This window comes from Rosa chinensis, chromosome 1, assembly GCF_002994745.2.
Source record: "Rosa chinensis cultivar Old Blush chromosome 1, RchiOBHm-V2, whole genome shotgun sequence".
Lineage (NCBI taxonomy): Eukaryota > Viridiplantae > Streptophyta > Magnoliopsida > Rosales > Rosaceae > Rosa > Rosa chinensis.
The window spans coordinates 57368603-57486062 of NC_037088.1; the positions used below are offsets into that span (position 1 = coordinate 57368603).

General features: G+C 39.2%; 12 protein-coding genes, 1 long non-coding RNA gene, 3 other non-coding genes and 1 pseudogene across 20 annotated transcripts; 12 read left to right on the plus strand and 5 right to left on the minus strand.

Moving 5' to 3' along the window:
• Positions 1-9950: 9950 nt before the first annotated feature.
• LOC112182694 (heat shock cognate 70 kDa protein) lies at positions 9951-12792 on the plus strand. 2 transcript variants are annotated; one of them, XM_024321207.2, is made up of 3 exons: positions 9951-10099; positions 10326-10563; positions 10737-12787. In XM_024321207.2, exons 2-3 carry the CDS (start codon positions 10347-10349, stop codon positions 12119-12121), a joined length of 1602 nt encoding a protein of 533 aa, XP_024176975.1. In that variant the 5' UTR covers positions 9951-10099; positions 10326-10346; the 3' UTR covers positions 12122-12787. The 2 variants fall into 2 exon arrangements, with proteins under 2 accessions (XP_024176975.1, XP_024176976.1); XM_024321208.2 differs by having other exon boundaries at positions 9988-10099; positions 10341-10563; positions 10737-12792.
• Positions 12793-24316: 11524 nt separating this feature from the next.
• TRNAD-GUC lies at positions 24317-24388 on the minus strand. Its single transcript has one exon. It is a non-coding gene; the product is annotated as a tRNA-Asp (tRNA).
• Positions 24389-36532: 12144 nt separating this feature from the next.
• On the plus strand, positions 36533-39541 carry LOC112182701. Its single transcript, XR_002929525.2, has 6 exons — positions 36533-36562; positions 38061-38171; positions 38880-38952; positions 39059-39131; positions 39237-39337; positions 39435-39541. It is a non-coding gene; the product is annotated as an uncharacterized LOC112182701 (long non-coding RNA).
• A 5795-nt stretch (positions 39542-45336) lies between these two features.
• LOC112170542 lies at positions 45337-45909 on the plus strand. The gene has a single exon (XM_024307873.2). It carries the CDS (start codon positions 45337-45339, stop codon positions 45907-45909), a length of 573 nt encoding a protein of 190 aa, XP_024163641.2.
• LOC121049729 lies at positions 45906-46583 on the plus strand. Its single transcript, XM_040507753.1, has one exon. It carries the CDS (start codon positions 45906-45908, stop codon positions 46581-46583), a length of 678 nt encoding a protein of 225 aa, XP_040363687.1.
• Positions 46584-61148: 14565 nt separating this feature from the next.
• Positions 61149-63715, plus strand: LOC112182695 (heat shock cognate 70 kDa protein). 3 transcript variants are annotated; one of them, XM_040509034.1, is made up of 3 exons: positions 61149-61303; positions 61608-61830; positions 62092-63715. In XM_040509034.1, the coding sequence occupies exons 2-3, from the start codon at positions 61614-61616 to the stop codon at positions 63474-63476; spliced, it is 1602 nt and encodes a 533-aa protein (XP_040364968.1). In that variant the 5' UTR covers positions 61149-61303; positions 61608-61613; the 3' UTR covers positions 63477-63715. The 3 variants fall into 3 exon arrangements, with proteins under 3 accessions (XP_040364968.1, XP_040364963.1, XP_024176978.1); XM_040509029.1 differs by having other exon boundaries at positions 61155-61303; positions 61593-61830; XM_024321210.2 differs by lacking the exon at positions 61149-61303 and having other exon boundaries at positions 61356-61830.
• Positions 63716-63778: 63 nt separating this feature from the next.
• Positions 63779-63907, plus strand: LOC112183196. The gene has a single exon (XR_002929786.1). It is a non-coding gene; the product is annotated as a U6atac minor spliceosomal RNA (small nuclear RNA).
• A 3945-nt stretch (positions 63908-67852) lies between these two features.
• On the plus strand, positions 67853-68901 carry LOC112170558 (annotated as a pseudogene).
• A 2907-nt stretch (positions 68902-71808) lies between these two features.
• Positions 71809-74141, plus strand: LOC112182696 (heat shock cognate 70 kDa protein-like). Its single transcript, XM_024321211.2, has 3 exons — positions 71809-71971; positions 72162-72392; positions 72622-74141. The coding sequence occupies exons 2-3, from the start codon at positions 72176-72178 to the stop codon at positions 73977-73979; spliced, it is 1575 nt and encodes a 524-aa protein (XP_024176979.1). The 5' UTR covers positions 71809-71971; positions 72162-72175; the 3' UTR covers positions 73980-74141.
• Positions 74142-74744: 603 nt separating this feature from the next.
• On the plus strand, positions 74745-76401 carry LOC112182702 (KIN17-like protein). The gene has a single exon (XM_024321223.2). The coding sequence runs from the start codon at positions 75003-75005 to the stop codon at positions 76179-76181; it is 1179 nt and encodes a 392-aa protein (XP_024176991.1). The 5' UTR covers positions 74745-75002; the 3' UTR covers positions 76182-76401.
• Positions 76402-78377: 1976 nt separating this feature from the next.
• Positions 78378-81500, plus strand: LOC112182703 (very-long-chain enoyl-CoA reductase). The gene is made up of 4 exons (XM_024321224.2): positions 78378-78647; positions 78852-78891; positions 80148-80902; positions 81139-81500. Exons 1-4 carry the CDS (start codon positions 78579-78581, stop codon positions 81205-81207), a joined length of 933 nt encoding a protein of 310 aa, XP_024176992.1. The 5' UTR covers positions 78378-78578; the 3' UTR covers positions 81208-81500.
• Positions 81501-82367: 867 nt separating this feature from the next.
• LOC112182704 (actin-97) lies at positions 82368-85119 on the plus strand. Of its 2 annotated transcripts, none has more exons than XM_024321225.2 (5): positions 82368-82458; positions 83025-83094; positions 83227-83620; positions 84210-84823; positions 84918-85119. In XM_024321225.2, exons 2-5 carry the CDS (start codon positions 83035-83037, stop codon positions 84981-84983), a joined length of 1134 nt encoding a protein of 377 aa, XP_024176993.1. In that variant the 5' UTR covers positions 82368-82458; positions 83025-83034; the 3' UTR covers positions 84984-85119. The 2 variants fall into 2 exon arrangements, with proteins under 2 accessions (XP_024176993.1, XP_024176994.1); XM_024321226.2 differs by lacking the exon at positions 82368-82458 and adding an exon at positions 82490-82558.
• Positions 85120-85413: 294 nt separating this feature from the next.
• LOC112182707 (epsin-3) lies at positions 85414-86968 on the minus strand. The gene is made up of 4 exons (XM_024321230.2): positions 86588-86968; positions 86380-86502; positions 86127-86288; positions 85414-85951 (listed from the first exon to the last, which is right to left on the minus strand). The coding sequence occupies exons 1-4, from the start codon at positions 86728-86730 to the stop codon at positions 85552-85554; spliced, it is 828 nt and encodes a 275-aa protein (XP_024176998.2). The 5' UTR covers positions 86731-86968; the 3' UTR covers positions 85414-85551.
• A 9409-nt stretch (positions 86969-96377) lies between these two features.
• LOC112182705 (dolichyl-phosphate beta-glucosyltransferase) lies at positions 96378-99510 on the minus strand. Its single transcript, XM_024321228.2, has 10 exons — positions 99305-99510; positions 99146-99194; positions 98840-98946; positions 98344-98389; positions 97872-98006; positions 97657-97746; positions 97424-97555; positions 97251-97334; positions 97034-97098; positions 96378-96854 (listed from the first exon to the last, which is right to left on the minus strand). The coding sequence occupies exons 1-10, from the start codon at positions 99421-99423 to the stop codon at positions 96668-96670; spliced, it is 1014 nt and encodes a 337-aa protein (XP_024176996.1). The 5' UTR covers positions 99424-99510; the 3' UTR covers positions 96378-96667.
• Positions 99511-99587: 77 nt separating this feature from the next.
• On the plus strand, positions 99588-99660 carry TRNAK-CUU. Its single transcript has one exon. It is a non-coding gene; the product is annotated as a tRNA-Lys (tRNA).
• A 3013-nt stretch (positions 99661-102673) lies between these two features.
• Positions 102674-103761, minus strand: LOC112174647. The gene has a single exon (XM_024312448.2). The coding sequence runs from the start codon at positions 103641-103643 to the stop codon at positions 102945-102947; it is 699 nt and encodes a 232-aa protein (XP_024168216.1). The 5' UTR covers positions 103644-103761; the 3' UTR covers positions 102674-102944.
• A 4844-nt stretch (positions 103762-108605) lies between these two features.
• LOC112182709 (glucan endo-1,3-beta-glucosidase) lies at positions 108606-110899 on the minus strand. Its single transcript, XM_024321232.2, has 2 exons — positions 109828-110899; positions 108606-109149 (listed from the first exon to the last, which is right to left on the minus strand). The coding sequence occupies exons 1-2, from the start codon at positions 110845-110847 to the stop codon at positions 108802-108804; spliced, it is 1368 nt and encodes a 455-aa protein (XP_024177000.1). The 5' UTR covers positions 110848-110899; the 3' UTR covers positions 108606-108801.
• Positions 110900-117460: the final 6561 nt, after the last annotated feature.

Here is a 117460-nt window from a genome sequence, read left to right on the forward strand (position 1 = left end):
TAAGCATTGCTCTCAAAAATTCCCATTCCAGCCTATCGTAAGCTTTGCTTATATCCAACTTTAGAGAGAGAAAACTTTCTTCTTGTCTGCGCAACTTGTACATGAGGTGAGCTGCTTCAGTGGCAAGCAAGGTGTTATCTGAAATAAGTATTCCAGGTACATATGCACTTTGAAGTGGAGATATAATCAAAGGTAGCAACTTCTTTAATCTGTTGGCAACCACTTTTGAACTGATTCTATACAGAACATTGCATAGAGCAATAGGCCTAAACTGACTAGCCTCTGTTGGGTCTTGGATTTTTGGAATGAGGCATAGATGAGTATAATTTGCATGCAGTGGACTCCAATTGTCTCTAAGAAAGTTCTCACCCCTAAACATACATCAACAGATAGTATATGCCAATATTTTTGAAAGAAAAAGAGTGACATGCCATCCGGTCCAGGGCTTTTTTAGGGATGCATTTAAAATAGAGCATCCTTTATTTCACTCTCCACATAAGGTTTGGTACGCTCCATGTTCATGTCTGAAGTTACCCTAGCATCAACAGCCTCTAATACCTCATAAATAGTGATGGTTTTTAGAAGGTAAAGAAGGTTAGTTCTTAGGACAATGTGTGAAAGATTTGTTAGGACAAGGGTGTTAAGGAAAGAACTTGGAAGTTTGAAACAGAGGAGATGTTTTGAGTTTAGAAACAGAGGAGATGGTTGTAAAACAGAGGAGCTGTGGTGACGTTGGTTAATTCATTACATTACTACGGGGAATTATTAGGTAGTCCCGGAGTACCACGTGGCACTGCCATGTGGTGGTCCCAACCAATAATATCACTCAAATCTGGTGGGGACCATGCAGAGGGGGTTAAAAAAGAAAAGAAAAATTAAATTAGAAGCCAATCAGAAATCACTACAAGTCACATGGGCCAATAATATCATCCCGGACCACCACGTGTACTATGGTCCGGGACCATGTAATAATTTCCCCATTACTACAAAGCTTAATTGATACATATATATAGAGACCAAGTCCACCGACATGACATATGTGGTTAATTACTAACCACTCACTAATAGATAATTCTAGAACACACTACACATGATTAACTAAAAGATTATTCTAGACTAAGACATGTTCTAGACATATGATCTAGATAGCTAGAGATAGATCTAGAAAATTCCAATGTGCATTAGTTGATCTAACACTCCTCCTTAATACACATTGGTGTTACTCCGAGCATGCCTCGAAGCATTTCAAATCTTGATCTTGTGAGCGCCTTCGTGAAGATATCTGCTAGTTGCAACTCTGTCTTGCAGTACTGCAGCTCAATTTCTTTGATGGTTGATGCTTCTCTTAAGAAGTGATGCTTGATATCGATGTGCTTCGTTCTGTTGTGAAATACCTGATTCTTTGTCATTGCAATAGCTGACTTGTTGTCGCTGAAAATCTTTGTAGCATTTGCTTGGTGCTCTCCCATGTCTTCAAAAATTCTTCTCAACCATATTGCTTGACATGCTGAGCTTGCCGCTGCTACGTACTCTACTTCAGCTGATGACAGAGCCACTGTATCTTGTTTTCTTGAAGACCATGAGAATATACCAGACCCGATTGTGAATGCATAGCCTGAAGTGCTTTTCATGTCATCCTTTGATCCGGCCCAGTCACTGTCTGTGTAGCCAAACAGTTCTGAATCATGGCCAACTAGCTTTGTTTTTGATGTAGGCCGATACCAGATACCATAGTTAATGGTGCCTTGAAGATATCTTAAGATTCTTTTTGCTGCACCATAATGCGTTCGACTTGGACTATGCATGAATCTTGATAGAAGGCTTGTTGTGTACATAATATCGGGTCGAGTAGTAGTCAAATAAAGTAAGCTCCCAATGAGACTTCTATAGCATGACGCATTTGCTTTCAGAGATCCATCCTCCTTTCGAAGTTTCTCATTGGTGATGAGTGGAGTAGCCACGGCCTTGCACCCATTCATCATGAACTTTTTCAAAAGATTTTGTGTATACTTCTTTTGGCATATGAAAATCCCATTTTCTTCTTGGTTTATCTCAATACCAAGAAAATAGTGCATTAGGCCAAGATCACTCATCTCAAATGTCCTCATCATGTTTCGTTTGAATTCTTGAATTATTTTTTCATTATCACTAGTATAAATTAGATCATCCACATATAAAGAGACGATGAGGATAGAGTTACCTTGAGTTTTGGTGTAGAGTGTTGGCTCACTCTGACTCCTCCTGAATCCGGCATTGATAAAGTATTTGTCAATGCGACTGTTCCATGCTCGTGGTGCTTGCTTAAGCCCATATAGAGCTTTCTTTAATCTGAACACTTTATCTTCTCCTCCTTGCTTTATGAAACCTTGTGGTTGCTCCACATAGATTTCTTCTTCAAGTTCCCCATTCAGAAATGCTGACTTAACATCAAGTTGGTAAATTTTCCATTTCTTTTGAGCTGCAAGAGCTACAAGAGCCCTTATGGTGTCGAACCTTGCAACTGGTGCAAAGGTCTCATTGTAATCTATCCCTAGCTGTTGTGAGTAGCCCTTAGCTACTAGTCTTGCTTTATACTTTTGTATTGAGCCATCGGGATTGAACTTGGTCTTATAGACCCATTTGACACCAATTATCTCTTTATTTGATGGGCGCTCTACAAGCTCCCATGTTTTATTTTTTTTCAATTGTTTTAATTTCTTCTTCCATAGCTTTTCTCCAATTTTCTTCTTTTACTGCAACTTCAAAACTCTCAGGTTCTAAAGACATGAAATTGCATGTTTCATATATATCCCTCAATGACTTTACTCTTCTAGGTGGTGACTCTGGATCAGAATCATTTTGGTTTGGTGGAAGAGTATTAGAGGGCGTACCTGGAGGTTCTGAAGTTGCTTCTTCATATGCTTCTTCTCTCAACTGGTTTGGAGGAGTGATTTGCTTCTTTCTTGTTAGGACAAAAATTTTCTTCTCAACTTCTTCTTTATCCCAATTCCAAGAAGCAGATTCATAAAACTTGACATCTCTGCTGATCATAAGCTTCTTGGTTTTTGGATTATATACTCGATAGCCTTTAGACTGCGAGCTGTAGCCGAAAAATATGCCAACTTCTGATTTTTCTTCCAGTTTATGTCTTTTAACTGCTGGAATATGGACATAACATATTCACCCAAAGACTTTGAGATGCTTCGCCGACGGCTTTCGATTGTTCCAAGCTTCAATTGGGGTCTTGTCTTGTAGAGCTTTCGTTGGGCATCTATTTAGCAGGTATACTGCGGTATATACTGCCTCTGCCCAAAAGGTCTTTGCCAGGCCTTTTTCATATGACATTGACCTTGCCATCTCCATCACAGTTCTATTTTTTCTTTCAGAGACTCCAATTTGTTCTGGAGTATAGCCCACTGTCAACTGGTGCTCTACTCCTTCATCTTCACAAAATTTATTGAATTGATTAGAGGTATATTCTTTACCTCTATCACTTCTAAGAACTTTGATATATCGGCCACTTTGTTTTTCAACATGATTTTTGAACTTCTGAAAAATCTTGAATACTTCAGACTTCTCACGTAGAAAGTAGACCCATGTCATTCTTGTATAATCATCTATGAAAAGAATGAAGTACCTGCTTTGATCAAGAGATGGCGTCCTCATGGGTCCACAAACATCGGTATGCACTAGCTCGAAATAATCTTTTGCTCTCCAAGCTTTTCCTGAAGGAAATGCTTGTCGATGTTGCTTGCCAAGCTGACAGCCTTTATTGACACCTTCAATCTCCTTTATGCTTGGCAAGTCTCTCATCATCTTTTTTTGAGAGAGAATTTTTAGTGCACGGGGATTAAAGTGGCCGAACCGTTTATGCCATAGCCATGAATCTTCTACTTCTGCTTTCATGGCCATATGTAGCCACTGGATAGGAAAATTTCTATTTTCCATCCTTATTTTAAAATTCAACCTTCTTTTTTTATCAAATATTTTGCATGAGTCTCCAGAAAATAATAGAGCATAACCATTTTCCATCATTTGGCCAACACTGAGTAAATTATGCTCTAAAGTAGGAACTAATAAAACATCATCAATATATTTAGTTCCTAAGTTAGTCTGGATGGAGATCGTACCTTTTCCTTTTGTGTGCACCAAGTCACCATTAGCCAATTTCACTTTTGACTTCCTTGATGTATCAAGGGTGGTGAAGATGGATTCATCCCACACATGTGATTGCTACAGCCACTGTCTACAAACCACTTCCTGCTCTTTTCCTCAAATGCAGCTTGACAAGAATAGAACAGGTGCTCGTCCTCCACATTCTCTTCTGAAAAATTGGCTCAGGGTTTCTTCTTGAGTTGACAATTTTTCTCTATATGGCCGAATCTATTGCAATTTCTGCATTTTGGTTTGCCCCGGAACCAACAGTCTATTTCTCAATGATTAATCTTTTTACAAATTCCACAAGGAGGATAATTTCTTTTCTCCCTTATATCTTTTTTATTTTCCCAATTTTTGGGTCTTTCTCCTCCTCTAGAAGATTCATTCAACTTTGCATCTTTTTTATATTTCTGAGATCGTAGATTGAGTTTAGACTGGAATGCACTCTCTACAGGAGTTTCATTCCGACTACTCAATCTTTTTTCATAAGCTTCTAAAGAGCCTATTAGTTCTGTCACCGAAAGAGTTGTTATGTCTTTAGAATTTTCGATGGCAGTAACTCTTGGGTCATATTTTTCAGTGAGACTACTAAGTATTTTTTCGACTACTCTAGTCTCACTAATATTTTCACCATAGGCTCTTATTTGATTCACAATTTCCTTGAGTCTGGAATAATAATCTTTAACGATCTCAGAATCTTTCATTTTCAAGTTTTCTAGATCTCTCCTCATTGTTTGTAGTTTAACAGCACGTACCTTTGTCGTCCCTTGAAACTCCTCCTTCAACATGTCCCAAGCTTCCTTCGCCGTAGAAGCTCCCATGATTCTTGAGAAGTTCGCATCATCTACGGCTTGTTGAATAGCGTAGAGAGCATTCGCATCTCTTTGTTTCTCCTTCTTTTCTTGCCGTAATTGCTCCACCGTGGGATTTTCCGGCGTTGAGAACCCTTTGTCAACTATGTCCCATAGATCTTGGGACATAAAATAGGTTCTCATTTTGATGCTCCAGAAGTCGTAATTCTCCCCTGAGAAGATTGGAAGAGGAAGAGATGTTTGATTGGATGTAGAGGCTGACATGGTGGACTCAAGTGTTACGCCCCGAATTGATCGGAACTGCTCTGATACCACTGATGGTTTTTAGAAGATAAAGAAGGTTAGTTCTTAGGACAATGTGTGAAAGATTTGTTAGGACAAGGGTGTTAAGGAAAGAACTTGGAAGTTTAGAAACAGAGGAGATGTTTTGAGTTTAGAAACAGAGGAGATGGTTGTAAAACAGAGGAGCTGTGGTGACCTTGGTTAATTCATTACATTACTACAAGGCTTAATTGATACATATATATAGAGACCAAGTCCACCGACATGACATATGTGGTTAAATACTAACCACTCACTAATAGATAATTCTAGAACACACTACACATGATTAACTAAAAGATTATTCTAGACTAAGACATGTTCTAGACATATGATCTAGATAGCTAGAGATAGATCTAGAAAATTCCAATGTGCATTAGTTGATCTAACAAATAGCATTCCTGTTAATTCCAGAAGAAGTGTAAATGCCTGTGAAATACTGCAAGAGAATCTATTTCATTGCTTCCAGTTCAATGTGCCAAACACCATTCTCATCGGCTAAACCTTTTATCTGATTTTTAACTCTTCTATTAGATGTCTTCCTATGAAAGAAAGTTGTATTCTTGTCTCCATCTTTCAACCAGAAAGCCTTAGACCTTTGTCTCCAATAAGTCTCTTCATGGGCTAAGAGAGCACTATAATTGACATGTAGTTGCCTTTGTTCTTCATATTGTTGTGATGAATAAGGGTGTGACATTAAGTCTTTCATTTTCTCTTGGATCACCCTCATCTCAAGTTTAGTCTGCATGACTTCTTTCTTATGCCATTCTAACAAGTTAGCTCCAGCTTGCCTAATATTGACTCCTAACTGATTCATAGGATTACCTGTTAAAGGTTGTGCCCATCATTGCTTGATTATTTCCCCACATTTGGGATATTGGTGCCATACTTCTTCAAAACGAAATCTGGTAGGAGCTTTGCAAGGCTGAAGTCTTTCAGCACTAACTTCTATCAGTAGAGGGCAGTGATCCGAGTCTGAGTGGGGGGGGGGGGGGGGGGAGAGTGATAACCCTAGAATATGGAAAACACTCTCTCCATAGAGTTGTCTGGAAGGCACGATCTAATCTCTCCTTTGTGAACTTATTAGACCAAGTATAACGACATCCCTGAAACCTCATATCAGAGAAGCCACAACTAGTCATTATTCGTCTGAACACTTCCATAGCACTAGCAGCTCTCGGTGGCCCACTGGACTTGTCCATATTGCTCATGATTTCATTAAAATCACCCGCAATAAGCCGTGGTAATGCACAAGGTTATGCTGCTGAAGTTCTAACCATATTCCAAGTACGATACCTCTGAGATCTAGTTGCATAGCCATACACTCCCCTGAATCTCCAAAGATCATAGGACCCTCGCTTGCATACCTCCACATCAATGTGATGAGGTGAGTAGGTATGAAGGTTTACTAGAGTGATATCACGCCATAATAGCGCTACTCCTTGTGATTCTTCTTTAGCCGGATAACAAATACTCCCTACAAAACCCAACCGCGTTTTGATTGAATCCAGAAGCTTCGGCTGGGCTAGGGTTTCTGATAGAAAAATTAAGCTAGGGTTCCTTGCATGCACCATATCAACAAGAGCATGTTGTGTTTCATGATTCACAATCCTCTACAATTCCATGTGAGGACTTTGCACTGCATCATTGCGGTGACAATAGAGGCGCCGCGGTGGCACTATAGCGGTGTCGAATCGCTTAGGGTTTTCTTTACCATCTTGCTCCATTATCACGACTCTTGCTATTTCCCGTGGATTGCGTAGACATTATTCAATGTGAATATAATTGAGGGTGGTGTAAGACAATATGTAGATGAATACATAGTTGGAATTACTTATGAATCAAATATATGGTAGTTAATTAGGGTAATTGTTCGAGTTCCTATAAAGTTTAGGGCATGTTTACTTACTTGGAATGGAATGGAATGTAATGGAATGATTACGGAGTAAAAACACCCCTGTGTTTACTAACACATAAAGGAATCAGAATGATTCCAGGTAAAAGAATTCATGTGTTTACTAACACATGAAGGAATCAGAATTGGTGTAGGTCCCACCTATTTATCAGGAATCGATTCCTGAATACTCAGGAATTCGATTACGAAGGGGGGAGATGGGTTTAGGAATCATTCCTTCGGAATCAATACCGATTCCTTTCTTCTCCCATTCCACTTGTCTCCGATTCATGATTATTTTCCATTCCAAGTAAGTAAACGTGCCATTAATTAGTCTTGCCATTTGTATACTATGTATAGTCTCTTCTAGGGCTGGACTCTTGGACCCGAGGAATTAAGGAACTGGCCCGAACCGGACCAAAATTGACTGTTTGATGCAGTTCTTAACAAAAAAAAAATACTTCAGTTCGAATTGAACCGAAGTGTAAAATTATCGGTTGGGTTTCGGCTCTCGTTTCTAAAATATTAGTTAACTTGAACTAAAGTATATATTATGTTGTTTTTTGCTGGGTGACAACTTTGAAGCGTGTAAAATTGTCACAAGATTATGCTATCACAATAGTCATATTACTAACAAAAAAAAAAAAAAACCAGGCCATTATCTTCGAAGTTGCAGAGAATTTGTTATGTTGGTTCAGTGTCAATTCCGGCTGATGATTGGACGAAACCGATCCTAGCCCAGCCCTAGTCTCTTTAATCTTAAGCTTAAGATTTTCATTCAAACAATGTCGTCCCCCAAAATCTCTAATGTTCGTCTCTTCATGTCTTCTCTTTATCTAATCGTCCTCTTTCTAACCTAATCCCATAAATTATTGTCTCTTCATGTATCCTCGTTTCTCTGGCTAATTTCTCTTATTTCTAACCTAACTTCGTTCTCTTCTCTTATTCAAACCTTAATCCCACTTATTTTCTCTGTTTTCTCTCAATTGGTGGTACTTGTATCTTTCTTTCTTTGTTTTTTTTTGTTGAGGTTGCTTAATTAAGAGGTGTTTTAAGGCCAAGAGTTCTACAAGAAAATACCTTTATGTCTCCTATTAGTAGTGGGGGACACATCTTTTGAAGAGCTTTTGGGCCTCGAATTCGACGAGAGTGGATTTTTTTATAGCAAATTACCACTACCTACACTTTTAGCCCATAAATTATTATCAGCAAACCTGTTTTTTTTTTTTTTTTAATTCCCATGTGCTAGTGTGCAAGGCCCATGTGCAAGCTATTATCCCTTGCGGTCAGATTCCTTCTATTTTTTAATTATTTCTACTGACAAGTAAATTATGAAACTGCCCTTATGATTTTGATAATGTGAATTAACGCTGCTGAATGTTAGTAGCATTATGAAAAAATAATATCTCTACATTCCATCTTTGTTTTTCTTAGAAACAACTCATTTATTTAATAATTCCAAAAACTATTTGTACATATTACAATATGAAACTTGGACACTCATTTATCTATGGCTTTGCTGCTTCCGCATACAAGCAGTAGTATACTGAGGATTAGTAGTATGTCACCCCCAGCAGTATACTAGCCCCAATAGTATACTGACCCTCAGTAGTGTACTGATCCGCAGTAGTGTACTGGCCCCCAGTAGTATACTAGCCTGGCCTTCTCACGTTTGCTCACTTCAGCATTGCTTTCATTAGCTCCATCCTAATCCAATAAGAAAGTACTATAAACACAAAACTAAAGCTACTGACCCTCAATACAAAACTGAGAATCCACCAAATACAGGGAAAAAAAAATTGAAATTCAATTTTATTCAGCACTAATTATTTGGTCATACTTTCAAATCAAAAACCAGTGAAATCAAATCAAATAGTTATATGGAATAAAAGAAAACAAAACAACAAATAGTACCAGATCTGAAAATTTTCAACCGGAAAGTACTGAAAGCTACTTTAACAAATAAGGAAAATAAAGGAAAAGATTCGGCTAATTACCTCATCCTCGCCCTCGCCGTCGTCGTCGTCATCGCCTCCTTCAGCGTCTTCGTCGTCTTCTTTCGTCGTCCTCATCGTCTATTGACTGAACCGGAGGGCCACCGGAGGTCTGTACGACCTCCTGGACGTCTTCCTCGTCATCCTCATCGTCCTCGTCATCCGCGTCGTCTTAATCGTCGACGTCCTCTTCCTCGTCTTCAAGGCCGTCGTCAGAGTCAGAGGACTCCGAAACGGATTCGTACTGCTCCAATTCCTCGATAGTCAAAGGCTTCACTTCTCCGCTTGGGTCTCGCGCTTGGTTAGCCGTCAAGGTCGTGAGCTTATTAGTTCGCTGCCGGGGTCGTGCGCTTGGTTCGCTGCTGGCTCGCGCCCTCGCTTCGCCAGCTGCTTCAATTTAGGGAGGATATGGATTTTGGGACGGTTTCGATTTTGGAACTATTCTGATTTGGGGATCTAGATTTTGGGACTGTTTCAATTTTGGAATCTTTCTGATTTTGGGAGAGTGGCATGTTTGGTAATTTTTGTAATATTTGAGTATTTTTCTTTAAGATGAGCTAATAGGCCATTGCAATTGTTGGCCTCATGGGATATTAGTTTTAGACTCTGCCATTGGAAAATAATAGTGTTATTTTGTAGTTATTGGTAAAAAGCTCATTTATTTATTATTATTATTATTATTATTTTCATGGGCGGGAAGTTTTAGCGCCTTTAGTAATTAGTTGACTACCAAAAACGACATTGCTTCGTTAGTAAGGGAAAGTTAGTCGCCATGAGCATCTCTTTTTCTGTTCACTCTCTTTAACTTTGAGAAACTTTCCATCCTTTAACTCTCTCCAGAGAAAGAAAGAAAAAATAAAAAATAAAAAAGCTGTGTACAAACTCATCAGCGCTTAATCTCCACAGTCGCCGCCACCTCTGACCACCTCCATACGCGATTGGTTGGTATCTATGTACTTTCATATGTGATTTTGTATTTTCTGCTTTCATCCACAAATTTTGCCAAAACCCCTAGAAACTGGTCTGGGTTTGTACTTGCTACCGGTGATTAGAGATAACCAGGGAGAACTTGTGTGTGTTTTTGTTTTCGGGTTTGGTTTAAAGCATTGATGTACCTTTAACTCACAAGTATTCTGAATTTCTGATCGTCAGTGTTGTTTATTTTAGTTTTGAGTTTTTTAGGTGAGAATGGCTGGAATAGAAGGTCATGCAATTGGAATTGATCTCGGCACAAAGTACTCATGTGTGGGAGTTTGGAAGCATGATAACAATAATGTTGATATCATAGTGAACGATCAGGGCAACAGGACCACTCCGTCATGTGTTGCCTTCACTGATACTGAGCTTTTGGTAGGAGAAGCAGCGTTTAATCAGGTCGTAAGAAACCCTGACAACTCCATCTTCGGTAAGGCTTCTTCCTCTTCTTCTTCTATCCCGATTGTAGTTTTCACATAGTTCAATATTGCTTTTAAAGGAGTTGAAAGTGTTATCTTTATTTTGATATATATCCTTTTCCCCTGAGTGGCTCAAATCTGAATTGCAACAAATGCTACATCTTTTATTTGAATCAATTTGCAGATGCAAAGCGGTTAATTGGCAGGAAATTCAGTGATGCATCTGTTCAAAGTGACAAGAAGCTCTGGCCATTCAAGGTGGTTGAAGGTCCTGATGATAAGCCTATGATTTTGGTTATGCATGAAGGCAAAGAGAAACAGTGTGCTGCTGAAGAGATCTCAAGTATGGTTCTTGCAAAAATGCGGGAGATTGCTGAAGTCTATCTTGGATCCACTGTGAAGAATGCTGTGATCACGGTTCCTGCTTACTTTAATAATTCACAGCGTGAGGCTACAAAAAAAGCTGGTATTACTGCAGGCCTAAATGTGATGCGTATTATTAATGAACCAACAGCAGCAGCCATTGCTTATGGCCTGGACAAGAAGTCTGGTTGGTATAGCAAGAGAAATGTACTCATATTTGATTTGGGTGGGGGTACTTTGGATGTGTCACTACTTACAATAGGTGATGGTGTCTTTGAAGTGAAGGCCACTGCTGGAGATACTCATCTTGGAGGTGAGGACTTCGATACCAAAATGGTAAATTACTGTGTTGAGGAATTTAAGAGGAAACGCAATTTGGATGTCAGTAGCAACATCAGAACTCTTAGGAGGTTAAAAAATGCATGTGAAAAGGCAAAGAGGAGACTTTCATTTACAACTACAACTGACATTGAAATTGAATGTTTGCATCAAGGTATTGATTTCTATCTGACTTTTACTCGTGCCAAATTTGAACAACTCAACCTTGATTACTTCAATAAGTGTATGGAGCCTGTGGAGAAGTGTTTGGAGGATGCCAAAATGGACGTAGGTAGTGTGCATGATGTCGTTCTTGCTGGTGGCTCTTCTAGAATTCCCAAGGTGCAACAACTGCTACAAAATGTGTTCAAGGGGAAGGAGCTGTGCAAGAGCATAAATCCTGATGAGGCAATAGCATATGGTGCAGCTGTTCAAGCTGCAGTCTTGACAGGTGGGAACCTCCGTGGGAAACTTCAAGACTTCACTCTCTTGGATGTCACCCCTCTCTCACTTGCAGTGGAGTGTGCTGATACTACTGACCCTCACAACTTCAAGTATTACATGTATGTGATGATTCCAAGAAACTCTCGCATTCCCATCAAAAGGAAAACGACCTTAGCAAATTCTTTTGACAACCAAAGTCCAGTTAGCTTCTTTGTTTATGAGGGTGAGAGTAGAATAGCCACACAAAATAACTTTCTAGGTAAATTTTCACTTGATGTCATTCCTCCAGTTCCTAAAGGTCAAGCCAAATTTGATGTTTGCTTTGATATTGATGCAAATGGTATCTTGAGTGTCTCTGCTGAGGACATGTCCACAGGCCAAAAGAAGGGGATTACAATCAACAGTGATAGAAGAACTTTTGAAGGCATTGAGAATGTGAGGTAGGAATTGCTAACTATTGCGACCTAAGACTGAATCAGCAGGTGTGTTTCTTTTTTTGGGGAATCCCGTTGATGGATGCTCCTTTGTTGGCTTGGTCATGAGTCTCTTTCATTAACGCCAGTTTTGTTTATTCGAGGGTATTGTCCTCTTGAGGTCGTTTTATGGCATTTTTCTTCACATTTACTCTACTTCAGATATTAAAATCTACTGCATTTTCTTGAGAATGTTGTAAAGCACATACTCAATGTGCAATGCAAGAGGAAAGATAGAGCTTTAGGGAGATGGTTGGCATCTCGGGATAGGGACGGGAATAGTCTTCGGACTTACCTGTTACCAGAAATCTGGTTAAAGATAGAGCTTTAGTGAAACTGTGAAAGCTCTAGTGCTAGAACTCTCCTCTCTGTTTTTGTATCAGAAAACTCCAGAGCTCTTGAAGTTTTGATGTTAATATAGGAAAATGCTACGGGCTTACCAAACTTTCCTGCCAAATCATTTCATATGGTAAGTTACTTTTGGCAAATTGTGGAAGTCGACTGCAAGACATTTCAACTTTACGAGGGTATAAAACTATAAATGTTGGACAAATATGATTACTTCAATTGGTTGAAACTAGTGAATACATACATGGGTGTTGGAGAACTGTGTAATGTTACTTTCATTGAAGAACAAGGTAAACAATGAAGTGTTTCTGGGGCTAACGTCTTTTCAATTTTCATACCATCAAGTTAACCCGATACATGGCGCAGGTCATCTCTCTGAGTTAGATTTCAAGTTCTTCTTCTAATTTTCAGCAAAAATAATGCCCTATTTACCTATTTAACATGTATTCACATAAACCTTAAATTATATTCCATCGAGAAATCTCACGACTTATCTAGTTTCATTCTTCCATTACGATTATCCACTCTACAACATTTCCAATATATATACTGGAAGGATGCAATTTTTCTAAAAATCCTCAATTCCAAAGGCACCTGAAATCCTGAATAGCTGTTGGGATTGGTTTTTGCTTTTGGATCCTACAGTGTTTTTCTTCGCTCTGTCAAAGATAGAAGTCCTTATATCAAATAAGGATAAAATAGTAAACTAACAAATCTACAAAAATTTAAAAACCAAACTTAACACATAAAATGAAGGAGACGACTAAGGAATATAAAAGATTGGCGAAGCCTCTGGTCATCAATTGTGTGTTTTAAATCATTGAGTCACTCAATTGTGTGTTTTAAATCATTGAGTCACTACTTATATTCTACCGATCCACATGGTTCTACAGCTTCACAAGAAATGTTCATAGATTAATCTAATTATTATAGTTGGAATTACCTATGAATCAAATATATGGTAGTTAATTGGGGTAATTGTTCCAGTTCCTATCAAGTTTAATTAGTCTTGCCATTTGTAGACTACATATAGTCCCTTCTTGGGCTGGACTCTTGGACTCAGGAACTGAAGAACCAGCCTGAACCTGACCAAAATTGACAATTTGACACCGTTCTTGGCAAAAAAAAGAAAGAAAAAAAAAGCTTCGGTTCAAACTGAACACAAACGTTAAATTATCGGTTGGGTTTTGACTCTCATTTCTAAAATATTATTTAACTTGAACTAAAATATTCATGTATTTTGTTGTTGTTGTAAATAATTATGGCTAATATCATGTAAATAGATAGAGAGTCATATATGTCTTTTGTTAGTGTGAGTCATCGTTCCCTATGAGGAATAGACTACATGAGAATATATTGTTGTAATTACTTACCTTGTGTATGTTGTGTAGTACGGTTGTACACAATAGGTGTAGTACGATTGTAATCTGTTTATATACACCACAGAATGGGTGAAATAATATTATTAGTAAAAATTGATTCTCTCAATATTGTCTTATTTGACTTGGTATCAGAGCAAAGATCCGAGAGGACTTTGTCTCTTTTCTTTTTAGTGTGAGGAATTAATTCAAAAAACCATTGTTAGGGTTATTTCGTCCAAGAACGATCGATAGCATCTTCTTCTTGGGCGTTACTCAGACCGACCTCACCTTCAGCCAAAGGCCGCCCTCGTCTTCTCTCCTTCAGATCGACGCCGTCATTCGTTCAAAGACCGGTCGTCCTCATCTTCCTGACCCATCTGCACCAGCTGCTGTCTTCACCGGCACCTGTCTCATCTCACAGCAGCTCCATCGAGCCAAACCAGCGTCGCCCATCCAGACCGACGTCTCACGCCCAGATCCGGCTTCGTCTCCGACAACCCAGACCGCCGTTGCTTCCATTCCTCACCCAAGTCGGCCGGATTCTTCAGTTGGCAGCCCGAGTCGACCAGGTCTGACCTGATTCCCCACCTCGTCACAACCCAGATCGATCAAACTCTCAACTCGGTCAACTCAACCGAGTCAACTCAACTCTCAACTCGGTCAACTCAACCCGGTCCACCTCAACAGGTTCCAAAAAAAAAAAATGTTATTATTATTTCTTATTATTTCCACTGCATACGTTGGGATTTGTGTGTTTTTTGCTATTGTACTATTGCAATGGGTGGTGATGACAGTCAAAGTTCTAAGGCCAATGAGGTCCAGAAGGTTGAGGTCTGGGTCAAGAGTTCAAAAGGTGGTTCTTTCGGGGGTACCAAACTCACTGGTACCAATTTCCGAACATGGAAGAAGATTATGTCAGTTTATCTCCGTGGAATACACAAGATGGGGCATGTGACTGGAACAATCAAGGCTCCTAGTGCAGATGATGTGGAGGCCTATGCTAAGTGGGAAGATGATGATGGTTTTGTAATGTCAATTCTATTTCGAGCCATGATTGATGATGTGCTACAGATGGTGGAGGAATGTGAAACAGCTGAGGCGATCTGGAAGACATTGGGGGATTTATATACCAATGAGTCTGATTTTATACAGGTTCATGAATTGATGTGTAAAGTTGCTAGTATGCAACAGAATGGGCAACCAATAGCTGTGTATTTCACCAAGCTGAAGAATGTATGGGCTGAAATTGATCAGAAGCGTCCTTGCAAGATTAAGAATCAAGAAGATCTTGTGTGGTACCAGAAAGAGAAAGAGCTAGAAAGGGTCCATGTATTTCTGAGAGGGCTTGATGAGAAGCATAGCAGTGCCAAGGGAGAATTGCTTAGAATGACAGATCCTCCTAGCTTGAACACAGCGTTTACATACATCCGTAAGGATGAGTCTCAACAGGAGAGTGCCAAACATGCACAGATTGAAGTATCTAGCTTAGCCATTCAGGCCAAGTCACCGGCACCTTTCCTTCAGCAGCAGAGTTCAGCCCCATTTCATCCGCAAGGTTCACCACAAGGTTTCACCAATCGCCCTCGTCCTCAATGTTCTTATTGCAACGACCTTGGGCATGTTCGGGAGACTTGTTGGAAGTTGAACCCACACCTTAAACCTAAAAAGCAGGGTTATCGTCCTAAGGCGAAAGCAGCTGCTGTTCAATTGGTCCAAGAACCGGATTTCTATGGAGTGGCTGGCCAACATCATCATACAGCAGGTGGAGCTACCCCCACAGCCTCTATAGCTGGTCGAGGTAAAATTGGTATAGCTTTACAGATTTCTAACTTTGTTGGTTCTGATACATGGATTATTGATTCTAGTGCCTCCGATCATATGACCTATGACAAATCATATTTTACTGAATTGTCTTCCCCATCAGTGTCCTATGTAACCAATGCCAATGGTGAGGCTTTTCCTGTGTTAGGGGGGGTCAGTGCGTCTTACTCCCACTTTAGAACTTCATAATGTGTTATATGTGCCTGACTTATCTCATCACTTGATATCTGTCCCACAATTGAACATTGAGTCTAAATGCTCTGTAACCTTTTATCCTATGTATGTGATTTTTCAGGATCTTCTCACCAGGGAGATAATTGGTCGGGGGTATCTGAGGGGTAGGTTGTTCCATCTGGATCAGACATACGCAGGAGAGAAACCAGGAGCACAGTCCCGCGCCGCTTTGACTTCGAGTTATGATAAGCTAAGTGAAATTTGGTTGTGGCATCGCCGTTTAGGGCATCCCTCTTTTAGTCTTATGAGAAAAACCATGCCTACTTTGTTTATTGGTGTGGATGAGTCTATTTTACATTGTGAAACATGTGTTTTGCCCAAGAGTCATCGTGCTACTTATTCTCCGAGTATTTCTAATAAAAGTGTTGCTCATTTTGAGGTGATTCATTATGATGTTTGGGGGCCATCTAGAGAACCCACTGTGTCGGGTATGAGATACTTTGTGTTGTTTATTGATGATTGTACGAGATTGTCATGGGTTGCTCTGCTCAAAACCAAAGATGAAATTTTTCCAGCTTTTCAAACTTTTCGTACTCTTGTTCAAACACAATACCATAACACCATTAAAGTCCTTCGTTCTGACAATGGGGGGGAATATGTTAATCATGTTTTCCAAGAGTTTTTTACAACCAATGGGATTGTTCACCAAACTACATGTCCACAAACACCAGAACAAAATGGAGTGTCTGAAAGGAAAAACCGTCATTTACTTGATATGGCTCGTGCCATTCTCTTTAGTGCTCATATGCCTAAATATCTTTGGGGCGATGCTGTACAGGCTTCCTCCCATCTTATCAATCATCTTCCATCTAGCATCATTCAGGGAAAAATTCCATTTGAGGTTCGTGCATCTCATGTCTCCTTACCTTCCTTTCATAATCTTCCAGCTCGTGTCTTTGGTTGTGTTGCCTTTGTCCATGTTCCTAAAAACCAGAGGTCTAAGTTGGATGCCCGGGCACTTAAGTGTGTCTTTGTTGGCTATGGAGGGAATCAGAAGGGATATAAGTGCTATCATCCACCTACCAGAAAGTACTATGTCACTATGGATGTTACCTTCTTTGAGGACATGAGTTATTTTTCCTCTTCAGATACAGCTCTTCAGGGGGAGAATTCATATTTTAAAGAGCTGTATCATGGAGAGGGGGAGGAAACAGAAGGAGGAGAGGAAGAAGTCAACAGGCAGGAGGTATTTTGACGGATCCAGTTGAGACCATCAGCTCGCCACCTCTTGAAGCAGTAGCTCCAAGCATCCAGGCACCAGTTTCTATGGCTGAAAATGAAGTTGAAGACACAACTGCCCCTCCTGCCACCACTTCTACCCCTGACCCACAGCTTCCTGGTACGGAAGATCGCTCATTTGAGGTATGTCCACCCACTAGTACTAGTAGTAGTGAGTCTAGTGTTGAGCAATATGTGTTACCAAATAGGACCACTCGAGGTCAATCAGCCAAAAGATATGAACCTACTCTTACTGCCAAATCAAAATACCCAGTAGCTAATTATATGTCCACTAGGAGATTGTCTAAGTCATATGAATCATTTGTGAATCAAATATCTGCTGTATCAGTACCTAACAAAGTGCAGGATGTGTTGGGGAATCCAAAGTGGAGGAAGGCAATGGAGGAAGAGATGGAGGCGTTGCAGAAGAACAATACTTGGCAACTTGTGCCTCCACCACAAGGCAAGAAGGCTGTAGGTTGTCGTTGGGTGTTTACTGTGAAGCATAATGCAGATGGATCAGTGAATCGGTACAAAGCACGCCTTGTAGCAAAGGGGTTTACTCAGACATATGGTATAGACTATGATGAAACATTTGCCCCTGTTGCCAAGATGAACACTATTCGGGTTCTGCTTTCATTTGCTGCTAGTTTAAACTGGCCACTCCGACAGTTTGATGTCAAGAATGCATTTCTTCATGGAGAGTTAGCCGAGGAAGTGTACATGAGCCTTCCACCTGGGTATGTAGTTGCTTCTCCTGGTGATTTTGTCTGTAGATTGAGAAAATCTCTGTATGGTCTCAAACAGTCACCACGTGCTTGGTTTGGAAGATTTTCACAGTTTATGCGGAAGGTTGGTTACAGGCAGAGCAACTCAGACCACACCTTGTTTCTCAAGCATCAACAAGGGAAGGTAACAGCTCTAATTATTTATGTGGATGATATGGTAATCACTGGTAATGATACTGTTGAGATGGATAGACTGCAGAGACAGCTAGCCTCTGAGTTTGAGATGAAGGACTTGGGTGAGCTTAAGTACTTCTTAGGAATTGAGGTAGCCAGGGGGAGAGAAGGAATCTATCTGTGCCAGAGGAAGTATGTTCTTGACTTGCTGACAGAGATAGGTTTGTTGGATTGCAGACTTATTGACACTCCTATTAAGCAGAATCATTGTTTAGCTGAGTATCCAGATCAGGTACCTACTGATCGAGCTCGCTATCAGAGGTTAGTTAGGCGCTTGATTTATTTGGCTCATACTAGACCAGACGTTGCATATGCAGTGAGTGTGGTGAGTCAGTTCATGCATAATCCGAGTGAGAGTCACATGGATGCGGTTATGCGGATTCTGAAGTACTTGAAGTCAGCTCCAGGAAGGGGAGTACTGTTTTCTAAACACAACAACATTCTTGAGGTTTGTGGCTTCACAGATCCAGATTGGGCTGGAAATGTCACAGACAGGAGGTCGACATCAGGTTACTTTACCTTTGTGGGAGGTAATCTGGTTACATGGAAGAGTAAGAAACAGAAAGTTGTGGCACGTTCTAGTGCTGAGGCCGAGTATAGAGGTATGGCTCACGGAGTGTGTGAATTGTTGTGGCTGAGAAATCTGTTACGTGATATGGGTTTCAAACTCAAAAATTCCATGCAGTTGTATTGTGATAACAAGGCAGCTATTGACATATCACAGAATCCAGTACAGCATGATCGTACTAAACATGTGGAGGTTGATCGTCACTTTATAAAGGAGAAACTAGATGCCAAATTATTAGCTTTTCTTTTGTTCCAACTGAAGAGCAACTTGCAGATGTAATTACCAAAGGAGTTTCCAGGAAGGCGTTTTATGACTCACTTAGCAAGTTGAGCATGGTTGATGTATATGCGCCAACTTGAGGGGGAGTGTTAGTGTGAGTTATCGTTCCCTATTAGGAATAGACTACATGGGAATATATTGTTGTAATTACTTACCTTGTGTATGTTGTGTAGTACGGTTGTACACAATAGGTATAGTACGATTGTAATCTGTTTATATACACCACAGAATGGGTGAAATAATATTATCAGTAAAAATTGATTCTCTCAATATTGTCTTATTTGACTCCTTTCACTATAGATTAGTGATTGATAGGATTGTGAATATGAGTAATTGACGTTGCTATTAAACCCTCTCATGTACTCCTACATAAACCCTCTCATGGTGAGATGAATAGAGACAATCTGATTCTCTGTGTCCAAACTCTCTCTCTCTCTCTCTCTCTCTCAAATTTTTTTTTTCTGTTTTGCAACATGTTATCAGCACGAAGCTCTAACCCAAGCCCTAGCCAGAGAAAAAAAAACCCCCCTACTGCAGCCTGTTTGCATGCCCCGAAACCTCTTGATCGGGATCTCATATCAAAATCTTTCCTTCATCAAAGTTGTTCGTCTCTGCCTCTTCTATCCGACCTCCAAATTTTAGCACTATTGGAGTCTTTTTGAGACCTGTACACCATTTGAAGTGAGAGCTGTTCAGAAGAGAATCTGCTCCGTGTTCACGACTAGCTCTAAGATTTGGATCGAATAGCTTTGAGATTCGGGATTTCCTACCAAAAGAGGCGAATAGCTCTTGGATTGGCTGAGAAGACAACCTTCTCAGTTCTGCACATATAAACTGAAGATTCATCCGCTCTTCATCAAGTAATGTTTTCCAAAATCTAATTTTATATTCATGCTTATTGAGCCTATCGATTGAACATGAAAAATCCTCCATGATGCATGAACCCTAAATTCTGATTGTTTTATTTGGAATATATATATATATATATATATATATATATATATATGTTCATGTTTTGGATTGTTTGATTGGAAAAGAAAAAAATTAGCATAATTTGGCTGTAGCTATTTCTAGCACTTGGTCCATTAGCACCAATTCACAACTAGAGAGCATCAATCAATCATGCAAAAATAAAATCTGTTATTTATGAGATTCGAACCCAGCCACAGTGAGTACCAGCCCAACATGTTGTCCACTGTGCCATTATGGCCAATTGCTAATTATCACCACCATTTAATATTAATACTGCCAGAAGCAGATTCAACTCCATTTAATTGGTGATTGATCAATTAATTCAATTCATGTTTTGGTTTTGATTGATATTTATCCAAAACAATTACCATAGTAGTTTCACAATGTATTCTTTATTACTACATTTTAATATTGTATATTGCGCGAATTATGGGCTTAATTTTTGGTTACACAAATTTGAATCTGCCATTATAATTCTTTATGCTAGAAGCATTATGGGCTAAATTATTACGCGATTATTACATAAACATTGTGCCAGAAGCATTTGCCAAATTTATTACCAGTACGTAATGCCAGAAGCATTAATGAGATTTGAACCCATTTCCTTAGGTATATAACCGCTGCATTAATTTATTTATGTTACGATTTAATAACATATATTGAATTTGGTTATGTTATAATTGTGAATATTAATAGAGACTGAGTCAGAAGCTCAAATCAAGCCCAAAGTCATAACAACAAATTCGAGCCAGAAGCTCAGGCCCAAGTTGCAAGGAAGCTCACTACATGTTACCATGACAAAAGTTATGAATCTTCTCAAACTGGGCTCATCCAGTTGGATGCGATGTTTAGGAAAGGTTCAGATGAGGCCGTGTACTTAAGCGAGCCTCGCTCCACCTAAACCTCATCTTTCCTTACCTGGTCGTATTCAATTAGAGTTACCGAAAGGGTTGAGTAATAACTTTTCATTCCTTGGCAGACTAGCCTGAGCCCAGCAGGCCCACTCTCCCTCTGCAGGACCTAGCAGCCCAGCAGGCCTCACATACTCTTTCACTAGTGCATGAAAGCCTAGGTCACGAGTCCGCAGACTAAGTCTGATAGGCTTCACTATCAAGCCCACTCTTTTGGTCCATCATAATCAAATAAAAGGAAAAATGATTTGATATTGTAAATAGATTCACCATATCTAATATGTGTAATTAATTGCCAGAAGCATTTATTCACATAATTGTGTGATAATTAATATGTTATGTTACTAGCAAGCAATTAATATCTCAATTGATTTGTGATTTTTATTTATCCAATTTGTGAGATTATTTCAATTTGCTCAATTCAATATTATTGTGTTACTTGTCTAAATTTTCGCACTATAATATATGTGTAGAAAATGCAGGTACCTAATGAACTAGAAGTACCAAATGAACCAGTAGTTCGTATATAAATTGAACTTGTAGTTTCGATAATGCCGTTTAAGAAACTTGAAGTTTTCTTCATAAATTCACCACACATGATAAAGCCAGTAGATTTTACATGTCTAATCCGATTTTTCATACCATGTTATAGAACCTAAAGTTCTCATTACTTGCTTATGGATGATATTACCCAAATCACTAATATTATTTGTTCCTTTCATGTAAGAAATGTCAAATCTCAACATGTTTGACTTTGTTGCTTTGGAAGTCTCAAGAAGAAACTATCTAAAGTGGACTCAAGATGTGAAAATTCATCTGACTATAAAGAAGATGAGATCAACAATCGATATTGACAATGTCGTCATTGAGGTTTTTAAGGCGAGTGCCATAATGTTCATAAAGAAACAAATGGAGAAAGCACTCTAAGTTGAGTATCCGATGAAGATGATATACAGACTCTTTGGGTCGCTCTGGAAGAGCACTTTCACCATCAGATAACCATTTCTTGCTTGAAGCAAGACATGATTGGCAGAACGAAATTAACCCATATGACCGTCTGCCACTTGGCCAAAGTCCAAGAGGCCACATAATTAGGCTCCACGTGGTAGGAACCATGATGCCATAACTCAGCAAGCCCAAGTTGAAAGGAACACTGGTCCGGCCTGTTGCCACCAGAATCAGCATGATCTTTGTTATTGATTTGGAGGAATTGACTACTGGTCCCGCACCTGTTGTGCGATAGCCGAAGCAGTAGATGAGTATTACGCCGGTCGCGGAACTCGAAATACCAACTTTATTGAAGGGTCATTTTTCTATCAATTCCACACTAGAGATCATGGATTTTCAGGCAGTTACTGAACATACCGAGGATTAGAACTCGAAGACATGGGTATAATTGGTCCCTTGTGTCATATCTATTTCATCTTAATGAATTAAACATCTTCGGATTATTTTTAGTGATTTATGTTTGCAATTATTTTGGATTATAGAAATGTGGTTATGTTTGAATATATTTAATTCAATAAACTTATTCATACATGTGATCCATTGAATTAAATAAATGAATAGGCATATTCTGTGGGGAAGTTTGTTGTCTGGTTAAAAGTGCTATTACACACACCATACTCCCAGATCGGAGATATTTTCCAAACTTATTGTCTATTCATACCTCTATGACAACCGTATCAGGCCAATCCAACCTGATAGAGGGTTATGGCAAAACCCACTATATGTTGTCCAATGGTACTGAACCTATCATTAATGAGGCCTTATAATCTCCACGTTTGATTATACACATTTATATGCGTCTAATTGTATCTAAAACACTAGAAATAAGTCAATCTCCTTGTTAATTAATATGTAATTAATTCATTTTCTTTATTTTGTAGGAAATAAGCGAAATTACGAAAACCGAGAAGAAATGACATGATTTTGAAGCAAAGTAGAATTTTCGAAACAGTGATGGGAAAAGTCAACAATCAATGAACGAGTTGACCAAGGTCAACATCATCAAAGGTGTGAAGGCCATGTGGTGTGGAAAAGAAGAAATAGAAAAAGGAAAAGAAAAAAAATTGAAGAATGGAATCTGCATGCACGTGGTGATCAATTAATTAAGAACCATTTCTTAATTAAGCTTTTGTTTCAGACCATGCTTCTTCTTTCTTCTTTAGGCCCATCATGTGATGCCATGTGGCCTTATCTATTTCATGACCACACAGCCCGGCCACACACATATATTCCTATACATACTCCTTGCCCTCGATTCATACGGGAGAACCCTAGCAGAACAGTGCCGCACACACCAAAACAGAGGCAGCCTCTCTCCTTTCTCCTCCATTTTTCCTCTTTTCTTTCTATTTTATTTTGAGATTTGAAGGATTTACTCACCCAAAGCTTCAAGCATTCATCAAGGGCTCAACCTCTACAAGATTCAATATTTGGGTAATTGTGGGAGTTATAATTCAATAGTAGTCATGTTGGCTTTCTAGCTAATTGTGGCTATTATTGTTTTCTCCTACACTTCTCTTTTCTTTTCTCTTTGAATTTTGTATTTTTGATGTCTATAATTATGGGTTGTGAGTAATTTTCTTGTTGGGTTTTAGGGTTGTGTCCCTAACCCAAAATTTTGTGTAAAAGATGTTTAATTTAATGTAATGATGCAATTTTCATATGATGGATGCTTATATCTATTTTTGTTGGGTTAAAATGCATGTCTAGAAGTCTAGTCAACTCTAGGGTGTGTATTTTGAGCATGTCTAGGATGGAGTTAGAGGCTTGACTCCCTCTAATTCCTAAGCTAGAAACCTTCAATTTCGTATTCGAGGGGTTATAAGCATGGTGATTTACACCCGTTGCGTGATTGCGCGGGCGGGTCGCTTAGTAGTCTAATTCCTCGATCTCTACGCCTCTTGATGTGAATTAGTGACCATTGAACCGGCTCTAATTCATGCCAAGTGAGTCCCTACGGCCCTTGAACCGGAGTAGGAATACCATGAAAGGGAATTTCGGTCCTTGAGCCTTGAACCGCCTTGGATACGACTACCGCCAAAATAGGAAATATGCATCTACATTAGATTATCTTCCGACACATGAGATTTGGGTGAAGGAACCTCCCTAACACCCGACATTCTCATTTTTATTGTTTACATTTCATTTTTATTTTTATTGCTTTACATTTCATTATTATTTGTTAAGTTAAAATCAACCCCCAAACATTAAACTCTTCCACTCATTTGTGCATATCCACCACTAGGCTCTTAGTTTTGATTAGGCTTTGGTGAAAACCAAAGCCGAGCATTGCTAAGGCTTGGTGCCTTAGAATAGCCTTTTTATTCACTTTATTTTTATTTTGTTTGCTTAGTGACTTTAGTTCCGACCACCCAAGGATTGTGGGTTAGCCACTAATCCCCGTGGTACGATAACTTTGGGCATTATACTTCCCTATCTTGACAACGATACGTACGCTTGCGTAAATGTGTATCAAGTCAATGGCGCCGTTGCCGGGGATCGAACCCGGGTCACCCGCGTGACAGGCGGGAATACTTACCACTATACTACAACGACCCATAGATTATCCTTCAAAGATGAAATGAAGTGCAAAGAAGTCCAACCAACCCGAGTGAACACAAACTAGTGAGTGCAGAAAACTTCCAGCAATGACCTTTCTGTCTTCAAATGCCCATATCTCATACTCAGAAAGTGATAATCAGGTGATTCCACTTGAAATGGAAAGTAGACTCAGAGAGCTTTCTATCCATATAAAGTTATCCACCTATCTCCAATTGAAATGAAAATTAAAGCTGGTCAAACTTGCCAATCTGTCATGAAGTTTTCTGCTGACCCTCAGTCACCAACACAGAAATATCTGAAGCTCCAGAGGTGCAAAGAGGATGAGACCAACTGGATATAAAACTAGACTCATGAAGCTACCTTTGGTTAAAATTTCACTTGAAAATCAATTATGAGTCAAAAATCGTTGGCCTCCAAACTCACTGATCTGTTCTGCAGTTTCTGCTGTGCCCTGCTTCTGACCTCTGTCACTTGGAACACAATATCTGAAGCTAGGAAGGTTAAAATCAAAAACTGTTTCTTCTGTGTATAGAGGACATGTGAAGATACATCTCTGAAAAATTTTAGCTCCAAATAGCTTGATATGTAGAGGGTATAGCTTCTCAAAGTCACTCTACAGTAGCTGTCTCTGTTCTGACCTCCTTGCATTGACCACTAAATAACTTGAGTTCCAGTGACTGAAAGTGGTTCAAATTTTGGCACAAGACAGTAGACATATAGAAGAATAGCTCCAAAAAAAATTTCAGCTCAAAATAGCATGTAGAATGGAATCTATAGTCACCCAAATTCAACTGAATTTCAGGACAGAAACTAAAACACTAGAAATAAGTCAATCTCCTTGTTAATTAATATGTAATTAATTCATTTTCTTTATTTTGTAGGAAATAAGCGAAATTACGAAAACCGAGAAGAAATGACATGATTTTGAAGCAAAGTAGAATTTTCGAAACAGTGATGGGAAAAGTCAACAATCAATGAACGAGTTGACCAAGGTCAACATCATCAAAGGTGTGAAGGCCATGTGGTGTGGAAAAGAAGAAATAGAAAAAGGAAAAGAAAAAAAATTGAAGAATGGAATCTGCATGCACGTGGTGATCAATTAATTAAGAACCATTTCTTAATTAAGCTTTTGTTTCAGACCATGCTTCTTCTTTCTTCTTTAGGCCCATCATGTGATGCCATGTGGCCTTATCTATTTCATGACCACACAGCCCGGCCACACACATATATTCCTATACATACTCCTTGCCCTCGATTCATACGGGAGAACCCTAGCAGAACAGTGCCGCACACACCAAAACAGAGGCAGCCTCTCTCCTTTCTCCTCCATTTTTCCTCTTTTCTTTCTATTTTATTTTGAGATTTGAAGGATTTACTCACCCAAAGCTTCAAGCATTCATCAAGGGCTCAACCTCTACAAGATTCAATATTTGGGTAATTGTGGGAGTTATAATTCAATAGTAGTCATGTTGGCTTTCTAGCTAATTGTGGCTATTATTGTTTTCTCCTACACTTCTCTTTTCTTTTCTCTTTGAATTTTGTATTTTTGATGTCTATAATTATGGGTTGTGAGTAATTTTCTTGTTGGGTTTTAGGGTTGTGTCCCTAACCCAAAATTTTGTGTAAAAGATGTTTAATTTAATGTAATGATGCAATTTTCATATGATGGATGCTTATATCTATTTTTGTTGGGTTAAAATGCATGTCTAGAAGTCTAGTCAACTCTAGGGTGTGTATTTTGAGCATGTCTAGGATGGAGTTAGAGGCTTGACTCCCTCTAATTCCTAAGCTAGAAACCTTCAATTTCGTATTCGAGGGGTTATAAGCATGGTGATTTACACCCGTTGCGTGATTGCGCGGGCGGGTCACTTAGTAGTCTAATTCCTCGATCTCTATGCCTCTTGGTGTGAATTAGTGACCATTGAACCGGCTCTAATTCATGCCAAGTGAGTCCCTACGGCCCTTGAACCGGAGTAGGAATATCATGAAAGGGAATTTCGGTCCTTGAGCCTTGAACCGCCTTGGATACGACTACCGCCAAAATAGGAAATATGCATCTATATTAGATTAGCTTCCGACACATAGAATTTGGGTGAAGGAACCTCCCTAGCACCCAACATTCCCATTTATATTGTTTATACTTTTATTAATTTCTTTGTGTTTTTATTAATTGCTTTTCATTTCATTACATTTTGTTAATTTAAAATCCTCTATCCAAAATATTGAACTTCGACTCATTGTAAATAACCACCCGCTAGGTTCTTAGTTTTGATTAGGCTTTGGTGAGAACCAAAACCGAGCATTGCTAGGGCTTGGTGCCTTAGATTAACATTTTTATTTATTTTCTTTTTCTTTTCTTTGTTTGCTAAGTGTCTTTATTTCCGATTACCCAAGGATTGTGGGTTAGCCACTAATCCCCGTGGTACGATAAACTTTGGGCATAATATTTCCCTATCTTGACAATGATACGTACGCTTGCGTAAATGTGTATCCAAGTCAATGGCGCCGTTGCCGGGGATTAGGGTTTAATAGCCTTAATCCCTTGGTGAATCGGTTCTTTAGGTCACTTTAGCATATTTTTGTTTCTTTGAAAAAAAAAAAAAAGGAATATTTGTTGATCTAAATAGTTTATTATGTTTTGTGTAGTAATTTTTCTATTTTCTTTTTAAGTTTTGGTTACTTATCTCATTCTTGTGAATCCATAGGTACTTATTTTCTATTACATTGAGCTATGGATCGGTGGAACTATGGATGGGAAGACCCATGGGGATATGAGCAAGAAAGTTTATATGGTGGAGGTTATCAAGCTTATGAGCCTAGAAAGGAATTCGCTGAAGGACTACTAGCTCAATTGCAAGCTTCTCAAGCTCTCTTGCAAGCCTCCCAAGCTCGATTGCAAGCTTCTCAAGAGATGCTTCTACATTCCAATGAGCAACTTAAAGCTAGTCTTGCACAAGAGCCACCCTTCACCATTTATGAGCATGAATCTTTCTTTGACCAAATGGAGCCTAATTCAAGAGAAGAAGTATATTATGAGCATCATGAACAAGAGTTGCCTATTCAAGATCGAGATGGTGATGTTCATGAACAAGAAAGTGAGCTTGGTTATGAAAGTTCCAATGCAAGTGGGGTGAGAGACTACACTTCGGAGGAACCGGTGCAATATTGGAAATCTAATCTTCACAATGAAGAGCAGGTATATGAAGTTGATTCCGAAGAAGAGGATAGCTTGTCTAGTGAGGAAGATGTGGAGCTTGAAGATTTACACCATGATCCCTTAATCATTGAGGTCGATATTCCCATGGAGGAAGAGAGTCTTTCACTAGCTTGTGATGATGAAGAAATTGAAGAGCCAAGGACTTTCTCTCCTCCCACATCCATGGAGATCCATCATGAGCTTCCCAAGGTGGATTGTAGAATATTGAGCACTTATGTTCTTAATGCGAGGATTGGGATCAAGGTATTTTTACCTCCCAATCCACCATTTAGTGGTCAATGTTTCTACAATGAGGTGATGGATTGGAAAGGAAGTGGAGCACTTACACTTAACCTTTCCCATCACTCTCGGGAGCTTCTACCACCTATTGTTTGTAAGAGCATTATTTCTATACCACTTGAGAATGAGAAGGCAAGTATATTGGCTCCTAGAAGAAAAATTGAGAAGAAGAGGAAAATTAAGAAGCTACACTTTTGCTTGCCATTTGGAATATTCATAAGTAGTTCTTGGTCTTGCCTCTATGATACATCAAGGAGTCCTTTAGCCCCAAACAATAGGGTGGTCGTACTTGAGAAGTATCCACCTTGACAACGATCATGTTCTATAGACCGGCTTGGGGTCTTTAAAAACAAGCGCTTCTAGGGAGGCAACCCTAGGTGGTTTTAAAATTTCCTGGTTTATTTTGCTTCAATAAGGCTATTTGGCCATATTTTTGGGAGGATGGGAGGTGTTCGGAGTTGGAAGTGTGAAGAAAGAATGAATTTGTTAGTGAGTAGTATTCTTCAATGGAGGCCATTGTAGGGCTGTTGTGAGGTGTTTTGGAGGTGGTCAAGGCCATATGCTTAATGGAGGACCTTGTCCTTATTCTTTGGTGGCCTATTTGTGATGCGTTGCTATTGGACACAACACATTTCTCAATGGAGTTGATCTTTTTATGAGCACCTAGAGCTATTATGGAGCATACATAAAGGAAGTCAAGGCCTTGTGCCTTGAAGTGGTGTCTCATATTGTTCTTCTCCGAAGGTCGTGAGCAATTAAGGGTCGACAAAGGGGGTTTTCCGTAACTTTTCTCCGCATTTAGATTTTCATTTTCATAGTTAATTTTTGTGCCTTCGCCCTAACTTCACTCTTATGCCTAAATCCGACACGGATTTTAGCTTTCGAGCTCACTTTACAACATTGAGGACAATGTTGGTTTTAAGTGTGGGGGTGAGGGCTCGGGTGCCCTAAAAACAAAAAAATTAAAAAAAATTAGATTAGCTTTATGTAATTATATTTTAGTGGTTAATGCCTTTTCCAACCCCAATGACGAGCCATGGACTTAACTTGTTATGATTGTGGATAGATTGAGCATGATCTAGGACTTTGAATTTGTTTTGTGATTGAGTGTATATGTGATCTATGCTTGATTATATGTGTGCATATAGCCTATGGTTAGGTTGGTTCATCATAATTAGAGAAGTATATAGATTATTCGATTAACTTGCATACCCTTATTTGTGAGCTTTTGTGCTTATATCTATAGTGTATGCATCGTTCATTCACTTATTCTTTCATGTGTGTACAATTTCATGACATTGCGTATCTAGAACTTGCTTGAAACCTCTTGAGGCTGCTTTTAGCTTGCGACATGATAGAAAGGATGGAGGCATTAGGACTATATACCACCATGGCCAAAGAAGCATGTGCCCAAAAATATTTACCACTAGATTGCCAATTTGAGCCTATTTATATAATTTAGCATTTTTGTTCATTACCACCACAAAAATCCCTACCTAGCCTATACACTTTTATCCTACCCTTCCATGGTAGTTGGTGAAGCGATTCGAGAGAATGACTTTATGTTTGAGTGCTTCAAAAGAAAGGAAAAGTCTAAAGTGTCAGGTTACAAAAGAATAAGTGTGGGGGTGAGTGATTTTGTATAGAAAAGAAAGTTTCGAAAGGGTTTCATAAAAAAAAAAAAAGAAAAAAAAAGAGAGGTTCAAAAGAAAAAAAGAAGAAGAGAGAATTGAGAAAAAAAAAGTGTTGAAAAAAAAAAAAAAAAAAAAACTAATATTATTTTTGTTTATAGTATAGTATAGCGTGGGTTGTACATTGGGATTAGAGTGAGTGAGTTAGCATTTGTAAGCAAAGTCTTAAATCTCTACAAGAGAGAGTTGCTTCACCGATTTTCATGGACTTTGTCTTTCCCTATCCTTTATTTCTTATTGCCACTTGCCCTTAGCCCCATTACAACCAAATAAAAGACCTCTTAATCTTGAATGTTGTGGGTTACCTAGCGGAGATGAGGTCAAAGAGCAAGCATATGGCGACGCGTGTTGTGAAATTATTTTTGAGTGAAATACATATAACCCTTAAACACTTGAGCGGTAATATTTAGTGAACCTATGTGAGTTTAGCGGGTTATATTGGGTCTTCTATATGCCTATTTGATTATGGTGGATTGATTTGACACGTGGTCAATACATGCATATACTTGAGCATTTTTCACATGTGCTTCTTAATTGCCTCACAAATTCAAAAATATTATGTTATGCTTACATCTACTTCATGGTCATGTACATAATTAGTTCTCTGAGGATTATAGTTGGAAAAGGCTAATACCGCAGTTTCTTTATGTTAAAGCATTTGTGTTTGAGTTAATAGATTTTTGCATATTATTTTACATTTAGTTTGCTTGGGGACAAGCAAAGTTCAAGTGTGGGGGTGTGATTATACACATTTATATGCGTCTAATTGTATCTAAAACACTAGAAATAAGTCAATCTCCTTGTTAATTAATATGTAATTAATTCATTTTCTTTATTTTGTAGGAAATAAGCGAAATTACGAAAACCGAGAAGAAATGACATGATTTTGAAGCAAAGTAGAATTTTCGAAACAGTGATGGGAAAAGTCAACAATCAATGAACGAGTTGACCAAGGTCAACATCATCAAAGGTGTGAAGGCCATGTGGTGTGGAAAAGAAGAAATAGAAAAAGGAAAAGAAAAAAATTGAAGAATGGAATCTGCATGCACGTGGTGATCAATTAATTAAGAACCATTTCTTAATTAAGCTTTTGTTTCAGACCATGCTTCTTCTTTCTTCTTTAGGCCCATCATGTGATGCCATGTGGCCTTATCTATTTCATGACCACACAGCCCGGCCACACACATATATTCCTATACATACTCCTTGCCCTCGATTCATACGGGAGAACCCTAGCAGAACAGTGCCGCACACACCAAAACAGAGGCAGCCTCTCTCCTTTCTCCTCCATTTTTCCTCTTTTCTTTCTATTTTATTTTGAGATTTGAAGGATTTACTCACCCAAAGCTTCAAGCATTCATCAAGGGCTCAACCTCTACAAGATTCAATATTTGGGTAATTGTGGGAGTTATAATTCAATAGTAGTCATGTTGGCTTTCTAGCTAATTGTGGCTATTATTGTTTTCTCCTACACTTCTCTTTTCTTTTCTCTTTGAATTTTGTATTTTTGATGTCTATAATTATGGGTTGTGAGTAATTTTCTTGTTGGGTTTTAGGGTTGTGTCCCTAACCCAAAATTTTGTGTAAAAGATGTTTAATTTAATGTAATGATGCAATTTTCATATGATGGATGCTTATATCTATTTTTGTTGGGTTAAAATGCATGTCTAGAAGTCTAGTCAACTCTAGGGTGTGTATTTTGAGCATGTCTAGGATGGAGTTAGAGGCTTGACTCCCTCTAATTCCTAAGCTAGAAACCTTCAATTTCGTATTCGAGGGGTTATAAGCATGGTGATTTACACCCGTTGCGTGATTGCGCGGGCGGGTCGCTTAGTAGTCTAATTCCTCGATCTCTACGCCTCTTGATGTGAATTAGTGACCATTGAACCGGCTCTAATTCATGCCAAGTGAGTCCCTACGGCCCTTGAACCGGAGTAGGAATACCATGAAAGGGAATTTCGGTCCTTGAGCCTTGAACCGCCTTGGATACGACTACCGCCAAAATAGGAAATATGCATCTACATTAGATTATCTTCCGACACATGAGATTTGGGTGAAGGAACCTCCCTAACACCCGACATTCTCATTTTTATTGTTTACATTTCATTTTTATTTTTATTGCTTTACATTTCATTATTATTTGTTAAGTTAAAATCAACCCCCAAACATTAAACTCTTCCACTCATTTGTGCATATCCACCACTAGGCTCTTAGTTTTGATTAGGCTTTGGTGAAAACCAAAGCCGAGCATTGCTAAGGCTTGGTGCCTTAGAATAGCCTTTTTATTCACTTTATTTTTATTTTGTTTGCTTAGTGACTTTAGTTCCGACCACCCAAGGATTGTGGGTTAGCCACTAATCCCCGTGGTACGATAACTTTGGGCATTATACTTCCCTATCTTGACAACGATACGTACGCTTGCGTAAATGTGTATCAAGTCAACGTTCCAGAAGAATGTTATTGAGTATTAAGGATATTCAAACCAACAGTTACCACGTTGAAACCATTGAGAAAAATGCGTGGAATATCTTTGCATAACCTCCGAGTGTACGGCCAGAAGCGTACATTGGAGAAATTGAAATCTGTTAGCTAGAAGCTAACTAATTCAAGCAACTACTTGCTATGGCATGACCTTTTGGGACACCCAGGTCAAAGTATGATGCACTATATCCTCAACTCATTGCAGGTACATCCCCTTCTGAATAAGGGCCCTGTATATAATGACACACTATGCCATACTCGTTAAGAATATTTAAAACTAGACCATCATATGAAAAGACTAGTACATACACCACCATTTTTCTGCACAGAATGCAAGGGAAATTTGTGGACATATCCAACCACCATGTGGACGAGTTAAATATTAATGGTTTTCGTTTATGTATCGACAAAGTGATCACATGTTACACTACTGTCCATAAGAAAATACTGCTTTTGCTAAACTCTCGCCCAGATCATGAAATTGAGGGCTCACCACTCAGATTATCCCATAAAGTCCATAAGACTTGATAATACCGGAGAGTTTACATCAAAGTCTTTCGATGATTATTGCATAGCCTTTGGGATTGATGCTGAACATTTAGTTCCCTATGTTCACACCCAAGATGGTCTCGCAGATAGAATCTTGGTAATGCGCACCAAGCTTCTAATTTCTGCATGGAGCTATGCAATCTTGCATGCAGCTATGTTGGTCCCGTTGAGGCCCACTGCTACCAACCTTACTCCGCGTTACAACTGGTGACTGGGTACGAACCTGATGTTTTGCACTTACGCACATTTGGGTATGCAGTCCTCGTGCCAATTGTGCCATCACAACGTACAAAATTGGGTCCTCAACAAAGGATGGGCATACATGTTGATTATGAATCCCTTCCATTATATGCTCTTTCGAGCCCTTGACAGGCGATCTCTTTACCGCTAGATTTGCGGATTGTCACTTTGATGAGACAGTCTTCCCGCCGTTAGGGGGAGATAAGAATGTTACCGTTCCTAATGAACGACGTGAATTGACGTGGAATGTCCTCACTATGTCTCATCTTGATCCCCGAACCGCATAATGTGATAATTAAGTGCGGAGAATTCTAGATCTACAAAGTGTAGCCTAAAATATGCCAGACGCTTTCTCTGATCTAGCTAAAGTGACGAGATCATATATACTTACTGCAAATGTGCCTACAAGGATAGCCGTCTCTGTAGGATGTGTCGTCCCAGATGGACGAGGTACGACCATGGCGACTAACCAGTCATATGTCCCTGCCCAGAAGCGAGGTAGACAATTAGGTTCGTAAGATTCTTATCCCCAAAAGAGGATAAACTTGGCATAAATGAATCCTCTTAACATCGCAATCTCAAAACCGATCCATCTCATAAGATAGATCGGGATTATGGGTCTGTCCTAGAAGAGACGATATTGGGGGACGCTCCAACATTTAAACCCACTCCCAAGAATAGAGAAATCTCCGTAAATTTAGTGAGATTTGGAATCGGGTTGAGATTATCATCGATGATATATTAGTATTTACGGTGGCCACCGAAACTATAATATGCGATGACCTCGAACGTTGCTTTGTTGATCAATATCAATGAAGAGACTACTGGCTAAAAAGGGAAATAAGCAATCCAGGTCGAATTAGATTCCTTGACAAAGAGAAAGGTGTTTGGACCTGTTGTTCCCACACCTCCCCATGTTAAACCCGTAGAATTTAAATGGGTATGTGTAAGGAAGCGTAATGAGAAAAATGAGATTGTGATACACAAGGCTCGTCTTGTGGCGCAAGAATTTTCTCAACGCCCTGTGGTTGATTACGAGGAGACGTATTCTCCCGTAATGGACGTCATAACGTTCCACTACCTTTCCAGTTTGGTAGTTTCCGAAAAGCTGAATATGCAGCTTATGAATGTGGTTGTAACTTATCTCTATGGGGATCACGATACAGAGATATACATAAAAGTTCCTGAAGGATTTATGATACCCGATGCAAATAGTTCTAGACCAAGGAACACGCTCTCCATTAGTTTTGAGGCGTTCACTTTATGGATTGAAACAATCTAGACGGAGGTGGTATAACTGTCTAAGTGAATATTTGATCGGGATGGGATATGTGAATAATAAACTATGCCCATGCGTGTTTATTAAGGAAACAAGTTCCGGGTTTGCAATTATAGCAGTCTATGTCAAAGACATGAATTTGATTGATATTCCAGAAGAGATCAAGGAAACCGCAAAGCACCTGAAGTCGGAGTTTGAGATGAAAGGCCTTGGGAGAACAGATTATTGTCTCGACTTGGAGCTCGAGCACAGTGCAGATGAAAAATTTGGTCCATCAACCAAATTACAATCTAGAAGATGTTAAGACACTTTAATGAGGATAAAAGCAAGCACACCCATGGTCGTCTGAAGTCTAAAGAGAACCGTATCGTTCTGCAAATGATAACGAAAAGATATTGGTGCCAGAAGTCCCATATGTAAGTGCAATAGGCGCATTATTGTACTTGGCTCAATGCCCTAGACAGTACATCTCATTCGATGTGAAATTGTTAGCTAGATATAGCTCTGCGCCAACACGCCGCCACCGGAATGGCATAAAAGACATTTTTCGCTACCTTAGAGGTAAGGCGGATATGGGCTTATTCTATCCCTACGCATCAAGGAGTGGATCAAACCCCCTTGATCCCCAGAATGATGCTCGCCTTGTTGGATATGCTGATATAGACTATCTATCAGACCCGCACAAGGTACGTTCCCAAACTGGTTATGTCTTTACCATTGGGAATACTACAATTTCTTGGAGGTCTATGAAATAGACACTTGTTGCTACCTCTTCGAATCATGCTAAGACACTACTAGCTCTTCAAGAATCAAAATGTGAATGTACAGGGCTAAGAGTCGTTACAAAGCATGTTCGAAGCACATGTGGACTGCATTCCACCACTGATGAACCAACCATTATCTACGAGGATAATGCTGCTTACATAGAGCAGATAAAGACAAGTTTCATCAAAGGAGACAACACCAAACATATTGTACCGAAGTTCTCCTTCAATCAGCAACAACAAGAGCATCAGAAGATTGAAGTTAAGCATATTTGATCTAAAGAAAATCATGCAGACCTCTTCACCAAGTCACTACTAAAGTATACATTCCAGAAGAATGTTCAAGATATTGGTCTACGTAAACTATTTGAATTACCTAACTTGTAATTTTCAAGGGGAGTCGAAATCAGGGGGAGTATCCTGAAGCATACCCACTTGACCACATGTACTCTTTTTGTCCTTCGTCCAGGGTTATTTTGTCCCACTGGGTTTTGTTACCTTGGAAGGTTTTAACGAGGCACATCTTTAGCATGGTCACCCCAATTATAGTACATCCTGAAGATGATTTGATTTGACATATATGCATTTGCTCATCTTTTCCCTTCGACCACGGGTTTCTCCCACTGGGTTTACCGGGCAAGGTTTTGGTGTAGCAACTCTAATGCATCCCTCTCGTAGACATACTATCTACTTATGATGCTGATAAGAAGACTTCACCTATCTCTATTGTGATACGACTACTCCACATTCACGCGCGTTGTGCTCTTTTTCTCGTTCGACCAAGGTTGTTTTTCTCCCACAGGGTTTTTATTACTTGGCAAGGTTTTTGAAGAGGTAACTTTGAAGCGCTCAGCCTAGGCAACACTATTGACATGAAATATCCAAGGGGGAGTGTTGTAAATAATTATGGCTAATATCATGTAAATAGATGGAGAGTCATATATGTCTTTTACTATAGATTAGTGATTGATAGGATTGTGAATAGGAGTAATTGAAGTTGCTATTAAACGTTGCCTATTTGTATACATCATGTACTCCTATATAAACCCCCTCATGGTGAGATGAATAGAGACAATCTGATTTTCTGTGTCCAAACTCTCTCTCTCTCTCTCTCACACAAATTTTTTTCTGTTTTACAACAGTTGTTTCTACTTGCTAGGTGAAAAGTTTTTGTGTGTAGTATTTACTATATACTAAACGTGAGTGCACTGTTCTTCACTGTTCACAAGGACGAAAAGGACGGTTTTGTCCTCACTTTATCTTTTTTTAACGGTTCTGCCATTCACTCTCTCTTCCTCCCTTCTGCCTCTATCTCTCTTCCTTATAAAACGAATTTTTCTCCTTTCCCTCGCTTTGATTCTTTCAAATTTCAATTGGTTTTTGAAGAAAGCCCAGAAGCTACAACTTGAAGGCACCAATCAAAGAACACAAGTTTGCAATTGAGAGAGAGAGTTCAAAGTTTCTGCCATTGGTTGTTGATCGAAGGTAGAATCACAGACTGATCGGTGTGTGGTGCTTTCGAATTTGGATTTTCCAGGTCTTCCTTTTCCTAATCATCTTCTCTAATTTCTGGCAGAGGATTGAACATATATATTTTTTAATATGTGATTTTGTGATTGCCTTATGGTGCAGCTTGCGTTGGGTTGCTTGCTTTTGGCCAGGAGCAAGGTACTGAAGGTAGTGACGTAGTGCTTCTTCCTCTTCCTCTGAGCTTTCTCTAATCGGACTATTGCTTGGGTTCTGCCTAATTCTGTGTTTGCTCAATTTCTGGTTCTCCAGTAAATTATGTTGCTAATTCTAGACTGAAATAGGTTTTGTTTATGCAATTTCATGAATTTGAGATATATGAGGGAATGAGCATAGTTTGATTTTTCTTTTCAATTCATTTATGTTGTTTCTTAATTCTATGTGAAATTTGTTTTTTTTTTCTTTTCGAATTTTGAATTTTGTTGCATATTTTACTTATTACTGCTGCTTCTCATTCAACTGAAGCCTTTCCAGCAGCTATGTTGAACTTCTGTGGTTTCATTTTCTATAGTTCTCAATTTTTTGCATTGGTTTTTTTTTTTAAAGGACAATTTTTGCATTGTTAATTGATATAAGAAACTGAAAACATGAATGGAACTCTTTGATTACTCTTTTACAAACATCTTGAGATCATGATAATGGTTTGTGTAGAGTGCATTTTGGGTTTTGGGCGGTCTGTTATTTGTCAATTATAGAGAGAGCCATAGCAAAAGATGCTGAATTTGGACATTTGTGGTTGCAAACAAGCTATTATAAGTTGCAGTACAATCTTGAGTCTTTTGGTAATGAAGAGAGCCTAAATATGTAGGAGAGACACTGACATTTTTAATTATATGATAAACTTATCAAGGTAGACTTGCTTACAAGGGCAGAGTCAGAGTTTTGGGCAACTGGGATGTCTGGCAGAGAGGTTGGCATAGGGCTATTAGCTTAGCTATTGGTTATGCCCTCTCTGGGTTTTGCATATGCTGTACATATGGACCAGCAGCAATTACTATTTTGAAATTTGAAGGAGTAACAACATGGCATTTTTATTGGCAAATTAAATCATTTAGCTTTTATCCTAATTGGACATTCTTATTTATGCTTTTGAGTTTTGTTGGTTGAATTTCTGGATTGGTTGGTTCTGCAATCGGTGTTCTATGTTTGAGTTAATTCTGAATCGATGCACTTTTTTTCCGTCCCTGTATAGATTAGTATAGCCTATCCACTATGGTTCTAAGTAGTAACAAATATGCATGATTTGTTAACAAAGAGTTGACAGATGAAATTTTGGACTCCTCATTTTGTTTGCTGGAACAATGTTATCCTTTTTGCTCCTTGCTTACTGATTATATTTCATTAGCTTTCTGGTTCTATAACTGATATGTCAATGCTTTTCTGACTGCTTATAACTGGCCCTCTAACTTGATATCCTTTGTACATATACTGTGTATTTGGTAGATCATTTTTTAACAATTTGGTCCCCAAGGTGACCTTGAATATGGCTTGGAATACTGGAGAGACTTTTACCAAAGCCTAAGGCCAACCCAGTTTGGTTTATCGCTAAGTTTTTTCACTTAATTTTTCCCTTACTTCTCTTTAAACTAGGCCGTTGAGTAGGATGTCTCAACTCAAAGTTTAATGTAATTTTTTGTAGATATCTCAGCAAGGGCTTTTTATGAGCTGATTCTGGTGACAGAATTTGTTAAGAAACATTTTTGGGTACAGAGATTTGCTCAAGGCACTGTCGGATCGTGATTGTCTTAAGGTATATTAATGATTTTTTTTTCTTCTATTGATTGTCAAAGGCATTACTAAGAGATGGTGCTAATGCTAATTGTTATCCATTCATAAAGTTATGCGATGAACTTTTGACCCACATATGTTAGTTCGTTAAATTTCATTATTAGGAATGAATTTTATAATGATGTTGTGAATGCTGTTTAATAATGTTGTGGTCAATATCTCTGACATAGATTTTAAGTTTTTGACTAAATTGAAATGTTGCATTGCTGGGACAGCCATGGCCTTATGCTGAGTAGAAGTTTTTTAACATTTTCTTTATTAAATGGTGCATCAATTTATACAGAACTGGCCAAGTAATATCAGAACAGGCCAAGTAATTTCGGGTATGTTGCAATAAAGCAAAGCCATAACTTCTAATAGAATTATTTGTTACCTTTTCTTTGCTCTGGATAGCACACATAGAATCATTCTCTTTGCTAATTTGAAAGGCTTCAGAAAAGATTAAATGCTTGCATGAACATCTTTTGTATGTATGTAGTATGTTTTTTTTTTTTTGGGAGTCATAAACTCATAATGAACATAAAAATATTTTAATACACACACACACACACACTTGCATAACAAAGGTGAAGGTGGTCCATTTAATTCTATACTTCATGCTGCCTTTCTTTAACAGAAAAAAAGTGCTACCTTTCCTTAACAGAAAAAAAGTGCTGCCTTTCTTTAACAGAGAAGAAGTGAAGGACCCAAAGCGTGTGTCACCAAGAGCTTCAACTGAGGAATGGTGTGAAGGCAAGGAACAAGTAAGCCATTGGAATTTGTTTTACGATTCAGTAATATTCCTGCAAGTCTATAGTCTATATGTAAAAGCTTACATTTGACATAAGTAACTGACATCTCTATTTTTAGGGCCTCCACTGTCATGAAAAAAGGGAAGTCTTTGTTTGAAGATTTAGAGGCACATTACTAATACAAGTAAGAGGTTGTTATAATTAGATTTAGTTACCAACTTTGTTTACCCTACGATAGTCTCTTTGCCACCCTAAGATCAACTATGTTTTTAACAATTAGTCACTTTGTCAAACAGGTGTTAAGAAGCTTCACATCAAAGGCATTGACAACTTCCTGATTGCAAAGAGCAAGAACAACTTCCAAATGTTGAATATGTTGGTTTTATTAATTATGCAGGTGCAGTTCTTATAATTTTCTAATATATGATCACATTTAGAATTTCCAGATCATTGGTTGGGCATTGTTTGAATATCTAGCCAATCCTTTTTCTCAGGTGAGAATGCAGTTCATTAATCTGTTTTCTCACGCTGAAGATGACTAAGAAGGTTCTGAAGAGGAGTACAAAATTGAATTAGAAACTGGCAAAGAAATGTGAAAATGACAGAGGATCAAGAGGATCAAGAAGAAGCCGATCAAGATAAGGAGGATAAGGATGATGCCCATGACTAATATGGTACATACTGAACATATTGAACATCCTTTGATATTGTTATCTCATCTAATAAGTTTAGAGGTGTACCAACTTTGTTCTTCCAATTTCATTCTGTCACAGGACTTAACAGTATTGGTTGCTAGATAGACAGTAATCACATATACATTTAATAATCAAAATATTCATATTGGAAGACATTCAGTATGTCTGCTTTCAGTTAAGATAGGAAGCTATTAGCCTCAGTTAAGATAGGAGACAATTATAGCCTCCCTCGTCTCTCCTACTCACTTTTTATTTTTATTTTTATTCTTTTTTACCAATTTTCCAACCTGACTATACAAAAATTTTGATTTTAAGACTTCCCTGCATAATTATTTATGTCATAGGAAAGCATAAATGGTTGCATTAATTCTTTGACTTGCCCAACTCACAAGCATCTGGATCATAAGTGTGTTTATTTTAGTTTTGAGTTTTTTAGGTGAGAATGGCTAGAATAGAAAGTCATGCAATCGGAATTGATCTCGGCACAAAGTGCTCATGTGTGGGAGTTTGGAAACATGATAACAATAATGTGGATATCATAGCGAACGATCAGGACAACAGGACCACGCCATCATGTGTTGCGTTCACTGATACTGAGCTTCTGGTAGGAGAAGCAGCGTTTAATCAGGTCATGAAAAACCCTGAAAACTCCATCTTCTGTAAGGCTTTACTATATGGGGAAATTACTGGTCACACCCTGTACTTTGGGTGCGTCGACAGTTCAGTCCCTGACATCATAATTTTAATAACTAACTCCTCAGACATTCAAATCTCACAAAATTTGGTCCAAAATGACTATTTTATGGCTCACCTCCTTCTTTTTTTTTAATTTTTTTTCTGCTTCTCTCTCTCCCCCACCTAAAAACCAAGAGAGGGAAACATTTTTATTTATTGGGCATTACATAGCCACTCTCGTTGACAACTCCTTTTGTCCGGCGGCGTACCCTCATCGGCAGGGGCCTCTGCCCTCGTCGACGTGTGGGGCCTGCAGCCGGGCGGGCTCTATCTGCTGATGGTGCTTTCAATTGGCGACTGTGGTGGCCGAGTTTTGGCCGGTGGTAGGACTTGGGCTGGGACAAAAACCGATAAACCGAGGAATCGGGTTTAACCGACCCGATTTGGCCGGTTCGGTTCGGTTTTGTCTCTTAATTTCACTTTTCAGTTTCGGTTCGGTTCTAATATAGTACATGTCGGTTCAGTTACGGTTCCCAAGTTTTGTTTCTTGTTTTATCCGAACCGAGAGAGTGCAGCATATATTTACATTTTTCCCTACTTTATATAATTAGGAGGCAGCAATTTAATGGGCAAGCTCTTGTGCTTATGATAGACTTGCCTATATACTATCTTTTTCTCTAAATAAAATACAACCCCTACTCCCTCTCTGTCGGCCGCCCACCTACCTCCCTTTCTCTTTCTCTATTCTCTTTTTGACTTTTTCTCTATTCTCTATTCTCTTTTTCTTTTTAATCATACTCCCCCATCTCTTCCCTCTTAGCCGCAACCATATTCTTCTTCTTCTCTTCTCTTCTCCTCCTCCTCCTCCTCCTCCTTCACTTCTTCTTCGCTGCAACTATTCCAGTCTTATAAGATTGAGATGCCCAGTTTATTCAAAAAGCCAATTTCTTCCATTCGAAAAGCCAGAAACTGATAAACCCCCAGTTCATCTTCTGATCTTCATCCCCAATCGTTGATTTTCCAATTCGAACTTTAGAAGGAGATGGCTTCGAATCCTTCAAGTGATGAACTGTTGTGTTCTTTGAGAAACTGAGAAAATTGTAGAACATAATGTGGCTGGGAAGCTAGGAAGCTGGATAGCTTTGCTGCTGTTTTGCTGTGTGTACAGGAATCGGTTACAAGCCATAACCAAACCGAGCTAAACGGTTTAGGTTCCAAGTTGATTCTGGCAAAAAAAAGTAACAACACTGAACCGGAAAAACATCATCTATTTCGGTTCCGGTTCCGGCAAAAAAATCCAAAAACAGAACCGATCCTAGCCCTAGGTAGGACTGATCCTTTCGATAAAGGTTGGATTCAATCGAAGCTGAGATTGGGTGTGTTGGATTGTGGGATAGGTAGCAAGGCTCCGCCAGGGGTGGCCGGGGACAGGCGGATTAGAGGGTGAGATGGAGGGATAGAGTCAATATGTGGTTATGGGGCCTCGTTTTCTTTGCCAATGAGTTCGCTACTGGGGTTTAGATTGGAGGCCGAGTTGATTGTTCTGGTGGCTGGGATTTGGACAGAGATCGGGGTCAGGCGGAGGTGCAGTGATGGTGGCGCAGTGGCGGAGGCGACGTTGCTATGTCTGTGATGGTATTTGATTGGGTTGGACTTGTGTTTCCTCGTTGATCGGCGGCTACTTGACTGCGGTGACGACGTTACGGTTGCTGTAAGGGTTGGGTGACTTCTCTGGTGGGTCAGTTTTGGTCTTGCTTGACTATGAGTGAAGGAGCAGCGGGGCCGCCGTGGATGGACGCTGGAGGAGGGGCGAGAGAGAGAGAGAGAGAGAGAGAGAGAGAGAGAGAGATAACATAATTAAAAAAAAAGTGAGGGGTAAAATAATCATTTTATACCTATTGTGTGAAAACTATAGAGAATAAGGACTAAACTGTTTAATTTAAAAAATGAGGGACTAAACTGTCGACACGCCTAAAGTATAAGGTGTGACCAGTAATTTAATATACATTTTTGCGAACATTCTTTACTGTTTTGCTTTTAAAGGAATTTGAAAACTTCTTCTTAGTTTTGAACTTTCGATATGTACCCTTGTAAAGAATGACTATTAATTAAGGGTTGAAAAAAGTATCCTCGTATTGTAGATTACCATCTGAATTGCAACAAATGCTGCATCTTTCAAAAGAAAACTGATTTGAATCGATTTGCAGATACAAAGCGGTTAATTGGCAGTGAAATTACTAGAATGGCCTAGAGTGGGGGTGAATAGGAAACTCACTAGAATAACACTAAAAAACTATTCTGATCACACTAATGTAACAAGATTGTAGTTGCAGGACAATGAGAGAAAGATCAAATAAGAATCAACTACCAAGCAAACAAACACAAGAAGAACAAAACACAGAAAATGTTTGCGTAGTAAAAATCCTCAAAGTGAGGTAAACAAATTTGTGGCCTTAACTCTTGAAGGCCAAGTGCTCAAGCACACACTGTGATAGTAGTCAAATTACAAGGTAGACTTACAACATCTCGGATAACTCTGGACTCGGTTACCTCTAGCTACACGCATTCTAGCTGGTTGAGCTACTTCACCTCTGTTGGTATAGATACCTCTTAGACATAAGTATCGAAAGCACAAAACTCATTAGCCACTTAAAGTAACACCAATAAAGCCTAGACATGATGTTGATACAATACACTTGTAGTATCGGGTGGACCACAGCCACAACTAGTCCCACATTGGAAACAAAGGGGTGACAAGCTCATCCCTACACTATAAATACATGTATCTCCACTCATTAAAGGTAAGCTATCATTCTCCACTAATTCTTACCTAGTCTACATTTTCACATGTATCTGACTTAGGTATCGGAGAGTCGAAGGCCGGCTAGCCAAGTCTTTCCTCTGACTTCTGTTCATGGTTGACAGGTATCGGATCTCGGAGATGGAAACTCTCACCACCACCCGGTTTCTTACACAGAAATATTTAACACTAGAAGGAACCTCCGATGGTGCCACGAGCTCACCACGGAGCAATTTCATCATTTAACTAGAAAATTTTTCTTTCTGGGCATCCAATGTTTTCTCTCCTCATATATCTCTCTGCTAATGTACCGAAAAGCTCATATCTTTACATATCTTTCTGGATTCTCACATCCCTTCACATCAAAATCAAGCTTTTTAGCTTCTGGGCTTCCGTTCACAGTGACTTTTGAGGAGAGAGAAAGTGGATCTGGGATTTTCTCTCTCCACCATGGCTGGTCTCTAGTACTGAAACCTAGCTCACCTCCACCACTAGAGCACTCACCATCCTTCAACGAGTCTAGCTTGGCCTCCGCGTCGTCCGGCAGCGCCCGGAATCAGCCTACGCGCCGCCACAGCTTTCACCCAAAAACTTTCTCTGGGCACCCACAACATCTGCCTCCCTCACCCGCCGTCACTACAAGACACCACTTTCCCAGCCTCTCTTCTCCGAGTAATTATCATTATCATCACACGTTTCGGTCTCGAGAAGCCATGATTCTGGGTTTGTTTATGAGAGAGATTCGAGGAGAGAGAAATCTCATCTGGTTTCTTTGGTAAATCTTGAGTTGCTGCTGTCATGGCCACTCTATTTCGAGCTCAACTTAAAGATCTCAAAATAATCAACCCAAACATCACTGCCCAGATTCAAGGCGTCGTTTTGTCCTACCAAGATCCAAATTTCAAACTTCAAAACGCCGTTCTGTTCAAGGTCCAAACACAGCACCCAAAAACAGCAATGTTTCGCGACGAACAACTCTCCGGCGATCCTCCTGGCAATTTCTTCACTTTATCGTCAACGCTCATCCAGGCACCTCTCGCTCTCGGTGTCGGCGTCTACCCAAAATGGCACTCGATGTCAGTTCCAGAACCCAAACACAAATTTGCTTCAAGCCCTGAAATCAGTCTCAACAATACCAAACTCGGTCTCGGCACCTAGATGCGACGAACACTTGCCTTCTTTTAGAAAGCAAAGCACAAAACTCAATGTTCGGTAGTACCGACAATCACCTTCACCAACTAACGAATCTCATATGCAGCCTCGTTTCTCTGTTCGGTAGTACCCATCGCAGGCCTAGTGGGGAAGCACAATTGTAGGCACCGAAGTTTCTGATAAACTTTCGGAGAACCAAATTGGGCACCTCCAAATCCTAAATGTTGAATCGATGTTAGTCGTGTGAGAAAACATGGTGTGATGATGAGATAGCAGAGAACACGAGGACGATGGCTACGGTGAGGAAGAAGACGAAGAATGATAAAGAGAGCTAAGAGCAAGTTCACCCGTTGGGTCACCAAGGCACCAGGGCAGGAAACTATTCACTACCACTGGATCTTTGATTCCACCCATTGGGTCAGGGTCACCAGTCAGTTACTGTTCATCGAATATTTTATAAATTTTTTTTTAGAAAATGAGAAATGTATGATGTAAATAAATAGTATTGATAAACAATTTGAAAATGCAACCAAAGAAAATTTTATTGGTAGACAAATTATATGTCCACCGACACTCTTTTTTTTTTTTTTTTTTTTTTTACTCCACCGACAGTTTTATCATATATACACTACCGACAAAGTTTTTGAAAAGTGTGAAAATATTTAAAACTCCACCGACACTTTTATCATGTACACCACCGACAAAGTTTTTGAAAAGTGTGAAAATTTTTTTAACTCCACCGACACTTTTATCACATGCACACCACCGACAAGTTTTTTGAAAAATGTTAACAAATTTTAAAATCCACCGACACTTTTATCACATGCACACAACCGACAAGTTTTTTGAAAAGTGTGAACAAAATTTAAAATCCACCGACACTTTTATCACATGCACACCACCGACAAGTTTTTTGAAATGAGTGAGTGATAACCCACCGACACTTTTATGTGTGGAAAATTTCAATAAATAGACATGATGTTTTCACTACATACACACACCATCCGAGCTTAACAAAACTTCACCCTTTTCATATCTCTAGCATTACATATTTCCTAAATTCCCCTCGTTGCAATGAACAATTTGTGGGATCAAATTCGACGGTCTCAGGATGAGGATGATGAAGAGATGATGGCCACCAACGCTATTGTCATGGCTGCAGTCGCTCAAGAATCTGGAAACCAACACCGAGGGCGCGGTTCTCATCCGGGTCGTGCACCAAATGAGGAACGATTTAGAGAAGAAAGGGGCAAAGGTATGTTGGCCGACTACTTTGTCAACCGGCCAGTGTTCAAAGATGCGGAGTTCCGAACACGTTACAGGATGAGTCTCAATCTCTTCCAGCGTATATCTACTGACCTTTGCCAGTATGATCGTTACTTTGTTCAAAGGTCAGATGCTACTGGCAAAGTCGGACTGCTTCCGGAGCAGAAGATGACAGCTGCCTTGCGAATGCTTGCGTACGGTGCAGGGGCAGATCAATGTGCTGAGTATTGTAGGATGGCGAAATCCACATCCGTTGCAGCCCTTCAGCACTTCACACGAGGAATTGTTGATCTTTACTCAAAAAATACCTCCGCGCTCCAACTGCAGCCGACCTCAGACGACTTCTTACCAAAGCTGAGAGGAGAGGTTTTCCAGGAATGATTGGGAGCATCGACTGTATGCATTGGCAATGGAAGAATTGTCCGACAGGTTGGGCTGGAGAATATAGTGGTAGGAAACAGATCCCCACTATCATCCTGGAAGCAGTCGCATCTTACGACACCTGGATTTGGCACGCATTATTTGGAGTGCCTGGGGCATGCAACGACTTGAACGTCTTGGCAAAGTCTCCATTGTTTGATGATCTTACCGCCGGTAGAGCACCTCTTGTCCAATTCCACGTTAACAACAGAGCTCACAATCTAGGGTACTATCTCGCCGACGGTATTTATCCTCGATGGGCGACTTTCTTGAAAACTGTTCGAAATCCTACACGCCCGAAGGAAATCCAGTTTGCAAAGGCTCAAGAGGGGTATAGGAAGGATGTAGAAAGATGCTTTGGTATATTACAGTCACGGTTTGGTATTATTCGAGGAGCTGCTCGTGGGTGGCATAAAGAGGACCTTCAATACATTATGTTGACGTGTATTATATTACACAACATGATTGTCGAAAATCAACGACCTGAAGATAGCGATGATGAGTTGGAGTCCGATGATGAGGAGGATAATAATATGAGGCCCAGGATTGCTGAGGTATGGGAGGGACCAACAGGTAGAGACTTTGATCCTGTTGGTAGAGATGCTCATCATATGAACGGATTACCAACAAATTAGATCTGAGCAGTGTCACTCCAACCTTCAGAAAGACCTCATTCAACACTTTTGGGAATTTCAAGGCAATAGGCGTATCTAGATCTGCTATTTGTGTGTGTTTTCTATTAGTTTTTATGTTTTTAATTATGTTTGTGTGGTTTCTACTTTAGTTTTAATGTTTTTAATTATGTTTGTGTGGTTTCATTTAGCTTTTCATTTGTAAGGGTATTATTCCAATAAATTTTAATTTCATCAATCTAATATTACATAAGTCAAAAACCAAGCATTGAAATCATAACAATACAATTATTTAAAATATATAACTCCCTAATTTTCCTAATCCTCATCTTCATTAGGAATCCAATTTGTGTTTGTGGGGTCATCCATATGGTTGGGGTTGGTGGATTCACCCGAAGAGAAAGGTGGGGAAGGGACACCACCGGTGAATGGTGGTTGTGGGAAGCCACCGGGGAAAGGAGATTGTGGATAATACCCACCGGGGAATGGTGGTTGTGGATAGCCACCGGGGAAAGGAGGTTGTGGATAGCCACCAGGGAAAGGAGGTTGTGGATAGCCACCGGAGAAAGGAGATTGTGGATAATACCCACCGGGGAATGGTGGTTGTAGGATGTTAGATCCACGGGTTGCATCTTCAGCTTCTTTCTCTGCAATTTTTTTTTGTTTTCTTTGCCTGTAATTCTTTTTGGTTGGCCTCATCTTACTTGTGTCCATCTCCATAATACGCTCTTCCTTCTCTTGAATTTTAAATGCCTCGTTTCGCATATCCATTTGCAAGCGTATATAATCTCGTTGTTGTTGGTCACGGAGATGTCGAGCATATTCCTCATCATGTTTCTCCTTGGCAGACATCATTGATGTTTGGTTGGTTGCTATAGTCTCCACAGCGGCTGTCAGAGGACTGGAATCATTAGATGCTTTCTTTCCTTTCCGAAGAGCTTCTTTGGCAGCCTTCTTTCCTTGAGGCCTCACCGAAGGATTTGGAGTTGCATCGGCGTTTACCTCATCTGCATCTATGTCCAACTGGACATGAGAATCAGGAGCGGATTGTTGTGTGTGCATCCGTTCAGTTCCTCCCCTGGAGGTTCCTCCAGCCGAAGAGGAATGGTTTGGAATGTCTTCAAATTGTTGAAACCCCTTAACAATCTCGTAACATTCTAAATTAATGAAATCACCTTTTTTTGTTTTCCTTTAGATTTGGTCATCGCAGCTCTCCACAAATCTTGTGCTTGACGTAGCTATTGAATTTAAACAAAAAAGTATAAATCTATTAGTATAAATATAAACGAGGTACAATGTATCAACTATTTAAGTATAAGGTGAGTATAATGTATAATTTAAATAAAATGAAGTCTAAAGTATGATTATGAAGTACTAATTTGAAGTATAATTATCAACTAAATTTTTATATATGAACTAATAATTTAAAGTATAATTATCAATAAAATATTTCAACTAATAATTTAAAGTAAGATGTATCAACTAATTAAATTTTAATATACACTAAAAGAATAATAAAAATTAATATTTGTGTTACACTACAAATTCATACCTCATCAATCATATTCGCACCACTCTTGTACCAAAGTTTCGCTTGCCTTAACGCACAATGCCAAGCATAGAGTTCGACTTTCAAGGTTTTCCACCTCCCTTGAAAAGCTTGCAATGATCGGACATATCCATCCCAATGTTCGGCATAGTGTTGGCGTACCTCTAACCATAGATCATCTTTTCTTCGTTCCGTACCCTTTGCCGGATCTTGGCTAACAGCCCTCCAAGACTTGCACAATTGAATGTCTTCATTAGTCTGCCAACGTGTCCCGTCAATACTTGGATCTTCTACGGGTTGGACAATCGTATTGCCTCGTACACTCATATTGGAATAAAAAAATTGTAGAGTATGAATGCTTTGAGGAGAAGGAACAAAAAAAATATTGAGGAAGAAAGATGATTTTTTTGGTGTGAGAAGTAAAATAGGAGGTAAGGTATTTATAGAAAATTTTGGTTATATATTTTTTGTTACCGTTGAAATCTAACGGTATTTTTTTTTTTTTTTTAACCTCTGCAAATCGATTTTCATGTTGGCCGTCAGATGCATTTCAGTTTCATAAGCAACGGTCCAGATCTGTGGACTGTTGCATTCAAATCTGCAAAGTAGCCCAACGGCTACACGCCACGTCCCCGCATCACGCCAGAAGACGACAAAAAAACGGCTGCTACGCGCCTGCAGACGTTGTCCCCGCTAGAAGACAAGAAACTGCGCTTCACTTCCCCCCCCCCCCCCCGCGGCGCGTCTCCCCGAGCGTCAGTTTTTTGGGCCACGCTGGCATCCTGGGTCACGGGCTCGGTCACCCTCCTACCCGAGTTCGTGACCTGGGCCTCCCACTGTGGTTTTGCCCCAAGCCCGGTGGAAAGGTGAATAGTGAGCTGGGTCAAGTTTTTTGCTACTTTTGACGTGGTGCCCGGGCAATAGGATGCCCGGTGAACTTGCCCTAAAACAACTTTTTTTCTCTTTTCTCTGTGTGTTTCTGTTACAAAAATGCTTAGCTCAAAACTAACAGTAGCAAATAGAGTTCTGTTGGCTAATCCTTAACAGAATGAATGGATGACAGACACGTGTGATCTGCTTGACTAACTAAGCTCCCTATTCTTCTCATTTGCTGACTTCTGACCTTGACTTGATGCTGCTTCTAGTTGACTTCGAACTGATAATGATTCACTATGAGCTGATGATGCTTCACTCTTAACACCCCCCCTCAAACTAGTGCTGGGATCCCCAAGCACTAGGTTGCAGTAGAGAATGTGGCTCAACCAGGAGGAATGAGAGGAAGTGATTGCCACAAATTAGTAGACTCACAAGTTTGCCTACAATTCATTAGATGTCTGTCCGGATTAGAAGGAAGTAGCCAAGTGCCTGGTGACGGAAAAGCTTCAATTTTCTTGAGGAGAGTTTGCTGCAAACGAGGGCAAGTAGGAACTGATAATAGAGAAAATGCAAATGGCAGAGGCTTGACAACTTGTGATTGAGAAGCATTGGTATTTAGTTGAGTAGCAATGGACGGTGGCTTTGGTTGAGTGCAGATGGCAGCAGACAAAGCTTTAGGTGCTGCACAAGTTGGTGGTTGAATACCATAGTAGTGCCTATGGAAATCTGCTGCATTTACAGCTGCTCCTACTTCCACCATTTTATCATCATTATCAGCGATTCTTCTTTCAAAAATAGCTGGTGCACATTCATCACGTTGCTTCTGCATGCCAACTAGCCAAACTTCATGAACAGATGCATTATCAGTGCAGGCAACCATTGCAGTATTCCCATTTTGATTATTGACTCTCTACCTGCAAGTTTTTGTAGTATGGCCTGATTTCTTGCAAATATGACATTCAACAGTAGAGCTAGAGGCTTCACCTTGTTTCTGTGGGTTTCTCTGAAAGCATTTATAAGCACTATGTCCAGGCTTCTCACAAATTTGGCATTTCAGTGGATCTTGATTTGAGTTAAACCTTGGTTTGAAGTAGCTCCCTGAGTTGCTGTTTATATTGTTATTGCCTCCATTCCTTGAATTGTTGTTGTTTGGAAACTGAGGGTAATTGTTCGGAACTGTATTGGCTTGTGATTGAACATAAGCATTGTTTGAAAACACACCAACTTGTGGAGTGACACCAGTAGGCATGTATGATGTAGATGAGGCAATAATTGGTCCAGGAGTGGCAACAATGAACCCAGAAGGTGCATTAGGTACAGAACATGCAACTTCATTTGAACTAAATCTAGGGGAAGTTCCAACATAGCCGACATTATTTGCTACCATTGCATTCATTGGTGAGAAAGGAGGACCTTTTTGCTCTAATTCCAATTCAAACTCAGCAGATAAAAGCAATGACCTCACTTCTTCCATAGTAATATGATCTTTCCCTCTGATAATTTGCCTAGTGTGAGCATATTCATTAGGAAGGCCAGCTAAAATCAGCATTTTGATATCCTGATCTGACATACTAACACCAACAACAGCTAAATTATTTCTGACATTTATAAATCGCAACAAATATTTGTCAATAGAATCTGATCCTTTTCGGATATTTTGCAAAATAGACTTCAATCGCATAATGTGAAATTCAGAATTTGGTGCAAATTGCTGTTTGAGAGTGGTCCATACCTCCATTGAAGTTTCACAGCCAATTACCAATTTAAGAGCCTCAGCAGAGAGAGTGTTGGTAATCTTAGATAACAAAACTATCTTGTTGCAACCATTTTTCATAAGCTTTGGTATTTGCTGTGAGAGAACCATCAGTACCAGCAATGAATTCTGGAGGACATGGATGAGTTCCATTAACTAATTTCAGTAGACCATGCCCCCTTAGATGATGTTGCATCTGAAATACCCAAGTTGGGTAATTTGTCTCATCTAGCCGCACAGAGACCGCATTGCAATGTTGACATGAGGTTGCCATATCAGATTGAAGATGCACAATTATCTGGATCTTGAAGATGAACAATTCTCTGAAACTTTGAAGATAAACAGCTACTAGCTACTGTATGAGCTAAAAGACTGAATCTTGAACCTTGATAAGTAACACAAACAACTACAGGAGGTAGCCACAAAACGCCCAATAGGTATAAGCCACACAAGTTGCTATGTAAATAGCCCCAAATCTTGATTCACAAACTAATTTCCACAAATCAAGAACATAATAGTAGATCTATGAGTAGAGAAAACGATTTCTTTTACTGATATATGGTATTTTCTTGTTGACTTTGCTTGATTCTTGAGTAATATCTTGAACAGTAACGATTTTCTACTGGTAATTTGAGTAAAGGAAAGGAAGAACAAAGAGAGAAGAAGAGGAACTTAGGGTTTTGATGGTGGATCGAATTGGAGTTACAGTGGAGAACTTGATGATGACTCGAATCGGAGTTGCAGCAGAGAACTTGATGATGGATCGATGGTCATGCCGCCATGGGCTCTGATACCATGTGAGAAAACATGGTGTGATGATGAGATAGCAGAGAACACGAGGACGATGGCTACGGTGAGGAAGAAGACGAAGAATGATAAAGAGAGCTAAAACAACTTTTTTTTTCTCTTTTCTCTGTGTGTTTCTGTTACAAAAATGCTTAGCTCAAAACTAACAGTAGCAAATAGAGTTCTGTTGGCTAATCCTTAACAGAATGAATGGATGACAAACACGTGTGATCTGCTTGACTAACTAAGCTCCCTATTCTTCTCATTTGCTGACTTCTGACCTTGACTTGATGCTGCTTCTAGTTGACTTCGAACTGATAATGATTCACTATGAGCTGATGATGCTTCACTCTTAACAAGTCGCCGAGTCTCCAACTCTCGGTCTCGGTCTCATGAACTCGTCTCACCTAGAGCATCGAACAAGCTCACCATCTCGGTCTCAAAATCAGCATGGCTGTCGGTATCGGAGTCCCAATAACTCGGTGTCGGCCTCCCAGTCTCGCTGACTCATCTCGATCAAACACCATTCAAAAAAAAAAAAAAAAAAACTCTGCACCCAAAGAACCATGCTGGAAAGTGGAAACCCAGTTTCTCTTGGCAGCAACTTCACCCAACTCTCGCTGCGATTTCAATGCTCAGCCGCAGCGGCAATGCCGAAGGCAATGTTTCCATTCCTGTCTCGCAATGCAATGCCAATTCTCTTGAACACCTCACCTTTCACCGGATTTAAAAAAAAAAAAAAAAAAAAAAATTTGCACAGTACACCCAGTGAGCTAGACCCACTCCAACATCCACTTGCCGAGACGAGAACAGCCAACATTGGAAATCGTGCAATCTGAGACGAACTCAAAATTTATAGCTTTGTTGGGTTATCATCAGTCCTAGGATGTGCGGGTCTTGTTCCAGGGAAGAATTGAGTCGAGGTACTCCAACGAATGTCACCAGCAATATAACTTGCACTTTCTTCCCAGAACAACCTCCGTCGACAGTGGGGGTTCCGACGCTGGAAGTGAACCGCTTCAACGAGATAAGTATTCTTTTTACTTCTGTCTATCTCACTGAACATGGGCACCACTAATGCCTGCCGAGACTTATACGCTTGGGCTCATCTAATTTGGCTGCTTCTGTCTGCTCATATGTCTTCACTCCACCTCACATATATCATATTGTTGGTGAAATTACAATAAAATTATAATTTCTATATAAGAAACTCGTTGACAAAAGGCTGAGGCGCGGGTATCTCGCTCTCTTTAAGGAGATTCAAGCCCTCTGCGGAACAATGCCGATGCACCAGAAATCTCTTGACTTGTCCCCTCCAGGATACAACAGCCCAACAACAAGTTGTGTGGCTCACACCAATCTGCACAAATTGGAGGAACCCAAAGCTCCACCAAAAGAACACATTTCTCTGGCCAAGAAACACACAAGACTCTTTTGGGGGTTTTTGGAAAGAAAGTTGATGGGTGAATAGTTGAGTAAAAGTTTGATGTAAATTAGCATGCAACAAATGGTGCTATTTATAGGCTCTTAGGACACTCCCTACCATTAATAGGGTAGTAACCAAAAGCCATAGGTTACAAGAATTAAAACCCAAAATAAATCAAAATAAAACACCATGAGTTACAAAATAAAATTCAAAATAAATTCTGAATTTAAACAGACAAATAAATTCAGATTTTAAACACAAAATAAATTCACCCAAATTTAATTTCAATAATAAATAAAATATTAAAATGTAACAACATTCCCCCACTCATTTTAATATTTAAAAAAAAAATATCAACCAAAGTTACCGGCCAAAGACAAACCATTATGCATTATGAAGGTGTGCTCTGCATTGAACCTTCACTTAGTGAAACAGCAATCCCTACTCCAGAGTTGATAGTGGTCTCAGACTTGAACTACAACTGCTTAAGGGAAAATAAGAACTACTGCTCACACATAATAATTCTGGTGTTAATATGAGCTTTATTAGCTAGCACGTTACGGCCTTGTGCTTATCCTGGTTTTCATGAGTGTATTTCAAGAATAAGCCCAATTCTTATAGAGAGCGGCCCCACTCTCTTACTCATATAGGTAAAATCCGTCAAGGATGCTCTTGTAACTATGACATCCCACTCATATGAGCTACAGATTTTATTAAGAGTTTTAAGTAAACTCAACCTTCATATACGTTACAAGATTAATGCACTTACATCATAGGGATGAGTAAGAAAATATAGTGCATTTTTCTTACGGCCACCTTATGATTCGTTTTTCCCATTGAACCCAGTTTTTAGGATCTCTAATCACCGGGTTGGGTGTCCTCATATATGGGTCATGACGATATGGGCTTCAATCCCATCCCCCTCGATGTATTCCAGACCTTTTCTCTTGCCAAGCCCTTAGTTAAAGGATCTGCAAGATTATCACATGATTTAACGTAATTCACATTAATAATTCCATCACTCAAATATGATCTCACAGTACTGTGCTTTCTTCTTATAGGTCTGGATTTACCGTTATAATAACGGTTATTTACTCTACCAATAGCTGCAGTGCTATCACAATGAATCAATATAGGTGGTATAGGTTTTTCCCACAAGGGAATTTCATGCAATAAATCTCTCAACCAATTTGCTTCTTCACTTGCTGAAGCTAGAGCAATAAGTTCAGCTTCCATGGTTGAATTAGAAATTATTGTTTGCTTCTTTGATTTCCAACAAATAGCACATCCACCTAATGTAAAAATATAACCAGTGGTAGAGAGAGAATCACCTGACAAAGTATTCCAATCGGCATCACAAAAGCCTTCAAGTACAGCAGGATATTTTTATAAATTAATCCATAATTTTTAGTACCAAGCAAATATTTCATAACACGCTCAATTACATGCCAATGTTCTTTACCTGGTTTACTTGTGAACCTGCTAAGTACTCCAACTGCATATGCAATGTCAGGTCTAGTGCAGTCAGTTGCATAGCGCAAACTGCCAATTATGCTAGCATATTCCTTTTGATTAATCACATCATTTTCACTTTCAACAGGAAATAAGTGAACACTAGAATCAAAAGGAGTAGACACATGCTTGTGGCCAACATAATCATATTTCTTCAAAATTTTCTCAATATAATGTGACTGATCAAGAAAAATACCATCACATGTTTTTGTTATTTTCATGCCCAAAATAACATTAGCCTCACCAAGATCTTTCATATCAAAATTGCTCTCAAGCATAGTTTTTGTCTCATCAATTACATGCAAATTTGAGCCAAAAATTAACAGATCATCCACATAGAGACTAATAATAACATGTGAATTTTTCCAAGATTTATAATATATGCATTTGTCACATTCATTTGATTTATAACCATTTCCAATCATGCAGGAATCAAATTTTTCATGCCACTGTTTAGGAGCCTGCTTTAAACCAAAAAGGGATTTAGATAACTTACATACCTTGTGCTCTTGACCAGGTTCTATAAAACCTTCTGGTTGGTCCATATAGATCTCTTCATCTAAATCACCATTTAGAAAAGCTGTTTTCACATCCATTTGATGAATAATCAAATCATGAATTGCAGCAATAGCAATCAATAATCTAATTGATGTAATCCTTGTAACCGGAGAAAAAGTATCAAAAAAGTCTAGATCATGTTTTTGCTTAAAGCCTTTAGCAACAAGTCTAGCTTTATATTTATCTACACTTCCATCAGGTTTGAGCTTTTTTCTAAGGACCCATTTACACCCAATGGTTTTAAAACCTGTTGGTAAATCTACTAATTTCCAAGTATTATTAGAAATTAGAGACTCCATTTCATCATTCACAGCCTCCTTCCAAAAAATTGCATCTGGTGATGATAAAACTTCATGTAAAGAAATAGGATTTTCCTCAACATTATAAACATAATAGTCAGGGCCAAAATCTTTTTCAACTCTAGCTCTCTTACTTCTTCTAGGTTCATTTTCATTAGTTTGTTGTATATGTAAATTAGAAGAAGAAGAACTAGGTTGTGAAAAAATATTTTCTCTAGATTCTTGACCCCCACTATTTTTTGATTTAAAAGGAAATTTTTCTTCATGAAAAATTGTATCACCAGATTCAATCACAACATGATTTTCAACATCAAGAAATCTATAGGCTGTACTATTTAAAGCATATCCAATGAAAACACAAGTAGTAGCTCTAGCACCCAATTTTGGTCTTTTAGGATCAGTTAACCTTGCAAAGGCTAGACAACCCCAAACTCTAAGATAACCCAAATTTGGTTTATGCCCCTTCCACACCTCAAAAGGTGTAATTTTTGTATTTTTATGTGGCACTCTATTCAACACATAACAAGCAGTTAAAACTGCTTCACCCCAACGATTAGAGGGAGCACCTGAATCAATCAACATGGCATTTGTTAACTCAATCAAAGTTCTATTTTTTCTTTCTACCACACCATTAGATGCAGGTGAATAAGGTGGAGTAACTTCATGAATCACTCCTAAAAATTGAACAAAAGAATTGAATTCAGAAGAATAATATTCTCTCCCTCTATTACTTCGGAGTCTTTTAATTTTTCTACCGAATTGATTTTCAACCTCAAGGAGGAACTCTTTAAATTTGGCAAAAGCATCACTTTTATTTTTCAACAAATAGACATGAGCATATTTAGAACAATCATCAATAAAAGTGATAAAATACCTGTTACCTCCACGAGTTAAAATTCCCTCAAATTCACACAAGTCTGTATGAATTAATTCCAATAGCTCGGTATTCCTTTCAACATTTTTGTGAGGCCTTCTAGTAATTTTTGCTTTACTGCAAGTCTCACATTTTTCAAAATCTTTTTGCACTGAAGGAATTAAACCCAAGCTACTCATGATTCCCACATATCTACTATTTATATGACATAAACGTGCATGCTAAAAATTCAAAGAAGAAAGCATATAAACTGAAGTAGATGCTTTATAATAATTTTCAACATTCAATTTGAACATGCCATCACAAGCATAACCTTTGCCCACAAATATACCTTTTTTGGTGATCACATATTGGTCAGATTCCATAGTTTGTTTAAAACCAGCCTTATTAAGAAGATAACTAGACATCAAATATTTTCTCATGGAGGGTGTATGCAACACATCTTTCAAAGTTAGCACCCTACCAGAAGTAAATTTGAGTTCCACCTCACCAGTTCCAAGCACATGAGTAGTATGTGAATCTCCAAGCATAACTGTTTTGGGCTCCTTAAAAGGAGTGTATTTCTTGAACCAATCTTTATCATAGCAGATATGCCTATTAGCACCACAATCTGCCCACCATCCTTCAACACTTTGAACCATATTTACATCAGTTATCATTGCCACATATGGTTCTTCAGTGACGTGAGCTTGAGGAACAGCCTCACGTTTTCGATAATTGCAATTTCGAGCAATATGCCCACTTTTGCCACAAACATAACAACAAGTATATTGTTGCTTATTTTCTGAAGGAGGATATTGGTTCTTATTCACATAGCTTGGTTTGCCTTTATTCTGTTGGTGAGGTTTACCAACTTTTTTCATATTTTTCTTCTTTGGCTGCATAAGAGAATTTGTATGAAAATGACCATTGGGCATATTATTATTGGAAGATACTAAATTTACCTTGGAGGTGTTATTGTTCGTATCTTGCATAAGAACATCTTGACCTCTTGCTTCCTCCTCAACTCGGATGCGAGTCGTCAAGGTCTCCAAGGAAATCTCCTTTTGTTTATGACGCATGGATTTTTGAAACTCTTTCCATGAAGGTGGAAGTTTATCAATGATACCAGCCACCACTAGATTTTCACCAATTTTGACACCTTCAGATGTAACTTCAGCTACAATCATTTGGAAGTCTTGTACTTGCTCCGCAACCGACTTGCCATCCACAATTTGATATCGGAAAAAACGGCTTGCAGCATATTTTTTCGCACCAGCTTCCTCGGTGTCATATTTGCTCTATAATGCTTTCCAAATTTTCTTGACAGAAGAATATGTTGTATCATAATAATCATAAAAATGATCAGCAAGACAGTTCAAGAGATAGTACCGACAATTATACTCATCTTTTTTGAAATTTTTCAACTTTTTCTTCATGAGCAAGGAGTTCATCATCCTTCATGCCTTCGGTACTCTTCTTTGATGGATTCTTCTCCGTTAGCACATAGGCAACTTTGAGAAGATTACGGTAGAAGAGAACTTTTCCCTTCCATCTCTTGAAATGTGCACCTTTGAAGCGGAAAGGCTTGTTGAGATCTCCCACATTGTCAAGCGGCTTCTCTTGAGTACGCTCCATCTTCTTTGAATCTCCTTAAAATTGTTGGTGAAATTACAATAAAATTATAATTTCTATATAAGAAACTCGTTGACAAAAGGCTGAGGCGCGAGTATCTCGCTCTCTTTAAGGAGATTCAAGCCCTCTGCGGAACAATGCCGGTGCACCAGAAATCTCTTGACTTGTCCCCTCCGGGATACAACAGCCCAACAACAAGTTGTGTGGCTCACACCAATCTGCACAAATTGGAGGAACCCAAAGCTCTACCAAAAGAACACATTTCTCTGGCCAAGAAACACACAAGACTCTTTTGGGGGTTTTTGGAAAGAAAGTTGATGGGTGAATAGTTGAGTAAAAGTTTGATGTAAATTAGCATGCAACAAATGGTGCTATTTATAGGCTCTTAGGACACTCCCTACCATTAATAGGGTAGTAACCAAAAGCCATAGGTTACAAGAATTAAAACCCAAAATAAATCAAAATAAAACACCATGAGTTACAAAATAAAATTCAAAATAAATTCTGAATTTAAACAGACAAATAAATTCAGATTTTAAACACAAAATAAATTCACCCAAATTTAATTTCAATAATAAATAAAATATTAAAATGTAACAACATTATATAGCAAGGTGGTCAATAATTCCAATTCACAAATCATATATATACATATACACGAGGCTAAGCAGCTCCACAGATTTATTTACTCATGGTATGGGAAAGTGGGAAAGTGGGAAACTCAACAACTGCACTCTGCAAGCTATACTTGCTGTACAATCCATGGAGAATTTGATACAAATGGAATTGAGAAATTGAAATACAAAACCACATACCTTCACTAATTGAAATTTCAGATCAAATTCCAAGTTTGACTACCAAATTTTAAGTTCGTTGGTCTTGATTTATCTAGATTTCAATCTCTCTCTTTATTTCGATCTGGATCTGGATGTTGGTCTCTATCTCTATCTCACGTCAACTCACTCTCTGGTGTGTAAATCTTCATCTTAGATATTAGCTAGTTAGGATATTTTCGTCAATTCTCATCTAATATAAAAATAAAAAGAAGGGGAATTTGATTCTACACCCCTTTTAGAATAAACCCATCCATAAGAGTGTTTTAATATACACACAAACCTATTAATTAGGTTTATTCAAAATAAAAAAACATATTAAATATGATAAATATTAAAACCCAATGTTGTTAAGAATTACTAAAGCTGCCACTATCAAATTCCCCATTCACCTTTTAAATAGGATTAATAGTCAAAATCATCTAGCAAATAGTATGGAGTTTGATTGACGTTATTATTGGTATTACCTTCACTTTAGGTTTTAATCAGTACTTAATTTTAGGTGTTTACATTAATCTCATTATTATGATATAATGATGAATTTTTGGTATGTTTCTGCCTATATATAAAAGCTAGTGAATTAATTCGTCATTTTTTTCTTTGGGTGGAGACCTTTCACAAAGTTGCATCTTATTTCAAAGGATGATTTCAAACGACCTATTCATGAGGTTTATTTCATCATTTTCAAATAGGTACATATATCATATTCGTAATTCAAATTACCTATGCATCAGATTTATTTAGTATAATATCTTTGTTAATCTCTTGATTTTGTGTAAAGCTTGAATTGGATGGATTTTTAGTAATTAGAAATTTCAATTTATGAATCTGATACAAAACTTGGTCACATTCATTCAAAATAGAATCGTTATTTCTAATTACCTGATACTTAAATTGCTTTAATATGTAATACCTATGATTTAGATGTTTGTTTTTGTAGTTTTAAATTATTTGTGTGACTCTATATCATACGTTGTTTATTCCATAACCTATAGTATTGACAATTAATATACCTATAATTTAGATATTATATTTTGGATATATGTATGTAAATCCTAATAGAGTTTTACCTTTGAATGTAAATCCTAATAGAGTTTTACATTTGAAATAAATCTAAAAAGGTAATTTGCAATTGTATAAGGAATCACAACATGTAGGCACTAGAAGTTGGGAGATTTTTGAAGACTACATTGCAAAGTGCTAGTCGAGATGACGGATGAAGTGTTATAATGTTCTTTATATTAGGTTCAAAAATGTAAAGTTTATATTTCAATTGTAAAAACAAATTTAAAATTGTTTATTTCAATACTGGATAAACATCATTTACGGTTGTACTCATTATCCCTATTTCAATAAATTTTTAGGTTTATTCCTTCAAAAAAAATGTGTATTTAAATTACCTTGATATTAGAAATAAATTTCTTAATATTGTAGAGTTCATTTTCAATTGTAAAACAATGAATGATACTAATGAGTTTGCTAAATTATAGTGCAAAAACTCTTGCACATTCAAAATTATTCAATGTGCCAAAATTAAGGGATAATTATATATTAAACAAACTCTACAGTTACACATTACTATTATGTGATCCTCGACCACCCCATAGAATCAGGCATCTATGTGTAGAAAAATGTAGGGGCGGAAAAAAAAATATCTTAAAGCAATCAATGTACATCAAGTACATTTTACGTGGGCTAATTACATTAACTCGACTATTTTAGAAAATTAATGAATATGGAATGATTGTATAACTACATCTGTTAGAACGGATAAGAAAATAACATACCTAAATGAGAGGATGTTTACTCATGTCGAGATATAATAGGAATATAACATAATCTGATGATACACAAACATATTTATTAAAAAATTGCAAATATATAGATCTCGGAAAGAAAGAAATATAGGATAATTAAGGCAATTAATCGTTTTAAATAAGAGAAAAATCAAGGATTAAATTGATTGTATTAAATTCTAAATATTTAAATTCAAAAAATAGTCAACAGCTATATTTGAGGAATATTTTATTTATTCAATCAAAAGGGCAAAAAAGTCAAACTAAAAAAAGTGAAAAATCTTAATTATAGATTTAAAACCTATAAGGAATGTTGAATTATGTGAATTGGGTTTAGATTAAAAGGAAATATAGGGATGGATTTTTCTCAATAGGAGCTTTGTTTTTTAGGTTTTTATGTAATTTTCTCTAAAAGGGAATAGCGGCATGTGCTCTAATTGTCTGTTTGGCCTTCCGGCCTATCGCATGGAAAATAGGCGCCTTGGGCTCTGCGCATGGATTTCCGAGATGGTTTCGTAAATTTTGGTAATTTGCTAAAAAAAATATTTTCATGGGCGGGAAGTTTTGGCGCCATAAGTAATCAGTTGACTACCAAAAACGACATTGCTTCGTTAGTAAGGAAAAGCTAATCGCCACAAGCACCTCTTTTTCTGTTCACTCTCTTTTTAACTCTGCGAAACTTTCCATCCTTAACTCTGCGAAACTTTCCATCCTTAACTCTATCCAGTAATCCAGAGAACTAGAAAGAAAAAGATCAAAAATCAAAAAGCTGTGTACAAACTCGCCAACGCTTAATCTCCACAGTCGCCGCCACCTCTGAGGCTCTGACCACCTCCATACGAGATTGGTTGGTATCTATGTACTTTCATATGTGATTTTGTATTTTCTGCTTTCATCCTCAAATTTTGCCAAAACCCCAAGAACGGGTCTGGGTTTGTATTTGTTACTGGTGATTCGAGATAACTTGTGTGTGTTTTCTTTTCGGGTTTGGTTCAAAGCGTTGATGGACCTTTAACCAGAAATAAGTTGTTTGAACTTCCCTGCATAATTATGTCATAGGAAAGCATAAATTGTTGCATTAAATCTTTGACTTGCCCAACTCGCAAGCACTTTGATCGTAAGTGTGTTTATTTTAGTTTTGAGTTTTTTAGGTGAGAATGGCTGGAATAGAAGGTCATGCAATCGGAATTGATCTCGGCACAAAGTACTCATGTGTGGGAGTTTGGAAGCATGATAACAATAATGTGGAAATCATAGTGAACGATCAGGGCAACAGGACCACGCCGTCATGTGTTGCCTTCACTGATACTGAGCTTCTGGTAGGAGAAGCAGCGTTTAATCAGATCATGAGAAACCCCGAAAACTCCATCTTTGGTAAGGCTTCTTCTTCCCCATATTCATATCATAAATATTTAATCAATATACATTTCCGCGATGTTTTATTTAACTTTCTTTACTGTTTTGCTTTTAAAGGAGTTTGAAAACTTCTTAGTTTTGAACTTTCGATATGTACCCTTGTAAAGACTGACTCAATGAAGCGTTGAAAACAAGTATCCTCGTATTATAAAGAATGCCATCTGAATTGCAACAAATGCTGCATCTTTCAAAAGAAAATTGATTTGAATCAATTTGCAGATGCAAAGCGGTTAATTGGCAGGAAATTCAGTGATGCATCTGTTCAAAGTGACAAGAAGCTCTGGCCATTCAAGGTGGTTGAAGGTCCTGATGATAAGCCTATGATTTTGGTTACGCATGAAGGCAAAGAGAAACAGTGTGCTGCTGAAGAGATCTCAAGTATGGTTCTTGCAAAAATGCGGGAGATTGCTGAAGTCTATCTTGGATCCACTGTGAAGAATGCAGTGATCACAGTCCCTGCTTACTTCAATAATTCACAGCGCGAGGCTACAAAAAAAGCTGGTATTACTGCAGGCCTAAATGTGATGCGTATCATTAATGAACCAACAGCAGCAGCCATTGCTTATGGCCTGGACAAGAAGTCTGGTTGGTATAGCAAGAGAAATGTACTCGTATTTGATTTGGGTGGGGGTACTTTGGATGTGTCAATACTTACAATAGGTGATGGTGTCTTTGAAGTGAAAGCCACTGCTGGAGATACTCATCTTGGAGGTGAGGACTTCGATACCAAAATGGTGAATTACTGTGTTGAGGAATTTAAGAGGAAGCACAATTTGGATGTCAGTGGAAACATCAGAACTCTTAGGAGGTTAAGAAATGCATGTGAAAAGGCAAAGAGGAGACTTTCATTTACAACTACAACTGACATTGAAATTGAATGTTTGCATCAAGGTATTGATTTCTATGTGACTTTCACTCGTGCCAAATTTGAACTACTCAACCTTGATTACTTCAATAAGTGTATGGAGCCTGTGGAGAAGTGTTTGGAGGATGCCAAAATGGACGTAGGTAGTGTGCATGATGTCGTTCTTGCTGGTGGCTCTTCTAGAATTCCCAAGGTGCAACAACTGCTACAAAATGTGTTCAAGGGGAAGGAGCTGTGCAAGAGCATGAATCCTGATGAGGCAATAGCATATGGTGCAGCTGTTCAAGCTGCAGTTTTGACAGGTGGGAACTTCCTTGGGAAACTTCAAGACTTCACTCTGTTTGATGTCACCCCTCTGTCACTTGGAACAGATAGTGCTGATCCTAGTGACCCTCACAAAATCGAGCAATACATGTGTGTGGTGATTCCAAGAAACTCTCGCATTCCCATCAAGAAGAAACAGGAATTTGTAACTGTTTATGACAACCAAAAATCAGTTGGCTTCCCTGTTTATGAGGGTGAGAGTAGAATACCCACACAAAATAACCTTTTAGGTGATTTTTCACTTGATGACATTCCTCCTGCTCCTGCTGGTGAAGCCATATTTGATGTTTGCTTTGATATTGATGCAAATGGTATCTTGAGTGTCTCTGCTGAGGACATGTCCACAGGCCAAAAGAAGGGGATTACAATCAACAGTAATAGAAGAACTTTTGAAGGCATTGATAATGCGAGGTAGGAATTGCTAATTTTATGGCATCCTAAGACTGAATCAGCAAATGTGTTCGAGAACATAATTTTTCTTTTTTCTTTTTAGAGTAATCCCGCAAATGGATGCTCCTTCTTTGGCTTGGTCATGAGTCTCTTTCATTAACTCCAGTTATGAAACAACCCATGTTTATTCGAGGGTATTGTCCTCTTAAGGTTGTTTTATGGCATTTACTCTACTTCAGATATAAATCTATTGTATTTTGACTATTTTCTTGAGCATGGTGTTTTAGTATATTCAATGTGCCATCGTAGAGGAAAGATAGAGAGCTTGAGCTTTAGGGAGATGGTTGGCATCTTCCCTGACAGGGATGTGAACAGTCTTCGGACTTACCTGTTACCACACATCTGGTTAAAGATTGAGCTTTAGTGAAACTGTAAAAGCTCTAGCCAGAACTCTCATCTCTATTTTTGCAACAGAAAAAACTAGAGCCCTTAAAAATTTTGATGTTAAGAAAGGAAAATGCTATAGCTAGGCTCACCAAACTTGCCTGCCAAATCATTTCATTTGGCAAGTTACTTTTGGCAAGTTGTGGAAGTCGATTACAAGACATGCTTCTAAGGATATTACATACTCGTTTTGATGTTGTCAAGTACTAATGGTCTCCTCTCAACTTTAAATGAGTATAAATGTTGGACAGAATATAATTACTTCAATTGGTTGAAATTAGTGAATACGTACATGGGAGTTGGAGAACTGTGTAATGTTACTTTCATTGAAGAACAAGGTAAACTATGAGTGTTTCTTGAGCTAATGTTTTTTCATTCCATTAAGTTAACCCGATACATGACAGGTCATCTCTGAGTTAGATTTCAACTTCTTTTTCTATTCTTCAGTAAATATAATACCCTTTTCACCTATTTAACCTACATTCACATTGACCTTCAATTATGTTTCATTGAGAATTTTATAGGGTTTTTGTCCATTTACACCATTTTTAGAGATTTTTTTCCCACTTACCCCACTATGTTTTTTTAATTCCCTCTTACCCAAAACACTCTAAGGAGGTCTTCCCTAATGCCCCATTAAGATTTTTTTTTTGTTTTTATTATTTTTTTAATACCATTTTACCCTCACCTTTGTTACTTAGAGAGAGAGAGAGAGAGAATGGAAGAGAGAGAAACCATAGGGAACTTCGCCGGAGTCTGGTCACCGGCCGCCGGATTCCGGCCAACTTCGCCGGAATCCGGCCAATTTTCGCAGGAATCCGGTCACCGGCCGCCGGATTCCGATCACCGGCTACCACCCACCGGAAAGTTTTTTTGCCCCCAATAGACATCTATTGCCCCCTAATAGAGGGGCAATAGACTTCTATTGGCCTCCAATAGACGTCTATTGCCTCCCAATAGACGACTATCAGCCATGTATTGCCCCCCAATAGACGACTATTAGCCATGTATTGGCCCCCAATAGACGTCTATTGCTCCTCAATAGGACTTTCAGTCGCCAAAATGGGAACTAATTTCCCTAAATTTAGACAAATAAAGCTTTGAATACAGAAATGGGAACCAAGCTTCCTAAAATTACACAAATAAAACTTTAATTAAAGAAAAAAAACGAGGAGATTACATCAATTCAAAACGTCTATTGCCCCCCAATAGACATTTAACAGACATCTATTGCCCTCCAATAGACATGTATTGCCCCTCAATAAAACTTTTTTTTCCCTTGCTTTCTTTCCTTCTTGACTTTCTGCCCCCAGTTTACCCCAACAAAAAAAAATGTCGTCCTTTCAAGAGTGTGAAGCCTTGAAGAAAGCCGTGGACTAAATCAATTGTAGTTGCCTGCTTTACCCTTTCCTAAAATATGAATCTCACTTGACTAAACAAAAATGCAGCTATTTCAAAAATCAATTGCCAAATTATCAAAATTTCATAGCATTGATGTGAACATTTCCCAACTTTTTAGAACAAAAGTGTTAAAGAACACAACGACTGAGAAAAGAAATCAACAGAAAAAGTTTAGATAAATCAAATAGTTCTACATGAGCAATTAGTTATAGACACAGAACTTGAAATTTGAATGATGCCCAGTGCCCACATTCCCATCTTGGCTCACTACACAGTGACTATAACACCCAAAGAGCATTACAATTTACAAGCTTCATATGAAAATCCACATCTGAAATCAACCTCATAATTTGAAGAATTAACATCAAAATTGAGACAAATTACTGAGCTTTGATCCATCTTCCAGGGACTACTCTCCCTATCATTACATGCAGCCAAAATCAGTAGCATTCGACACTGAGGAGAACACTCACCAGGTTGGAGAAACTCATCCTTCAAATTCCTATGGTCCTCACGGCTAGGGTTTCTGAATTTGCTAGAAAATTTCACGATCGGGTCCGAAAACTGGTCCTCTTCGACAAAATCGTAGACTTCGAGGCCTCTGCGCTCGACCTTAGAGAGTGTGAAGCGTGGAGACGTGCTTGATCTCACTGGAAAATTGCCTCAAGTGGGCTCGATGGTGAAGTTTCTCCGGGGAGGGAGAGGTTGATGTTGCCAGCTCTCGTCGTCCAGAGGTTGACGTCGCCGGCTCCTTCGTCCGGTTGCAGAAGAAGGTTGACGCCATCGGAGCGGAGCCTCGATCTAGATTTGGAGGCTCTCGTCACCGTCGCCGGTGAAGAAAGCCGTTGACTAAGAGTGGAGCGACGAGGATAGAGAGAGAGAGAGAGAGAGAGATCAGGATGAGAAAGATGAGTGAGTGGCAGTGTGTAATTCATTAATTAAGTTTAGGACAGAATAGTCATTTCTCTATAAATTGGGTTAGTGGGAATAAAAATCTGTTGCTGGGGTAAGTGAGATAATTTTTGCTCATTTTGGTGCTTTGGGTCAATGACCCAATTTTATATCTAGAATCATATTGGTTATAGACTTGTAGCATCCACTCTTCTAGATTTTGCATATACTTGGAAGATGCAATTTTTTAAAACCTTCAATTCAAAAACCACCTAAATAGCTGTTGGAATTGATTTATGCTTTTGGATCCGATAGTTTTTCTCTTCATGATTGTGGATGAGGTTTAGGGAATTCTTTTTTGAGATAATTAGATTAAGTCCAGAAACTAGACTCCATATTGGTTGTAGTCCGCATCAATTTTTCTTGTTAATTGCGGTCCAATGACTCAGCTGCCACCTCAAATTTATTTCTTTTTCCATCGTACTGACTCAATCGTTATTGATTTTTCTTTTTTACATGACTAATACTTTGCACATAAAAAGCAAGAATTAATAGGATTAAAATTAGCAATCTAATTAGTAATTTAATATCATATTTGATGCATATCTTTCTTAAATTATTCTTATTGATTTGGTATAAAATTATGAAATTGGTATGAAATTGAATAAGATATTTAATGTAAATCATTCCTAAAATTGTTCTAACTTAAAAGATGTCTTCTATAAGTTAAGAATCTTTCTAAAGCAATATTTTGATAATGTTTTTCGTCAACACCAAAAGTCCTATGGTCGTGGCTCTTATATGTAATGTCAAGAATTTTATGAACTTGGTTCTCCTTCTTTAGCATTAAGCTTTCTATGGTCAAGGTATTTTCTTGTCGGCCTAAACGATTGTGGTCCTTTTGGTGTAAATCATTCCATCGATGGTAGCTAAATTTAAATAATTATACCTCTATATGAGGTCTAGATTTGCATATTATTTTTTATGTTGATTTTGTGTTCTATAATTATATGTACCTTATAGGTAGGTTTATTTAATGTTCTTCACTTTCCACATTTTAGTTAGGTTTATATTAGAATACCATATTTTCTCTTTGCGAGGTAAAAATATATGCCTTTCTATGAGGTAAAACACTCATGCTTGCATACTTTTTGGTTAAATTGATTTCAAGTTCTTTAATTATATCTCGTAGTTAGGTTGACTTGATGTTTTAAGTTTTATATTGTTTAGTTATGTTCATTTTATATTTATTCATGATTTTTGGAATGATTATGTATAATTAATAATTTAAATTTTAATCTTTGAAAAATTAAAAATAATAATAATGAAAATTTCGCAAAATTGGGTAGTTTAAATTTGTTTCATTTCTTGACTTGAAGGGGCAAATTGGACAGAACGAATAGTCAATGGACCGCAATTAACAAAGAAAAAGTGACCGAACTGCATCCACTATTGAACTACGAAATTGGACCTTGATTTAAATATCTTTTTTTTTTCGATGACAAAAAAAAAAAATTGAATGATCTGTAAGACGGACAAAGATAGAAGTCCATTTATCAAAGAAGGATAAAATTGTAATAACAAATCTACGATTAAATTAAAACGGACACGACTCAGAAATATAAATGCCTGTGAAGCCAACAGGTACCCTCTCCCTCTCTCTCCGATATTCTTCTTCCGGTCAATCTTTCACGTCCGGCGACTTTTTCCGACTCCAAATTTGACTCCCTTCTCTGTTCCCAACCTTTTCTCTATCAAAGATCGCGCCTTTCCCCTTTCGCGAAAACTCCAATCCTAGGGTTAGGGTTTTCCATTCCCAATTTTCCCCCAAATAAAAATCCAATTTCACCATGGGGAAGAACGACGTCCTGACGCCCAAGGCAATCGCGAACCAAATCAAAGCAAAGGGGCTGCAGAAGCTCCGGTGGTACTGCCAGATGTGCCAGAAGCAATGCCGCGACTAGAACGGCTTCAAGTGCCACTGCATGAGCGAGAGCCACTAGCGCCAGATGCTCATCTTCGGCGAGAACCCCAACCGCATCGTCGAGGGCTACTCAGAGGAGTTCGAGACCAGTTTCTTGGAGCACATGAAGCGCAGCCACCGCTTCAGCCGCATTGCCGTCACCGTCGTTTACAACGAGTACATCAACGACCGCCACCACGTCCACATGAACTCGACGGAGTGGGCCACGCTGACGGAGTTTGTGAAGCATTTGGGGAGGACCGGCAAGTGCAAGGTGGAGGAGACGCCGAAGGGGTGGTTTATTACTTATATTGATAGGGATTCGAAGACTCTGTTTAAGGAGAGGGAAAAGATGAAGAGAGTGAAGGCCGATTTGGAGGAGGAGGAGAAGCAGGAGAGGGAGATTAAGAAGCAGATTAAGAGGGTTTATCAGTCAATGCCGAATGCGGATAATGTAGAGGGTCAGGGTGGTGAGGAGGTGAATAGGGAGTTGAAAGTGGAGAATGGTGTGAAAGTCGGGTTTGCGCTTGGGGGATTGAAGAAAGAGAAGGGGCAGAAAGGGGAGAGTTCGAAATTGGTGTTTGAGGAGCTGGAGGATGAGAGGAAGAGTAAGAAGGCGAAAACCGAGGGTGGTAATGGTGGTGGTGGTGGTGGTTCAGGGAGCTTGGCGTTGGAAGAGTTGATGAGGGAAGAGGAGAGGAAGAAAGAGAGTGACAGGAGATCTTGTGAGGGAATTGAGAAGATGATGTAAGAAATGAGGAATGATGTTATAAAATCTTCGTCAGTTTGATGTTAATGGACTTTGCTACTTGGCCTTACATGTTTTTTATGTTTTAAAACATCTGTGCAAAAGCCTCTGCTCGTCAATTGTGTTGTTTTAAATCGTTGAGTCACTACTTATATTCTATCGATATCCACACGGTTCTACAGCTCCACAAGAAATGTTGATAGATTTATATAGTTGGAATTACTTATATATGAATCAAATATATGGAAGTTAATTAGGGTAATTTCTCCAGTTCCTATAAAGTTTCATTAGTCTTGCAATTTGTAGACAGCTTCTTGTTGTTTGAAGAAAGAGTCCGCTTTAATTGGTATTTTTTCACAAAAAGCAAACATGAGATAACAAATTCAGTCTTTCACTAAGATTTCGAATAGCTGTTCCGACTACATATAGTCTTTTATAGGGCTGACTCCTGAGGTCCAGGAATTGTTGAGGAACCAGCCTGAATCAGAACAAAATTGATTGTTTGATGCGGTTCTTGGCAAAAAAAAAAAATGATTCGGTTTGACTTGAACTGAAATGTTAAATTATGGGGTTGTGACCACTTACCCAATTTTAGTCTAAAAATTGTCTATTTGCTCCACTAAGAGTTTTTTAACCTCATTTACCCAATTTAATATCTATTGACAGTATTGCCCTTTTAATTAACAACCTACACCTCTCAAACTCTCTCTCTCTCTCTCTCTCTCTCTCTCTCTCTCTTCATGTCTGCAGATCTGGATCAGCGCAAATTTCCGGTCATCCAACGAACATGAGGGAGAACAACGGTTTTGGGTTTGAATTTGGGTTCAATTTGTCCGAATCGAGGGAGATCCGGGGCAGGTCGTCGTGCTCGTGCCCCGAGGACGAGGACGAAAGTGAGAGGCGCGAGGAGATGGAGACGGACTCGCAATCGCAGAGGCAAGCTGAGCGAGGCGTCGGAGGATGACGACGACAACGATTTCGAGCTTCTGTGAAGGAAGTGCTTCAGAGTTGGGCGCTGCGTTTGCTGAGGTGCTGGACGACGTTGTTTTATGACCACTCTTAGCCTTCATGCCGCCATTACCGTGGTCTATAGCCCGATTTTGCACTTTTTTTTTTTGGTCTGAGTCCCAACTCCCAATTACATTCTCCACTGCCAATCTCTCTATCAATTCCGCCTCATTTTTTTTTTTTGGTAAACTGTGAGCTCCGCGAATGGAAGAAAAAAAAAAAAGAAGAAAGTTTGAAACTGATGGTTGGATGAACACTTGATGGTTAATTTGATATTCAGCACAAGTTGTTCTAGAGCTTGCTTTCCCCGTTGGTTCTGTATGATTTGCAAGTACAGTAGGCTTCTTTTTTTTCTTTTATTTTTTGAGAAAACAAGTACCATAGTTGGGTAATATCTTGTTAATAGAAGCAGGTTAACATTGCAGTTGGATGCAATTTTTGTAGTGTTTTCTTGCTGAAAAGAAAGAAGAATGAAAAAAAAAAGTTTTATTGAGTAGTTAAACATGTCTATTGCGGGGCAATAATATGATTATTGGAGGCAATAATATGAGTATTGGGGGGCAATAATATGCATATAAATTGATCAATTGTGCCTGTAGTGTATTCATTTTGGTTTTGGTAGTTTACGCAATTCACTGGAGGGCAATAATATGATTATTGGGAGGTAATAATATGAGTATTAGGGGGCAATAATATGGTTACTGGGTATTATTAGGGGGCAATAAATTCAGACGCCGGAATCCGGTCACCAATCCAGTAGCCGGATTCAGGTCATTGGTCGCCGGAGTCCGGTCACCGGTCGCAGGCGTCGGGTCACCGGTCGCAGGCGTCGGGTCACCGGTCGCCGGAGTCAAGCAAGATCTCCAATGACTTCTTTCTCAAAGTGACAAAGAATGAGAGGGCAAAATTGTCCAAAAAATAAATAAAAATGAATTAAAATTTAAAAAATACTTAATTGAGTATCAGGAAAATAATCTCTTAGAGTATTTGGGTTAGTGAGCAATCTCTTATAGTGTTTGGGTAAGTGGGCAATTTTTAAGCTAAAATTGGGTAAATGATCATTTTCCCGGTTAGGTTTCGGCTCTCGTTTCTGAAATGTTGTTTTTTGAGTTTGCTAGGTGGTAACTTTTAAGTGTGTAATATTGTCACAAGCTTATGCTATTACAGTAGTGTTGCATACATCATATTACTTTCTCTAACAAAATAAAAAACCCTGGCTATTCTCTTCAAAGTTGCAGATATATATATTTTTTGAACATTTAAGTTGACACAAGAACTGAGTAACCAAACTGAATTGGGTTCCATTAGTTCGGTGTAAATTCCGGCTAATGACTAGATGAAACTGATCCGAGCTAGCCCTAGTCTCTTTAATCTTAAGCCTAGGTGTTGGAATGAAAAATGCCATTCCCCAAAATCTCTATTATTTGTCTCTTCATGTCTTCCTCTTTCTAACCTAATCCCATAAAAAGTCTCTTCATATATCCTCGTTTCTCTAGCTAATTTCTCTTATTTCTAACCTAATCTCGTTCTCTTCTCTTATTCTTTCTTTTTTGTTAAGCTAGCTTAAGAGGTGTTTCAAGGCCAAGAGTTCTACAAGAAAATACTCAATTAGAGACGAAATTATAGGTGACAATTGACAAACCTTAATGTCTCCTATTAGGAGTGGGAGACACATCTTTTGACTTGGTCAAATATTTCTTTTGGGCCCTGAAATCGACGGGCGTGAATTTTTTTTTTTTGGCGGGGGGGAAGTCTTAGCGCCATAAGCTGACTACCAAAACGACATCGCTTCTTTAGAAAGGGAAAGCTAACCCCATGGGCATTGTTTTTTTTTTTTTTTTAGAAAATGGGGACTCTTGCCAAAGCAAAAACTTGTCCATTAAGTCTAACACAAGAAGTTGCCGCTGTCTGTTCATTCTCTTTTACTTTGAGAAACTTTCCATCCTTTAACTCTGTCCAGAGAAAGAAAGAAAAAATTAAAAATCCAAAAGCTGTGTACAAACTCACCGACGCTTAATCTCCACAGTCGCCGCCACCTCTGACCACCTCCATATATACGCGATTGGTTGGTATCTATATATGTATTTTCATATGTGATTTTGTATTTTCTGCTCTGGTCTGGGTTTGTATTTGTTACCGCTGATTCGATAACTTGTGTGTGTTTTCTTTTCTTTTCGGGATTAGTTTAAAGCATTGATGGACCTTTAATTCACAAGTATTCTGATCGTCAGTGTTGTTTATTTTACTTTTTTAAGTTTTTGAGGTGAGAATGGCTGGTAAAGAAGTTCATGCAATCGGAATTGATCTTGGCACAAAGTACTCATGTGTGGGAGTTTGGAAGCATGATAACAATAATGTTGATATCATAGTGAACGATCAGGGCAACAGGACCACGCCGTCATGTGTTGCCTTCACTGATACTGAGCTTCTGGTAGGAGAAGCAGCGTTTAATCAGGTCATAAGAAACCCCGACAAATGCATCTTCGGTAAGGCTTCTTCTTCTATCCCCCTTCTAGTTTTCACATGGTTCAATATTGCTTTTAAAGGAGTTGAAAACGTTGTCTTTATTTTGATATGTATCCTTCCCCTGAGTGGATCAAGGCTCAAAAGAAATTCACTTTATATTTACCAACAAAATCCTGTTACAATATTACTGAATCCCATCTGAATTGCAACAAATGTTTTGAAAGAAAATTGATTTGAATCAATTTGCAGATGCAAAGCGGTTGATTGGCAGGAAATTCAGTGATAAGTCTGTTCAAAGTGACAAGAAGCTCCGGCCATTCAAGTTGGTTGAAGGTCCTGATGATAAGCCTATGATTTTGGTTACGCATAAAGGCAAAGAGAAACAGTGTGCTGCTGAAGAGATCTCATCCATGGTTCTTGCAAAAATGCGGGAGATTGCTGAAGTCTATCTTGGATCAACTGTGAAGAATGCAGTGATCACTGTCCCTGCTTACTTCAATAATTCACAGCGCGAGGCTACAAAAAAAGCTGGTATTTCTGCAGGCCTAAATGTGATGCGTATCATCAATGAACCAACTGCAGCAGCCATTGCTTATGGCCTTGACAAGAAGGCTGGTTGGTATAGCAAGAGAAATGTACTCATATTTGATTTGGGTGGGGGTACTTTGGATGTGTCGCTACTTACAATAGGTGATAGTGTCTTTGAAGTGAAAGCCACTGCTGGAGATACTCACCTTGGAGGTGAGGACTTCGATACCAAAATGGTGAATTACTGTGTTGAGAAATTTAAGAGGAAGCACAATTTGGATGTCAGCGGAAACATCAGAACTCTTAGGAGGTTAAAAAATGCATGTGAAAAGGCAAAGAGGAGGCTTTCATTTACAACTACAACTGACATTGAAATTGAATGTTTGCATCAGGGTATCGATTTTTATGTGACATTCACCCGTTCTAAATTTGAACAACTCAACATGGATTTCTTCACCAAATGTATGGAGCCTGTGCAAAAGTGTTTGGAGGATGCTAAAATGGACACGGACAGTGTGGATGATATCGTTCTTGCCGGTGGTTCTTCGAGAATTCCCAAGGTGCAACAACTATTACAGAATGTGTTCAAGGGAAAGGAACTGTGCAAGAGTATTCATCCTGATGAGGCTATTGCATATGGTGCGGCTGTTCAAGCTGCAGTCTTGAGTGGCCATGGAAATGGAAAGCTTCAAGACTTTACTCTCTTGGATGTCACCCCACTCTCGCTCGGGGTGGACTGTAGAGAAGACCATTACATGTCAGTCGTCATCCCAAGGAACAGCAAAATTCCCATAAAAAAGAACAGTGCTTTTACTACTTTCTACCATAATCAAACTGAAGCCCCGTTCCATGTTTATGAGGGTGAGAGTGAAACAACAATAAATAATAACTTTCTGGGCCAGTTCATGCTTGAGGGCATTCCTCCAGCTCCCAAGGGTGTTCCAAAATTTGATGTCTGTTTCGAGATAGATGCTAATGGTATCCTGAAGGTATCTGCTGAGGACAAGTCCACCGGCCAGAAGAAGGAGATTACAATCAGTGGTTGTGACAGAAAACAAGGAATCGAGACTCTGGTGTAAGTGTGTAACAAGGTTAACTTATCATAATTTGATATTTGCCAGGAGCTGGCTTGCCATGTTGTGAGTAGTGTTATGTTTTTGTCCTAATGGTCTTGTGACTCTTGTCTTTTACATTCTCTGATATCTGATCTGAACTTTTTATTATTACTTCTTTGACTTTTCCCTAAGCAAGTCACAGACTAGCAGCTTCCCCCATTCAAGTTTCTTCACACGTATGTTCAACGTAACTAGGTAGTTTCACTTTATGATGGTTAATTAAGAACTTGCAACCAAACGAAAACCATTTTTCCTTCCTTTTGTTATTTCTTCAATTTTTCTCGTTGTTTTAGCGTAGTAGTGACTACATTTTTGATTAATTCGACATGTTGCCATCTATCTCTACATTTTGTAATTGACTATAATGTACCTCAGTCACTCTATTTCTACCCTTAAAAAAAAATGTCAGAGTACATTATCATATCAATGACATTCTAACATTCCAAAGCTTCATTACTCGAGTAATATCGATCGAATCCCATTTTTCTCCGCAATGATGTAGAATAGAACTCATTCTTACAAACTCAAGCTCTCGTCTTTGGAAAAATTGTAGTAAATGTTAAATTTACATTAAGACCGTTAAATTTTCAGTATTCCACAAAACTCCTTCGTTAATCAACATGCCAAAGTGCAGCCTATTATTAGAGGAGGATAAAATGGTAATCTAACAAATCTACAAAAAAAATATAATAAATAAAACATCATCACAATAAAACGAAAGGAGACGACTCAGGATTACAGAGAAGCGTGAGAAGCCAATAGGAATAGGTACCGTCTCCCTCTCACTCCGATACTCTTCTTCCGGTCAAACTTTCACGTCCGGCCGCTTATTCCGACTCAAAATTTGACGCCCTCTATTCCCAACCTTTTCTCTAGCAAAGATCGCGGCTTTCCCTTTCCGCTAAATATCCAATCCTAGGGTTAGGGTTTTTATTCTCATTCTCCCCCAAATTGAAATCTTTATTTCAATTTCTCTGAATCATCGTCATGGGGAAGAACGACTTCCTGACGCCCAAGGCAATCGCGAACCGAATCAAAGCCAAGGGGCTGCAGAAGCTCCGGTGGTACTGCCAGATGTGCCAGAAGCAATGCCGCGACGAGAACGGCTTCAAGTGCCACTGCATGAGCGAGAGCCACCAGCGCCAGATGCTCATCTTCGGCGAGAACCCCAACCGCGTCGTCGAGGGCTACTCGGAGGAGTTCGAGACCAGTTTCTTGGAGCACATGAAGCGCAGCCACCGCTTCAGCCGCATCGCCGCCACCGTCGTTTACAACGAGTACATCAACGACCGCCACCACGTCCACATGAACTCGACGGAGTGGGCCACGCTGACGGAGTTTGTGAAGCATTTGGGGAGGAACGGCAAGTGCAAGGTGGAGGAGACGCCGAAAGGGTGGTTCATTACTTATATTGATAGGGATTCGGAGACGCTGTTTAAGGAGAGGGAGAAGATGAAGAGAGTGAAGGCCGATTTGGCGGAGGAGGAGAAGCAGGAGAGGGAGATTAAGAAGCAGATTGAGAGGGTTTATCAGTCAATGCCGAATGCGGATAATGTAGAGGGTCAGGGTGGTGAGGAGGTGAATAGGGAGTTGAAAGTGGAGAGTGGTGTGAAAGTCGGGTTTGCGCTTGGGGGGTTGAAGAAAGAGAAAGGGGAGAGTTCTAAATTGGTGTTTGAGGAGGTGGAGGATGAGAGGAAGAGCAAGAAGGCGAAAACTGGGGGTGGTAATGGTGGTGGTGGTGGTTCAGGGAGCTTGGCGTTGGAGGAGTTGATGAGGGAGGAGGAGAGGAAGAAAGAGAGGGTTAATAGGAAGGATTATTGGGTGTGTGAGGGGATCATTGTGAAAGTTATGAGTAAAGCTTTGGCGGAGAAGGGTTACTACAAGCAAAAAGGGGTTGTGAAGAAAGTGATTGACAAGTATGTTGGGGAGATTGAAATGCTTGAAAGCAAGCATGTCTTGAGAGTTGACCAGCAGGAGCTTGAGACGGTGATTCCTCAAATTGGGTGCCTCGTGAAGATAGTGAATGGCGCGTACAGAGGATCGAATGCAAGGTTGCTGGCAGTGGACACGGATAAATTTTGCGCTAAGGTGCAGATAGAGAAGGGCGTCTATGATGGTAGAGTGCTTAAAGCTGTTGAGTATGAGGATATTTGTAAACTTGCATAATGTGTTTGATAGAAATTTGTTCTGATGGAGATTGAGCCATAAAGTGGGTAATCATCTGCTTTTCAAAAATGTGTTGGCCTGTTTTGAAACTCCATTGTGATACTCCTGCACTCATTATATGTTTAAAAAATTTCTGGCAATTTGAAAAACTACAAAAGCAGCCTTTGAGAGTTTGAACATTGTTCTTTTTAACTGTTTATTTATCACTATCTTCACTTAAGTTCGTTTGCATGCACACTACACACTTAATAGCTTGGTTGTGACAACGATCCTTGTTAATTCTTACAGATATATGTATTTGTAGTATAATTCACTCTTTGATCTGGAATAACTGCTATTTAAACTGTATATAGCATTCATATGTGCAAATTCATTCATCAATGTTGATAGTGGGCAGAGAACGAACTAGAGTTTACGATGCAATTTGCAGTACATGAAGATTCTAGTTTCCTAAGTTGATGTTGATTGTTTGTAGTCTACTATTGACTGTGACAATGATGCCCAATTTTCTACTTCCCTCTGACCAATCTTTATTAGAGTAAACTAAAGAGATAATGTGTGATTTGTAATGTTGTATGATCCTATTTTTCAATATGTTATATTTCAATGGCTGAGCTTTCCTACAATTTGCACACTTGTGCATAGGACCACAGTTAATCTTTTCGTTCAGGAGGTTTTTCTGCCATTTATGACTTTATGCTTTCTCATGATTGGGTTACAAGCTTCTCTTGGTGGTTAGTGGTTACATTTTAGTGGATATGACTTCTGTTTTTGGTAGTTTGAGACTTTTCTTTTGAGTTACTATTACCACAGACCGTCTTCTTTGGTTTGTTCCGGGTTTAATAACCGGCTGACATCTGGAGTTGGGGTTTTTATGTTGGAAAAGTTGAAAAGTTGCATCTAATGTGGGAGGAGCTATTTTACAGTACAAAAACTGCATTTAATTAAGACAATGGTGTTGGCCACCTTATAGTCATCATCATAACTGATGTGATTGTGTGAGCATTCTTATTGTCATATAAGTATACTGTATATTTTTACTTTGCATGTATTCTCAGGATGTTCTGTATTCCATATTGCGGTAACCAGCATCTTCAATGTGATGCAAAGTCTTACTCATTCTGCCAATCAATAGTTGGTTATAGGTGAGGTTTCGAAAGCAATAGTTTGTCAGGTTAAGAGATTGAAAAGTGTTTAATTTGTGTTTCTGGGCAGAGCATTTCACCTGATTGTGGTATATCGTCTCTTTGTGATGTGCTGCATTCAGCTGTTGAACTTGATATATGAAAAATAGCAAATTCCAGCTATGCTTGCCTTACCAATGCTTTTAGATTGGAATTCATGTTGTTATTCTGCTTAAGATGGTACAAACATGAAACTGTTTACTTTATGTATGTCCTGGTTCTGTTTTTTGGCACTAATCAAGGTCCAGAAGCTGTGGATGCTTCTCTACTTGTGGCAACCAGCAGTTTGCATTTCACTGGTATTGCACGGAACAGTTCCTACTAAAATGCTTTGCTGGAGGTAGACAAATTTGGGCTTATAAATAGGCAGGAAGTGGTTTGTACTTGTATGAAGTTTGTTTACAGATGAAAACAAAAACAGTAATCACAATGGAAAGGTACAGAGTTCTGAGATATCAAGTTCCAGGCCAGATTGTTTCTTTATCAATTTGTAACAAGCATTCAAACTTAGGGACTGGTCGATTCAATTCTGAGTAGTTTACTATTGTCTGACTTGTCGGACGTCTCACATGTAATGTTTGAGATGAACCAAGACTTCCTCATTTGGGAAAAAGGAAAAGAAGCAGCGAGCAACCTTGCAATTGTGAATCATTTCTCGTCATGAAATACAACTCAAGTACTTCACAACTACACTCCTGGTCCCTGCACAATAAATGTTGAGCTTTCATTTTCTACTAGACCCATATCGCAGCAATCGCTTAAACAAGGCTACCTGAGGACATTGACTGAAATTTTACCACGCAAATCCGTTCAGCAACTTGATGGTTTCAAACTTTCAATTACGGTTGAATTACATTGCCCCAATAATTAATCGTGTAACCAAAATCCAATATGTAGCTTACTAGCTTAATAATAAACACTGAACAATGCATTTCGATGTAACCAAAGAGTGTTTCATAGTGCAATTGTAGGAGTTATGTGTGGTTGATCAGCCTCCATAGTTAGCCTTCCTACCCCAACCACACGCCTTAATTGTATATCCAATACCGCCCTAACCAACTACTACTATCCTACCCCCATTAACTAATTCCCACATCGTTATTAAAAGAGACCCCCATAAACCCATTTCCGGATCTAACTACGGCTCACTCACCCGTATCTGATTGCTAGCTCAATTTTGTGAAGTGGGTCTCTGCCTCTCTGGCTCGAGGAGATGAAGGTCACCGTAGTTACTAGGAGTGGTAGAGAGCTTTTCAAGGGTGGCCTCGAGCTCAGTGACTCTGTAAGTTCTTCTTTTCTTCTTCATATGGGTTTTGAAAGTGTTGGACTTTATTCCACTGGATTAGAATTTTGGGTTAAAGATTCAAAATTTATGTGAATTTGAACTAGTGAAGAATTTAAGTTCGGTTCTTTCGTGCTTTTGAGTGTAGTGGAACCCATTTGTTAGATTTTTCTGACTGTGTTCGTCTCTCTGTTTGTGATGCAGGCCACTGTTGCTGATCTGCAGGAGGAGATCCATAAGCGATGTAAGTGTTGCTGGATATGCTTCTCTTTTATTAGGGACTTGTATAAGCAGTCTTTGACATGGTTTCTTTTCGGTTCAATTAACACCTTTGAATGCTAATCTGATTGATTTGTGACTTTAGAGCATGTTGCATCATTCATATTTTCTTTGTTTTGGAATAGTTGTGTGCAGATGCATACTTTACATCCTGTAATACTTATGGAGATACCAAACTTGAAGCACCTTGTCTGGACAACCCCATAATCTTTACCTCTGTATTGGCACTTCAAATATATTACATAAGTTGACTAACAGCAAGAGCTATTTGTGCTGCGATTGAATCTAAAGCATCTGATAACCTAGTCTAGATGGATATCATCAGAATTTGAAAGCTAATAAAGAACAGACTATTGAGAGTATCTTTCACTTTTGCTTGAAGTATTAGATTTTATCATGGAAGAGCATCTCAAGGGAAACTGCAGGGAGCATAAGAGTTTCTAGCTTGATTCCAAAGAAAATTTGAAGTAGGATTAGTGGAAAAATAAGATAGAAAATTGATTTTAAGGAAAATGTAGCGATCATGGTCCTTGATGCATGTAGTGCTCAATCTGTGATTCATTGTTTCTCCATAGTATATCGTTAATCTTTGTCTGATCTGATGGCCGGAGCTTTTGGCTTTTGCACATTTTGATGCTGTTAGTCAATTCTCTGTTTTCCTTCTTCTTTCTCTCTGTCTGATTACAGTTTCCCAGTCACATTTGACCGTAAAAACAATCATGATTTTTTGTCTTTGATTAAAAAGCTAGTTTGGAGATATCATGATTGGTAATAAGGTTTAGATTAACATGCATTCTAGGAAGAAATAATGAAATAAAGGATATTACAATGGTGTACTGTTTGGTTTCCTTGTTCCAATTTAACTGAAATGCATAGGACCTCTTGGACTGTTAGAAACTCTGCATTTTCTGGTCTGAATTATTTGTTATCGACATATGTTATTTTCTAGGTTGGTATATTTCACTATTGATGCCTTCGTCATCCTATATTCCAATTTAACTGAAATGCATAGGACCTCTTGGACTGTTAGAAAAGTTTGCATTTTCTGGTCTGAATTAAATTTTATTGACATTTGTTATTTTCTAGGTTGGTATATCTCACTATTGATGCTTTTGTCATCCTATATGCATTGTTTCATACTAAATGAACAGAGAGCTGTGTGTAAGTGGCCCTTCATATCGTAACATAACTGTAACATGATTAAATCTCTTATGTCAACAGCCAAAAAGTTCTATCCTTCAAGGCAGCGGCTTACTCTTCCTGTCAAACCAGGATCAAAAGAGAAGGCAGTTGTCCTCTCCTCCAAGAAGAGTCTCAAAGATTATTACAGTGGAAACTCAGACAACTTAACTGTGGTGTTTAAGGACTTAGGCCCACAAGTTGAATACCGAACACTCTTCTTCTTTGAGTATATTGGTCCTTTGCTCATTTATCCCATATTTTACTTCTTCCCTGTTTACCAGTACTTGGGCTTCAAAGGAGACCGTGTCATCCACCCAGTACAGACATATGCTCTATATTATTATTGCTTCCACTACTTTAAACGTATTATGGAAACATTTTTCATACATAGGTTCAGCCATGCAACCTCACCTCTCTCCTATGTATCTCGGAATTGTGCTTATTATTGGAGCTTTGCGGCACTTATGGCTTACTACGTGAATCACCCACTTTACACCCCTGTTAGCGACCTCCAAATGAAGATTGGGTTTGGTTTTGGGATAATATGTCAAATCGCAAACTTATATTGTCATATTCTATTGAGGAATCTGAGGAGCCCTGATGGAAGTGGAGGCTATCAAATACCATGTGGTTTTCTATTCAATATAGTGACATGCGCAAATTACACAACTGAGATTTATCAGTGGTTGGGCTTTAATATTGCAACGCAGACGGTTGCTGGTTATCTTTTTGCTGTAGTTGCTGCTTCTATCATGACCAATTGGGCCCTTGGAAAGCACCGCCGTTTAAAGAAGGTACTCCTCTATACTACTTTGTCCTCCAAACCAAATATGTTGTTTGGTATGCTAGTAACTTATAGTGCTCTTCTTTTGCTTAAAATGTTTTGTCTTGTTTTTAGCTAACATCTTGGTCTAATTAAGCTCACGTTGATTATTATTAAATTGCATGAATTTACAAGTATTCATATGAGTTTGTATTTAGAAGCTCTGTACATGCAATATTAATATTTTGTGACACCTGCCATCTGCAGCTATTTGATGGGAAGGACGGAAGACCTAAGTATCCACGTCGATGGGTGATTCTACCACCATTCTTGTAGAAGTGATTGGCGAGCCTACCTTCATTGGTCTCTTGGTATGAAGTGTTCAAATTGCACCAATGGGTGATCAACGTGAAGAAGTTCAAATCGCATAATTATCCAATTTCAAGATTGATGTTAGTATTCTGCTTAGACCTTGTAATAATTTATTAGAAAGACTTGGAGATTTGCTTGTCGATCTATACAAGAGTAGTCTATCTTGTTCTAGTCAGTTTGAACTCTTTTATCATTTGCACTTCCTAACTAATGTAATTTTTGAATTGAAAGCAATAATATTTGTTATGTTGCCCGGAGAGCTTTCTGTTACAGCACTTTTGGACGTTTCTGTTGGATGGTAAATATCATCATGAATTTGATACAAATTAATGGAAGTTGGTAAGCTTGTTGCTTGTAAGAATACCCTAAGCTCTGACTTGGTGAACACTTAATGAACAAGCCTCTCTGTAATTGCTTTCGAATGACTATTGCTTGTTTCATCATTTATTTATTTCATTTATGTATAGCTTTGTTTTCTATGATTCCAATGATGAGTCTCCCACCTACGGTTAGCTAGAACTATCATGCATTGCCACTACCTAGCTGGTGACAGTTATGATTCTGATTTTGCCAACCATAGTAGTCTGGATTTTGAGTAGATCCTTAACATTCTTTAAGGTTGTTTAAAGCAATTCCTTTCTCTTATTGTTGTTTAATGTTCTGATTGATCCATTATAGGATGCAGCTTGCAGTTGTGTTCATTACCCTACATTAAAGCACTTTTAAAATGTTTGAGCTGACACTTTCACCCGCACTCTTCATTCAATATGAAAACGTGATAGACGAGGTTATGATTTGCTTGTATGTCCTCCTTGTAGTGTTCAAAACGTCGTTGTTAAATATACGATCGATCAACCATTTCAGATTCAAATTTTATACGAAAAGGACCGATATAACATGATCCACATGCTCCCTATGTACTTCTTGCCTTGTGTTGACAAGAAGCCTCTTCTTAATCAAATTGGTTTAGCACTAAAAAGGAAATGTAATTAGGTTCAAGAGGGGAGAAGAGGGGCAAAATGGTCAAGAGGGTGGAGAAAAATGACTGGAACAGCGGAAGGAGGTGTAATAATGGCCCCACAAGGGGCCCATGGACGCGGTCCATAAATCCCAACGGCTCGGATTACCCTTTATTACTCTTATTCACCTCCTCCAATTCTGGGTGTCTCTCTCTCTCTGTTTCGCCATCGATCTCCCTCACTCTCATTCACAAAGGTCGACTTCCTCATCTCATCTCATCTCATCTCATCTCATCTCTTCTCTCTTTCTCATACTTGCCTTTCTTATCCCTCTCTTTGTTCATCGCCTTAGATCTGTAATCTTCTTTCTTTCTTTCTTTCTTGTTTCCTCTGTGGAATGATTTGATTGCTGCATTGTTTGGCTTTGTTACATTTCGTATCAATTTCATATGTAGAATCAAATTTAGGGATTTCCCACATGAAAGATCGTTTCTTTATTAGTTTTTTATCCTCTTTGATTTTTGGTGAAGAGAATCATATAGGTTCTAGTTTTGTTTTGCATCATGCTTTGGTTTGTGTGCCACACTAGTAGTCTATGATTTGGATTGGAGGAAACTCTTTCTCAATTTTTTTTTCTTTTTCCCTTGTGATGACTGAATAGTTTTATGCATGAGCATTGAGTTTGATTGTGTATTCAATGGAGATTTTAGCTGGAGAGGAAGAGTTTAGGGAAGCCGATTAGGAAAATGTTAGCATTGTGTACTATGTGTATGTGTTATTTCAATGAGGCATTGTTGTAATTGATTGTGGTGTGTCTTGCAGGTAGAAGAAGATGGCAGAAAGTGAGGACATTCAGCCGCTCGTGTGTGATAATGGAACCGGAATGGTCAAGGTATTCAATGATTTTTGTTGGGAAGAACAACTTTGATTAGATGTCCTGATTGCAATGAATAGTTGTTTGTGGTTAGATGTTCTGTGTTTTGTACATTAAATCTTAAGGGCTACTTTTGATGTTACTGTTTAGGCCGGGTTTGCTGGAGATGATGCTCCGCGAGCTGTTTTTCCTAGCATTGTAGGGCGCCCTCGTCACACTGGTGTCATGGTTGGCATGGGCCAGAAAGATGCTTATGTTGGTGACGAGGCTCAATCCAAGCGAGGTATCTTGACTTTGAAATATCCAATTGAGCATGGTATTGTCAGCAACTGGGATGACATGGAGAAGATTTGGCATCACACCTTCTACAATGAGCTTCGTGTTGCCCCAGAAGAGCACCCAGTTCTGCTAACTGAGGCCCCCCTGAATCCCAAGGCTAATCGTGAGAAGATGACCCAGATAATGTTCGAGACCTTTAACACTCCTGCTATGTATGTGGCCATTCAAGCTGTTCTTTCCCTGTATGCAAGTGGGCGTACAACTGGTAAGAATTCTGATTGCTGTTTCATGAAGTAAGGGTGTTAATTTCGAGTTTAGTATCCAAAGCCGTAAAGTGGCACAATCAGTTGTATGTGTTTTTGTGTCTGGACAAAAATGACCTAATGTGAATCATTATAGGTTCTGATATCAGCATATTAGTCTATAGGATTCCTACCTGAGTCCCAAATAGTTTCTTGCCTGAATTGGATTTACTGAGATTGGATTTTGATATGTGTGGTTTGAACTTTTAGACTAGTTGTTTGAGTACTTCAGTTATGCTACTTTTTGGGAATTTCATATTTGGACATGTTCCAGACCAAAAAAAATATTTGGACATGTTATAGGTTAAGAACTTAAGATATCTCTATTTCAGTCTTAGGATTCCTGCCTGAGTCACAAAGAGTTTCTTGAGTTGGATTTAGACATTGGTTATTGATATTTCTGGTTTGAACTTTTAGACAGTTGGTTGAGAACTTTAGTCTTGCTAATTTTTGAAAATTCTATATTTGGACATATCATTATTAGATAACACTTCTGTTATCCAAATTATTTTCTTTTCATCTTTATTGATGGGTGTTTTTTTGGCTGTGAAGGTATTGTGCTTGACTCTGGTGATGGTGTCAGCCATACAGTCCCCATATACGAGGGATATGCCCTCCCTCATGCCATCCTTCGTCTTGACCTTGCTGGTCGTGACCTCACTGATAGCTTGATGAAAATTCTTACCGAGCGTGGATATTCTTTCACTACCACTGCTGAGCGTGAAATTGTTAGGGACATGAAGGAAAAACTTGCTTACATTGCCCTTGACTATGAGCAGGAGCTGGAGACATCCAAAACCAGCTCCTCAGTTGAGAAGAGCTATGAGTTACCAGATGGGCAGGTCATTACCATTGGTGCAGAGCGTTTCAGATGCCCAGAAGTCCTTTTCCAACCCTCAATGATCGGAATGGAAGCAGCTGGCATTCACGAGACCACTTACAACTCGATCATGAAGTGTGATGTTGATATCAGGAAAGACCTTTACGGAAATATTGTACTTTCTGGTGGTTCAACTATGTTTCCAGGCATTGCTGATAGGATGAGCAAGGAAATTTCTGCTCTAGCCCCAAGCAGCATGAAGATCAAGGTGGTGGCACCACCTGAGAGGAAGTACAGTGTCTGGATTGGAGGCTCCATCTTGGCTTCGCTCAGTACCTTCCAGCAGGTATGTTTTCATTTCTTCATTTTCTATACAAACTGTGTTCAATTTTGATCTTGGGATAAATACTTACTGGAGTACTCTACTTGTTTCGTTGCAGATGTGGATTGCAAAAGCGGAGTATGATGAGTCTGGGCCGTCCATAGTTCATAGGAAATGCTTCTAAATTTATGCAAATAGGATCATGGAAGAGTTAGTACTGTTTTTATTGTTTGTGTTTAACTTTGTTATCTTTCTGTGTTAATTTCTTGTTGGGATGATACTTTCATGAGATTTTATAGTGGCAAATTTTTCATTAAAAATTGTTTTCGATAACTTGCTCAACTTTAAAGAAATACCCAATCCCTTTGCCAGAAACAGAGGACGAGGATAAACAGTAACCAAATTCATATCTACCCTCGTTGTTACTTGTTTAAGTTGCTTCATCAATGGAACTAGCATTCATAATGAAAATATCTCGATCCAGAAGATATATACAATTTTTTTAAGATCCATCACCATGGGTCGAACTAGGACTCGCCATAAATAGTAGTTGGCAAAGGCGTGTGTGAAAGTGAACGCGAGTTTAACTACTAGGTTTGGGAGAATTGGAATGATTGAAGATAATATGTGTTTATCATTGTGTATGTATCCAAACTGTGCATCAAAAACTGTACAACTGGGTTTATCACAAACAAGTGTGCCATTTAGCTACTATAATGGCTTGTAGCAAACTAGCTGACATCTTTCAAGATTCAATCTTCAGAAGAAAGAAGGGATTCTTCCCTCTGATGCTCATTCTGGCAAAATGGGTGATCCCCTATGTTGAGATTCATTTCAGGTTTCGATGAGATGATGTCTTGATCACCAATCTGCGGTTGTTTCTTCACCAAGAAATTCTCCTTTAAGTCAAATGACTTATCTTCCTGACTCTGATGATCAGTGTAGTGTGAATTGCACCTCTCATACGTTTTACGAGATAGCTCCTTGAAGCTTGAATCTGTGAGAGAATGCTGCTGACTGAAGCTCCCGAACCCTTGTATTCCACGAGTTAGATTACGAGCTCTGGCTCTCTCTTCTTTAAGAAACACAGTGTCTCCAAGAAGCTTGAGCACTCTATCAGATAACTTCCTCACACTCATGCCCCAGTTAAATCTGCATACCACACACAAACCTTATAGATGTTGAATGCTGAAAATTAAAAAGTAGTATATATCTCTGTTTAACTAAGGTAGAGTTTTGTTTCGAAGTATGGATTAGATTCACATTTTGACAGCATAACATGACATTCAAATAGAGTGATGTGAATACAGATTATAAATGTGCTAACCCTTTTTCATCAATGTGCTGAAACCTTCCCATCTGCTTGATGACATCGATATCAACCTCAAACTCCTCAGCAAGTCTCAATGGTCCATGGCTTAGAAGGTATTCCAATAGAATTAGAGCCTTGTAAGAGCCTCGCCAATTCTTTCTATCAAAGTTCGACAACCTTAATTCATAACAAAAAATTAAAAAACTGAAAGTGAATATTACTCAAAAGATTACTTATTAGTTACAGCATGCACATAGAAATCATTAACCTCCTATGCAGAATCTCCACAATCCTCCAGTAATCATCAACGTCAAAGGCAGCCCTGGATATTACCCCAATGGTACGTGTGTCTGGTGGCCATGAATTTTCATTTGTAGCTTCTTCCGTCATTCTGTAAATTTATCATCCACAAAAACTTATTAACATCAGATGAACTGAAGAACGTATCGACATGATCATAAGTACAGAAAACTTACAGCTCTGCAGGTGTTACATCAGTCAGCGCCAGACGCGCAGTTCTGATCTTCTCTTTTAAGAAGGAAGAGGCTTTCTTCTTCAATTCATAGAACAAAGGACTGCTCATCTTGCTGTTTGTCTTTTGAACATTGACCGCCATCATGCAGGGAATGTTTCTAGGGTGATAAAATTTTGCTATTAAAATGGTTATGAACCTTGTCTACGTAAGAAATGCAACTACTCCATTACCAACAAACACCAACTACTCTCTAAAGGTGACTTTGCATTAATTTGTAACGATAAGATTAGGACCATTAAGAATACTTTAACTCTTTAAGACCATTAATACCTTTAACGTGGCTTTATGCCAGTGTGCGCACTCCATTTGCCATGTCTACAAGTTAATTCCTTGTTTTATCAAATGGTCACAGCCTCTTAGTGACAGAATGAAACGAAGTGTTACCGGATTTAATTTCCGGTGGTGACATTGTGGGGAAGCTGGTTTGATTGTCCAATGGCTTCTGGTGAACAATATCTTGCTGGTATGTCTACCTTTGTAAAGAAAATGGAGTAGCCAATATTTTTGTCAATTGGTGCATGTTGGAATACATAGTTTTTTGTGGAGACTCATGTTATTGTCTACTTTATCTCGGGATATTGTATTGATGCTTGTTATTATTTGTGGTTTAGGCACCATCCCCCCTTCCATGTGTATTCTACACTTTCATTAATGATCACAGTATGAGGGCAGCCGTATTTGCCTTCGTAAAATATAAACTAAAAGAAGTGAAGAAGAAAGAAGATTAAGCTCTTAATTTTGACCTTGAGAAGAGGATAGTGACATCAAATGATAAACTAAGGCATCTTCGGCTCTTAGCTTCTTTGTCTTCAAAATGGTTTTGTTAAAAACTCGTTTTGATAGCAATTTTTGACCAAAATGCAAGGGATTTCCACCATTTCCTTACTATGGTGGTAAGGATTGAATACACATTTTTCTTCTTTTCCTTCAATCCCCTACAAGGATAGGTTGAAATATGATTCAAATCATAAGAACCATATTGAAGACAAAGAATATTATATTACTACTTTCTTTTCCTTCAATCCCCTATAAGAACCATATTGAAGACACAGTAATATATATGATTCACCTTCTTGAAAGTCCTCGTTTTCTCCGGAAATGGTACATAAGAAAAAAAGCTATATGGGCACTCCAAGTTCAATTTTAATGGAAACATGGACGGATATTGGATCATTATGTGCATGTGTGCTGGTGCTCCTTCCTGACCTCAAATCCCAGCCCACGTTGTCAATGAGGCAACTGCTTCAGACGTTGCAATAGAGTTGGCCATGGACGGTGCCACATTTTGCAACACCGCCGATGATGTACGCCACATATGTCCATGATGAAAAACTCCACCGGCAGAGGCTTGACACCTGCTTCGTTCGTGGTGGGATCTTGATTGAGCTCAATGACGAGTAGACTAGTAGTTTAGATGATATCTTGAAAATATATTTAATGCAGTAACTGTTGAAGGATATCGACATTAAGTGTGCATTTTCAAACTAGGGTTTAGTTATAGAGTTGTAATAGGAGAGAAGGTTTTAGATTTCTTACTTATATTCGGATTCTATTTCCTTGTATGACAAGATTTTGTACTTTGTAAATCCCTAAAAAAAGGGCTCATATTATCAATAATAGAACACACACAGCACAAGTCCTAACCCTAGCCTAAAACAAAAAAAACCCTAAAACCAAAACCCGAAAACTCCCTCACCAAAACCGCCATAAACCCTAGTCGTGCTAGCCTACCGTGCCGCAGCCCTGCCTCCCGCGCTGCCCCTCCAGCCTCCTGCAGCAAGCTCCCGCGTTCCAGCTAGCAAAGCCACCGACCGGCAGCACCCGCAAACTGCTTCCTGCATCACCATCGAGCCATTAGCCACGACCAGGATTGTAAACACGTTACAATCCCAGATTAGGATCTAACAGCCACTGCATTCCTAGCTTAGGATTGAAGCAGCATCTGCAATCCCGACCCAGGATCGATAGCACGTCTGCAATCCTTTCACTGTTTCAAGCCCCGCAGCCTACTGCCGCAAGCCTCGCTGTTGCCCAGCGCTTCACGCTACTGCCTTGCACTGAGCCTGTTACTGCCACTAGCTGCTGCTGCTGCCTTAACACGCCTACTCCAACTCGCATGTGTTCTCAAGCCCCGAATCATCAAGTAAGCTTTTGTAATTAAAGTTCCTGCTTTCTTGTCTTTTAAATTCCTTTATTTGTTGTAGGATTTGTATAATACGAACATGGGTTTGATTATTTAATAAGCGGAATTGTGGGGATTCACGCTAAACGAACTAAGAGCGTTCGTAATCAATGAACTAAGAGTGTTCATAATATTCGGACTAAGAGCGTCTGCAAACATCAATTTTTGACCATATTAAACATCATTGTTTCGGTCTAATCCAAATATTCTTGGAAATTGATTTCTTGGTAGCATAGCTAGGAAATCTTATTATTTTAGTTTTCGTGGAAGTTTTTACTCCGAAACTAATCTATTCTCCTTTGTTTTTGAATGTCGAATGCAAACGTGCAAAAACTCGACTTCACTAAACCAGATTCAAATAATATTGGTTATCACCAATGGGTGAATAACATCAAGAATCACCTCACTACTAGTGGGATTCTGTGGAGAAGAGCACACAGAATAAAGATTAATTGAGAAAATCCTCTCAACCTTCCCCATCTCAGCGCTAATGATTGCAAAGCAATATAGGCTTGTGTGCAATGCTAGATGGATCACAAGGTTTCATCAACTTATGTCAGTTATTGAGTAAGCTGATAACATACTCATGAAAAACTATAATTCAAAGGCTCGTTGGAACTAAGAGCATTCATGAGGCGAATTATAAATTGCGCACCTAAATGAGGGCGCAAGGAGTGGAACCCTAAAAGTGGACATGTGGGTCCATACAACCACTTTACAAAGGAAGGAAAACCGCGAGATACGCGGCAACATTGGCCAACGTGGGAGAGACAAAACAGGCGCCGTCGATAGTGGTGGTGTCGCCACGTAACAATGTCCATGGAGGATGTCCAAATGCATAAGGTGCATCTCAATTAATGGGTGAGGTAATGCTATAGATGGGGATCTTTAAGCATTGGTTTAAGCACTAGAATGCGAGTGGAAAAACAAAGCTGCACAATACAAGTGTATAAAGATATGAGAGAGCATGAGGCTCATCTCACAGCTGAAGGAGATGATGGAAATGACAATGACGTCAATCTCATCATTACAGACTTCAAATCTGGCGAGGAAAACAACCATGTTGATGCCGCAGATTTTGATTAAATAGTCCATTTATCTTCCAAGAATTATGCAATGGTAATTATACCTTAATCAATAAAATGTCATTTTGTATTAACTCTTTCTCTCTAGGCTCACCCAATTAAGTATGATGTCTAGGAAAATAGTTGAGATTAGTGGTAATTAAGCAAGCTTTGCTCCACCGACATCTCCTCTTACTTTCCTGGTCATATTTAATTGGATTACCGAACGGATTGAGTCACTACAATTGAGTGACTACAATTTGTCTAAATTTGATTTTTATTGGATTAGACTTTGGTTAAGAAACTTTGATGTAATTGTTGGGTATTAATAAAAGTGTCGATTCTTTTATTTAATGTCTTTGACATATTTTAATTCGAACTTTATTATTTCAAAGATATAAGAGCCAATGGTTTTCATGTGGAAACACATTGTGAGAATGGACAAGAGTTCCTTTGCATCACCTCTAATGACTACAGACGTAAACGAGTATTAGAGAAACTTATGTGTCGCTCTAGTGGGTTGTATGCAACCACTATTCAAATCATTGAATCAAACCATGTCATGAGAGATGATTTATGGGATTCTGACACATATAGGCTTTGACATGACCGTTTGGAACACCCATGTCGTGATATGATGATCCGTATATTAAACACTTCACACGGACATCCATTCTTCAAAACGAAGAGAAGTAAGAACCAAAAATGGGTTCGAGGAGAAGCACATACGCTTCACGATGCGAAGACTGTGCATGACCTGCCACTTAGGGCAGGTACCGTCTACCCCCTACGGCAACGACATGGCTTTGACTCCATGGACTCCTCTTTCACTCCTTTTTCTACTTCTAAAGTCAATTGTGACTTCGTGGCTCAACCAAATTCTTCTTTGGTTTCTTCTAAAGCCCATCTTTCATTTTACAAAGCCTGCTATTTAGCAAAATTAGGATCGAGACCATCCTATGCAAAGGACACTAAGGAAATAATTCCATTCTTACAAAGAATCCAAGGGATTCTGTGGATCGACCCAACCAACTTGCGGACTGCTTAGATGTTTTATGTTGTTGGTTGATATGCAGACACGCTGGTCACGTATCGCACTATCGTCCACTCATAATGCTGCTTATGATAAACTCCTGACCCAGAACATATGGCTACGGGCTCACTACCCAGATTATCACATTCAGTCAATTTGACTTGATAATGCTAGAGAGTTAACATAAAAAAATTTCGATGACTATTGCATATCATTAGGTATTGATATCAAGTATCATATTCTCATGTACACACCCAATTGGTCTCGCGGAAAAGCCATCATTAAACGACTACGATGGTAGCCCGAACTTTGGTAATGCCCACCAATATTTCCGCTTGGGTTATGCAATATCGCATGCAGCTATGCTAATTCGTCTAAGACTCATAGCAACCACTCAACTTTTATTTGCGTTACATCTAGTGACTGGGTTCGAGTCTAATATCTCGTACTTATGCATATTTGAGTGCGCGGTTTATGTGCCAATTGTGCTGCCACAGCTCATCAACATGAGTCATTGCAACGAATGCATATATATATATTTGTGTTGGACATAAGTCTCCAACTATAAGTCCACTATGTAGAACCCTTGACATGTGATCTCTTTTTTGCTGGATTTGCGGATTGTCACTTTGATGAGACAGTCTTCCCATCGTTAGGGGAGATTAGGACATCAACGTTCAATATAAACAACAGGAATTGTCGTGGTCTATCCCCACTATGTCTCATCTTGATCCCCTAAAAGTGACGAGATCACGTACATATAACTGCTGCAAACATGTCTGCAAGGATTGATGTCCCCACAAGAGGACAGGGTGCCACCCAGAGGAGATGGGTACGGCACTACTACCATGGATGGTGGTATGGTGACGCCACAAAGGTGGCATAATGGATGGCGTCATAGGCCATGGGTTCTGCTAGAGAGCATAGGAGACCCATAGGTTCGATGGATTCTCACCCTAGGAAGAGAGCGAGTTTGGCACAACTTGATCCATTGATCATTGATACTCAAAATCCGTCTCATGAGAATATTCTGGATTGTGGTTATGTCCAAGAGACATTGTTGGGGGACGCCTCAATGTAAGAACCAATTTCTTTACGAATTACACTAGTGTACATGAAGACGTGAAATTATTGCGACCAATGACATCGAACCTTACTCCGTTGAAGAATGCCAACGTAGAGAAAATTAGCCTAAATGGAAAGATGCGATCCAGATTAAATTGGATTTACTAACAAAGAGGAAGGATTTCGGACCTGAGATGCCAACACCTCCTAACATAAAACCTGTTGACATTAATAGGTCTTCGTTAAATAGCGTGATGAGAAAAGGAGATGATAATATCGCCTTATGGCACAAGGCTTCTCACAAAACGCCCTGGAATCAACTACGAGAAGACATATTCTCTCGTAATACATGTCATTGCACTCCACTACCTTGTCAGTTTGGTATTTTCTGAATAACTGAACATGCAGCTTACGAATGTGGTCACTACGTATCTCTATGGGGATCTAGATATGGAATATAATGAAGGGTCTTGTGTACTTCATTTACCCAAATCAAGTGGCTTTTGACCATGGAGCACGTTTGCAATGAGGGTGAAACGCTCACTAAAGTGACTACTTGATTGGGAAGGGATATGATGAACTATGCCCCTGCGTTTTCATGACAAGTTCTGGATTTGCAATTGTCACGGTTTATGTTGATAAACATAATTGGAACCCTTGAGAGTTAAGGGAAACCGCTGAACACCTGAAATCTGAGTTTGAGATGAAGGACCTTGGGAGAACACGGTTTTGTCTGGATTTAGAACTTGTATACCGTATCAATAAATGCTTTGCATTTTGATAAAGTCAAAGATGCACTCCCATGGTCGTCCGTAGTCTTGACCCTAAGAGGGATATGTTTCGTCCCAGGGATGATGACGGAGACATGTTAATTGGCAGAAGTGTCTTACCTAAGTGCAATAGGCGCATTATTGTACTTAACACAATACAAAACCAGACACCTCATTTGTTATGAACTTGTTGGCTAGATGTAGCCCTAAGCCAACGCAACGCCATTGGACTGGTATAAAGACAATATTTCATTACTTAAAATATACGATAGATATGGGCTTGTTCTATCCCTGTAGAGAGAAAAGAATGACGGAAGAATGAGAAATGATCTCATTAGGCCAAGTGGCACCATCCAAGACCTTGTGATCGGCAAAAGCTGTCGGCCACCCATCCTCCTCCCTTACATCAAAACGATGATGATGTTTTGATGGATTTTGCTGATGTAGGGTATCTCTCTGACCCTCACAAATGTCGTTCCCAGACAGGTTATGTTTTTACCATGGGAAGCACCGCAATATCTTGGAGGTCTACAAAGTAGACCCTTGTTTCTACTTCCTCAAATCATGCAGAGATTATTGCTTTACATAAAGTCGTGCATGTATGCATATGGCTAAGATATGTAATTAGACACATTCGAGGAGCTTGTGGTTTGAAGTCTACCACAAATGAATCTACATGCATTTATGAATTGAGCAAATGAAATTAGGTTTCATCAAGGGTAAGAACACCAAGCATATATCGCCTAAGTTCGTTTACAATCAGCAACAACATTAATCACTTCTAAAGATTGAAGTGAATCAAATCCGATCAGAGGATAATGTAGCGGACTTATTCACTAAGTCGTTACCTAAATCCACCTTCGAGAAACATGTGAAGAGCCTTGGATTGAGAAAATTATCCGAACTCCCATGATTGCAGCAATCAGGGGGAGATGTCGACATCAAGGGGAGGAATGATGTCTACATGATCGATCTCGAAGAGTGAAGGACGTGTTGTGCTCTTTTTGTCCTTCGACCTGGGTTATTTTTGTCCCACAGGGTTTTTGTTATCTGGCAAGGTTTTTAATGAGGCAATGATCAAAGCGTCATCACCAAGTTTGAGCGGCACAAGGGGGAGTGTTGAAGGATATCGACATTGAGTGTGCCTCTTCAAACTAGGGTTTAGTTCTAGAGTTGTAATAGGAGAGAAGGTTCTAGATTTCCTAATTATATTTAGATTCTATTTTCTTGTATGACAAGATTTTGTATTTTGTAAATCCCTATAAAAATAGCTCCTATTATCAATAATAAAACACACACAATTCCATTTTACTTTGACAGTAACCCACTTTTGAGTATGCTAAACAATGTAATTTGGTTGTAAAAGTATGCAGCTAACTAGCTTTTAATTAACATTCTAAAATCCCCAGTAAATTTGTTTCTTGGGTTTGTGCTATTCTACAATTGGTGTCCATTCTAGGCTTTCAGTTTGTTAGGTTTCTTTTTATATTTTATTGGGTTTGTTCTACATGGCTTTAGAGTTTCAATACTATCCATCTTATGTGTAATGCATCCATTAACCGGTTATTTATAAGCTTTCAATTCTAAAGCGATTCACATAAGTCGGAATATTTTCAGCTTGGAACAATGTTTTTTGTTAGCTTCTAATTGATTACAAGTTGAAGATTCTGACCAACAACAGATACATTGTGTGAACTAGTCACGTTTTGCTTAACGCTTCATTTTTGCTATGGTTCCATCCGGGATCTGACAATGATTTTGGGCCCCTCTATCTTCATAAATTTGTTCAACGTACTGCCCGACGTAGCCTCAAAAGATGCCATCTAATTCTTATTTCAGGTGAAATATTTACAAGAGGAAAACTGTATTAACACCATTGCATTCCTTGGCAAACAAAGTAAACTAACATTTTCATGACAAATGAACATTAAAACAATGGACATTTTCATATATGCTACTTCTGTCTTTCTGGCAATTTCTCAAGGCTTTATCTACTCTTACTCTGACTGAACTTTAAAGAAACATATCACATGACCAACTGTCTCGTGGCGCGTTGTTCTCAATATTTCAAGGCCCTTATCACAACTGTATGACCGGTGATGATTTCCACCAAATATCTAAAACTGAACTTGATTTCTTGTTAGTTCTGTCAATAGAAATGTAATAACCTGAGCTAGATAGAACTAACTGAAAACTGATTTACAGCACTCACCAAGTGCTTGTCACGTAATTAATTAACAACACTCTTTTAAGTCTACTTTGTGCCGCTGATTCCTCACTAATGGCAGATTTATATTGAGAAAATCCTGAACCTATAAGAACAGTTGTAGCTTTGTTTCATAAGTTCATTTATTTAGAATCTAGAATACCCGTTTTACTTATTCTACAGATCAATCTCAAACCTCTGGTATAAAATCAGTTTCAAAATAGTCAATCTCAAACAACTGGTATAAAATCAGTCTCAAAGTAGTGCGCAACACTCAGCCTCACCCAATCAATGTCAGGCCTTACATAGAAGTCGAATTCAACAGTACAAAGAAACAGCAACCAGATAAAGTCACCAAAACATACAATTGAAAGTTCATTATACCAGAAAACACCAAATTTCATAAATAAATTGGGCAGGAAATAACGATCTAACATTCATTCTTGATATGAGGATCTTATCTTTTCTTCTGCTGATCAGCTTTGATAATCTGCATGTCCAGATATCCTTTCACTAACAGAGAGTCACTACATGTAGGGTTTCGCACATAGCTGCATCGATCTCTTTACCGATTTCATTAAAATCCACAGGGTTGTAAATTGCAGTTTGTTCCATAGCTGAATTCTGGCATTTGAAGCTCATTATAGAAGAAAGATGTTGAGAGGAGAAACCTGAGAACGAGTATTTAGGGTTGGGGTGGAAAAGAAGGGTGTGGGAGTTTGTAGTTGTTGAAGCTGGAGAAGTATTGCCTTTACAAGTTGTGTCTATTCTAATCCACATCATGAACAGTAAGCTTTCTGTTTATCCTTAATCAAATAAATGAACGAAAAGCATATGGATCCAATGTTATTATCAACATAAGTTCAATTTAACCTAACATTTTAGGTATGTCGTGACTCGTGACACTCTCAGCAGATAATCTATTTTATTATTTAATAGTTTATTTTTGAAATTAAATCTAGAAATCCAAGAGTTGGATCAAACCCGTCAAGGTACTAGCAGAAGGAGAATCTCGACTCCAAGAGGATGTAGAATGAGGCGAAAATGATAGGAGAGGAGGGTCTCGGCTCTAAAAGTTACCAACTTGCCATGTAGTCAGTCTTCACTACGGCTGCTGAGCAAAATGAACAAGAGAAGGTGAGAGGTCAATGGTTCTTTTATTTGTTGTTTACAAATAGATGGTGAGGCAAAGACTGATCGAAGCACTTCGTACGGGACATGTGATGCTCATATAGTATTTAATTTATCTGGCATTTGGCTGGTGAGTTAGATGAGGTAGAGATTGTGATAGAGTTGCACGTACATTTGGTAGAAAAACATGCTACTACGTAATTTAGTTAATTATGATAGATCTTGTACCTGGGATGAGTATGCTTTCAGTGGGAATGTTTTTTGTAGTTGCCGAAAAGTATAACTTCAATCAAGGATGCTACTCTGGAATTAACTTTAAAACGTATGATCAGAGGAAAAAAAGACAGTAGCCCCAAATGATTTTACACTACTAAAATCTCATTGTTAGATAATGGCATCCCGAAACAAAGTATAAAACCCTCTATATCTGATCTCTGCGAACACCTCAGGAACAAAAGAACCAGAGGCCCTGTGGTTGTATTAAACGTGATATTTGATTTCTACTGCTGATGTATAGAGGCCAGGAGGATGGCAATGCTTCTGAAAAAGTTTAGAACCTGAACTGAGCAATCAACTGGAAATTCTCCACATACCGCTTCTATATCCAACAGACATCAGCACAAGCTCCCAAAGCATATTTGGAATGCTTAATAGGTTCACCTTTGACCCAGGAATTTCAGACCAGTTCACAGATATCTCACGCATCGGAATTCGAAACCGATTGCCTAGGAAAACCAACTCAACATCAAAGCACCACCTGCAGACAATTGAAATTTCATCAGTCCCAAATAAAAGTATCTATTATCTCAGTGATGCACAGAACTTAATATATGAGTCATGAGACCAAACACAGAAAAACTGTTGCAAATGAAAATTTGAAGTGTAGTTACAACTAAGAGATACAAACAGAGGTTCGGCTATCTGAAGTGTAGTCACCTCTTCAAACGGATGTTAGTGAAAAGCTTCCTTGCAGCAGCCCTAGTGAACATCTTAAAACCACACTGTAATGCATGAAGAATTCTATGTCAGCATTATAAACTAAGTAGCTTTATCAAGGTTCAGTCAACTGTTTATTAAAAAAAGGAAAAGTAGCGACCATGAGCAGTTTCAAGCTGGAAGAAGAAATTATGCAAGGAAAAAATTATGCATTTACCTGGGTATCACGAATTCCAGGACCAGCAGCCAAAAGAACCACAAGATGGAAACCTTTCATCAAGAAATTGCGGTACCACTTCCTCTGAAACATGAAATCAATTGCTTCAATTAAAATACTTGTAAAGATAACAACAATGAAAATACAGCAGTGAACAGATTAGCAAGACTAACTGAAGCCAAGGCCTTCTCCTCGAGATGAGCACGGGAACCAAATGCAGCAATTGGGATATCAGATATTCTAAAATCTGAATTACTAGCAGGTGAGTCCCCAAACTTAAATTCCTCACTTGCAACTGCATGGATCTGGAATGAAAAGTAGAAGTTTCAATAGCATTTCCACCAGATTTGCAAATAGTAAGAAAATCTTCGGGGGTTATTTCTTTATGGTCACGATTGATACAGACCTTTTTTTCAAGTTTTTCTACATCATCAACCTTTGTTGCTCCATCTGCATCCAGCATTAGAAGTAGCTCACCCCTTGAATGAAGCATTCCCTGTTTTACAATGCTTTCACAGAAGTAAAAAGCTTCAATTAACTATTGCCATCCCATAAGGGGGAAAAAGGACAGTTCAACAACATGAGTACACATTTATAAGGACTGGCTTAGATTAGACTCACTTTTCTGATAGCCTCTCCCTTTCCATGATTTCTTCCAAGCAGGATAACCCTCACATTGTCTACAGTGTATTTCTTTACAAATTCATATGCTACTCTTTTTGTCCCATCAACACTTCCATCATCAACGATAACCACCTGTCCAAAATGAATATTTCTATAAGCAAAGTAAAGGAGCTACAGGATAAAACAGGCCAAAACTAGCTCAGTTAGTTTCCTCATCAGTAACTATGACGTCTAAATATCTTTTTTTATCCAGGAACTTGATGGGGTGTAAACTATCAATGTAATTGATGGGAAATTCGAGTTCATCACATCTTCTCTCCACAAGCTAGGGTACTAGATGAAGGAAAACCTTGCTCCAACGTTCATTTATGAAAATTAAAGAACTGAACATGAAACATGGGAAGGAATGCAAATCACATCTGTCAAAGAAACTTCTAAAGATCTAGAAATGAAAGATTCAAACAGGTACCTCATAAGAAAATGACTTATCCTTGGCTGCACGTTGTTGGAGATAACTGCAAAGTAAAGATAGGAATATCATTATGATGACTCTAGCAAGCACCCACCAAAGTTGAACAACAAATAAAAATGGTGCAATCATTAATTATCTGCGATACAAAATGCACAAGCCAACTTAAACTCCACCATGGTAATGAAAACTTGAGCAAACCAACTCAAAAATTGTCCAGAGTACCCTTATCAAGCTTCTCTCATACAGTGTAACCTTTACTACAAAATTACTTAACAGAAGGCATCACATACAATAGAACAATGACTGAACCACAGCATAACCAAAAGCAATATTTGCTAAGAAATCTTGCACCACAAGCATAAAGCTATATCATGCAAAAAGGACGAATGGAAACAAATCAAGAATGTTCCTTTTTCCTGTTTTACGGTCTCATCAAACCTATTCTCACATTATAAAAAATAAAAAAAATGCAATTCAATAAGCTTCAACTTACTTCATTGTTTCCTCAAGGGCCAGAGGAAGCCTAAGCTCTTCATTGAATGCAGGGATGATCAAAGATAGATACTTCTCCGCCGGATCGTAAATCGAAGGGCACGTAACCTAAACCAAATTGCTTCCACAACAGTCAGCAACACATCAAACGAACATTCAACGCAGTTTTCTGACTTTGAATAACATAAACACCAAAATCCACACAAATTTTGCATCCAATTCCTGATCACCGCCTAAAAAGCCCTAATTCCAGCAAAACTCCAATCTTCAACAGTAAATATACAAAATTACAGTAATCTACACGTACCTGTTTCCTCGACTTCGGGTCTTCGCAGATCGCCGGAGCTTCGACGTGCCTGAAAAACATTGAGCTGTATCAGAAACAAGCTAAAAGAGAAGGAATTGTGATTTTTAGATTGAATGGAGAAAAATGAAAGAGGAAAGAGAGAGAGAGATTGGGAGTTACGCGTTGTTGTGGCGTCTTCTATGAGCTTCGAAGAAGACTGCGGAGACGAAACCTAGGGCTACGATGAGAATGAGGGCTACCAGAAGCTCCACCATCGTCCATACGATTACGATCTCCATTGTTTGCTTTTTGGGGAGACGATGGTTTCGCTTCTCGCCTTCTCCTCTGAGATTGAAGACGAAACGAAGGAGTCGTGCGCCAGCAGAGACTCTTGGTCAATTTATTGTTACAGGAAGACTAAGGAAAGGATGAAATAAAAATTACAGGTCAGACTTTTCAACAAGCCCGTCTAGCTCAGTTGGTAGAGCGCAAGGCTCTTAACCTTGTGGTCGTGGGTTCGAGCCCCACGGTGGGCGTTGGTCATTTCTTTTGTCATACGTTTAGAACATTTTCATCTTTATAAGAAAACAACTTTTACTACTTCGATGGCTAAGATTTGTAAGAGTCATCAGTTTTAGGTTTCAAGTTTGAGGCGAAAGAGGTCCACATTTCCGGCCTTACTCTTACATGAAACGTGATCAAACCCATAGAGCCACTTAGTCATTGGCAAACAAAGTTGGAGCAATTTAAGGAGCTCCCAACTTAATACACTCATGGCACGTTTACTTACTTGAATATCATGAATCGGAGACAAGTGGAATAGGAGAAGAAAGGAATCGGTATTGATTCCGGAGGAATGATTCCTAAACCCATCTCCCCCCTTCGAAATTGAATTCCTGAGTATTCAGGAATCGATTCCTGATAAATAGGTGTGACCTACACCAATTCTGATTCTTTCATGTGTTAGTAAACACATGAATTCTTTTACCTGGAATCATTCAAATTCCTTTATATGTTAGTAAACACATGAGTGTTTTTATTCCGTAATCATTAATTCCATTACATTCCATTCAATTCCAAGTAAGTAAACGTGCCATCAATTTACTTTCTGGCAAACAACTCATCTATGAACTATTTTGATGGTTGAGATTTATACGGGTATATGTTTCGAGTTTGAGGCTGAAAAGGTCCACGTTCTTTGGCTTCCTTGCAGTACTTGAAACCAAAACTCATAGAGCCATTTAGCTCGAACAATGTTCTTGCAATTTAAGAACTCCTACTTGGATATCATCGGTTTACTTATCTGGTTTGAATGTGACGTATTCCAATGAATTCCATGCTCTATGGCCCAGTTTGTTAGCCAGGAAATCAAATCTGGAATGTGAAATAGTTTCCCATTCCATTAAATTGTTGTGTTTGGTTAAGTCGTAAGTCTAGAAATCACGTGGTGTGGTGTGTTGGTCAAGTGGCCTAGTCTGGAACCCCCAGATCTAGCATTCGAATCCCAGCTCCACCAGTGGCCAGCAGATTTGAGGGACCTAGGTTGCTAGGTTGATTAAACACCAAGGTTCGTACGTCTGTGGTGCAGTGATTAATATGGCTACGCTGAAATACACTGTGTGAGGGTGTGTGTGTGGTTACTATTGTCGTCCAAACCTAAAAAAAAAAAAGTCATAAGTCTAGAAAAGAGAGTAAAATAAATGAGTTAACCGGAGTTCAATTCCATAAAAGAGACGGAATAGGAATACCATTTAGGGTGTGGTATTTCAATTCCTTCACTCAATGGAATTGAAAATTTACTTGTTTAGCCCTTCATAAAATCTGGTCAATTAATAATTCTTATCTCCACGCGTTCATTTTTAATTTGACTGGGCATTATTGGAAAATCATTAACAAATCAATTCTCTCGGACCATTTTCTAATCTCAAGTCTTGAATTCTTCCTAACACCACAAATGGAAATGCTAAATCAATTCCATTCCATCCTTGAAAGAAAAATTAGTGCAATTCATTTTCCCACCGTAACATTCCGGTCAACCAAATGGGGTCTATATGTTAAGCAACAATCTGATCTAGGATTTGGCAGAGAAGCCCAAAATTTGGTGTGTTCCCATTTATTGCAACACTGGACCATTGGTACTACAATGAGTACAATCCACAAGTGGAGCTGAGTCTTAGCATATTAGTAGGACTTGCTGATTAGCTGTTTTTCTTCTTGCTTGTCCATCACATTTTGGTGTTTATATATATAGTTGTTATAACTTGTACCTCAGATCACCTCAGATTTAGGTCTACCAATATGAGAAAATCCAACCATTTGGGAGCCTTTGCTTAGCAGATGTTAAATCACAGCAGACAGCACCTACCAAGAATTTAGAGATTAGTTTTCTTTCTTCTGTAGATGATTGATTGCATGTGACACCATAATATCTTATGGTGGAACCGCCATGTTGTATACTCATTTTGATTCTCACAGAAATGTACGTGGTACTTATTACCCCACTCATGTACATGTAGTCTTATTTCATAGAGAACTAGCTTCTATAATACAACGATTTGTTCCTAGTTAGATTTGTGTTTATCGGGTAATCTAACTACAAAAAAACGTCATCAATGCCGTATAGCGATGTATGGTAGAATTTCTGATATTTGTATAGAACTATACATAACATAAAGCAGTCAGCTAGCTCATTCCTCATTACTCAAGTTGCAGACCGACAGAGATGTCCATGATTCGTTTGGAAGGAAAAGGTAGTTGGTGATGGGCCTTCATCTCCGGCCATGGCTATGATTAAAGCTACAAGAAATGAAAATCACTTCCACAAATTAAAATAAAGACATGGGTTTTCTTTTTCCCTCACTTTCTTGGACCAGAAAGCTTTTGGAAGAAAATTGGCCCTTCACCTTTCAACACTACTAACACTGCCCCATTCTGTCTACTTTCCCATAATGCCAATCAGACATTTCACTAACCATGTATGCATCCTCATAAGTCATAACTCATCACATTCAAATCCGTACTATGGTTTTAAGTTTTTAATTTTTGCGGAAACATTTTAAGCTCACAAGCAATTTCTGCATAAACCTTTTAAGCTCTCAAGAAATTTCTGCCACTATAATATGTCATATACTAAACTACTAGTCTACTACTAGACCCTGGTCTAAAGTCTAAACCAATGGGCAGGTCGTGGCTTTGTGGCTTCAATGTTTGATTCACGAGGGTTAATCTGGGCACAATTTACTAAATAACACTGTCAGAATTAACCATATACATAATATAGGTAAGGTACTGACGTTCATGCAGATTCTTCCCTATTCTGGAATTAAAAGATTTATAGTATACAATAATATCATTTTTACTGTAGAAGTTCTTCCCTATAGTAATTAAAGGCTTTTTTTAATGTCAAGTTCCAGTCTTGACTCTGAACACAAACAGATTTGAATTATGAATTTCATGAACAGTGTTGCAAAAACTATGGCAAAGTTTGTCAGGCACTTACAGAACTGTGCAGGAGCAGCATGTGCCATTCTGCAGAAACGAGCAGAGAGATGAACAAAGCCATATAGGGAAGCTCAATTCCACTGTTGATAGAATTCCCAAATTATTCATACTAATTAAAAATACAATATATTTCTTAGTTTCCAAGAGAAACAAATTAAACCAAGATCTTCTTCAACAAATAAACCAATTCCCCCATCATAATGACAAAAAAATAAAAAAAAGAGTCAACAACCCAATTACGGGAAAAAACAAAAACAAAAAGGCCTAATAGAAGATGATGTTGATGTAGAACAAGGTGATCAAAGATTAAAACTTTTTTCTAGTGAGCCATGGCTGTAGGAGGTTGTTGAAAGTTAATGCTTCTCTGGTTAGGCATGGCAAGCATAGCAGTGTGATCCAAGAAATCTTGAAGAGCCACCACAGACTGTAGAATTGTTCTGAGATCATCAGCATTTGAAAAACCCATGTTCCCAATCTGCCTAACTGCATACACATAAAAAGTAATGCACCCTTTCCTGAACTTGAACCTTGCCATCTCACACCCACTGAGCCCTCTGATAAGCCTCTTGTTCACTTCCCCTAGTGGAATTTCAGGCGGCCAAACACGGTCCACGGCGGCCTTCATGGGCTCATTTTCGAAAACAAAGAGGACTACTTTGGACTTCTTGGTGCCTAGGCCTAGTGTGAGGGTGTGCCAGGCATGGTGTGCTAGAATGGTGAAGTTTGTGGGCAAGAACGCGGTGGTGGAAGGAAAGGGCAGCTTTTTGTTGTTGTTGATATGGTTTTCTTTGATGTCTGGTGTGACTGAGAGGAGCTGCAGGAGCTCAAAGGGCCTTGCACGGCGGATTGTGAAGGACTTTACGATGAATTGGCCTCCGAATCGGAGACCCTTTACGTCGGAGCTTGGCTTGAAGGAGAAATCTGATGCTGGTTTTGTGGTGGTTTGGTCATCTTTGGGGTTTTGGTGTTTGAGTTTTTGCTTCTTGTTCTTGTACTTCTTCTCTTCTTTTTCTCCCATGGTGTGTGGGATTGATTGATTTTGGTGGTTGCTTTGGTGGGTTTTGTTTTTGTGTGATAACAAACCAATCTAGAGATTTCGATGGTATATTGTATTGGGGGTTTTGCTTTATTTTTGTAATGATGGATTATTGTAGAAAAGGTGGGTTAACTAGAAAAATAAAAATTTGATACACAATCCATTTTCAATCAATTTGTATATTCAAACAATCTAAATTATCCTCATGTCATAACACAAATTAATATCAAAATTATCAAACTAAACTTTATCATAATCACAAAATTCTATATATATCATAATGAAATTAAATGTGTTTATAAACAGTAATGGTCTTTATTTTTTTTACACTAATTGTCATAAAATAACATGTAGAAACATAAAAATGTTGTAATGCAAAATTGTTGGTAGTCGAACTTGCAGAAAATTATCTAAAACACATGAAGAAGAATCCGATTTGAGTTTATAACAAACCTTACAGTTACTAATATATTCTAACTATATTTCATTTATTTAATATAGTTCACTATTTTAGTCATTTTATTTATTCATAAAATCTTATTTTAAATGTTGAAAAATTAAGGTGCATATTAAGTTTTTTTTTTTTTGAATAAGTATATTAAGTATTTAGAAATATGTGGATGAAATTTTCCCTCTCTATTTTATTTAATATATATTTTCAGTGGTTGTACAGGAGAATAATGAAGTAGCTGATGAAGTGATGATGATGTTGCCCTTTCATCTTTCTCCCTTATCTGTATCTTTCAATATATGCATGAACACTATGATGCTTCCAATTAAAGAGAATGTATATATGTATCCTATACCTATATGATGTATCATTTATGTGAACAATTTCTTACAGTTCATGAAAAGTTGGCATTGTGTTGGTCCATCAAGATAGGAGTTGGCTCACCCCCATATATAGAAGGTAAGCATTTTGGTGAGACACCAAACAGATCCATTAATATTAGGCTTAGGAGGCTGAGGGAAGTAAATCTGTTTCACTTTTATCAGAATTCAGAAACATTAGCATGTGCAACTAGAAAGATTTTGGGTTTATAAATGATAATTATACTCTAAGTTTGGTGCATAAGCTCAATAACAGAGGTTTTGGGACCACATTTTGATTTTTGAGAGCCAATCATAATTGCACCCATTTGTTCAAGTTCATTCATCAAAAGCCTAACTACATGTACTAATTTTACTAATTATGAATGCTGTTAGTCTGTTAGCTAACTTTGGTGCTTCAAAAGCTTAAACGGTGAGGGTAGGGACAAAAAATATGTTAAGCTAACACCTCTTTTAAGGATACATACACACCTAATCACGGAATAGAGAATTTGAACTCGGAACCTCATATAAATTGACTTCTTATGTATCCACAGACACAATGGTTATCTAACGCGACATCAAATCACGGTCAGCACTCAGCAGCAAGTCATTGGTTGTATAAATATTGCAATGTAAGATCTACAAAGATTAGTAAGCAGAAAACACTGCAATTTGGGTAAAATCACTAATTAGCAATATGCCAATAGGGCTCTAGGCCACTGGTCCCCTTGTGTTATATAAAATTGGAGAAGAAAGATTTAAGTTTGATGGAGACTCTACTTAACAGAAAGAAGTTTGTACCAGTTGAACAATTTTCTCCTATAAGCTTTTAAGATAGAAGAGAACACTATTTAAAAAAATTTAAAAAAAGAGAGAGGAAGAAGAAGAAGATAGAAGATAGAAGAGACCATTTAATATGCTTTATAAAATTAATGTTTGATGTGGAGATAAGGTATGGTTGCCTCATGCCCTCATCTATATAACTCTTGTGACAACCCAAAAGTCTTCTTCCACATTTAAAGTGGTTTCCTTCTAAAGCCACCCTCTGTGTTTAATCAATTCATGGGAAACATATGGTAGAGGTTCTGAGAGGGCAATCTAAAAGCAATAACTATTGGAAGAGGGGCCTATCAAAATTAAATTTGAGAGGCTTCTGATTTAAAAAGGTATATAAAGAGCTAGCAAGTACATCATGTGTATAAAGTGTAACAAAATGAAATGAATGGGAATCCATCTGTCAATGTTTTGCATCAAATTGTTAATGAAGAAACATGAGTGTGGATGTATGGAGCAGTTAAGTAGAGAAGACTCAGAAGAGCCTTCTGTATGGAGCAAATTAGAGGAAGACATATAACTGATATAAGTATATCAGAGGAAACAGAATTCTAGCAATTTTCTCTTAACTTTCTTTGTTCTCTTTTACATTCCCAATACCGTCAAGTGATCACTCTAGTTCTTCATATGTGAAAAAAGGAAAGAAAAAAAAAATCAACCAACTTGCAAATTAGTTAGCAATTAAATACGTTCGTAGTTAAATTTTTTTTTTTTTTTTTTTTTTTTTTTTTTTTTTTTTTTTTAAAGGGTTTGGAACCCAGCCGAGCTGGGAGGCTCAGCCCCACGCCCGGATCTAAAAATTAAATAAGAAAAGCAACGGGGGGGACATAACAACCTGAACCCCGAGCTGATTACACAGGAGATCAAGAAGCTGAAAAAGAAAAAACAAGTTGGAACTCCAGAAAGGAGCCCATGAAAACACTGATTAAAGAACCAATTAATCTCGCAGGAAGGGAAAAACTGAAATCAAACTGTCATGAGTAAGAGGAACCGAACTAGCGGACTTAACCAATTACCGAAACCGGTAGTCCATCTGGGCTGAATAGTCATGACCAAAAGAGCTAAGCAGGAAAGGCGGAATTGAATCCCACCAAGTGGGGTTGACATTAGTGGCGCCAAAATTAGCAAGCTTGTCGGCCACTCGGTTCCCCTCTCTATAGATATGGGATATGTGCACTTGCAATTGTGTAATCGAAGCAACACAGTTTTTCCATCTAGTACGAAGACGCCATGGCACCCTGGATGGGTTTTTAAGGTAGTGCATAACCAACATTGAATCGGTCTCTAACCATAGAGGAAACCAGTTACGATCACTTGCCACTTTAACAACCTCCATTACTGCCAATAACTCAGTGTCAACGGCCCATGGCACAATTGCTTTGCAAGAGAAGGCACCTAAGAAAGCTGCCTCACTATTTCTAAAAATGCCTCCGAAGCCAGCATGATTGGGATCACGAAAGGAGCCATCTGAGTTTGCTTTGAACCAATTCTCTGGCGGGGGAGTCCATGTGACTGGAATATAACGAGGTGCCATGGGGCGAAGGGGGGAGATGCCCAATAGGCCAAAAATGGGAGCTGCCGTGGATGCCAGGGAGGATGAGGCAAATATCAACCCTGCGGATTCCCTTAGTGATAGGGTGAAGAACTGCTTAAATCTTGCTAGACAAAAGGCGCCCCCATCAAACTTTATTTTGTTCCTTTCTTGCCAGATGCACCAAAGGAGGTTGCAGACCGCTATGTACCACAATAACCTGGAGGAGTAATCGAGGAAGGATAGCAAATTATCAAGGAAAAAATCACGGAGCGACGCACCTGGGGGAAACCGCAATCTGAAGAGCTGGTGAAGCCAATGCCATAATGAACTGGTGATCTCACAAGTCTGGAAGAGATGCATACGTGATTCGGAGTTTGTCCCACAGAGGAGGCATCTAGAACAAAGGCATGTACCCCGTATCTGAAGAAAATCATCGGTTTGAATTTTTCCATGCAAGACTTTCCAGGTTGTGACACTCTTTCTAGGCTGTATTGCAGCATGCCAAATGTGCTTGCACCATGAAGGGCCAGGCGTGGGAGGATCCAAGGTGTTGTAAGCTTCACTGGATGTCAGTGACCCTGACGCCGATTCAGACCAAATAACCTGATCAGGGGAGGGCTCCTCTGGAAGCTCAATTGAGCGGATGGACTGGGCAAGAGTAGGCAACGTGCGACAGAAGCTTGAAGGTAAGTTCCACCGCCCATTCGCAATGAAGCAAGACACTTTATCATTCAATAGTTTTTGGACCTCTTGAACATAATTGAGGGAAGAAACAATGGTTTGCCCCAACCAATTGTCACGCCAGAATCTAATGGAATTGCCATTACCAACTAGCCACCGAACCCCTTCCGACAACCTTGGCCAGAGCTTCTTGAGACCTAACCAAACCGAAGAGTTAAATATTTGATAACGGTTGAATGCATGACTATGTAATTTCAATTTGATAACGGTTCTTTTGTTTTCTCTTTTCTCAAATGATTTCATGAGATGAGAAGGAGAAGTAAGAAGAAATAGGTAGAAGCTGGGATAAAGTAGAAAGGAAAAGGGTTCTAGCAGATCTTTACCTTCAAATTGATGGCTATAAAGAAAGACTGTACATTCTCTTATGGTACAAGAATATGTTGTCGGATCGTAAAGTTCCCAGCTCCAGAAAATTGGAATCAATAACAAGGACCAGCTACCTGCTACATATGAATATCCTTGATCAATTTGTAGCAGAAGACTTAATTCAGTTTGATAGAGACTTAGCCAAGAAGCTTTAGGGCTACACAGTAAACACCTTCTTCAATGAATTAATCACAAGCATTTTGTGCATAATTGAATTGCAGTATATATGCAGGTTTTAGTTGTTCTTATCAGAGACCTTAGGTTAACTGACATCTCATTTGTGTACTTCATCTTCCTTAAGCTCTCTTCAGTTATTGCCAATTGACCGATTCTTCAGCTTCAATGGATGATAGTACGTACTAACTATAAATGTACCTACTTTACTGTCACATGACATTGATGCCAGCCACAGAGCTTTTGAATGGTTTAATGATCCAAAATCTCCCCCGCGTGAACTACTGTAGTAAACAATTTTCGTATGTGAATCTAATATGTTAACCTTATATAAAGCACCAGATCATCAGAGGTTTGATCATGTTCCGCTTCCATGCATGGTCGGTCAATTTGCATCATGTTCTTATTACGATTTTGGATTATAATTTGTGGAATTGGACTTGTAATAAATTCAGTGGTTTCAACTCAAAAATTCTGATGTCTTAACGACAAAATTAAGGAAGTCCGATCCTCTCATTAATCAGCCCTTGTTAAACAGTTTTGTACAATAAGTCGTAGCAATGGCAGCATAATCAGTTTAACAACTTACATCTCCAAAAAGTTTGAAAAATACAAAAAGAGAGTAAATTACTACAATCTCAAAACCAGTGGATCAGCTTCCTCTTCCTCTTGGCTTCTTCAAGCATTGTATGTACATTTCCCACGGCTGGGGTCCACGGTGGTGATTTGCCCGCTTCCAGAGAAATCGCAGTTGAAGTCGTGGCGGCCATTTGCCTGATAGTAAGCATTCATCAGGTAAGACGCCCGACTGGCAAGGTCATTGGAGAAGCAAACTCCACCTGATTGAATGGGCTTGCAGTCCACTCCCTTGCCACAAACGTAATCAATGTCTGCCTGCAAAGCTTGAGGACTAGCGCCTGGTTTCGCTACACACCACTTCTTGCCTCCAGCAACAGGTGCAACTGGCTTTGCTCCTCTGCCTGGTTTGGCTGGGACAACTGGTTGAGCTGGTTGGTTTGGTAATGCCTGAATAAGACAACAATTTAAATGCAAGTAAACGAATAATTTATTCCCTAAAAAAAAAAAGTAATAATAATTTGGACCGCAATTTCTTTATACACATATCAGAGCCCAATCCAGGTCACGGCCCAAATTTATCCTCATGACCCAAACTTCTTTTCCCTAATCGGCCAATCAATTGAAAATGTCAAACTTTTAACAATTTATGATTCGTATGTAGAGACTGGCTGGTCATATACTCGGTATGAATCCAAAAATATTAGTGAAATCAATTGCCACATCCTACCCTGGTCACTTATAAATATCAATGTAGATAAAAAATATTAAACAAATTATCTCAAAAAAAAAAAAAAAGATAGTTCCACAAAAAGCTTTGGTAAAACCCATACCAAACTTGTAAACCCCAAACTAGAAAACTAGTGTAAAGTGTAAACAATGCTAATGAGTAAGTAGTAACGGACCGAGTTCTTCCTCTTATACTGAAATTTAGTGGCGTTATTCTCTTTGGTTAGGTCTGGAAGAATCTATTACAATTAAATCTAAAGTGATACCCATGTGCCCAAAATTTTAACTTTTCTAAAAGCACGAGATTTAGCAAATCTAACATTAAGACAAACAAAGTTCACATGATGTTTTGTAAGAAACAAAGCGGAGGCTAAAAAGGTAAATTAACTAAGAACCAACCTGTTGGTTTCGCATAACACCGGCATTGTAAACCGGAGTCATGTCAGGCTTGAACAGCCCCCAGTTCTTCTCGGCGAGGGGCCCGGGCTTCTCGTTCTCATTGAACAAGGCAAAGATGTAAGTCTCGAACTTCCTGTTAGGCATCAAAGGAGTTCCCTTGCCGGAGTTCACGTGCTTGATCAAGTTCGCGTTGTAGTCCACGGCGTTCTGAACCGAGCAGACCGGGAACTCGCAAGCCGAAGGCCAGCCGGTCTCGGCAGCAACGAACTCGATATCGGTGAACCCGATAGCCTTGCAAGCAGAGTAAACGGCGTCCATCAAGTTGTCGAACATGTTGGTGTACAATTTCTTGGTGTACTGATCGACAATGCCCTTGTTGGGTCTGAACAAAGCGAAGTTCTCCTTCTGAGGCGACCACCCGAAGTAGGGGTAGGGGTTGAACATGAATGGGGACTTGGTCTCGCGGCAGAACCTGAGCTGGTCTAGCAAGATCGGGGTCACTTCGGGCCTGAACCGGCCAGCGCTGGCCGGTTCAGACGCGAGCATGATTCCGAGGGAGTGTGGGGTAGAGACCTTAACGTCCTTAATACCCTCTTGAATCAAAGCAGCGTGGAGCTGCCTCATGGCTGGGACGAGTCCATTTTTCTGAGCATCATCTCCCCAGTGAAGGATTTCGTTCCCCATAAGAATGTACTTGATCTTGGTGGCCGGGTAGAACGGCTTGATGTGCTGGACGACCCATTGCCGGGCGCCAGCTAGGTTCGTGAGGCCGGGGATCTCACCGTTGGGGATGGTGATGGTTAAGGAGATGCCGGAGTTAGCGAAGGCCTTGATGATCTCGGGGTTGACGTCGAAGATCTTGACGGCGTCAATGACGGTTTGGGTCTTGAGGAAGTTGGCGACCTGGGCGGGAGGAGGGAGGTTGTTGGCGAGGGTGCCGTAGTTGACGCCGATGGAGTAGGCGGTGGTGGCGAGCTGAAAGAGGAGAAGGGAGAGGACGAGCTTGGTTGCTGCTGCCATGGTTTATTTTTTTGTGAGGTGGATCCTCTCCTTTACGGATTGGAGTGCAACCCTTCTGGTTTATATAGTGGAGAAAAAAGATAAGATGTTTGACCCTTTTATTTGTGGTTAACTGCTAATTACAGCTCAATTCTGTTTCTTTTTACCCCTATCAAAAACTTCATCCTTTTTTAGGGTAGTTTCTCTATTTCAGGTTTTGAAACTGTCAACTGTCAAGGGATCGAATTTTATCTTTGGAAATTGGGTAAATTTTTGGGATCAAATTGTCGGCAGGGATAAATTATCTTCGAAAGTGGGTAAATTTTTGGGGAGGAGTTGACGTAATATTTTGGCAACATGGGTAATTATAAATGCCAACTCATTTTGGGATTCGCTTGGGGACAAACGTAGCCGTTGCCCCCATAATTCAAGATCTCAGAAAAGAGTTTAGGGCACCTGCTTTATGTCCAAAAAGTTTATTCTTAATTGGATTCATAATGGAAGCTCGATCTCATTACTATAGTCTCTTAATTGATGAACTGAAATCATTCAAGAAGCATATAGTATTCAACTACACCGGCGGACCGGCCCAAAGTAAAGATTATAACAATAATAATTGATGAGAATTAAGAGTGTGTTTCAGAGAAACTGAAGAGTGAATTGGTGAGTCTTCTTCTCATATTGAGGGGGTTTATATAGGGTTACAAAGTAGTGTAAATTTGCCCTACATACATTAGTATATTTGCTACACAATTTCTCTACCTCTCAATGTGCATTCCATACAAACCACACATTCTCCACTTCTTAAGTGCATACTCCATGATATAGACATTTTACCTATTTACTACAACACTCCCCCTTGGATATATCATGTCAGTAGTATTGTCTTGGAGGTGCGCTTCTAATTTGCCTCGTTAAAAACCTTGCCAAGTAATAAAACCCTGTGGGAAAAACAACCTTGGTCGAAGGAGAAAAAGAGCACAACGCGCGTTGAGTGTGGAGTTTGTTTCTGGATAACATGGTGCTTCTCTTGTTGCCTCATTAAAAACCTTGCCGAGTAACAAAAACCCAGTGGGATAAAAATAACCTCGGTCGAAGGGGAAAAAGAGCACAACACACCCTTCACGCTTTTGAGACGAACATGTAGACATCTCCCCCTGATGTCTGTGCCTCCCCCTGATGACAACGATCATGGGAGTTCAGATAATTTCCGCAAGCCAATTCTTGCCACATGTTTCTCGAACGTGGATTTGGGCAATGACTTAGTGAACAAGTCTGCCACATTGTCCTCAGATCGAACCTGGTTCACCTTGATCTTGAGGAGCTTCTGTTGTTGCTGATTGTAGAAGAATTTGGGCGATATGTGCTTGGTGTTGTCGCCTTTGATGTAACCTTGCTTCATTTGTTCAATGCAAGCAGCATTATCTTCATAAATGCTCGTTGGCTCATCTGTGGTAGACTTCAAACCACAATTGCTTCGAACATGCGTAACTATGGATCGAAGCCATATACATTCACGAACTGCTTCGTGAAGAGCAATAATCTCTGCATGATTTGAAGAGGTAGCGACTAGGGTCTGCTTTGTAGACCTCCAAGATATCGCGGTTTTTCCCATGGTGAAAACATAACCAGTTTGGGAGCGACCTTTGTGTGGGTCAGAGAGGTACCCAGCATCAGCAAAACCTTCCAAAACACTTATATCGTTTTGGGATGGGGAGAGGGAACGCAATCCACCATGTGTGGCGTTCCTGACACTTGATGGGTCCGAATCCATCTTCTTTCTGTAGGGATAGAACAAGCCCATATCGATCGTACTACTTAGGTATCGAAAGATATCTTTAACACCAGTCCAATGGCGTCGTGTTGGCGCAGAGCTATATCTAGCTAGCAAGTTCACAGCGAATGAGATGTCTGGTCTCGTGCATTGTGCTAAGTACAATAATGCACCTATTGCACTTAGGTAGGGCACTTCTGCCTCTAGCACTTCTTCATCGTCATCTTTTGGACGAAATGGATCCTTCTTTGGATCAAGACTACGGACGACCATTGGGGTGCTTGAAGGCTTAATTTTGTCAGTGTTGAAACGCCTAAGCATCTTTTGGGTATAAGCTGATTGATGAATCAGGATACCATCTCTACGGTGCTCAAGTTCTAAACCGAGACAAAACCGTGTTTTCCCAAGATCTTTCATCTCAAACTCGGATTTCAAGTGTTCAGCGGTTTCCCTTAACTCTTTAAGGGTGCCAATTATGTTCATGTCATCGACATAAACCGCTACTATTGAAAATCCGGAACTTGTCCTTTTTATGAACACACATGGGCATAGTTCGTTATTGACATATCCCTTACCAATCAAGTAGTCACTTAGACGGTTATACCACATCCGTCCGGATTGTTTTAATCCATATAGTGAGCGTTTCAATCTAATTGCAAACGCGCTCCGTGGATTAGAGCCACTTGATTTGGGTAGTTGAATTCCATCTGGAATATTCATGTATATCTCTGTATCTAGATCCCCATATAGATATGCAGTAACCACATCCATAAGCTGCATGTTCAGTTTTTCGGAAACTACCAAACTGACAAGGTAGCGGAACGTAATAACGTCCATTACGGGAGAGTAGGTCTCCTCGTAGTCGATTCCAGGGCGTTGTGAGAAGCCTTGCGCCACGAGACGAGCTTTGTATCTTACAATCTCGTTTTTCTCATTACGCTTTCTAACGAATACCCATTTGTGACCAACTGGTTTGGTGTTGGGTGGTATTGGTACAATTTTGCCAAATACCTTTCTTTTCGTTAGAGAATCAAGTTCTGCCTGGATCGCATCTTTCCATTTTGGCCAATCAGCTCTACGTTGACATTCATCAACGGAGCGTGGTTCGATGTCATCGGTCTCAATAATCTCACGCGCCACTGAATACGCGAATACATCATCAATGATGATGGAGTTTCTTTCCCACGTCCCATGTACACTAGTGTAATTTACAGAGATCTCTATGTTCTCATGGATAGGTTCTGACACTGAGGCGTCCCCAATGATGTCTCTTGGACATAACCATAATCCGGAACATTCTCATGGGACGGATTTTGAGTATCGATGATCAAAGGATTTATTTGTGCCTCATTCGCTCTTTTTCTAGGGCGAGTATCCTTCGAACCAATCGGTCTACCGCGCTTCCTTGCGGGACCTGCAGCCATAGATGCCACATTATTGCCATGTTGAGCAATGGTGCCATCTCCTGGCGTTATAGGAGTGGCGTTATGTCTATTATTCGGGACATCAATCCTTGCAGGCACGTTTGCAGCAGGTATGTGTGATCTCGTCACTTTAGCAACATCAGAAAACGCATCAGGCAGAGTGTCTGCTATGTTCTGGAGCTCGATTATTCTTCGCACTTCAAGTTCGGACTGTGCGGTATGGGGATCGAGATGAGACATAGTGGGGACAGACCACGACAATTCCTGTCGTTCCTGTTGAACATTTGTGTTCTTATCTCCCCCTAATGATGGGAAGACTGTCTCATCAAAGTGACAATCCGCAAATCTAGCGGTAAAGAGATCGCCTGTCAAGGGTTCAAGATAGCGGACGATAGTTGGAGATTCATATCCAACATAAATGCTCATTCGTCGTTGTGGACCCATCTTAGTACGCTGTGGCGGCGTAATAGGCACATAAATAGTACACCCAAAAATGCGTAAGTGCGAGATATTAGGCTCGTACCCAGTCACTAGCTGTAACGCAGAGTAAGATTGGGTTGCAGTGGGTCGTAGACGAATTAGCGTCGCTGCATGTAATATTGCATATCCCCAAGCAGAAACAGGGAGATTAGTGTGCATTACTAATGTCCGTGCTATCATTTGTAGTCTTTTGATAGCAGCTTCTGCGAGACCATTTTGGGTATGAACATGGGGAACTGGATGTTCTACATCAATCCCCAGTGACATGCAATAGTCATCGAATGTTTTCGATGTAAACTCCCCAGCATTATCAAGTCGAATTGACTTAATTGGATGGTCAGGGTAGTGAGCCCGTAGACGGATAATCTGGGCGAGGAGTTTAGCATAAGCAGCATTTCGAGTGGACAACAGCGCGACATGTGACCAGCGTGTCGACGCATCAACCAATACCATAAAGTATTTGAAAGGTCCGCATGATGGTTGAATTGGTCCACAGATATCCCCTTGGATTCTCTGTAAGAACGGAATGAGTATTTTAGGATCCTTTGCGTAGGACGGTCTCGGTCCTAATTTCCCGAAGGAACAGGCTTTGCAAAATGAGCGAGGGGCCTTAGAAGCAACCAATGAGGATTTTGGTTGGGCCTGAGCGTCTGTAGCGCTATTAGAAGCAAAATGTGTGACTACATCTCCTTCTATGGCATTGTAGCCATTGGGAGGAACAATCATGGCGTTATGCTCATGGTTGGTGTCATTACATGGGACTTGGGCAGCCTTATGGCGCCCCAAGACGGCTGCAGCACCAGATGCTGCAATTGTTGTGGTCTTGTTAAGTCCAGGAATCAATTCTCGATTCTTGCTTCTTCTCACTCTGAAGAATGGATGTCCGTGTGAAGTCTTTAGTATACGGAGCATCATATCACGACCAGGGTGCCCTAGTCGGTCATGCCAAAGCCAATATGTGTCAGAATCCAAGAGATCTTCTCTTATGACATTATTGGATTCAATTGGTCGAATTGTAGTGACATAAAGTCCACTAGATGGCCGGAAAAGTTGCCGGAAAAGTGGCCGGAAAAGTTGCCGGAAAAGTGACCGGAAAAGTGGCCGGAAAAGTTGCCGGAAAAGTGGCCGGAAAATGGCTCGGCAGATCTGCCGGCAGATGCTCGGCAGGTGCTCGGCAGGCTGTCGGCAGGTGCTCGGCAGGGGGGCTCGGCAGCTGTCGGCAGGTGCTCGGCAGGGGGGCTCGGCAGCTGTCGGCAGGTGCTCGGCAGGGGGTCTGCAGGGCTCTCGGCAGGTCTCGGCAGGTGGTGTGCAGGGGCCTCGGCAGCTGCTCGGCAGGTCTCGGCAGGTGGTGTGCAGGGGCCTCGGCAGCTGCTCGGCAGGTGATGTGCAGGGCTCTCGGCAGGTGCTCGGCAGGTCTCGGCAGGTCTCGGCAGGTGGTGTGCAGGGCCCTCGGCAGCTGCTCGGCAGCGGTTTGGCAGCGGTTCAGGAATTCCAGAGGCCGGTTCAGGCTGTTTTTGGCCGGTTTTGGAGGTTCTGAGACCGGTTCTGAGCTTCTGGGATCAAGGGCTTTGATATGTGATAGGATTTGGGGGTTTCTTGTAAGGTTGGTAAAATGACCTAGTTCGGATCATGAACTTTCACTACTCTAATCGATTTCGATTCTAATTCTAGAGCGATTTCGTGCTGATAACGTGTTTCAGAGAAACTGAAGAGTGAATTGGTGAGTCTTCTTCTCATATTGAGGGGGTTTATATAGGGTTACAAAGTAGTGTAAATTTGCCCTACATACATTAGTATATTTGCTACACAATTTCTCTACCTCTCAATGTGCATTCCATACAAACCACACATTCTCCACTTCTTAAGTGCATACTCCATGATATAGACATTTTACCTATTTACTACAACAGAGTGATTGAAGTTGGTGGAGATTATTATAAATATGGAATATATCAGATAAAATATTATTTAGATATGATACAGAACTCAAAAAATTGATAGGGCGCTCACCTAGTGCTGGAAGGGTTGATGAGAAATTAGGGATTCATACATAGAATTGATCGAAACTACTAACTAAGATCTAATAAAGAGATCTGAAAAAGAAGACTTTAATTTTAGATTTGTGTCAAATTATAAATTCGAAATGTAATGAGAAAATAAAAAATGATATTGGGTGATACGTTTAATTTATTAATTAATTATTATGAGAACAATATTTAAAATGAAAGTTTTTGTATGAAGTAATTAGTAGGTTGGATGGGTACGTAACAAGCTAGCTTCGTCAAAAAAATTTCATTTGTCAGATTGGCAAGTAATTATGAATAAGCAAATGTGATAGTATCCAATGACCCACGTGTGTACGAGACATTTGGAGAACGTTTCCTCCAGTCAAAAACAAGAGTCGCACCTTGGATCTTCTATGTGATAGCTTTGGTATCTGATTCTCCATGCTTCTAAGTGAGCAATGCTTCTTTATATAAATTATTGCTTCTGAGACATGTGAATATGACCACATATTTTTGACCTATAATTGGCCCCTGTAGCCACCTTGCTTGCTTGGGTTGGCTGTCAAACACGACGATGATGATGATATATCTCTCTTTCTAAAAGCGTGTGGTGCTGGGATTGCGCACATTGCTCCTTTTGTCTCGAAAGCACTAAAGTGCTGCGTACGAGTGTCTTACGCGGTTTGAAGCAGAAGAAGCCGAGTGATTGGGACAAATCACATTTCACACACAGTTTGGCTAGCTAGACAGAAAGGAAAGCAAGGTAAATACAAAGAACTTGGGTGTTTATGTTTCTTTGCATAACATTTTGCTTCTACCTAAGATACACTCACCTCGGTCACTTAATTGGACGGTCGGATCGATGAAATGATACGGCTGCCTAACGGAGATTTTCTATTTTCAAAACCCTTTTATGTTGCACACTTGCATGTATACATTTGTGACATATC

What these genes read in the sequence shown, in the direction of transcription:
- LOC112174647 (XM_024312448.2), bottom strand. Translation starts at nt 103,643, where the DNA reads ATGGGAGAAAAAGAAGAGAAGAAGTACAAGAACAAGAAGCAAAAACTC.
- LOC112182704 (XM_024321225.2), top strand. Translation starts at nt 83,035, where the DNA reads ATGGCAGAAAGTGAGGACATTCAGCCGCTCGTGTGTGATAATGGAACC. An exon ending in ATGGAACCGGAATGGTCAAG is followed by an intron (nt 83,095 to 83,226) that starts GTATTCAATGAT and finishes GTTACTGTTTAG; the next exon opens with GCCGGGTTTGCTGGAGATGA. An exon ending in CGCTCAGTACCTTCCAGCAG is followed by an intron (nt 84,824 to 84,917) that starts GTATGTTTTCAT and finishes GTTTCGTTGCAG; the next exon opens with ATGTGGATTGCAAAAGCGGA.
- LOC112182709 (XM_024321232.2), bottom strand. Translation starts at nt 110,847, where the DNA reads ATGGCAGCAGCAACCAAGCTCGTCCTCTCCCTTCTCCTCTTTCAGCTC. An exon ending in GTGTTATGCGAAACCAACAG is followed by an intron (nt 109,150 to 109,827) that starts GTTGGTTCTTAG and finishes TGTCTTATTCAG; the next exon opens with GCATTACCAAACCAACCAGC.
- LOC112182703 (XM_024321224.2), top strand. Translation starts at nt 78,579, where the DNA reads ATGAAGGTCACCGTAGTTACTAGGAGTGGTAGAGAGCTTTTCAAGGGT. An exon ending in GCCTCGAGCTCAGTGACTCT is followed by an intron (nt 78,648 to 78,851) that starts GTAAGTTCTTCT and finishes TTTGTGATGCAG; the next exon opens with GCCACTGTTGCTGATCTGCA. An exon ending in GGAGGAGATCCATAAGCGAT is followed by an intron (nt 78,892 to 80,147) that starts GTAAGTGTTGCT and finishes TTATGTCAACAG; the next exon opens with CCAAAAAGTTCTATCCTTCA.
- LOC112170542 (XM_024307873.2), top strand. Translation starts at nt 45,337, where the DNA reads ATGAACAATTTGTGGGATCAAATTCGACGGTCTCAGGATGAGGATGAT.
- LOC112182694 (XM_024321207.2), top strand. Translation starts at nt 10,347, where the DNA reads ATGGCTGGAATAGAAGGTCATGCAATTGGAATTGATCTCGGCACAAAG. An exon ending in CCCTGACAACTCCATCTTCG is followed by an intron (nt 10,564 to 10,736) that starts GTAAGGCTTCTT and finishes ATCAATTTGCAG; the next exon opens with ATGCAAAGCGGTTAATTGGC.
- LOC112182707 (XM_024321230.2), bottom strand. Translation starts at nt 86,730, where the DNA reads ATGATGGCGGTCAATGTTCAAAAGACAAACAGCAAGATGAGCAGTCCT. An exon ending in GATGTAACACCTGCAGAGCT is followed by an intron (nt 86,503 to 86,587) that starts GTAAGTTTTCTG and finishes ATAAATTTACAG; the next exon opens with AATGACGGAAGAAGCTACAA. An exon ending in CAGCACATTGATGAAAAAGG is followed by an intron (nt 85,952 to 86,126) that starts GTTAGCACATTT and finishes TGTGGTATGCAG; the next exon opens with ATTTAACTGGGGCATGAGTG.
- LOC112182705 (XM_024321228.2), bottom strand. Translation starts at nt 99,423, where the DNA reads ATGGAGATCGTAATCGTATGGACGATGGTGGAGCTTCTGGTAGCCCTC. An exon ending in AGGGAGAGGCTATCAGAAAA is followed by an intron (nt 97,747 to 97,871) that starts GTGAGTCTAATC and finishes ATTGTAAAACAG; the next exon opens with GGAATGCTTCATTCAAGGGG. An exon ending in CTGGAATTCGTGATACCCAG is followed by an intron (nt 97,099 to 97,250) that starts GTAAATGCATAA and finishes CATGCATTACAG; the next exon opens with TGTGGTTTTAAGATGTTCAC.
- LOC112182695 (XM_040509034.1), top strand. Translation starts at nt 61,614, where the DNA reads ATGGCTGGAATAGAAGGTCATGCAATCGGAATTGATCTCGGCACAAAG. An exon ending in CCCCGAAAACTCCATCTTTG is followed by an intron (nt 61,831 to 62,091) that starts GTAAGGCTTCTT and finishes ATCAATTTGCAG; the next exon opens with ATGCAAAGCGGTTAATTGGC.
- LOC112182696 (XM_024321211.2), top strand. Translation starts at nt 72,176, where the DNA reads ATGGCTGGTAAAGAAGTTCATGCAATCGGAATTGATCTTGGCACAAAG. An exon ending in CCCCGACAAATGCATCTTCG is followed by an intron (nt 72,393 to 72,621) that starts GTAAGGCTTCTT and finishes ATCAATTTGCAG; the next exon opens with ATGCAAAGCGGTTGATTGGC.
- LOC121049729 (XM_040507753.1), top strand. Translation starts at nt 45,906, where the DNA reads ATGATTGGGAGCATCGACTGTATGCATTGGCAATGGAAGAATTGTCCG.
- LOC112182702 (XM_024321223.2), top strand. Translation starts at nt 75,003, where the DNA reads ATGGGGAAGAACGACTTCCTGACGCCCAAGGCAATCGCGAACCGAATC.